At 45.0% G+C, this 117,968-nt stretch overlaps 2 protein-coding genes across 6 annotated transcripts; both read left to right on the top strand.

Annotated features, from left to right (window-relative positions):
• The first annotated feature begins 829 nt into the window (after positions 1-829).
• Positions 830-13,519, top strand: SLC23A3 (solute carrier family 23 member 3). 4 transcript variants are annotated; one of them, XM_033160791.1, is made up of 12 exons: positions 833-1,237; positions 1,731-1,894; positions 2,111-2,205; positions 3,055-3,128; positions 4,334-4,515; positions 5,681-5,804; positions 6,032-6,179; positions 6,268-6,521; positions 7,941-8,046; positions 9,337-9,510; positions 11,174-11,269; positions 13,061-13,519. In XM_033160791.1, the coding sequence occupies exons 1-12, from the start codon at positions 1,139-1,141 to the stop codon at positions 13,456-13,458; spliced, it is 1,914 nt and encodes a 637-aa protein (XP_033016682.1). In that variant the 5' UTR covers positions 833-1,138; the 3' UTR covers positions 13,459-13,519. The 4 variants fall into 4 exon arrangements, with proteins under 4 accessions (XP_033016691.1, XP_033016682.1, XP_033016707.1 ...); XM_033160800.1 differs by lacking the exon at positions 9,337-9,510 and having other exon boundaries at positions 830-1,237; XM_033160808.1 differs by lacking the exon at positions 1,731-1,894 and having other exon boundaries at positions 1,151-1,237.
• A 1,175-nt stretch (positions 13,520-14,694) lies between these two features.
• On the top strand, positions 14,695-117,449 carry NHEJ1 (non-homologous end joining factor 1). Of its 2 annotated transcripts, XM_033160774.1 has the most exons (9): positions 14,696-14,818; positions 17,152-17,244; positions 22,666-22,855; positions 24,265-24,474; positions 27,324-27,462; positions 30,204-30,262; positions 112,713-112,830; positions 114,879-115,003; positions 116,937-117,449. In XM_033160774.1, exons 3-9 carry the CDS (start codon positions 22,667-22,669, stop codon positions 117,015-117,017), a joined length of 921 nt encoding a protein of 306 aa, XP_033016665.1. In that variant the 5' UTR covers positions 14,696-14,818; positions 17,152-17,244; position 22,666; the 3' UTR covers positions 117,018-117,449. The 2 variants fall into 2 exon arrangements, with proteins under 2 accessions (XP_033016673.1, XP_033016665.1); XM_033160782.1 differs by lacking the exon at positions 17,152-17,244 and having other exon boundaries at positions 14,695-14,818.
• The last annotated feature ends 519 nt before the right edge of the window (positions 117,450-117,968 follow it).

Raw genomic sequence — 117,968 nt, 5'->3', positions numbered from 1 at the left:
TGCAAAAAAAGCCATACAATTCCCTTAAATTTATATTCTAACTTTCATCTGTTGAGAGCTGGACCATCAAGAAGGCTGATCGCCGAAGAATTGATGCTTTTGAATTATGGTGCTGGAGGAGACTCTTGAGAGTCCCATGGACTGCAAGAAGATCAAACCTATCCATTCTCAAGGAAATCGGCCCCGAGTGCTCACTAGAAGGACAGATCCTGAAGTTGAGGCTCCAGTACTTTGGCCACCTCATGAGAAGAGAAGACTCCCTGGAAAAGACCCTGATGTTGGGAAAGATGGAGGGCACAAGGAGAAGGGGACGACAAAGGATGAGATGGTTGGACAGTGTTCTCGAAGCTACTAACATGAGTTTGGCCAAACTGCGGGAGGCAGTGAAAGATAGGCATGCCTGGCGTGCTCTGGTCCATGGGGTCATGAAGAGTCAGACACGACTGAACAACTGAACAACAACAAGAACCCAATAGAGTGTACTTGCAGTTCCCAGACGGTCATTCATCCATACACTGACCAGACCTACTTGGTTTCAGAAAAGTAAACTCTTGTTTTTCTTTTATAATTTTATTAAGTAAATAAGTTCAAACGCTGACAAAACATACCTGCAAGGTGGGCATATTGTGTGCCTTCACATGATGCCCCAGGAACGTCCCCAGGCCAGCTTTAAACTGGCTAGTCTAAGCTCTTTCCCACCCAGATAGTTATTTCTCTTAATTGTTTTAAGTATGGACGCTGTGAGAAATAATAACATGTAATTGGTCTCTTTTATGCAAATAAGCAAGTGCCTAAGCATGTCCCATGCATATGCGCACTGCCCCTTGGTTACAGATGGCCAACCACAGCACTATCCCTTGCTGATACTGTCCAATAGGTCAGGCATGGTCCACCCAAAACCAGCTTGCTGTAGTTTAACACCTGCTCAGTCATGCCTTTTACCTCTCAGCACTAGTGGTGAGTTACTGGGCAAGCCAAGTTAATAGCTAACAGGCTGAGCAACTGTGGCCTGGAAGGGCCAAAGGTGGAAGTTCAGATGCATATGGCCAGTGAAGGGTGTAAATAAAGGAAGGGGAGGAACTGGAGAGATACTCAGTTGCTAGGTCACTTTCCAGCACAAAGGAAAAAGACAGACAGCATGAACAAAGTCAACAGGGCTTCTAAAAGCATCCTTCCCCATGCTCGTAAAGGGCCAAAATTTCCTCCCTGGCCCCTGATCTGCTTGTTGGCCTTGCAGGTGAGTTGGGTTGATTGGAGTGGGTGGGTGTAGCACAACACCCAAGAGGAAACATAATGTGCAAAAAGGGTGTCACAAGGCTCTGTGTTGTGTTTGCTGCAATGCAGACAAACATTGCAACTCTGGAGAATCGCAAATAGTGAGGAGCATCTTGTGAAAAAAAAGGAGCAGTGATGAACCAGTGGTTGTCTCTGATGCAAAATATGCATGAATGTGATTCCAGAGGTTGGCCTGTTTTTCATTAAATCCTGACCTGCAGATACTAGGTGAAGTTTGGAACTGTCAATGAGGCAGAAATTGGTGTTAGCGACTGTGCTTTGATGTGGGTCTCATTAAGAAAGTGGCAATGTATGGGTGGCAGCAAGGCCATCATCTGAAGCTCTGGGAGTGGCTGAGACACACTATTGGGCTTAAGTGTGTTGTGCCATCTTCTGGGTAAGGGTGAAGGTGCTCACAAGGCCATGGCTAAGACCAACTTCTTGTTCCTTCCTAGCACCTCCTGGTCCAGGTATCTTTTCTCTGCGTCTTTCACTTTTTCTTCATCGCCACCCTCCCCGGCAAGATGCTGAATGGTACTCCATGTTGGAATGAACTTCTAGCATGCAACCTTTTTGCCTGTGGCATAGCCACAGCCTTGCAATGTGGATTGGGAACCAGGTAAGCTGGCTCTAGGCAACTCTTGACCCATTGGAATCCCACAGCCTTGCTGCCTTCTTGGTTGGGGAGTTGGGTGTGGCCTTCTATTACTAGAAGTCTAAGCAGGGACTAGTATTCTGGAAAATGCCTAGTTCTACACAGCTTCTAGTTAGCAGCTCCTTCCATTAGGCTTTGTCCATTCCTTGTAGCAGGATCTCCCCTTTGTCTTCCATGCAGGTTGCCGCTGGTTCAGGCTCCATCTTTTGAGTTCCTTATCCCAGCCATGATACAGACCCAACATATGGCTCCCATTCTCCAGTCAAATGGAAATAGTGAGTTATAGGCAAAAGCACCCAGTCCTCTTCCAAATACTCAGCTACAAGCACAGGACACTGCAATCGCAGGGCAAGGATGGCAAGATTTCCAAATGCCATCTCTTTTGAGTTTTGGATCCAGCAAGAATGGTAACCAGCCATCAGTGGCTGCTGTTTTGTTGCACAGTGAATACTTGTGTCTCAGTGCTGAATCATATATTCCAAAAATAAGCACAACCATCTCTTGTTCGATTGGGCAGACTTAGGTGTGTAATTTGCCTTTCTGGATCAGAACAATTGCCGTCAAGTCCAACAGTAGTCAATCACATGCTTCTTGAAAAGCAGTCACAAGCTATCCTATGCTGCTTTTTTGCCACTAGCTTTTGACAATTAGAGGTGTACTGCCTCAGATCTTAGAGATTTAATTTCACTGTCATGGCTAGCGGTCCTTGACAAGTCCATGCTTCCACAGATTTAGAAGCCTCTCTCCATATCAGTGTGGCCACCACCACATCATTTAGCCATGAACCTCGTATTTTACATGAAGTACTTCCTTTTGTCTGTTAGTGACCAGTATTGCGTGCAAGAAATTTCTCTACACATCCTCTCCAGTTCTTTTACAATTCTTTGCCATGTTCTCCCTCAGTTGTCTGTCTTTCTAAATGGGTAAACGCCTTTCAGCCTCATCCCCTTGTATAGGTAGTCAAAGGGATGCAATTGTCAGTGTTTGACGCCTGCAGATCAGTTTTAAAACATCTGCAATCTGCTTAACACTAACTTGAATTCTGGGATCTTCCTCTTCTCCCCATTGTGCTCTTCATTTCACTGTATTCCCAACTCATTTATCTGTCCCTGCTTCCCTTTCAGGCACTGAGGCCCCCGACATATGTGCTGGGCCAGATTGTGAAAACTCAAGAAACTGGGATCAGTTACTCCATGAGGTTGGCAGCTTTGATTGGTTAAACCCAGTACAGAGAGGCTGTACTGTGTACAGTGGTGGTGGGGTTGGGGGTTGGGGTTAGACACCAGGAAGACAGGGTCTCTTGGGTCCCTTTGTAAATAAGATACAAGCTTGGTGGGTGTGCCAAAGTCATGGCAGCACATGGCAGGTTCTGTTGCCACCATGAAGTATGGAAAGTAATTCACCATCATGCTGCTGGACTCGAGAGCCAGTGTGGTGTAGTGGTTAAGAGCGGTAGACTCGTAATCTGGTGAACCAGGTTTGCGTCTCTGCTCCTCCACATGCAGCTGCTGGGTGACCTTGGGTTAGTCACACTTCTTTGAAGTCTCTCAGCCCCACTCACCTCACAGGGTGTTTGTTGTGGGGGAGGAAGGGAAAGGAGAATGTTAGCCGCTTTGAGACTCCTTTGGGTAGTGATAAAGCGGGATATCAAATCCAAACTCCCCCTCCTCCTCCTCTGCTCTGCTCTCAATTGCTTTGGAGTGTCTCCCAGTCCTACCATAGCTGTCCCACCAGCTCTGCCTGTGCGTTTCACACCATCTTGCCTGCATGAAAAAAACATTCCTGAGGAAGCATGTAATGAAGGCCTATAATAACAGGGCTGGGGGGACCTGTTTCAACCTGGGGGACATATGCCCTTATGGGTGAGGTAGTCACATGCTAGTGGTCAGTGAAGCCAGAGGCAAAAGTGGATAGAGGAACAAATGCAAATTTTACCTTTGCTAGGCAGCTTTGTTTCTACACATTCTCACACAACCCTCTCTTGTCCATCAAGGCAAGCAAGAGGCATTGTGATAATTTGTTTAAATTTACATTTAACAACTGCCCACCCACTTTCCTCCAAGGAACTTAAGGGAGTGTACAATTTTTTCCTCCCCCTTTTATCCCCTGTGAGGTAAGTTAGACTGTGACTGGCCCAAGGTCACCCAGTAAGCTTCATGGCTGAGTGGGAAATCAAACCCTGGCGCTGGGCCTAGTCTATCACTCTAACCACTTTTAAGCCCCACAAGAACACTCCAGGAAAGGGTGAAGCAGGGCCAATGAGGAGTGGGAGGGGGTGTGGCGTGGCAAGAGTCCCGAACATCAGATAGAGATGCTTGGAGGCCCACATCTGGCCCCCAGTCCTAAAATTCCACACCCCTGTTTTGTAACTTGACTGTGTTCTGCCTGTCTTTCACCTTCCAGGTTTCAGGTGCAGTGCTGATTTCCGCTCTGGTGCAGGTGGCATTGGGGATGTCAGGTGCCTGTGGGTGGATTACCCATCGCTGCGGACCCATGGTTCTGGCCCCAAGCCTTTCTGTCATTGGACTTTCAGCATACAGACCTGCTGCTCTTCTCTGCTCTGAAAACTGGGGAGTCGCCCTGCTGTAAGTTCAGACTGCTGACTGCTAGCTCTCTTCAAAAGACCAGCCAGCTCCAGTAACTGTGCTTCATGCCCTCTCAAAAGGAGGTTCTGAAGGGAATGAATGAGGCATATTGGGCTGGAATTGAAATTCAGACAGTCACCAGCTTTCTCACACTAAAATTGCCAGATTCAAATTCAAATCTAAGCCAAAAGTCTTAAATCCCACAAAACCTAAGGTTAGAACCAGAGACATGTCAGCTGAAGCGGGTGAGGAAAAGTTGGCATTCCTATCTTCTCCTTTCACTCCCCAGCCCATTCAGGAGCCATTCCCCAAGGATGAAAAAGTATAGTGTTTCAAAACTTGGGGTCCTCCTTATGGGATAGGGTCACATCCATTCCATAAAGCACCATACTATACCATACCATAAAGAATCCTGTGAAGTGCATTTTAGACTGCACAGATCTACTGCTCCCAACACCTTTAACAGACTACAGTTCCCAGGAGTCCTTGGGGGAAACAATGTGCTTTAAATGTCTGTTGCGGATGTGACTCGAGTTGTGCTGAGCGTTTGAGATTCTTGAGTAATTTGTTTAATATTTGTTTCACTCTAACATTAGTGCTGGGATGGGAATCCCAGAAAACATTGTTCATTCCCAGAGTTTTCCCAAAAATATTTATTTTATTTATTTATCACATTTATATACCACCTTTTCCTCCAAGCTACTCAAGGTGGTGTATTTTCTCCTCACAAAAACCCTGTGTGGTAGGTTAGGCTAAGAGATGGTGGCTGGTCCAAGGTCACCCAGTGAGCATCATGGCTGAGTAGGGACTCGAACCCAGGGCTCCCCAGTCATAGTCCAAAACCCTAAGCATTAGGGCAGGCATCCCCAAACTTGACCCTCCAGCTGTTTTGGGACTACAGTTTCCATCATCCCTGACCACTGGTCCTGTTAGCTAGGGATGATGGGAGTTGTAGCCCAAAACAGCTGGAGGGCCGAGTTTGGGGATGCCTGCATTAGGGAATGGAAAAAGAGCATTGGGTAGTATTGGGGAAAGGAGTAGCTACTCAGCTGAGTAACCTTTTGGAGCAGAGCTGTTCTCATGGCAGCTCTTGGGATTTAGGACCAAGCACCCTATATTCCTAGGGCAGTGCTTTGCTGAATATCACTCATTATCTCTTTTTTAGGCTTGTGTTGCTGTGCGTTTTGCTATCCCAACACCTGGCTTCCTGCCGACTGCCCATTTGCCAGTGGAGCCAAGCAAGAGGGCTCACTATAAAATCGGGCAGCCCAGCCCTGCACTTTTTCTCGGTATGAATTAATGAACTAACAGTAGGCTACAGCCAAACTCGGCTCCCTTCTCCACTTTCCTCTTCCCCTTCCCCTGTTATCTCCCACTCCCCAAATCTCCAATATTTCCAAAGCCCTGGGCTGAGAAATATGGCATAGCTTAATCCTGTGGCATTATGCAGATGGATCCAGGGACAGCCTGAGGGGCAGGTAGGCAAATTCTCATTTTCAGTCTTGCATTCCTATAGATTCTGCTGCCCTTCTCTGGGATCTGGCTTGTCTGTGGGATGCTGAGACCTGTTCCAACCCCTTGGGACGTGTTGCATCCTTCCACACGTCACTTAACCCTCACCAACAGCACCCTCCAGTCCCCATGGTTCAAGCTGCCTTACCCAGGTAATAAATGTCTTAACAATACTTTGCCCTTTCATTGGCTTAGTGGCTGGACTTCACTTCTTGTCTTTTCTACCTCTTTGTCCCGCAGGTGCACAGGGCTGGCCAGTACTTAGTACCCGTGCCATTGGCATTGGTGCTGCTATGGGTGTTACCGCAAGCATGAATTCTGTGGGCTGCTATCTGCTGTGCAGAAAGTCCCTATGGGATCCACCCCCACCACAGCATTTGTGCAACAGAGGGCTCTGTACTGAGGGCCTTGGCACGCTCCTGTCAGCTGTGCTGGGCAGCGTGTCTGGAACTGCATCCAGCATGCCCAATGCTTGTGCCGGCAGACTGACCCAGGTAAGAGCATGGGTGCGGATCATGGATTCCTTTATGCAGGTTCAGAGTAGGCACTGAGATGTCCCATGGATCACTCTCCTCCAACAATTGGTACATGAGCTCCCATTTCAGAGATTGTCTTAAGTCTTGCCTTCCCCCATTAACATCTGAAGCTGCCTGATGCTGAGTCAGAGGTGATTGGTCCTTCTACCCCAGTATTGCTTTCTCTGGCTGGTAGTGGCAGCAGCCCTTTTAAAGGTCTTGTTGTTAACATATAAAACCCTGAACAACGCTATACACGTGCAATATTAATTATCTTGAGAAATTCCACTTGTACCGCACCCTACAGCAGAGATTTCCAAACTGTGCCGCAACACATTAGTGTTGGCTGCTGTGTGTAGGTGTGTCGTGCGAATGCTCCCCGCACTCCTCCCGGGGCTGGAAAGGGAGTGGGCAGTCCTCTGGTTTCCTAGAAAAAGTGAATTACTGTGTCACAAAATGATGCATGTCTAAAAAGTGTGTCACCAACATGAAAAGTTTGGAAAGCTCTGCCCTACAGAATGTGCAGTGAAGTAAGGCAGGGAATTCTACATTAAGTGGAACCAGAACCAATGATGGGAAGTGACAACTACCTTATTTTTCCATGTATAAGACTATATTCCCCCCATTTTTTAAAGTTTAAAATTGGGGTTCGTCTTATACACAGAATGTTTAAAATATTTATTTCTTCATTTTGGGCTCAATAAATAGGGGCCGTCTTATACATGGGGGTGTCTTATAGACAGAAAATGTGGTAATTATTGTTTTGTCTCCATCTTGCTCCCTGATGAGTTCTACAAGAGGCACAGACTAGGGAGGAGGAGGGGGACAGATGGTGCCACCCCCTAGGCTGGTTGTAAGAAAGGGCAGATGGAGTTTGGTGGGGCAGTGCCCCAAGTGCCCTAATACAGTATTCCTCAACCTTGGGTCCCCAGATGTTTTTGGCCTACAACTCCCATCATCCATAGCTAGCAGGACCAGTGGTCATGGATGATGGGAGTTGTAGGCCAAAAACATCTGGGGACCCAAGGTTGAGGAACACTGCCCTAATGGACCACCCCCCACTGCACATACAGAAGCCAACTGGATGGACGGTTGACTCTTACTTCAACCCTGGTGATAGGATAGCATCTTAGAGGACCCAGGATAGGCTGTGAGACAATAGGAGGGGGAAATGTGACCATGTGAATATCTTCCCACAGAGACTGCAGTACTGTATGAAGAAAAGTCTTTTCTCATCTATAGGTTTTCCTCCTGTTTTCCTCCATTCACTACAGTCCCCCACCCTGCCCACTAGTCATCCTGTAGAATGCAGAATGCTCTGTGGGATACTATGCCTGGAGAGACCTGAGGTCATGGGTTTTAAAGGTTCCAGTCTCATGCCCTGTTTCCTATATTCAGGCTCCCTCATGTCGTGCAGTGTGGATCAGTGCGTTGGCATGTGTACTGTTGGGACTGTCTCCTCGGCTCATGGGAATTCTTACCACCATCCCTCTGGCAATTCATGGTAATAATCACTTCCTTTCCTTTCCTTATATCTCCGTGCCACCTAGCCAGCACACCCCCTCCCCGTTTGGGGCACCTCTTTCTGTTGCCTACTTTATAATGCATGTTGGAGAGATGGATCTATCCTATCTAGCCCTCCCGGAAACCCACCAACTGCTTGCTCCAAATGCTTAGCAACTATCTGCTGCTGCCCTGTAACCTACTCCCGCCACCCCAAAACCACACCACTGACTCAAAGGGTTCTTGGCCTTCAAGTCCTTGACTCCTCTGTGCAGATTCCTTCCCTAGTCCTTTCTGGGGCTTTCTCCTGATGAGAAGGATGCTTCTTCCCTGGATATTTTCTCTACCATCAAGGGAAGACTGGTTCAAGCTCCAGACCAGGATCCTCTGTGCCTATTTTAAAATCCCCAATACAGCAAAAGAAGTGGAGTGAAAGATCTGAGGCGGAGAACACATTCTCATGTTGGCTTTTCCAACCTACTTATTGGCTGTGTACATATTATTATACCTTCAGGGCACATTTTGGGGGGGGTGTTATTTCCTTCTGAGCACCAAGTTTGTTAAGGGTTGCTGGGAACTGTAACCCAGGATAAACTACAATATCCATAATTATTTGAGAGAATGAATGTACTTTGAATGTGCTTTAAAGGTATATTGTGTGCACAAACATTATCTTCCACTACTATGTAAGGCATTGGCTGCCCTATACATAAATGAGGGTCCTATGCTCTTTCCAAGGTGACTTAGTTTTAAAGGAGTTTAAGTTGTCAGTCAAGGTTATCCTTGTAAAATGATATTTTACAATCCTAAAGGGTGCTATTGCCAGCCAACAGATTCTATAACCTAGAGCCAGCCTAGTGTGAGTGCACTTCCTGGCTAGGTTACCAGTTATGCATTGCCAAAAAGGGCAGCAATTTTCATAAGATGTTGATGATGATGTGTGTGTACAAATTTAGAAATAATATGTATAATTTCAATTTTAAAAACCTGCATCTTACCAGAGTGGCGGAGACACCAGGGGATGCTGTTTATGGACAAACTCAAGGCTCCTGCTCTGTTCTTATGGTTACTCATATTTAAACTGGACGTGGACCAGACAGCCCTCAAACAGAGGACACCTTCAGATAGAGGACTGCCCTCTGTAAAGAAGGGCATATGACCGCCTTATACCTGGCTGATTTGATGGATAGCACGGGAAGGCTTTCCTTTCCCTCTCCATTCATTGACCTTTTCCATTTCCAAAGTCAGTTCAGCTTCTTTGTTATGCTTCTTTCTCCCTTGTTATCCTCAGGAGGAGTGCTATGTGTGACATACAGCATGGCTGTGGGCACCGGTGTCTCTTACTTCCAGTACACAAACATTGACTCAGGCAGGAACATCTTCATTGTGGGCTTCACTATGTTCATGGGTCTGCTGGTTCCGAAGTGGCTCTTCACGGCGCCAGGGTCCCTGGCCACAGCTACAGGTGCCAAGAGGGGGGCAGGGGCTGGCATGCTCAGAGCTGTGGTGCAAAGAAGAGCTTGAGACTGCCTTCTGCAGGAAATTCAGAACCATAATAGGGCCCTCAAGTTGTGTCCCTGTCTTGCAAAAAGCAGCTAGATCTGGGTGTGAGTAAAAATTGGGGGTGGGGCCATTTTTAAAGTTTTCACAAACTTTTAAATTTCCAAAGCTATCTGGACATTTTTGGACATTATATCTGGACATTATATCTGGACATTTTTGCACTTTGTGGAGTGTGCCCTTTTGGTTCTTTGCACCCCCTATTTATTGATTATCTAAAACTGAATAATGAAATGATAATAATAATAATAATCTTATTAGTTGTACGTCAATATTACACTGCACATTATTTCATGTTATTTAAAGCCAAATATTTTTATTTGCATGATATGTAGGAAGTACTTAGAATCATAAAGAGGAAGGAGTGTGTCAGACCCTCCAAGTGTCCCTATTTTCCAGAGACAGTCCCAGATTTATAGAAGCCATCCCAGTTTCTGATTTGATCCTGGAACGTCACACTTTTCCTTCAGGCGTCCCTATCAGAGAAATGTTGGAGGGTATGGAGTTAAGTGCCTATGTCCCTATTCCATACCTCTGAACTGAGCTTCATTGGGTTTTTTTTAAGGACACCACCATGGTATATAATATTAACTGTGTAAATATTTAAATCAATAACTAGATAAATTGTTCAGGAAGCACCTTCACCCATATGAAACTGCCCAATTGTTAAGATTAGCAAGTGAGGCTCTTCTACTACTTTAAGCAAGGTTAGATCTGTGAATGTCTAGAACAGAGTCTTCCTTCTTGTGCATAGTAGCTTTGGAACTCCCTCTCTAGGGCAATTGCCAGGTTAACAACAATCACTTTGGAGATGGTTGACAAAATACCTATTTATGCTTTTCCAGGCGTTTTCATATTCACTTGCAGCTTTCTGTTGGTTCAAGGAAATAATAGATATACTGTAGATATAAAGGAGAATTCCTGTATGGCAAGATCCAAGGTGGGACAAGTACTCTTTGGAGAGAGAACCCCAGCAGAGATTTAAAAACACAAAAATTTGCAGCAAAGTGAATACAGGCTGCTAGACCTTTAAAATATGCCCTTAACTCCCCTCTTCCCCTGGTACAGAAAAAGACAACATGCTTGGTTCGTGTGCTTTTGCACACAGCATTCAGAAAAAGTTGCACAGGCAGTAAAACCTGGCTTAGTTACAGTGGTGAGAGTTCTTAAATTATTGGTACAGGAACTCAAAAGTGGCTTGTAAGAATCATGTGGTCTGAGCTGCAGCAACCAGGTCAGGCCTCCTCACACGTTGAGCTTCTCTAGTAGACTGGGGGTGAACAATACTGTATGCTCGATTACTCATTTCCTCCCAAGGTGAGCTAAGCCTGGCAGGACATCTTACTCTATTGTTTTAATCTCTTCATGCATTAATTAGACTTAAGCATGTTGGTTATCCCACACTTTCAGCATTTGGGTGGAAGCTTTTTTGCCACAGAAAATTATTTCTGACCCATTCTAGTTACAATGAATAACTATCTGAGGTTCTGTTGAATCGACTTAGGGATGTTGAATGCAAGGTACCACATTATGGCATTTCTAAGATAACTATGATGTTCTCTCTGCAGGTTGTGTCCCTGTAGACCTCTTCCTCCTTTCTCTGTTGATGGTTCCTGCCTTTATAACTGGATTCCTATCCTTTTTCTTAGAGAACACAGTTTCCGGTAAGGAGGAAGTCACCAGTTACTTCATTTTGATAGTTTTACTGTTATCCCTCTCTCAGTGCTCAACTCCAGATGAGTGTCTGCAGTGGGTCTTTTAATTAGTTGTAATGGTATTTCATTATTATAGAATAATCACTGCAGATAAGAATTGGTAGTGTCCATGTTTGCTGACATGCTGACATAGATACCACTTAGACCTGGGAAACCTTAAGGGATAGCAGCTGTTATGATGGGAATTATTTAAACATGGCCTGATTTGTAGTAGCAGTTGTTACTACGGTGACTGTAAGCATTTTGGCACAGGAACATACCAATCTAAAACATTTCATTCTCAAAGTTGTTTTCTTACAACATCCTAGCGATATAGGGGGGCATTACACTGCTTCATTCCCTCACCAGATAAAGTATGCTTATCTAAAGTGGAGAAACAAAATTAAAATTAAAAAATTCCTTCCAGTAGCACCTTAGAGACCAACTAAGTTTGTTCTTGGTATGAGCTTTTGTGTGCATGCACACTTCTTCAGATACACTGAAACAGAAGTCACCAGACCCTTATATATAGTGAGAGGGTAGGGAAGGGTATTACTCAGAAGGGTGGTGGGAATGAGTGGTTGGTTGATAAGGTGTGGTAAACCTGTTGACGACTGTTAACAACTGCAATTTGGTCTTACAGGGAAAGGCAAGGGGTGAGATGGCTAAAGATAGCTTTGTCATGTATAATAAGATAAGAATCCAGTGTCTCTAGTCAGACCAGGTCTCTCCATGGTTTTAAGTTTGGTAATAAGTTGCAATTCAGCAACTTCTCTTTCCAGTCTATTTCTGAAATTCCTTTGTAATAAGACAGCTGCTTTGAGATCCTGTATAGAAGGAATTTTTTTACTGGAAAGAATTTTTTTCTTATTTTGTTTCGACTACAGCAGACCAACACGGCTACCTACCTATTACTAAAGTGGGGAATAAGGCCTTCTTGATTGTGATGCCCCCAACTATGAAACTCTCACCTAATAGAGTTTAGATTATTTATTTATTTTCTTTTATGTTTTTTATTCCTTTCATTTGCATTTGCATTAAATTTACAAATGGGAAAAAAATAAAAGCCATGAATAAGAATGGTTAGACTGGGAAATATGCCACATTTGACCTTTGATATTTTTAATTCCTTCCTGCTCATGTTTTGGTATTATTGCCTTGTTTTACTGCTGTCTGGTTTGAGAGTTTTAAACAATCTACTTCAAATAAATTACATAATTTTGTAGACTGTGTTGGGGAGGCCATTTTGTGGGCTGAGAGGTGGTATGTACATAATGAATAAAGAATTATGGTGGCTATACCAGTTGGATAGAGATACTAAATGGCTGCAATCCATATTCCACAGTACATAGTTCTTCTAAGTCAGGGGTCAGCAAATTTACCACGCCTCGGGCCGGTGTCCCCAGCGCCAATTGCGCGGCGGGCTGGAGGGCAGGGGAGCGCATGCCCATACGTATGCGCACATGCTATTTCCTGTGCACTTCCAGGATGGAGGAGCACCGGAAATAGCTTGTGCGCATGTGCATGGGCCTCCTCCGACCCAGATGTGCACTGGAAATAACGCATGCGCATAAGCTATTTCCGGTGCTCCTCCGACCCAGAAGTGGCCAGCCATGCAGCGCGCCAGTAAGAGCAGGTGGCGGCAGCAGGTGGCAGGGGACACCGTGGGCCAGATAAACAAGTCCCTCGGGCCTTATCTGGCCCGCGGACCTTACTTTGGGGGCCCCTGTTCTAAGTTGTCCTGTCATTTTTATTGTCAAGGCACCCTGCAAGAGCGTGGGCTGCTCAACTACCCATCAGCAAGCAAACCAGAGGCCAGAAAGAATTCCCTGCAGCAATGCAGAAATGGCTCCGCACAAAGAAATCAGGTACCTCTAGTCCTACAAAAGCATCCACTACCTTCATGGCGTAAGGGCTTTCCCTTCTGTTTCCTTTGTCCCTTGGGAGTCGACAAAGTGGAGATTGTGAACACTTACCCCCTGGAAGAATTGCGCTATTCAGAAGAGCAAACCACAGATCTGCTGCTGAAACCAGAAACAGTGGTGCTGGAGTCAGAACTGGAGCTGGAGACAGTACAAGAGCCTAACATTCCACAAAGGAATTTGGAGAATCATAAATATGGCAGACCAACAGCTAATGAGATGACCTCTCTACGCTGATCTCTAAATAGAAACTTTATTCAAAGACAGGTACTTGAAAAAATCTGGAAACAATAGGACTGAGTCAACACGTAAACTTTTTTGTTTTTTTCTTTTGTATTTTTTCCCACAATCAAGTGGTGTGTGTTTCTTACGAAATAAATAAATAAATAGACACAATTAAGTCAGAATAAATAGGTAGGCACTGTTAGGATCGCAAGGTCAGATTCTAAGCACCCTTACATGTATATTAGTTGCAAGAAAAACCCTTTCACTATCAGTAGAATTGTATTATAGGTTCTGAAGAAATAAATGCGACAAAGTGTATCCTTGAACCCCATTTTTAATTGAATGTATTCTTTTTGTACTCTTTTACCAGTAGCCTGTATTTTTATATGCCTGTAGAAAATAAGTATATTTTCAACAAAGAAATTTATAGGAACATATTTTACTGTTGGAAATTGCTTAGACCGCTCTAAATGATAATTACTATTCCCGTTCAAGGGTTGAACTGTCAAAATCTTCTGCTCCTGCAGTGCCATCTACTGGGCTTGCAAGTGGTGACATCAGAAATTATACAACAAACAATGTCTATAGGGAAAAACCATTTACAGTATTGGTAAGAGGTGGGACATATGTCAAATAAATCTCCAGCCGATTATAATCCGGGCTTTGATGTGCATAGAAATACTGGCTTCATCCTGTAGATTAAAGGAAGAACAGACTTAATTAATCAAGACTAGAAGTAAACAGAAATCCAAACAACACACATTGATCAACGTCAAGGCAAAAATGACACCCCTCCGCAACTTCCAAAGATACCACTTACCTCATCTCCTTTTGTCGTCTATGCCGCTTCGCGCCTTTTCCGTACTATTGACCTGTATGAAGAGAGAAAATGTATAAAAGTCACCGCATGTCATTTGTTCGGGGTTCTTCACTCCATCGGTGGTGAACCTCTGTTTCAACAGAATATTCTTTGGGAATAAACCGCCTTGCTTTGTTTTTTTGAAGCCCTTGGTCTGCTCTCTGTTTCTTTGTATGACGGTAAGAGCCTGAAACAACCGTGCGCTCTTTCCGGCGCACTCCGAACACCCTTATGAGGCGGAACCCTCCTTCCTCCTTAACGGTCTTTAGAAGACTAATTAATTAATTAATTCACTGCGATACTTCAGGAACGGGTGTCGCGCGCGCCCACACGAGGGAAACTCCCCCGCTTTCAACGGTCGCCGACGGATTTAACATACAGTACTGTAAATACAGTAGGTGGGAAACTGCTTCTGAGGAACAGCAGCCACAGGAGTTTCCGGCGCCGTCTGAATCTCCTCCCCCCTTCCTCGGCGCGGCCTCAATTTCCTTGTTGTGGGAGCCGGAGATCACGGTAAGGCGGGAACTAAATGGAGACAGAAAATACAATAAGGTTTTTCCCCAGCCTGTTTTCCTCCGCCGCCCCAGTTCCTTGAGGGATGAAAGACGGGAATACCCGCCATGGCCTAATAATTCCGGCCGGCGCCAGGCAGGCACCTCCATGACTACATCATCCTTTAGAGACGAGAATGGCACGCTGGGAATTGTAGTTTACATGTGCTGTACTGGTCTACGAGGCTATGTCGTGTTTATGTTTATAGCTATGGGACGAGGGTTGGGATTGGAAAGGAGCTTAGAATTTTGAAGCGCCAAAGGCGGCCCTTTCTCTCCCGGGCCGAGCAAAACTGGTTGTGGGAGTGGAGTCGGAGCAGCAGGGCTGTTGTTGCTAAATGGCTTTGGGTCCCGCCTTTTCATTGTATGACGGTCCTGCAAGTAGACTTCCCCCTGCTTCTCTCTCTCTCTCTCTCTCTCTCTCTCACACACACACACACACTCTTCCTCCCTCCGTTATCCATTTACGCGCCAGCTGCCCCTGCTATTTTTCTCGCCCCTGCTTTGCCTTTGCGGGAGAACCGACCCCAATTTTCAGTTCAGTGGGATGGGATTTAGTCAGGGTTGATTCCGAGGTGTAGCGGTGGGCTTTCCTCAGAACGTTTCTCACCTCCACAGCTTCCAGTCACAGTATATTAAGGTACTTCGTAGTCCGGATTCAGTTATTGCTCCCCTAATTCAGGTTGGAATCCTTACCCGCGGAAAATTCCGAGGGAGACCCCAGAATTTTGAGGCTCTGGAACGAGGATTCCAAATTGGACAATGCCTTCTCTTTTGGCATTCATAGGGTATTAAGCAACAAGCACATTAGTAAATCAACAATCACTCTCCTTTTTTTCCTTTTATGATTTAAAATGTTTAATAACGATGCTTGCACATTGAGCCTCTTCAGATTTATGCAGAAGTAAGAAAAAGGTTTTGAGCCACCCCTCTGCCCTCTCAAGACAAGTACAGTCATCATTGCTACTGCTACAGGCTTATACAATTATTTGGGGCTAGCTAATTCAGGGGTCAGCAAACTTTTTCAGCAGGGGGCCCGGTCCACTGTCCCTCAGACCTTGTGGGGGGCCGGACTATATTTTGAAAAAAAAAATTGAACAAATTCCTATGCCCCACAAATAACCCAGAGATGCATTTGAAATAAAAGGACACATTCTAGTCATGTAAAAACACGCTGATTCCTGGACTGTCTGCGGGCCGGATTTAGAAGGCAATTGGGCTGGATCTTGCCCCCGGTCCTTAGTTTGCCTAAAGGCAAAGGGACCCATGACCGTTAGGTCCAGTCATGGACGACTCTGGGGTTGCGGCACTCATCTCTTACTGGCCGAGGGAGCTTATAGTACAGCTTCTGGGTCTAATTGATGAGTCACTCCTGAAGAACCAGATGCAGGGAGAGGGGAACGAAAGGGCAGCAAAGCATTGACTTCACTCTCCCTCTCTTTTTTCCCATGTAAGAAAAGCCCTGCTAGCAAAAGAATATTGGTTTATAGTTTTTAAGGAAATAGAGGGAATAACAAGACAGACCATAGTTATCGCCCCACAGCTTGCCTTATTGAATATATATATTGGATGTAATATAGACCCAAAAAATCAAGAATTTAAAGGACATTTATTGATGGCAGCTTTTTTTAACAGTGGCCAGGTGTCGGTGAAGCCTGAAGGGGGCCATGGTGGACAATTGGGTTGGAAAAGTTTGGTAAATGGGACTTTGTCGAAAACCAGGCTTTCAAAATGAATAGATGTACACCAGTCTGGTATAATTCCATCACCTATGTGAACAAGAAAGAAGAACAGAAAGCCACTGAAACAGTATGGGAAGCCTGCAAACAGGACTTGTGATTCCCAGCAACCAGTATTCAGAGGCATACTGCCTGTGACTGGATGTAGTATATTGCCATAATGGTTGCTAGCAATGGATAGCCTTATCCTCTACAAATTTGTCTGATTCCCCTTTAAAATGGCTGGTGACTATCACTACATCTTGTAATTGCAAATTCTATAATTCATCTATGAACTGTGTGAAAAAGTACTTCCTTTTCCCTATCCTAAACCTTTCCAACACCATCCAGCAACACTTTAACCCACCTCATCTCATGAGAGTAATTGTAAGCAGAAAGCCTGCCACATTCTTCACCTAGTATCCCTCCTCACCTTGGGCAGTAGAGCACCCAGGCACATCACTGCCCTGCTTGCCTAAGTCAGTTAAAGAAAGTGTTGGTTCTTCTGTTCTCTTCTCTTGTTAATCTTTTGTGCAAAATGTCAACAACAGATAAAATGCCTTTTTTGCTTTCCCAGTGGCATTATAAGAAGGGAGAAGTAGCTTACAATCCACCTGAGAAGTAAGAGAGAGAGGAAAAGAAACTTCCACATTTGGCTGCTGTGGTGTAGGTGGGTACACACCTGGAATTCTTTTCACAGCAAATCACCCCTATTTCACATGCTCTTTTTCCAGCCATCCAGCACGTTTTCCTGCCAATGCTGCACTGTTGGAAGCAGTATGCCTCTGAATACTCGTATTTTGAAATCACAGGTTGGGAGAATGCTGTTGTGTTCAGGCTTTGCTTGGAAGTTTCCCATGGGCATCTGGTTAGGCACTATGAGGACAGGATGCTGGACTAGATGGCTTTGGCCTGATCTAGCAGTCTGTTATGATGGAGGTTCCTCTGCCAAACTAGGAATGTTACATATTGAAGTGTTTTTGATTGTTGGAAACACTTCAAACCAACCTTAGTACACCTTGGAGCCCGGCACGCTTCCTTCAGCGCACGTACCTCTCCTGTACGTTCTCCTTGCTGCCGTCTCCTGTGCTATTCAGCAGAGTTATCTTCTCTTATCTTCTCTCACGCAGCGGGGTTGTGTATGCCAGCATATTACAGACAACAGAGTCCGGCTTCTTTCTAATCTAGAAGCTTTATTTTACAAGGCATAAATCATTACATTCCGGGAGAGTCGCAAGCCATGTTGGTGGCTTCTCCCTTCTCTCCGTTCTCCGGACACAAGAAACAGAAAGTATCACATTACAAAGTACAACAGTACACAGAGCATCCGGTGACGCTCTTCCTCCTGTGGGTGGGACAACCGGTTGAGCTTGTTAACTCTAAAAGCTCCAAACCTCTACACCCCCTCTTGTCCCGCACACAGGGGCGTTGTAAGCTTGCAGCTTACCTCACACAAACCCTCACAGAACTCCCCATGACGTTGGAAGCTCAGGGGCTTCGTGAACCCAACTCTCTGGTTCACCTGACCAGAACAGTACTTCAGCTTCTCCAAGCCGGTCTGAACGCACACGTCTCGAAAGAGAACGTCTAGGTGTTTGGGTCTGGCCTTGACTTGTCCAGACTCTGCCACCAACAAACAGAGTTGGTTGTCCTCCCAAACCATCACGGGCAGGCAACTCTGAACGCAGATCTCTTGGACCAAACACCTATAGAACTCCAGTTCCCTGCAAAGCACTGACAACGCACTGTACCTGGCTTCTGCACGAGAACGAGCAATGAGGCTCTGGCACCGGGACTTCAGCCCGCCTAGAGCTCCTCCACACTGTACAACCATTTCAGACACAGATTTCCTGTCCTCGGAATTTGCCCAACCGCCGTCGCACCAGCGCGTGAGCTGGGGCTCACCGGTAGCTGACAACTCCGGGCAAAACTCCTTAGTCTCCTGCAAACTCTGGAGCACTCTCACCATGCCATTCCAGGCATGCATGCTGGGATTTGCAGCCACCTTGCTGAACAGATCCACAGCAACTGCTATGTCAGGTTTGCTCAACCATGGAGGAAACAACATCCTCCCAGGAGCTGACCTAAACACCTCGGGGCTCTCGAACTCAGAGCGTTCCCCGGTCTGACTGTCCTCACCTAGACACGTCTCCATGGGTGTTCTGACACTAGCACATTCAGACACTCTGCACTTCCTCAACAACTGCACTACCTTGCCAGTCTGATTGAGCAAGACACTACCGTCTTCAGCTCTGTCTACCTGCATACCTAGGTAAACACCAACAGGGCTTAGATTCCTGAGCTGGAAAGACTGACCAAGCTCCTCTGCGAACCGTTGCACCTGTCCCCTGGTCTCCACCAGGTAAAGCATGTCCGCACCGGACTGCAGAACTAGACCCTGTTCTGGGCTTACTCCTGCCAGAAACAGGCAGCTATCAGCACAACTCTGGCTGACACCTAGCTTTCTCAAAGCTTCTTGCACGCCTGAGGACCAATCTCTGGCTGACTCCTTCAAGCCAGTGATTGCCTCGTGCAAACTCCACACCTGATTTGGCCCGTTGTCCTCGAACCCTGGCGGAGGTACCTCGTACCTCTCCTCATCCAGGTCGGAATCCAAACAGGCATCCAAACCAAAGTGGCTTACCTCAAAGCTGCTTTGAGTCGCGACCGCTAACAGCATGCGCGTGGTTTCGCTTCTGAGAGAGGGCGCGTCCAGTACCTCGGAACAATGGACCCCCTCCTCCTGAGCGAAACCTCTGGCTACTGACCTAGCCTTGCACTGCAACTCGCCAGTTGCTGCCGTCTTGAGTCTGCACGCCCAACGACCTTCTGACAGCGTCGTGGTTGTGCACACACCCAAAGACCTCATTGAGCTTACCTGCTCTACCATGGCATCCTGCCATTTCTGGGCCTCACCTTGAGATACCCATTGAACCTTCACAAGGCTCTCCGGTTCACACTGAACCAAACAAGCACTCACGCTAGTGGCCGTGAACCTCTCGGGCAGAATCCCTTCAGTGGATCGTGTAGACTGCTGTGATACCACTTCAGATTCTCCCTCTGCTCCAGTTGCACTGGATTCCACCTGCACGTCCTTGACGTCAGGCATCTCACCTACAGACTTGCTGCGCCTGTGCATCCTAACTGAACCACCTAAGGATGACATTGGCGCACCTTTGGACTCCTGCTTCACTGCCAAAGAACCCTGCTCTTGCTCCGGGACGAGACCTGCGCCAGGCTCTCCTGGAGAAGAGTTGCCACACAAAGAGTCACCAAGCGTGGCCTGCCTCCTAGTCCTTGACATAGGAGATGCGGGTGCACTCCCAGGCTGCTGCCTTGGAGTCACCACTAGCTGCGCTGCACCCTGGTGATGACCGGGAACTCGGCCCGAGCCACCAGCAGGTGCTAAAGCCACAGCAATACCCCCTCTTGGGGCTGATCCACCTGGACCACTGCCACCAGCAGGTGGCGCATCCTGTCCAGCACTGACAGGACCATCCAGAACATCAGGGCTTCTAGGGATGTGTTCCAATCCATTCTGCTCACAAAATTCAGCACTCCTGCTGACTAGAACCTGGGTCTGGTCACTATCTGTGTTAACTAACCTCCAGCTATGCAAGCTGGGTTCGCACCCACAGAAAGACACTTTCAGAACCTTGGTACCACCCAGTTCCACCCGGAACCCTTGTGGAAGCTCTGCATCCAAGAGCATGTCTTCAGTGGCAGCATGCAGCATCCTTTGCTGCCTCTCTGCAAGACCACATACCTGTGAAGAAAGCAGGTTAGTCACACTGTGCTTACTCCCCCTCTCACTGAGGACCTGGGAACAGCCTACTCCAGTAGAAACCTGCTGTTCCACTGCAACCAGTGGTGCTGCCTCAGTTGCCTCCTTGAGCAACGCAGACCACATGTGGTGAGAGAAAGCATCAGCCAAACACTCAGAACAACATGCTTCCCCCAGGTTAGCTTCTGGCTTCCCTTCAGAAACAGCCACATGAACCAGGGAAAAGGGACGCGTGGTTTCCCTTTCAAACGCGGGGTAGCAGGATGTCGACTCCTCGACCTTGCAAACCCTGCAATCAAGAAAGCTGTTACATGCCCTTAACTTGCACCCTTCAGAGAACTCAGGCTGCTTCAGCACACTGTCCCAGTGGCGATTTGCCAGCCTTTGGTACCACTGACACAAACATAAGTGGTGCACGGGCACATTGGCGCATTGAGCAAACATTCCATCAGTGCCACCTCCCCCTGTTCTGGATTGAGACTTCTTAACAGCAAACAGCCCGTCCTGGCTGCCTTTCACGCGTAGAAGCATCTTCTGGCCCCTGCAATCAGAACAGGTGATAATCACAAAGCAAACAGCAAAAACATTGGACAGCAACCAAAGAAAAATGCCAGTTCTGTCCCTTGGATCTGTCCCTTGACTGTTAGCAAAAAGTCAAGCCTTTTCTTGCCTCCAACAGTCACAAACTGTCTCTCGACTGCAGCAGCCAGTACGTTGAACTGCTCTGTAGAAGGAGACTCGCAGTTCCTCACAAGTCCACCAGGAGGAACGATGACGATGCAAAGAGACGCTGCACAGGCACTCATCACTCGCAGCCCACCAGGGTTGGCCTTCGTTGCCACGGCAACTGCACGACAACAGTAGGCATCCTCTTCCGCCTGGGCTGTGGTAGAGCTGTTGCGATTCTCATGGCCAGTACCACACGTCATGTCCTTGGCCTTATCTTCAGCCATGCACGTCAACAAAAGACCAGGTGCAGGCTACGTGCCAAAATACAGCTCCACAGTCAATGCGTTTACGCTGGCTTCAGACTTGGAAACAGCCCCTCCCTTTCTGGGAGCAAAGCCCACGGCGATCTGGCCCCCCTCCTGCTTTCCATGGCACTGTTGCTTCTCAACAGCCATAAGCCGAGCTAGGGGCGAGCTTTCCAAAGCCACTGCAGCCAGTCCCTCAGCCCCATGAAACTGGGCTAGGGTCTTCTTCCAGGCTTCACAAGCACTGGCCAGACCTTCCTCCTCACAGGCGTTGGCCAAAACATCAACGCTCTCAGGGAACAGCCCTCTGCATTGAAGCTGTGAGGCTGGAGGTGCTTGCAAACAAAAGCTTCCCTCCTCCTTGCTGGGAATGCTATGGCTCCCTCCATCTTGCCCAGGGGTAGCGTACTCACGAATCTGTAGCTTCTCACCCGGCTCCACAGATGGGGGTTTCACCAGAGAGGTACAACTGCTTCTGCAGCCCTCGATCTGGGCCTCCCTGCTGCCTTCCAACCTCTGGCAGCAGGTTTTAGGCTCCTGAGCCATTCAGCAGACTGCTGAATGCTCCTGCTGGCAAAGCAAACTTCCCTGGATGCTCCATCACAGTCCAAACCAGGGAGGCACTTCTCAGCTTGGCACACACGTTCTGGATCCTTGGAACTGTCCCAGAATCAGCCCAGAATCGGGAAAAGCTTGGACCCATAACCTGAAGTGTTTTTGATTGTTGGAAACACTTCAAACCAACCTTAGTACACCTTGGAGCCCGGCACGCTTCCTTCAGCGCACGTACCTCTCCTGTACGTTCTCCTTGCTGCCGTCTCCTGTGCTATTCAGCAGAGTTATCTTCTCTTATCTTCTCTCACGCAGCGGGGTTGTGTATGCCAGCATATTACAGACAACAGAGTCCGGCTTCTTTCTAATCTAGAAGCTTTATTTTACAAGGCATAAATCATTACATTCCGGGAGAGTCGCAAGCCATGTTGGTGGCTTCTCCCTTCTCTCCGTTCTCCGGACACAAGAAACAGAAAGTATCACATTACAAAGTACAACAGTACACAGAGCATCCGGTGACGCTCTTCCTCCTGTGGGTGGGACAACCGGTTGAGCTTGTTAACTCTAAAAGCTCCAAACCTCTACACATATGCCAGCTGATGAAGGGCTAAACTTGATCTTATGTGGGAGTTCCATGACTCAGATGCCCCTCATTCTTTTCTTTCTTAAAAAAAAATGAGGATTAGGCATCACTGAAGGGCTTCCATTTGTTTACCATGTAGAAATAAGAAATAATGTGATTAAATTAAACATATAAAAGTGTATTTCATTATTGTTATAGGATGGAGAGCACTGAGGACCCAGAAAACAGACTCCTCCTGCAGCCCTGGACTTCAGTCTGCTTTGATGAGTCCACAAAACTGATGACTAAGGTTTGGTTTGGAGATGCTGGCTATGCCTTGCTCCTTTCTGACCTCAGCAGTATGTGGTACGAAAAGGTAGATACTGAGGTGATACAACAGAGATCAAAGGTAAGTAAAGAATTAGGGTTGTGAAATGTGCACATGGTGTATCCACCTCAGCAGCTATTCTATCAGCTCGGGCTTAAAAGAAACCCTAACAAGGCAATTCCGCACAGAGAATACATTCTTGTTTGTAACTAGCCCAGTTTTGTAAATGTTCTGCAGTCTTACACTGCAACTGCTATCCTATCAGTAGGCACAGCCTCCAAATCAGTAGAAGCCTCACCATCCTTCACTAAAACTAAAAAGAATCTCAAAGCGGCATAGAGGGCTCATCCACACTTCTGTTTGTCTCTGATTTCTAGTCGTGGGCCTGAGAGGTTTTTTTTTTTGTCCCACCACTTTCCATGGGAGAACCCGCTGTTTACTGCTGAATTGGAACAAACATCAATCGGATTTTATGCAAGTTCACTTTCATTCCTGGAGAAAGTGGCAAGACAAAAAAAGAACCTCTTGGACCCATGACTGGAAATCACAGGACAAATAGGTGAAATTTTATTTTTCATCTAACATTGCATTTATATTCCACCTCATCTCCAAGGAGCTCAAAGTGATGTTTATGGTTCTTCCTATTCCCATTTTATTTACAAAACAACCCTATGATGTAGGTTGGGCTGAAAGAGAGTGACTGGCCCAAGGCTATCCAATGAGCTTTATGACTGAGTGTGGATTTGAACCTTAATCTTCTGGATTCTAGTTCATTACTTTTAATGACTGCACCACACCCCATATCCAGTAGGTGTTTGTTAACATTCATACTTCCATATTCCAAGTTGCCAATGAGTAGAGTAGTGTTTTCTCAGGTACAGGTTATTGTACATTGAATGCTTGGAAGATGCAATATCCTTGCAACAAGGGAAAGTGCTGCAGCTCAGTGGCAAAACATCTGCTTTGCATGCAGAAGCTGCCAGGTTCAATCCCCAACAGCTCCCCGTAGAGTTGGGAATATTACCTGTCTGAAAACCTGGAGGGCTACTTCCAGTCAGTGTACACAATACTGAGTAGCTGGACCCAATGGTCTAACTCAATAGAAGGCAGCTTCCTAGGTTCCTGACAAAACTATTAGGAAAGATGTGTAGTCTGTACAAATGCAATTTTTGCAATATTAGGTCTTCCGTTTTTATTATGTATTTTTAAAAAATGTTCTTACCCATTCCATATCTCTAGAGATGGGGCACAATAGAAATAAACAGGAAACAAATAAGCCTCAGATGCACACATATTTTGCATAAATGCCTTTAGTGTGGTTTCTGGGATCTTCTGGACAGCAGGTGTGTGCACACACCTTTCAATGGTACCCACTGGCAGGGTGGGGGTAGGGAAGAGGGAGGAGATAGTGGAGAAACTCCTGCCCAGTCTTCTGTGGGCATAAGTAATTTTGCCCCCCATCTCATTGTAATTTTTGAAATCTCATCCAGGAGCTAAATAAGCGTTTGACAGCTCATGTATCCTCCTTCCTGAGTCGCCTGCGCAGTCTGATATGTCCCCTATTGGAAGGAAAAAAGAACAGTTCTACCATCTTCTCCTGCCAGCTCAGCTCCAGCACACTGACTCTTCATGTGAAGAGTGAGCTCTCAGGGCTACCATTCTACTGGGATTTCCGTTGTTCAGCAGCACCTGTTAAGATGGTGAGTTGGCTCTTGGATTGAGAAGGAAGGTCAATGCTTCAGTGGAGTACTTCTTGGTTTCTGGATCTTCCAGGGAAGAGATACAGATATTTGAGTGGCAGACGATAAGAAACTCAGAAAAGTCTGCCTAGAACTAAGAAGATTCTAGGCACAGACCAGCCAAACGGATTAATGGAATAATTCTTAGCTATTAGCTGAGATGTTCTGAGGGTATAGCTACCCCTTCATAGTCATGGTTTTGGTTTCAGCCCTGCTTATCAGTTAATTGGCAGATGCTCTGGATCTGCTTGTTATTATTGTGTAGGATTGTGTACTTGCATCAACCATCACCTGCCAAAAAGCAGATCCTCCTAGTAGAGTGTGAGACCTAATACAATGTGAGAATTGGAGCCAATTTCTTGAACACCTTAATGCAGGGTTAGCCAATGTGGTGCCCTCCAGATGTTGTTGGGCTCAACTCCCATCAGCCCAGGTCAGCATGACCAATGGCCAGAGATGATGGGAATTGTAGGCCAGTAAATATCTGGAGGACACCATGTTGGCTACTCATGCCTCACTTAAGGTGTTATGCTGGTGACACTACCTCCAAGCATTAAAATGGTAAAACATTAACAAATGAGTCCATAATGAATATTTGGCTGAAAGTGGGCCCCAGGTTTGAAAAGATTAGATTCCTGTTTTTTAGGCTGCCTGGAAACTAGAAAATTGCATTCTGGTTTTGTTTTTTTTAAATGTTTGCTTTAGTGTCTCTGGATGGTATCTCATCCTATGTCATCGTCTGCTCAGTTGCAGAGTGCTGCCCTCCTGCTCTGTGTCTACTTAGAATGTGGAAGCAGATGTCGTCTTAGGACCAGCTTTGCTCAGATAAATGCCTAAATGTACCTGTAGTTTTTAGCTGACTGGTTACAGTTTTGCCATGTGTGCACCAGGGGGCACTGCATACCCAGGTAACAGTCTTTTCTGACTGGCCTAGAGATACAGAATTTAGTTGTGTTATTTCACTTGAGATTTGTTATTACTTGCATCTCAGAGAGCATGAGAGACATACTTTTTTAAAAAGTAAAATAACAGGCAGCTGTATAGAACCTAAACACCTTTTTGAGATAATGTAGCTTTCTAAAGGTAAAGAGACAACCCTGACCGCTAGGTCCAGTCGCGGACAATTCTGGGGTTGCGGCGCTCATCTCACTTTACGGGCCAAGGGAGCCGGCATACACCTTCCTGGTCATGTGGCCAGCATGACTAAGCCACTTCTGGCGAACCAGAGCAGCACACGGAAACGCCGTTTACCTTCCCGCCGGAGCGGTACCTATTTATCTACTTGCACCTTGACGTGCTTTCAAACTGCTTGGTTGGCAGAAGCAGGGATCGAGCAACAGGAGCTCACCTCATCGCGGGGATTCAAACTGCCGACCTTCTGATCGGCAAGCTCTAGGCTCTGTGGTTTAGACCACAGTGCCACCCGCATCCCTAATGTAGCTTTCTAGGCTGCTGCTATTTCAGAAGAGCACTAGCACTTGGGAGTTAGTAGCTATTTCATCTATTGCTTATGCATCATTCTGCATCACCTGTCAGCTGTCAGGTGTTTGATGGAACTTGCACTTTTAGACATTCTACTGAGTTATGCTACTGGGTTACTAACTCAAGTGTTTGTAGCACTTTTATGCTGTGAAACATAACAGCTCTGCCTGGGGAAAGCTGCCTGGGCAGGTTGATTGAGTTCCCCTATGTGGCATATCTCTTCTTTCTTCCCTGTCTGGCAGGCATTGGTCCCTAAATGTTAGAATCAGCTGAGAACTGAGTGATCCATGGCTGCCCAGTTGTATGCCATAGCTCTTCCAAATCTAATTTTAGCATATTCACCACTTACTTTATGTCTCAGATGGTGTATGCAACCAATATTTTGGCTGATAGTTGAGGTTGTTCTTGTTTCCCAAGGTGGGTGGATTTTCTTTTATTCCGATTGAAACAGAGCTAACTAGGACTTTTTAGGGAGCAAGCATATTGTTCCAAAGCCCATATTCCATGATGGCAAGTGTCGCTGAGGAATCCATAGAGTATTTCAGACCTTGATGCCATAATGCTTTGAGGGTAAATATTTATTCTGCGTCTTGATTTTAACACCCTCTTTTTCCTTCAGCTACAGTGTGAAATATATGTTTCATGTGCCTTGCTTTTTCTCATGCAGCTTTCTGGGAGGTGCTGGAACAGCAGAGACTAGGGACTCATACAGACTTGTGCTTGTCCCATGCCTAGAAAGCATGGGTTTAGGTAGTTTTCTGCTTGTCCCAAGCTTTCTAGGCATGGGTCCAAACAGTTTTGCCCTTATCCTGCTACTTTCCTGCAGAAAACCCATTCTTTTGCAATAAATCAGAGAAAACTTGAAAGACGTTTGCTCTGATTCAGCAGTAAACAACAGATTCATTGTGGGGGGTGGGAGTGACAGGGCACAGGCAAGTCTAAATTGCACCTTTCTCACACAAAGTCTAGCATGAGCTTTTATATTTAAATGACCATGTTGAAAACCTTGTTGCAGAGCCCTCTGCTGGCAAACAACTAAAAAGGCAGAGAACTCTGCTACTGTAGTCTGAGGACCATTATTGATCATGGCAGTGTCCCAAATAGAGATTATGGCACAAGGCGGAGTTGTTCCTTCTCATTTGAAAATATACATTTGCTGGTTCTTATAGTGTCCCTCTCTGAAGGGGCTGGAGCGGAAGATAGTGTGTGGCTTCATGGGTACTTTTGTCGTCCCTGTGCTTGGTTTAAATGACCATGGCTGGCACCAGGCCCTTTACTCTCATTGCTGCTTGTTGACCCTTGCCCTTCTTTTTGGTGCCCTATGACAGATGTTCTGCCACCTTGTGCAGCCCCTGATGGCGATGAGCTTGGTGTTGCAGAGTCAAGTGCGGGAGCTGGCATCCTTGTTGCTCCGAAAGGATGCCGAGATCGAAGACTACCGGGAGAGTGGGGCTACTCTCAGTCGAGGTAAGGAGGGAGTGTGCTGCTTGCACTCTGCTCCACTTTGGGACACAAGCTTCCTTCCTTCCTTCCTTCCTCATGGCTGGCACCGAGCATGCAGTCTTTGGCCATTAGCCATTCTGACCTGGATTTCACATGCAGCTGCTCCAGACTATTAACCAGAAGCTTTGGGATCAGTGCCCTGAAGGTGGAAAGAGCTGGACACTGACCTGTAGCTGAAGTGCTTGGGGGCTAGCCAAAGGGCTCTTTCCTTTGAGCATCTGGCTGCAACCCAGGAGGCTGGGGCCAGTGCCAGCTTGTAAAGGAGCTTGAGTGGAGTCAGGCTGTTCTTTCTGCTGTGTAGAAGCTCTGCAAGCATTTGGAGCAAAAGGGGGTTCCCCTGCTCTTAGAATCATAGAATCAAAGATCGGATGAGACCACAAAGGGTCATCTAGTCCAACCCCCTATAATGCAGGAATCTCAACTAAAGCATCCATGACAGGTGGTCATCCAACCTTTGCTTAAAAAACCTCCAATGAAGGAGATACTACAACCTCCCAAGGGAGTCTGTTCCACTATCAAACAGCTCTTACCACCAGTTCTTCTTGATGTTTAGTTGGAATATCCTTTCTTGTAACTTAAAGCACTGGTTCATGTCCTACCCTCCAGTACAGGAGAAAAAAATCTTGCTCCATCTTCCATGTAGCAGCCCTTAAGATATTTGAAGAAGGCTATCATATCTCCTCTCAGTCTCTTCTTTTCCAAGCTAAACATAGGCAGCTCCTTCAACCATTCCTCATAAGGTTTGGTTATTCTTACCCCCTACAAAGTTGCAGATAAGCCTACAGGTGTTCTGTTTCAGATACTTTTTGGGGGTAGGGGGAATTCCATTGCTGGCTGTTAAACCCCAGAGAATGGAAAGATTCAGATTAGCCAGACAGGGATTGGGTTGTGCCAGTGATGTGTGTTCATGGTTTAGTATGTACTCTGGGACAGCAGAGGAGGCCTTGTGTTGCCCTGCTCTTCCTCTGTAGTGTGATTGATTGTCATATCATCCTAAGTGTCCCTTTCCTCCATCCCACTTGGTGATTGCTGGGGAAAGTGGATCGGAACTTCTAATTTGGTTTGGGTTGTTCTTTGTACAGTCTCTTTCAGCAGATACCAACCACTGTTCTCACTGATTGTTTATACAGCTTGCAGATATCTGGCACTTGTGAAATGGGCCTTCATGATTATTCTTATTCTTATTAATTGAACACATTACACAAAAAGGTATTCAAGTGATGTACAACATATATAAGAGCATGGGGTTTTATTCAACTGTGCTAAGAAGTAGTTCTGTCTGGGCAAGAATTTCTGCTTGCACAATAGAACTTCCCTTCCTTCCCCCTGAGTGCCTCAAAATCTGTTCTTGGGGTTCCCATCCCTCTGTAGCAGATCTGGGAAAACAGGAGGGGAAGGGGGAAGAGGGGAAGTCCCATTGCACTAGCGGTAATCCTTGCATTACGGACAAATGAGTAGAATACCAAGCATAGGTAAAAATACATTATAATAAAACACATTTACACAAAGCCACACACAAATCATAAAAAATATATACAAAACAGCCACCAGTAACAGCATCTGAAAGTTTTGGCAGTGCAGCTAACAGCAGACAACATTTTAGTCCATCAAAAACCACTGCTTCAATCTGAGACCATCCAATGCTATAAGGGAGAAGAAATGGCAAGTTACCTTGGAAACGTAGGGCAAGAATAAGGCTCTCTGCAGGTCATACATTACCAGGGTTACACATTCCTGGCCAAGTTGCCATCTCTGGGTATCTGCTTGAACCTCATTTTGGACAGGTAAAGTTGGTCTTGGATTCCAATTTCCTTTTTTAATTATCAGGTAGTGCAAGATCTTACATCATTGTCTGACATGGTTCCTACATATGTGCACACATGCACACAGCTGTGCTTTCTTGCATTTATTTAGCTAGAGGTGGTATTTTGCACAGTTGGATCTTTTACAAAGACTGAACTCCTATACATGTGACTTGTCATGCTCCACATCTATATTAGTCTAAAATGACAGGCTGAGTTGGGCCAGGGATTTCCTGAGGCACAGAGGACCGGAGATATGTTCTGTCCCCACAGGGGAGAGCTCTGTGTTCTCAGAGCTAGGAAATAGGATGTAACACAGTTGTGTTACATTTGTCCTCAGTTACCCTAGATAGACCACTGACCTCAGGCCCCTTCCTGGGAGTGAGGTGTAAAGTGCTCTCTTCTTGGAGGTTTACTAGTCATGACCTATGTAGCATGGTCCTCTTATTCACCCTTTTCATTTTTCTTCACACCAACCCTGTGAGGTAGGTTGTCCCTATTAGTAGAGGAGTGGGCTGAGAGAAAGTTTTCCAGACCCCCTCGTGGAGCCTTCGTTTGAACTGGGGTTTGAACTTCAGTCTCTTGGGTTTAACACTATGCATCAGGCCATACATATTACATCATGTTGACATACCGGTAGTTAGATGCAGTTGTACCAAGGTACTGTATATACCAGTTGAATCACTCAGTGCCTAGCTGTGGGCTTGACACAGGAAAAGGGTGTTGACTAATCTTTGTGTGTTCTCAGGTGGGAATGGGATAAGATTGCTTGAGTTATCTTTCCATAGGTGATATATATAGCTATTTCCAAGGTAATGTAGCATCTGAAGATTAAAGAGAGCTTGTATACCTGCCCAGATTGGAGCACCACTCACTCTTTTATTGTTGGTACTTCTCTTGCAGAACGTTTAAAGACAGAACCTTTCAATGAAGAATCTTTCCTACAGACATTTGAGACTAAGGTACAAGAATCTTAATGTTTTCATTAAGTATAGGAGAAATTGCTTCTCCTAATTAATTTGGTAAATGGTAGTATTGTGGGCAGTAGTGACGTGTGCTCAGAGCTTCTGGTTGTGGTGGTTTGCCAGTGGGATATCTTGATTCTCCAATTCTTCCTTCTCCCCTTGCCTCTGGTTGGTTCTTCTTCTCCCTGCAAAGTTATACCAATAAGCATCCTGAACTGCAGCTATATATGCATGAGCATGACTGTGCCATGTAGGTGTGCTTTGGTTTTGTTTAACTGTAGGCAGGTATGATTAGTTTAGCATAAGTTTGTGTAATGTTGTCATTCCAATCTGTTGTACAGTCATGTTGTGAAGTGCCAGAGTAAATGAGCCATTGTTGTGTTGTGCTAGGTTAAGCTTCAGTTAGCATAATGTGTGATTGTGTCACAGAGCTTGGATTAATATGGAATCTAAGTGAGAATTTATTTAGGGCATATCTCTCCTGCAAATGTAAAACTGATTCATTATACATACTGTGTCTCAGGGAATCCCAGGGACTGTAATTTTATGAGAGGAAGCTAGGGATCTCTATTGGAAATCCCTGTAACCTCACCAGATACCATTCCCAATAACTGTGGCACTTAGTTTGTACAATACATTTGGACAAAGTGATGGCACCTGTACATTTGCCAAGTAAATTTTTTTACACACTTCCCACCAGTGCTAGCACTGAAGCTTCCCATTTCCCCTATGCAAGCAAATCCCATTTACAGGTATCCTTATTGGCTTTTCTGCTGTTCTTGATAAAGCAGGTGTTAAGACTGTTTTCCAGCAGTCAGAGTTGAGAATCCTGAACATTCCTTGTTGCTTTTATGGGGTGTACCCTTTTCCAACCCCATTCTTCCCATTTTGCCATTTTTCTTTTGCGCAGTAACTCTACTTTCCTCCCTCTCGCCACCTTATCTCCATATTGGTTGGTTTTCTGCCTCTTCCATCTACTGGTTAAAATAAGCAGCAAATGAAGTCCTATGCTAATGCCAACATTTATAGAGTGCTATGTGCTGAATTCTGATTCAGCTCATTTTATTGGCTTATATAGGGCTTTTTACCAGTATCTGTAATATGTGTCTTTTTAATGCAATGGCCTGTAGGCTACACAAATAAAGTTTGTTGTTGTTGTTGTTGTTGTTGTTGTTGTTGTTGTATAGAGTACTATGCATTTAGTGGTGTCTGAAGTGGTTGGCTTTTGCTCTTAGGCCATCTTGGCCCATGTGGATTGTCTACATTTTGTGTGTATCATTATCTGCTGATACCCAACCACTAGGGTGCTGATGTTAATGTTTATGAGCTTGTTCTGTTTGGAACAGGTCCCTTAGCAGCCCTTTTTTTACTTATCTGCTCCAGAACACGGCTGCTGGTTTGAGCTCAAGGAGAGGTTACGCCTAAGCAATATGCACACCTGTCTGTCAGGGTTTCAGCATAGGAGCTTGCTGATTATGTATCAGAGCCCCCAGAGTTTCACCTCTCTTAACAATGTACAAGCTTGTAATTCATGTCATAGGAAGTGGCTTGTGGAATTTTCCCACGCTCCTTCTCTTACTGGCTGCAGTGATTTCATGCTCTCTTTCCAATGCCACGTGCTGTGACTGAAAGTTTCTTATTCCCTGCAGGCTGAGGAGTGGAGGGTTATAGAATGAGGTCTGTTAGCATGCACTTGAAAGAGATGGAAAGTTGGGGTTCTCTCTCTGTGTGTTGGTTATATTGGCACGTGCCAGGGCTCAAACTGCTGTGCTGTTCACACTGGTCAAGGATAATCTGCAAAGTGGCCTTGAGAAGGAGCCTGTATTGGAAGGACTGTTTTAAGGGTCATGATAAGCAATTGTGGGATCACAAAGACTAAAGTTGGGATTTGTTTACATGTTCAAGTGTGAATTGGAATTTAAGGCAAGCTTAAAGAGGGTCAGTTGCAAGACTATGTAATCAGTAGTAGGTCTCTTATGTGTAATTGGGTGGAGCTTCTAGGGGAGACGCAACAGCCCATGAGAGTTAGCTAGGGACTGAGACATCTTGATTTTAGAATGAATAAAGGAGTAATAAGGGCAAAAGTCAAATCTTACAGAAGACATATCAGCCAAACCATGATTTTCTGGCTTTCTGTGAAAGTTGCCAATTGGCCAGCTGTGGACAGTCCTTCCATTTTTTCCACACTGACTATCCAAGGTCGGTCAAATGGCTGGTGTGTATATGCTTCAGTAGTAATTGTTTTAAGATAATAGGGACAGGATTCCAGAGTGCAGTACTAGAACCAGTGTGTGGATATTGCAGGGAAGCAGATTTTGGCTAAATATTAGTCATCCACCAGACTAAAAGTAGGCCACCAGCCGTGTATGGCATCCCACCAGGACCTCTGTAGCTTCTGGTTTTCCTGTCTTCCTTCTGGACAGCATTTGGTTTGGTGGGTCATACATTGTGCCTTGGGTGTAGCTGACAGCTATACTTCTGTGAATGTATGATGCTAGTTAGTGAACATCAGGGTAACCTGAATATTTCAGTGGTAAAATGCATGCTTTCCATGCAAAAGGTCCCAGATTCCATCACTGGAATCTCCCAAGAAGGGCTGGGGGAGATCTCTCCCTGCCTGAGACTCTGGAGAGCCATTTCCAGTCAGTGTTGTAAACAATGCTGAGCTAAATGAACCAATGGCCTGCCTTTTTTATATATAAAGCAGTTTCCTCAAATTCAGAGGATAAAGTTGCAGACCTCTTTAAATTATCAACTTAGGTTTTTGACACAATTGTCTGGGACACTTCCAAAAGTGGGTTTCCAGCTAAATTTTCAGCTAAATTTTCCTTGGAGTAGACCCACTGAAATTAATGAATGTGAGTAAGTTAGGTCCATTAATTTCAATGTGTCTGCCCTGTATAAAACTTAGTAGCTTATAAAGGGCTAGTATACCAAGGGAGGAATTTAGTGTCACACTAAGGCTATCATTCCATCAGGGAAACATTTGGGCTTGCCAAAAAAGAACAATTTCCCCCTCTCCTCCCCCCACATGCTGTTGCAGGGGTCCTTCTGATCCCTCTGGGCCATTCCCCCCCTTTTTTGAGGAGGGGACTCAGTTGTAGAGAAGTGGAAACCTTATTGCACAATCACACCCATAGTGTATACAACTGAGTGGAAAGCTGAGCTGAGAAAACAAGGATTGGTGGTTCAGTGCCCAATTTGGTAGGTGAGACAAGCTGGTGAGGGCCTGGTGCTTTGAGAAATTGAAGACAAGTTGAAGAGGGTGCTGAGCATAGAATGAAAGATGTCAAGAGACTGGAAGGGCAGTTTCCCTTCAGAAGAGGGATGGATAAGAATGAATGTGTTTTCCTTTTTATGAAAGGTAATGAAAAAGAAAGAGGGAGCACCTGTTCTTTCCTGGCCCTAGTAAGATTCCAGAAATGTTAGGTGGCTTAATTTTTTTATTTTGACAGAGATTCTAATAATATGTCTTGAGGCTATTTGCAGACAGGGTTTTAGGAGTTCCTTTTGAGACTTAGATGAGTTATTGGGCTATTGAGAGCCAGTGTGGTGTAGTGGTTAAGAGCGGTAGACTCGTAATCTGGGGAACCGGGTTCGAGTCTCCATTCCTCCACATGCAGCTGCTGGGTGACCTTGGGCTAGTCACACTTCTTTGTAGTCTCTCAGCCCCACTCACCTCACAGAGGAAGGGAAAGGAGAATGGTAGCCACTTTGAGACTCCTTTGGGTAGTGATAAAGCGGGATATCAAATCCAAAATCTTCTTCTTCTGTTGGAGAATGTGTTGATGGAGGAAGGGTAGGCAATGCATGCTAATCTTTCTTCAGTGCATGAATGCTGTCTGAAGACCTCTACCTGTGTAACTTCTGTGCAGTCCTTAAGGGTTTTCATGCCAGGTAAGGACAGCTGCTGTTCCCTATTCTACTTTTCTTATGCTGCTCTGCAGGAGGCTTTTTTTCTGGGCATTTTGTGCTGCAGCCTGCTTATCAGTAGACACAATTCTGGACAGCAAAGAGCTATTCCTATAATTCCTCAAGCTGCACAGCAAGCCTGGACCTTGGTCCGGAACCACATTTGTCTTAGCTGCTCATTTGCAAGTAACTGTTGATTCAAATATAGCCTGTCCCCAATAATATTTCCCCAGAATATTTTTGTGTACCACGGTCCTGACTTTTGTGCTGCACCTTTGTCCGTCTCTGCGCAGTTAGCTCCAGCAAACAGGATGTGGAGGGCTCATGGGTCAACCTGGGCTGGACCAGAAGGATGTGCCATCAAAATAAGCAATGCTGAAGAGGAAGATAAACAAACAGGCGGCTCCCCAGTGTGTCCGTCACTGCCGTAGCTGGGCAGGCTAAGCAAGTGATAGAACAGGGAGTGTGGACATCTGCAGAAGAGCACCCTCCCACTGACGTCAGTAAGCACTGGGTCAAAGCTGCTGTTAGCACGATGGAGGGAGGAGGGGGTTCCCTCCCCTGGATTAGGGTTAAGAGGGCTAGACAAGGGGTGCACATCAGTGTCTTGAAAGTCTGCAGGGGATTGTGGGGGGAGGAATTGGGAGAACTGATCTGGGAAGTCACTTTGGCACTGCCATGCTTGTTGTAGGAGCTAGAAAGAGTGTGGAAGGAGTGTTAGTGGCATATACATATATATGTATATGTGACTTTAATTCTTAGACTTCAGCTGCAATCTTAACACCACTTGCTTGGGAATAAGCTCCACTGATTTCAATAGGACTTCCTTCTGAATACTCAGACTTACAATTGTGCTGTTAAAATGCTTGAATGGTCATTCCCAGAGGACTCTGTGAACTATAATTTTGTGAGAGATACTAAGGATTTCTAACATCCTCAACACCTTTGCAAATTACAGTTATTTGGGGAATCCATGACACTTATATGTTGGTTTTATACTATATAGTGGATATGTGATGGTGATGATGATGATGATGATGATGATGATTTATTACATTTGTATATCACGCTTCAGCTGAAGATCCCAGGGTGGTTCACAACAGAAAAATACAAAATGAGAATACAGAATACATAATAAAACAAAAACAAACTGATAACCCCCTCCCACAAACACATTTTAAAAGCCATAGAATGTTAATCAGCTGAATGCCTGGTTGAAGAGAAAAGTTTTTGCCTGGCAGCTAAAGATATGTAATGAAGGCATCAGGCGAGCCTCTATGGGGAGAGTTTTCCTCAAATGAGGAGCGACTGCAGAAAAGGCCCGTTCTCGTGTTGCCACCCTCCGGAACTCTCATGAAGGACCTCAGATGATGACCGCAGGGTCTGGTTTGGTTCATATTGGGAGAGGCAGTCCTTGAATTATTGCTGTCCTGCACCATTAAGGGCTATATAGATCAAAACCAGCACTTTGAATTGGGCCCAGAAACTAATTGGCAGCCAGTGTAGTCAAGCCAGGATTGGTGTAATATGCTCAAATGGTCTTGTCCAGGTGAGCAACCTGGCCACTGAATTCTGCACCAGCTGAAATTATAGAGGCAGCCCTACATATAACGTGTTGCAGTAATCTAACCTAGAAATGTTGGTGGTGATAATAATAAATAATATAGACCTGCATGTTTTGGATGCTGAAGGCCCCCGTTTCAATCCCTGGTATCTTCAGGTAGGGCTAGGAAAGGCTGTTGTCAGAAACCCTGGTAAGTTAGATAAGACTGAACTAGAAGGATCAATATGGGATTCCTCTGAGAGTGGCCTAAATTATTTTGTGCTGGGAAGTAGACTTGGGACAGCAGGGTGAGGGTTCTTCCTTTTTAATATGGGGCTGTCTCATACTGGCTTAGATAGCATAAGCAGAAAGCTCTGGGTAGGAGAGTTCTGGAAAAAGCCCTGCTTCCCTGGATTTCCCAGATCACTGAAATGCTCAACCTGGCCTCACCTAGCACCTGCCTGCTTGTTGCCCAGCTCACCACACTGTCATTTTTATTGGTGCTAAAAATATTCTCCTTGAGAGAAGCAGCTATTGTTTGGCAGGCAGCAGTGATCCTCTTGCATTACAGACGGCCGTGGCAGTGACCTTCACTCCGTTTGCCAGCTCCATTTGCAGAAGGAGGGAGAGGAAGCTACTGTTCCTGTCACCTCCTTCCTTCTGGGGAATGGTTTTCATTAGCAAAAGGTGGCTGTGGTTTGCAGCCTAGAGAAGCATGGGAGCTGGGTTTGCTGGGAAAACATGGCAATTTCCATGGCTGAGGGACACCACCTGCAACAGTTGGCAAGCAAATGTCTTGTAGAATTTCTCTTGGCCATCTCCTGTATCACTTGGCTGTGAGTTTGGGATAAAGGGGGGGAAGGGACTAGCTTTTTAAAATTATGATTCTACCTACCCCCGCCCCCCTTTTAAAGAGTTATTCACAACCTTTGCTAGGAAATTATCCACAAGCTGAGAACTCAATAAATATTTCGATGCATCCTCCTCTGTGCACTATTATTATTTATTGAACTTATTAGTTACTTTAAAAAAAACATAAGGCAACTCAAAGCAACTTTCAAAAATAGTGGTACTGTGGAGTGTTGGGCTTGAACCAAGGAGAGAGAGCTTCAAGTCCATGCTTAACTCTAAAGCTTCCTGAGTGACTTTGGGCCAAATTCTGTCTCTCAACCTACTAACCTTCCTCACAGAGACCTTGTGAGAATAAAAATGGAGAAAAACCCATGTATACTGCTTTGAACTCCTAACAGGAGGGAAAGATACAAATTATTCAGACCGTAGACTGTAGTTGTCTCTATACTAACAGAGTATGGGAAACAAGCAAGATACCAGTAAATATGAGCTCTCAGTACATGGTGGCAAACATGAGCTAATAGGCATTACTGAAACTTGGTAGGATGAGAATCATGACTGGAATGTAGAAATTGAGGTGAATGACCTATTCAAAAGGAATAGAGGAGACAGGAGGGGAGGAGTAGCAGCATTATATGTAAAGGATGTGTACACTTGTGAAGACATCCATTTGGAAAATAGAATACAGATTGAGAGTATATGTGAGGCACCTAAAGAAACCAGTGTGGCTGCATAAGGGGCTTGCAGATGAGCTGAGTTTTAATAAGAGCATATATAAGAAATTTAAGAAAGGGGAAACCTTGAAGGAAGAATATACATGAGTAGGCAACAGTTGGCAGGGATAAGGTCAAGTGGTCTAAAGCTCAGAATGAGCTCAGACTTGCAAGAGAGGTTAAAAATATTTTTTAAAAATTCATTGGCTATGTTCAAAACAAGAATAATAAGCAAATAGTTGGTTTTCTGTGTGGAGAAGATGGAAAAATTCTATTGGGTGACAGAGAGAAGGCGGAACTGCTCAACCCCTACTTTGCCTTTTGAGAAAAACATCAACACCAAAAGGAAAGCAATGCCCAATCTGGTGATAAAAGAATAAACAATGTAAGGAAGGCTCTGCAGCTCAATATAGGAAAAGAGGTGTTAAAGTAGTATAGTCTAAAATGCATAGTACCACATGCTACTTCTACACCTTTAAATTGGCTCTAATATTTAGGACTGAGTGTGTTCTGCAATCCCACACAAGTACAAAATCTTTGATACTAACCTGGTTTGTTGGTTTGTTTTTTGAAGTTTCTAGATCCTATGGCTGTGAAAACATGCAGACTTGGGAACACAGGAAGACCAGCCCATTTTGCATGCAACATTAAACTGTATGGTTTAATATGCAAGGGGGAGGAAACAAGTTGGAGTTGGGCAAAGAGCATCCACTTTGCAAGAAGAAGATCCCTGGTTCAACTCTCAGCATCTCCAGGTAAGGCTGAGAGGAACTCCCTGTCTGAAACCCTGGAGAGATGCTGCCTGTCTTTGTAGGCAATACTGAGCTAGATGGACCTAGTGCAAGGCAGCTTCCTATGTTCTATGAGTTTGGCTTGTCGTGATGTGTAAACCGTGAGCAGTAAGCCATTGAATACACATTGGCTTCTGCTCATGGCTTGTTTAAGGAGAAAGACACCACAAGCTTATGTTTGTACTTTATGAGAAGCCGGAATCTGCCTTGTTTCTCCCCTGCACAGCATAATCAGGCGCAAGGGAAGGAGCAAAATGCTTGTGTGTGCTAAATTGTAGTTAAACTGTTGCAAATCAGACCTTGGGAAGCTGCTTTGTACCAATTGGTCCATCTAGCTCAGTTTTGTCTACTGGGAATGACTTTCCGGGGATTCTGACAGGAATCATTCCCAGTCCTCCCTCGAGATATTAGGGATTGAAACGGACCTTCTGCATGCACAACAAGTGCTCTGGCACTGAACTTCAACCCAGCCTGGAAGTGTGTGGTCAACACTTGGTGAAATCTCAGAAGTGGAGCATTAAGCAATTAACGGTTTCCAGTGGCCAGGGAGTAGGATTTCAGTGTCTTGCCTATCTCATTGTCCCACACAGCTAGCATATTTTAATTTGCACTATTAGGCTGCAGAAGCCACCTTTTCTTTTTTCTTTTCTTTTCAAAAGCACAAAGCACACTTAGCTTACACTTTTCCCACAAATGAAAAGATCCTACAGCTGGTCCTATATATAGGGCAACTAGAAAAACAACCTTGGTGAAAGGTAGGCTGACATAGAAAGGTGCAGGTGAGCTCATGAAATGGAACAGAAAGGTTCTGTCAATGCACAATATTGTCAATATCGTGGAAGGGCAATTATTACTTGCATCAGTGGCTCAGTATAGAGTTGCTCAAGCTAGTTATGTAGGGGGTTGTGTATGTATTCATGCTCCCACTTGGCATGTTCTTATGGCTCTCCTACCCATTTGTTTGCCATCCAGGCGTCTTTCAGAGGGTGAGCCGCTGTATTTATTTATTGATTTAGGCATAATCAGGTGAGGAGGGAGTTGGCGTGGAGCAGGAACCACAGACCGTTTACCCTGGCTTGTGAGTCAGCTGGGCTGCATGCTGCTGAAACCAGACTGGGTACAGCAGCCCCTGAAATAGAGGCCAGACCACAAGCTTGAGAACAAACCCCAGTGGCAGGAGCAGCAGGGCCGCTGTTGGCTGCTGTCCTGGGGTGTACTTCTGCCAAACCTGGGTTCCTTTCTATGGGATCCATTCTTGAAATGTGGAGTGAATCACCATAGTGAGCATCTGAATGGGGTACTCTGCTTGTGTTCCTTGCAGGGTGGAGGATATGCGGGCTGGCCAATTCTGGAGCTGGGGCAGTGGCTATTCCCCATGTGTTCAGCACTTACGTCATTTAATATTTGAGGGCTTCTGGCCATGCCCCAGCTGCTAGTGCTGGCCAGGAAAGGCCTTGTTGCCTTTCTTTCCAAGGCATACCATGAATAGAATCCAGTCCTCCTACTCTTAAGGCACAAACATTCTCTCTGATGCAAGGACAGCTGATGAACTCTTAAATCTGCCTCCTTTCCTCTCAACACCAGAGCATGAAAGTGTGTTGACTTTCTTGTTGTTGTTAGATAAAGGAAAGGAACATAGTGGATTAGATCGCAGGCCTGTACATATTCCCCCACTCTAATAAGCAGTAGCTGGCCTTTCTGGGATAAGAATAAGTTGACAATCTTATTCCAGTGCAGAAAAAGAAACTGTAGGCAAGAGGAAAAAGAGGATCCTGATCTCTTGTGTGTAAGCATCCAGGGGCAGATCTTATTTGTGTTCTCTGCAGTGTGACATACGGGCTATGCTTCAGAGGGTAGTATGAAAATGAACAGTCAGTGTTTTCTGTAAGGCTCAGAAATCAAAGGGGTCCTTGCGTATGACTGCCAGCAGCTGTCAAGAGAGAGAGAGGGAGAGAGAGAGGTAGCGCACCCTTCTATTAGCTCTCTGCCTTTCCTTTCCTTGTCATTGATTATAACTTTCCTCACCTTTTTTGCAATCTTACCAAAATGTCTAGGTAAAAACCCAGACGTATAAATTATGTATAGAATTTGTATCTGGTGGGAGGGGCAGAATGTGCCAAGTTCTGCCTGGGGTGGATTAATTTGTAAAGAGGTCTCCATGGCATGTGACAAATCAGAGCCATACAACATTTAGTACCACTTTGTACTGATCTTTCTGCCAGTAATAGCTACTTGCTGCCATCTCCTCTGTGTTTGTAATGATGCTGCTTGTGTTCTTTATCTTAATGTAATGTATAGCTTTGGATTTCTGCAGCAGGAAAACCAGTGAGCACATTTTGAAGCAGAAGGTTGGTTGCAGGCTAGTGGGACTTTGCAGGGATGTGTGCTGGGTGAACTTGGCTGGAAAGGACCAAATTGCCTAAGTGTAAAGATCTAGCAAATGTGACTTCAATAATTTCAGGCTCATTGTCTATTGCCTGCCCTAGGGGGAAATGGATACAGGTCTTTAGAAACGGTTTTGCAGCAAAACAAATATAATACTGTATTGGTTTAATTTTATCAATTGGTGGCAGGCATACAGTATCTGTTGAAGATAATTGCACTGATTGGAAAGAGTTATTTGTCCACATTTGCTGTCGTAAGTGAGTTCTGTGCTCAAGTGTTTGATTTTCACAGCTCTTCCATGAAATAGGACAAGGTCTGAATCAAGGCATCACAAGAAACGGGACTTCTTGCTAGTGTCTGAAACAAGGACCCCCCCCCACAATGTTGTTCTGCCCTGCTTTTTGGTCATTCCATTTCCCCATCCGTGTTCATTTGTATCTACCTCCTGAGACTATATATGTACCTCTGTGGGTTGAAGGAAACACTGCAAAGAAGATGCTCTCCATATTAAAGAGGTCCTGTCAAGTTGTCAGTGGATTAGGCCTATCTGTAGTGTGCTGTCCTCAATAGATGTCCTCAATGGCAGGAGACTGGGCCATTTGGGGGTTCCTCTTATTTGTACCTCTACTTTTCCAAGTGCGTCTGAGCTGCTCCACTGATGGTCTTGCCTGTGCTGTTGTACGACTCCCCTGGAATATATATGTTGAAGCCACCCAGACAAGGAATATTAGTCTGGCAGTGTACACATGTGTACAATGCATTATTATTTTTACAGCTTGCCAATATTTATTTAGAGGGAGACAGACCTGCATGTATGTACCTCTGTAGTGTTTATATACTTTTACTGCTGTGATGTGTAGATGTAAATATGGTCAAGAGGTGGGTGCTGTAGTTAGCCTAACACCTCCATATCAAAGGGTGTTGTGGCTGACCAAGCTACCACTGGAGACAAATTGGCCTTCCACTCCCTTGGAACTCCTCTGGGGGATGAGAACATGTCTCCTTTCGTTGCTTGCCCAAGGATACTGACTCACCTGACTTTGCTTTTGGACAGGAAGGGTGTTGTAGAGCATTACTTGTACCCTTCAGACAAGCTGCCTGGTCTTAAGAGAATCAACAGAAGCCTCTTGTATGACTTGATAGCCCACAGTTTCTTATAGATTACTTAGTGACATATTAAGAACGTAAAAAGAGCCATACTGGATCAAACCAAAGAGCTATCTGGTCTAGCTCCGTGTTTCTCCTAGTGGCCAACCAGAGGCCTCTCAGAAGCCCACAAGCAGGACATGAGTGTAATGTTTCTTAACCAATGATATTCAGAGGCACACTGGTGCTGATATTTCGCCATCATAGCTAGTAGCTATTGATAACCTTGTCCTCTATGAATTTGCCCAATCCACCTTTAAAGCCATCTATGTTAGTGGCTATCACCACACCTTGCTTTACAAATATACCTTGTGTGAAGAAGTACTTCCTTTTGTTTGTCTTGAATCTCCTACTATTAGGCATCCTTGGATGATGCCCAAGTTCTAGCATTGTGAGAGAGGGAGAGAAAAATTTGGCCATTCCCAATTCTCCTGGCTTCACAGTAAGGTGACCAGCACATTTCTGAGGATCCGATCTGAGCATTTGACAAACCCCCACCCCTGTAATTTGAAAACAGTGAGGCAATACAAAGCCTTTTTTCATATATTTCATATTTGCAATTATGAATATTATTTGGCTGTTTAGGAGATGGGAGAAGAGAAAGTACAAGAGGGCATTTAAAGTTGGGAGAGGCTTCAAGCTAAAAGGTTTCTCTCTCCTGTATGGCAGAGGTGGCCAACTTTTTATTTTAGCCAGAGTGTCACACTTGCCCATGGCCAACTGGGTCACATGCCACTAGTGGGTGTGGCCATTCTGAACACATTCATGTACTAACGGGCAGCACACCCACCCACACCCTACCAGATCAACTGAGGAATGAAGTTGCTCATCAAATGGTTGATCAGGTAACTAGGGAGGGAGCAATTTGCATCCTCATCAGGGTGTTGGGATCTGCCTTCCCCAGCACTGTGTCTAAATTGGTTTCCTTTTTGCTACCACCTCTGCTAAAATCTGTGGGATCATGGAGGTCCAGATCAGGCCTCTGAACTGATTATTAGCTCTAGGACATGCCTGCACAGGAAGCTCCCCAGGCTTCCAGCTGATGCAGCTACACACAATGAGAAGTGTTAGAAGCAGCTCCACAGAAGCAGAGGTCTGAGGTGATATGAGATTCCTTGCACCAAAATCTTACTTCACTTATGTCCTGTTCACAACCTAGTATCTGACAATATGGACTGTGTGGACAGCCTGTAGATCAGGGCAGGCTGTATATGGGAGCTGTGCTGCTTTCCTGGCTCTTTGTTACGTTGCCCTAGGAGGACACAGGGAATGCTTAGCCAATTGCGTTGCAGAAGTATCTTTACAGTCATGAATTGTAAGTTTCCTCTTCCAGTGCTATACATAATCACACCTGCTGCCAGGATTGCGTGTTGAATGCTTACTTGTGGTAGTATCTCATCAGTGGTAACAAAGAGGCAGGTTGATGTCCATGTTAGAACTTGGCATTTCCAGGTAGCAGTAAGAGGTTACTGACCCAGACCCTGGGGAGACTTCTGAGGAACACTGGGGAGTACCCCAGAATAAATGAGGACCTAGAGGAAACTACAGTCATCTTAAGACAACCTGATATCCATCCTGGACCTCAAAAGCAAAGGTAGTAGTACACCTGATAGGAAACTCAGAACTGCTGGGTTTTATCAGGCAACTGTGATTTATTAGGGAGCTATAGCAGGTTAGTTAGTTCCACAAATGATCTATAGTCTAATTGTTCTGGTTTTTCAGCATTGTAACATTAAGGTCAGCATGTTGATGTTATAAATGCCAAGCCTCAGTCAATGTTCTTATCATAATTACTTTCTGATCTGAATTGATATTTTGATATCATTGTTAAATAGTTGCTATAAAATCAGGAAATCGGCTTGCCTTAAAAATAATTAGTGTGTCTATTTAAAAAACAAGTGTGGGCTTTATTTGTTTATTTTTCTTAATGTTTTCAAATCTATGTTTGCTATTGCAATGGCTAGACTTAAGGGATGACCAACTTGCTAGCTGCTCAGTGATACTTTGGGGACTTCAAGCCATCCAAGACCAGACCCACATGTTACACCCAACCCCACCTCTCAAGACTTAGTGACATATGTGAGCTCTCCATCTGATCTCCTATCTATGGCTTGTACTGTAATCCCTGACAGCTAGCCTCCATCACAGGACCATGATGTGGTATTTTGGGCTGCCCCTGGGATTAGGTGAGATGGGGGATGTGGAGATTCAGACCTGGCTAAGCCAGAATTTCTGAGGCTCCTCTGTGCTTTCTGGGACAAGGATGGGCTCACTGGGGAGTGAGCTCTTCCAAATCCCAATCCTAGACAGGAGGATATTGGAGAAGCACTAGCCACAGACCCCATCCCTCAGAGGCCCTCCCCTTAGCCCCTTTGGCCAGATGAAATGCCCATTATTCTGCCAGTGTGCATGTCCCATTCTGTGACTGTACAGCACACATGGCTAAATATATATCCACATGTGGAGAGTTCAGAGGGTCTATGAGATGCTCTGTCTCTATGGCCCCTTTTCATGGCTGGTGCTAATGAGATTCGCGTCTTTCCCAGGCTGATGTTTTGTGAGCCGAGGGGCCTTTTCAACTGGATGGGCTTTGGCATAGTCATGGCAAATATTTACCAAAAAAGGGACATACCATATAAATTTAGAGTCCTGAAAATAGAGATTGAGAGAGAAAGAGAGAGACCAAACCAGAAAATACAGCCTAGTCTGTTCAAGAGCAAAGGAGTAAAAATGGAGAGATAAAAAGAGCAAAACCTCGGCAGTAAAAACAGCATCTTGGTAAATAGACTATTAAAAACCCTGCTGACCTGCTTTATGGCTTTCTTGGCTGCCATTCAGCAGGCACCGGGGGAAGGTAGCAGGAGCCGGCGGGCGGGTGCTGCGCTCCCCCCTCCGAGTGGGGCGTTAAATTTAGCCACATAATGACGGCCCTGAGGAAGCAGCCTCTTGTCGGCCACGCAGTAATTACTGCTTCCCTTATACATTTTATTTTTCTTATTACGTTGCCTCCTCTCCCCAAATGGTGGAAGAATTGCCCAAGGGCAGTGATCTGCTGTGTGCCTCCACCAAGACTGCAGCTTTAGTGAAAGTTTGGGCAGAACCCAAGGGCAGTGCAGGGATCTCCCTGGGGCGGGGCGGGGGGAACATACATTTTGAGGCAGTGGGTTAGTGTTGTTGTTACTTTGAGGGATGGTGGGTCACACAGCACTGGATGAGAGTTCAAAGCACTCCTAGTCTACTTTGGCCTGCAAGCCCATATCCTTGTAACAAGGAATCTGGAATCCATAAGAACTGGCAGCAGCATGGATGAATTTAAATCACTACCCAAAAACCTGAGTTAAATCAGTTATTTAAATCATGTTTCTTCATTTTGTATTTCACGTGTTTCCTGAATAAATGAGCACACTCTTTGGTTGCTGCTATAATTAAAACACATTTGCTTGCATTAAATAGAGCCTTTATACTGTACTACTAGGGGCATATTTCAAAATCTTTGATCATGCAGCTGACACACCTTTTGTGCTACCCTCTGAGAGACAAGCAGCTAGTTGTGAACTTAATAGGTTTCTTAGTCCCATACACACATACCTGGGAGTAAGCCTCACTGAACATAGTAGAACTGACTCATGGATAAACACCTTTGGGGAGCAGGACATAAAGGCAGGATATAACTGTTTCAATAAATAAAATAAGCACACATAGGACTAGACTGAAAGGGGTGAATCCAAAGATGCATGCGGAAGGTGTCTTCCAATTAGCACAATTTCTCACTAGAGCACCATTAGTAGCCTTCCAGGTGTTGTTGAACTCCACCTGCAGCATGACCAATGGGTAGGGGTAATAGGAGTTGTAATCCAACAACATCTGGAAGGCCACTGTTTCCTTATCCCAGCACTAGAGCTGTGGCAGGATACAAGGGGAAGATTCTGATACGTTATTTCTATATGTGCAAACCATGAAAACTGCTATCAAATTTGCTGCAGCACTCTGTGAACACTTGTACACAATTTTTACAGCAGCATTTGCTGAGCAGTGTTTAATGGCTTAACCATACCTCCCTTTATCTCAGTTCCTTGTATCCAACACATCATGTCCAGAACTTCTGAAAAGTTAATGGCGCAGATCTGTGTTTCTCCATGCAAGTAAATATCTATCCCATTTGTTTTGATAGTTATAATCATTCATAATTTGAGAAGTGAACGCTCTGCAAAACTCAGAGAGCATAGAATAAAAGTAAAGAATCCTATAAATGGGTTTAGCAGATGATCCTGATGGGAATCCGAATTGTGTCTCCTGGATCTTGCCACCTGTGCTTACACGCTACTTCTTGGGCCCAGTATGAAGCTTGCAAAATGCATTCAATATTTTATCTATTCAAACATTACAATATTTTTGCCATTTATCTTGGTGTCTTCGAAAGAGGGGCATGGGTTCAGTTTAAGAGATTTGATGCATAGGGACAGATTCACTAATGGTTTCTGTTAGCAAAAGCCCATGCAAGGACTTTCACTAGTGCAATGTGGCTTTCCCTCCTCTCTTCCCTCTGTGCCCTGCTCAAAGTGGCTCTGGGGTGGTTGGAAGAACCCCAGAGCAGTGCACAGGTGGAGGAGAGGGGAGATCATTCCATCAGGCGAGTGGAAATGCTTGTGCTCACAGAGTAATCTCCTTAGCGTTACATTGAATTCTGCTCAGATACTTCAACATATTTTTAAAAATAGAACTTAGATTTAATTTTAAACCAGGTTATGCTTTCTCTCTTAAATAATATATAGTTGAAACATAAAAGTACTAGAAACCCTATCTTATTTTTTATCTATCTGAAATATATATATCATGACTTGTATCCAATTTTTGCTCTACTCAGAGCAGTTCCATTGCAATTAAATTAGTTCCATTAATTTCAGTTTGGTAGCTGGGAAATCAGCTGAAACTAAAGTTAGCACTTGGGGTGCTAGTCTGGAGCTAGCCTTGATGGCCAGGATTGAATTCTTTACTACACAACTTCCTTAATTTTGCAGGTTGGTCATACAGCTGTTCTGTGGCCACTGCTCCACCATGAATGCAAGCGAGCTTAAATGTATGGCTTTCAGGTGAAGACATGCTAAGAGAATGAGGCAAGTAATATATCAGCAGACACCTTTAGTTCTGTTTTTTTCTGCTGGTTGATAATCCACCTCTGAAAGCTGATTTCTGATTAATTCACTTGGAGAATAAACCCATGGTCCTACTAGCACTGGCACAAAATGGTCGAGAGCTAATGAATTTTCTGCAGGGGTGCTAGGAAAGCATTTCTGCTTTAATTTTAACCATGAGATAATTTGGTCAAATGCAACAGACCACAGCAGGGCAGCACCACTGCCACTCACCAGTGTTGTTCTAACAATGTTCCCATGTTTGTCTTGCATGATAGGAACTATTCGATGCATGCTGAAAGCCCTAGGTTTAATCCCTGACATCTCCATGTAGAGCAGGGGGGAAACTAAAACCTTGGACAGCTACTGCAAATCAGTGTATACAATAATGAGTTAAATAATGATAAGGGGCCTTCCAGGTGTCCTTTTAATTGTATGGTCATGTTTATTTGTGCTCATGATGGTATTGGGTTGATTATACATGATGCTGTTCTCAGTAGTAATGTTTGCACCTGCAATAGTTCTGGAGTGGACATACTGTCAGCCTGGAGAGACCCTAAGGCAGCTTCCTGAGTTCACAGAGACGAGACATCACAGTTCCCACTACAGTGCATCTGTGACCCAAGCTGGACATGGAAGCCATTTCTGAGTTAAGCAGAGCTGCCTTTGCATGCATGCATGCACGCACATACAGTAGAACCTCGTGTTACGTACCGTCCTCCTTGGTAACGCTGCGGGTTACGAGCTCCGCTAACCCAGAAGAAGATGCCCCTTGTTGCGAACTTTGCCCCGGGATGCGAGCGGAAGTCATGCGTCGGCAACGCAGCAGCAGCGGAAGGTGCCATTAGCAAAAGCGCGCCTCGTGTTATGAGCGGTTTCAGGTTACAAACGGACCTCCAGAACAGATTAAGTTTGTAACTGGAGGTACCACTGTATTCTGTTAATGCACCCTAAAAATGGCATTTACCTCTTTTTCTTCTTATCAACATCACACTACTTAAATGTTTCTTAAATATGTGCTGCTGATCCAGTGTGTTATCTTTGTTAAATGGTCTTTTACTCAGACCTATGTTTTGGACCCATGTTCTGATTTATCATGTCTCTGCGGAGCTTTTAATCTGGTCTTGTGTAGTATTTGCAAACCTTCAAAAGTGGGAACCCTTGCTAGACGTTAACTTGTTTCAGCAGCACTCTTTTGTGACTTCTGAATTCAGAAAGAAAAATAGCTTTTATGCTTTCCATCTTCCCCATGGCCAGTCTCTATGAGCCTTCTTGGAAAAAAAAGACAAGGAGGGGGGAAGGGGTTCAGAGGGGAATGACTTGTGCTTGCACTGGTGCAATTGGGGGACACTTTTAGGCTGGGCAACGACATTCCAGGAAAGGTCTCATTCTTGGGCTTGTTTTCCCAAAACAAAGGAAGCAGCCTTGCATTGCTGGAAGTCGCGTGCTTGGGTTGTGCTGCCTTGTTATCATCCGATAACCTGGCGACCCTGGCGCTGCCCTGCTCCTCACCCGGCAGCCTCGGGCTAGGGGATGTGAACAGCTTCCGCACACTTGCCCTTGTGCACAGATTCACCTTCCTTTCAGTGCATAGCATAGCATGGTGTGTGCGTTACGCATGCAGGGATAGCATTAAGGAGGGGTGTCCCTGAACCTTCTCTATCTTCGCTTTCCTCAGCCCTGTGGTGATGTAATTCTGTGGACAGGCTACCACGGAAGGGTAGATTTCCCATCATGCATCAAACATCATCAAATGGCTATTTTACCCTTGTAATCTCTGAAAGGATTTTATAAAATTGTGGGTGGCTATACTAAGAATGATGTTCCAATTTCACACTTGGAATGTCCCAAAGACGTCTGAAAGTCAGTCATAATGGCACAATTCATTTATTTATTAGAAATATTTTTATACCGCTTTTTATAAAATATCAAAGCAGTGTACAGAGTTAACATTCAAAACACAACAATAAAATCATATATACAAGGCAGTAAAATATTATGTCTCTTGCCCTGTTAAATCATCCATTGATAGGTTGCTAATGATGCAGTCTCCATTGACTGGAGAAAGCATATTTGGGCTGTGGGCTGTTGATCTGACTCAGCCACAGATCTTGCTGAATGAGGGATATGAGGAGGAGATTGTTTAGCTTTATAGCTCCAATGTAGTATGTGAAAGCTGTGTGTTATTTTTTTTTACATAAAAAGTACAAAGAAAAGCTGCATTATGCACCATGCATAAATTATGCAAATTCATAAAATGTACATATATTTATTATACATAATTTATTCTGCATCATCCTGTAGTTAGAACATTGAAGTTTCACCCCTGTTCAGCTTCCCACTTTTCAGCAGGGAATATCTAAAAATACAAGCTGTGGCTTGTGGACTTTAGAGCAGATATTGCTCACACTTTCAAGCCAATATTCATAAGCCTTGAGTTATGGGAACTTTGCCTTATTAAAGATAAAAACTGTGGTACTAAGGGCCCTTCTGGAGCACCTTCACAGATTTCACACAGTCCTGCCACCAGAAGGAATGTGTGCTTTTACATAGGCTATGAAAAAGAGAGAGAATACAGTGTGCAGTAAGTAAAAGAAATTAAAACAACAACAACTCAGTTCAAGATGGACAGGGCCCTTCAGGTTTGCTCTGCAAAGATTTTGATGAATTTCTATATTCAGAACTTGCTGAAACTTCCTGCTGGATTCTAGAACTTTTTGCCCTTTCTGGGCTCTACTGCCAACACTTGCTGCACATGATCAGAGGCTTCAACATTAAAATTCCAATGCTGGTTTGATGGAGGAAGTCCTGCCTGGGTGGATGCCCAAAAATAGCACTGTTTTCTCAGATAAGCTTAATTTTGGTGACATTATTAGTACCCCCTCTGAAAGAGGAGGGTCTTGTTGATGACCTGCCACCTGTTCCTTTTAACTGGGGATCAAGGCAAACAAGAGCCAGAGCATGTGTGTGCAACCCTGCCAGTCTAGTCTGTTGCTTTTTAGCTATAGTTGGACCAAGCTCACTCATGCCTTGTGCCTGCCACTAAGATTTCTGTGAGGAACTTGCCTATTTTGGGATCTCCTACAAATAGTTATTTACAACATAACGGCCTAGGGAATTTCATGCACACTCTGGATCCTTACCGTGGATTTTGGTGTTCTGATCAAATTATTGTTAAGACTCAAAAAAAAAAATCCTCCAAGAACTCAAGAACTGTCAGAAAAGAATAGCACAGAAAGGAGGATTACCCCAACCCTATGGCACGCCCAGGAAAAGGAAAAGACGGCCAGTATGTCCTCTTTACCACAATCTGCACGTGTGCCAGTGTAAAGGAAGCTTGCGTCTGTCTATTTATTTGCTCATCATCACTTCTTACTCATTGTGGGTGTTTTTCTTTCCCTTCTCTTGGGTCTCCCCTCCCCACCCCCACACTGCTCTAGATCTGTAATTTGTTTTATGACTTTCCCCTCCCCCTCAAAATCTCTAGTTTTAGGAACTGAAAACAAAAAGTATTTTTAGCTACTCCCTGTTGAAATATCATGCTTGGTGCGTTGTTGCTATTAGTTTAGGCCTCCGTCCCACACATGCACATAATGGGAGAGTGGGGATGCATGCTGGAGTGGTAAATGAGCACAAGGCATCTCCAATCTGGCCTTTATTGAGGTCTGGCCTGGTGTGGCACAAGAGGGATGTGCCCTGGAATGAGCCAGCCACCAGCGTGGGCCGTCCTTGTAATAAAGCAATTCTATATTTATTCCATCTGTTTATCCTTTGCCCTGTAATAGTGCAGGGAGCCTTTCAAACGGCCTTTCCCCATTTGGGGCTGGAGGGGGATTGGAAGGCAGCAAGGAATTTGTGGATATTCCAAGGACCATGTGTGCTTGCTCTCTTTTAAACATGTACAGCTGAGAGACAGATCCCATCTCTGAATTTGGAGGAAAAGAATGGGAGGTCCTTCTGCCTTAAACCTGCCTTTGGGAGGAATCCAGAGCAAAATGCCCAGTGCAAAACTTTTTGTTACTTTCTTGTACCCTACAACCCTATAAAGATTTTTGGTACTTATTTTTTTACCCTTCTATACAGGTTTTTCTCTAAAACCTTTTCCTTTCAGGGAATATTCTACGCTTCCATGAATCACAGATTTAAACAGGCATTTCAGTGTTTATCCTAATGTGAATTATGTGACTGGGAGATTCCAGCTAAGCCACCGGGATCTCTGTGGTATAGCGGTTAGAGTGTCAAACCAGGAATGGAGAGGCCTAGGTTCAAATCCTGACTCACTCATAAAATTTGCTGGGTGATCTTAGGCTAGTCACTATCTTTCAGCCTGAGCTATCTCACAGGGAGTTTGTGACGATAATGTGTCTGTGTGCGGGAAGAGGCAGTGTATGCTGCCCAGAGCTCCTTCTTCCGAGGGCTGGTTATAAAGGTAACAAAGAATAAATTTCACAGGTAGCATGACATCCATACAAAGCCTGCACATGGACTATATAGCCAGCTCATGTGTTAGACTGGGGAAATAGCAAGAGATAGCTAAGGGTATAGGGAATGGATGTAAACAAACCTGTGCATTATTGCATTTGCTGGTTTTGGAAGCTGCTTTCTATGCTTCTGACTGCATTAAAGTACCAAATGAAGGGACTAGGAGGCTTGTGTATGATCATGCCCTTGGAACCAATTTGAACTGCATATGCATAGCAGTGCCATAGTGTGAGAATGGAAGATGATCATCTCCAAACTTGCAGCACCTATGCGCTTGGAAGACACATCAGTCACAGATCTGCAATGCACATTCATGAGTGTTTTGTAATGCACACATTTTCTTCACACTGGGGCAAAACTTGCCTGCTATGTAAACCGTGACTGAGTTGTATAAAGTACAGTAGTTTTGTTCTAGCCCTAGAAGTCCTAGAATTTCCTACATTGATTGATATAAATGATGCCTTAAAATGGGATCTGAAACAATATTTGGTTTCTAGGATGGAAAATACTTAAGTTGGTTTTCGTTAGAGAATGAATAGAGCAAACAAGCAGGAAAGGAATAGCCTAAAGGCTGTTTTATCTGATTCCTTCTCTTTAATAGAAAGCATTTAAGAAATAACGTGCAACCTGCAAATAGATAACATCTTGTGATGTTTTCTATCCATGATGTACTGTGTATATGCTATAGCTTCCCAGTGAATGTACACCGCAGTCATCAAGACGTACTTGTGTGGCGAATTAGCACATCTGATTCTTGATTTCAGTTAGTGCATCTTGATTTCAGTAAAGCTTTTGACAAAGTTGCCTATGATATTCTTGTGAGGAAGAAGCTGATAAAATACAGGGTGGACAAGATCATTGTTAGGGGGATTTATAGCTGGTTGACTGATCAAACCCAGAGTTCTCACTAATAGTTCCTCGTGATACTGGAAAAAGTGACAAATGAGGTGCTACAGGGTTCTGTCCTGAGCCCGTTGTTGTTCAGCATCTTTTTAAATGGCTTGGATGAAGGAATTGAGGGGATGCTTATTAAATTTGCAGATGACACCAAACTGGAAGGGGATGCTAATGCTACAAAATACAGAATTGGGATTCAAGATTACCCTAACAGATTGGAGAACTGGGCTGAAACTAACAAAGTAAATTTCAGTAGGGACAAATGTCAGGTTCTACACTTAAGCAGATAGAACCAGCTGCACAAATGTAATATGGGGGACACCTGGCTTGCCAGTAGGATATGTGAAAAGGCTCTAGGGGTCTTAGTGGACCACAAGCTTAACATGAGTCAGCAGTCAGGTAGGTAGCCGTGTTGGTCTGACGCAGTTGAAATAAATAAAAAAGTCATTGAATGTCTAGTGGAAGGTGTCCAGGGTCTGCTGACCATGTGTCCAGATAATAAAAATATTGTCAGTGTACCGCAGGTACCAGAGAGGTTTGAGTGGGTAGGAGTTTAGTAAGTATTGTTCCAAATCTGCCATGAAGATGTTGGCATACTGTGGGGCCATGTGGGTGCCCATTGCTGTGCTGCTGATCTGGAGGAACAGGTCATCTCCAAATTTGAAGTGGTTGTGGGTGAGGACAAAATGGCAGAGTTTGGTAGCAAAGTCCACTGTGATTTTATCTGAAATGGTGTTCCTTATAGCTTGTATGGGATGTTGGGGTACAGGGATTCCACATCCAGAGTGGCTAGTATAGTATAGTATAGTATAGTATAGTTAGGTAGATTGTTCAAAGATTGTATTTTCCTCAGAAAGTCTGTGGTGTCACGTTCGCAGCTATGCACTGATGGCATATGGTTTCAGAACAGAGTCCATATATCCAGGAACACACACTGTGATAGTGCCGATACCTGAGATGATGGGGTGTCCTGGATTTCCTGGTTTGTGTATTTTGGGTAGAAGATAGAAGGTTCCTGATCGAGGTTCTGCTGGTGTGTTTGAGAGGATCTGTTCTTGGATGTGTGGGGGTAGCTCCTTAACAATCTTGTTCAAGTTTGTTCTTGGTATGAGCTTTCGTGTGCATGCACACTTCTTCAGATACACTGAAATGGAAGTCACCAGACCCTTAAATATAGTGAGGGAGTGGGGAGGGGCATTACTCAGAAGGGTGGTGGGAATGGGTGATAGGTGTGGAAAACCTGTTGACGACTGTTAACGACTGCAATTTTTACAGGGTCTTACAGGGAAAGGCAAGGGGTGAGATGGCTAAAATAGCTTTGTCATGTATAATGAGATCAGCATGGTTTAGATTTTGTTGTAAGAGATGGTGTTTTCTGGTCACATAAGTTTGGATTCTGTGGCGGAAGCAACAGTGTGATACAGCAGCAAAAAAAGCTAATGCTGTTCTAGGCTGCATCAAGAGAAGTAATACTCCCACTCTATTCTGCCTTGGTCAGACCCCTCTTGGAGTACAGTCGTACCTCGTGTTGCGAACGCTGTGTGTTGCGTTTGCCACGGGATATGAACGTGCCGAACCCGGAAGTACCAGAACGGGTTAATTCCGGGTTTGGCGGTTCGCACATGCACAGACGCATAAAATGATGTCACGCACATGCGCAGAAGTGCCAAATCGCGTCGTGCACATGTGCAGACACGGCAATTCAAGTTGCGGACTGCTCATGATGCGAATGGGGCTCCAGAACGGATCCCGTTCGCATCCAGAGGTACCACTGTACTATGCTCATTTCTGGGCACCATGATATGAGAAGGATATTGACAAGCTGGAACGTGTGTAGTGGAGGGCGATCAAGGGTCTGGAAACCAAGCTTAATGGGGAACAGTTGGGGAATAAGAGGAGACTGAGAGGAGATAAGACAGCCATCTTCAGATATCTAAAGGGCTGTCATATGGAAGATGGAGCAAGCTTGTTTTCTCCTGCTCTGGAGGGTAGGACCTGAACCAGTGGCTTTAAGTTACAAGAAAGGAAATTCCAACTAAACATCAGGAATAACTTTCTGCCAGGAAAGCTGTTTAACAGTAGAATGGCCTCACTCAGATGGTAGTGGACTCTCCTTCATTGGAGGTTTTTAAGCAGAGGTTAGATGGCCACCTATCATGGATGCTTTAGTTGAGATTCCAGCATTGCTTGGGGTTGGACTAGATCACCCTCAGAGGTACCTTCCAGCTCTACATTTCTATTACAGTGATACCTTGGGTTACATACACTTCAGGTTACGTATGCTTCAGGTTACAAACTCCGCTAACCCAGAAATAACGTTTCAGGATAAGAACTTCGCTTCAGGATAAGAACAGAAATTGTGCTCTGGCGGCGCAGCAGCAGTGGGAGGTCCGATTAGCTAAAGTGGTGCTTCAGGTTAAGAACATTTTCAGGTTAAGAACGGACGTCCGGAACGAATTAAGTACTTAACCAGAGGTACCACTGTATTCTATGTGGTGATTTGCAAGCCATGAGGCAGCAGTTACTGTATTTTGCAAGCCATGAGGGCTCCAATGTATTTTGAAGGGTGATCATCTGTGTTTGGATCACAAATATGTTCTAATGCTGACCTGCAGGTACCTTGTAGTTTCCAGCCGAATTGTTGACATCAGTGTAACTAATAGATCTATCACTATTGCTCCAAGTTCTATTGCCCACAATATCCTTATTGTATGAAGCAGCCCCCCCTTTCTTACTATTTCTCACATTTCCTTATTTTTTTGTCTCCCGCCCCCATTTCCACTATCTTTAAATCCTGACTCTCTTGATTATGCTTCGTTCCTGACTTGCAGCTCCAGATACCCTATTATTCCTTCTAAAAACACTGAACATTAACTAGCTTCATTAACCTGTGCTGGGCTACCCTTCCCCCTGTAAGTGTCTGAAGGCTGGAACACTGCTGGCCTGTTTGCCCGGGTGCCTGTAGGTCGAGTGCAATCTCTCAGTGAAAGCAACAATGTGAAAAGGCCAAATAATTCCTGGAGATACTGACGCCGAGGAGGAGTGCGACTCTGAGCAGCCCATTCACGCCTGGAATTCTATAAATACTTTTACTGTGTGGCACTAGGAAAACTTCAAGCCTTTTTATTAGTGCTGCATATAGTGTAGTAATTGTGTGTGGCTTAAGTGTGATTCCTGAGCCTTGTCTGGGGTTCATGTTCCTGGGTGTGACCCTGTGCCCTGATGATTGACAGAGGAAATCTACAGGGGGAAGGCGATAGTAGAGTGTTGGAAATGGGAGCTTCAGGGCATTTGGGGAAAGTACGATCAAGTGTTGCGGGGTCGGGGGGGGGGTGTCTCTGTAAAATCCCAAGCCAACTACACTGTTCTCCTCATTTAGTTTGTCTTAAATATTCCATTTGCATTCTCTCCTTGCTATGTTCTTTCACATGGAGCCCGATTATCATTTCACACACACACACAATTTCTCCAGATATCCTGTATATCCTTGCATTTGTCCCGCACTGTTCTTTTTTTCTGCATCAGCATCTGGTTGACTGTGGGACTACCCTGATATCATGCTTTTATATGCAAAGAACAAAAAGTTAACCACCAGGCTGATAATGACTCAGATTCTGCTGGTTCTGGTCCTGTAGCAGAAATTAGGATGATTTAGGCCTTGACTGCAAAATAAATGTACATGTGCAAGAGGTTCCTTCAACATTTCAAATGCTTTAAATCTTAGAATTGTAGAGTTGGAAGGGATACTGAGGGCCATCTAGTCCAACCCCCAGCAATTCAGGCATCTTAACACACAATCCTCCATCCAATTTGAAACCGTACTGGACTCTGCTTAGCTTTGCAAATATGCTAGCAGTTTTATGTTGTTTGGCTTGAAGACTATGTTGCTGAATATGAGATTTAGAGTAAAAAAACATTCTTGGATACTTTTTAGGCATTCTTGGTTTAATGCAAGGGTGGGGAACCTGTGGCCCTCCAGATGTTGTTTGTCTCTTATCAGCTTCAGCCAGTATGGCCAATAGTCATTGTGGGGGTTGTAGTCCAGCAACATTAGGAGGGCATTCCTCATCCTTGGTCCAGCGAATTAACTCCCAAGTCCTCTTCAGCAGATGTAGCTGATGAGCTGTGTTTTCTGCCCCCCAAGTAAGCTACACTATTGCTCCCACCATTGAGTATGAGCGATACTGTTTGCTCTATCCCTTATCGGTCCCACTGGGGCTGTTCTCACCTGCAAGACAGCTGTGCAGCTGGCATAGTCTGGCATGACTTCCAGACACATCTTTAGGTCTGATGCAAATAATTCCATCTGTGCAATAGACGCTGATCATTTTGGTGCCACCTCATGGAGAGGTAATCAGTGTAGTTGCCTTGTTCAGGCTTTGCTTAGTTCTTTATGGTGCTGTGGGGGGGGGGGGGTAGGAAGGGAAAGTGGGGAGGAGGGGTTGTTGGGACTTCCCTGTTAACCCTGGCCGTGTTATGGAGCTTTCTCAGTTTCCCTGGAGTGGATATTGATATGCTCCCTCGCCAAGAGTAATATTAGGACTTCTTACTAGTCTTGTTGATGTTTCTGCTGCCTACAGCATCTCATCCATATTCATGAGCCCACAGAGTCTCATCCATATTCATAAGCCTTCATATATCTATGAGCGCGTACACAAGTGTGTGGGGGTGTGTGCGCTCACCCCTCTCACCTGTGAGGCACATACCAGCCCACAAAGTGACTCTGTCAAAGTGGGACCAAGGCAGGAGGAAGAATTGTTACACAGGAGCAAGTGGAAAATGCAGATCCCTTCCATACTTGCTCTGCTGCCCTGTGAGAGTAGATTTTGTGACAAGCTTTTTCCCTTAGTAGCAATCTCAGCTCTTACTTCAAGGGTAAGCCTTGAAGATGAATGGGATAGAAAGTCTGCATTCTGTCTCTTAACTCCCTCTTCTTCTCACCTTTCATTCACAGCCCTAAATACACTGTAGTTTCCCCTGCAGCTTTCCTAGAAATCTCCACCACCCCTCGCCAGTATGCAGAAGTCTCTGGGTATTAGCAAGTATGCAGAAGTCTCTGGGTATCTTGGCTTCCCTGTAATAAGAGAGACAAGGATCCAGCTAGATTTGATCAGGGGCGCTGATTTCTCAATACCAATATGAACTGTTAGTTTTGTCCAAGAAGTAGGCTGATACTGTCATTTCCTCTGGAGCCATGAGAGAAACTAAAGCTGGGCAATAATGCTGCTCTGTCCATTAGCTCTAAGTAGATGAGAGTGAGTGCACAGAGTACTGTATGTTCTTGCCTTGTGCTTAAATTGTGTTGTGGAATTGTGTTCTGCAAACAAAAAGCCCATGGCAGATAGGTGGCTGTCCCACTGACTCCAAGAACTGCCAATCAATATGAGTGGAGTTCGTACAGTCACTCACGTCACACTGATTGCAAATGTTTAGGCTTGCAGCGTTTCCTGGATAATACACAAACACACCTGGCTTCACCATAGTTAGGGAAGAGTTAATCTTTTTGTTAAATCAGCTACCCAAATTTCCTTTGGTTCACCCCAAACTTCATAACTGCCATAGTGATTAACCACAACCACCTCTGTCCCTCACTCCTTTGCTGTCCTACTGGGAGAGATTTGCAGTCCATCTAGCCCAGACCCCAAGTCCCTTGTAAACATCTCTGGTATCTGCTATTGTAAAGAGAGTTAAGTTGGCTTGCTCCTATTTTACAGCTACCTACTACTCCCATCCTTACACTTTGATATTTTGTTTTGTCCCTGGGGCTATAGGCTTTGTCTTTTTCTCCTTACAGCTGGGCAACTTTTAACAACAATGCAGCTTTATATTCTCCTTGGACAAGTGGCACCATATTGCATCTGTGGGTTTTCCCTGATAACCATGCTCCTCAGAACTTTTATAGCAGGAATGGGGAACCTCAGTCTTCTTTATCTGGTTCTTGAGACTCCTCAGGCCACACACCCTCCAAAGCACCACCCCTAACCAGCCCTGCTTTGTTATCTCCCTTATTATTTTTTTTGCCTGGCTGGAACGTGTCCTTGAACTCTGATCATGCTCCTTGCTTGCCTGGGTAGAGGATAGAGAGAGTCTCGTGTGTGTGTGTGTGTGTGTGTGTGCGTGTGTGTGTGTGTGTGTGTAAATCAGCTATGCAAAGTTAAAATTAATATTTAATACTCTGCCCACTTTTGTCTGTGGCTCTGCCCACCACTGGCATATGGCCCCTAGGAGGGAATGTGGCCCCTGGGCTGAAAAATGTTCCCCACCTCTGTTTTATTGTTTGCCTTAGTAATGCTGGGGCAAGAGGTGAGTGCAAAATGCTTATAGAAATCCTCTTGGAGCAAAGTGGTGACATGGTAGGTGAGAGGATATCACCTTCAATTCCTCTTTGCCTGTCTGCTTCTATACTTCAGCCATATCCAACCCACAGACTTCTCCCATCAACCTACTGAATATATGCCTCCTGCCCCCTCCCACCTCCTCCCAATCCCTGGGAGCGCCTGGCTGTCTGAGCTGCTCCTTTTAGCTACTGGACGCAGTGACTTTGCTTGGCCTCTTGTTTGGGGTGTTTACGGCTCCGAGGGAAGCAGCCCTGCTGAATTCCCTGTGTACTCTTAATTATATATATATATATATATATATATATATATATATATATATATCCATATCCATATAGTTTTTGATACAGGTTTTATTGGCATTTCCATACATTTTACAGACACAGCTGTTACAGAGACACGTTTCTCCCAAGAAAGCCCGGGGGAGATGGTGCCTGAATCGGCTCAGTCTTGGCCCAAGAACAAGGCTCTCTTCTCTCTCCCTCTCTATCAGTGTCAGAACGCGCTTGGGGACGACACACTGGCTGGCTAGGCCAGGCCTCAGGGGAGCTGTCTTGCTGCCACGTGGCCCATATGAGCTAGGATCTAGGGCCTTGCAGTCGTGAGATGCTTTTGTTTTCCTCTGTCCTGATGGAATATTTGCCACTTGTATGCCAATGCCTAGAGGTTTCTGCTGGACCACCTCTAGTGCAGGCACCCACATACCGGTATATTGTCTCTTGCCTGTCTGATGCAGGTCAAAAACAGATGGGAGTGTGACAGGTTTCAAACTTCTTGGTGATTTTGTTTGTTTTAAAACCCCCAGCTTTATCTGCATTGGTTACCAGTTTGTTTCCGGGCCCAGTTGAAGATGCTCTTGTTAGTGTTTAAAGCCTTAGATGACTTAGACCCCCAATTTCTGAGATACCATCTCCTTGTTTGCAGACTCTCTTGGGTGTTATTGTCAACAACGGGGGCCCTTTTGGTCGTTCCATTGCCCTCTGAAGCTTGGGTTGTGGTGGCCTGGGAGGGCATTTTTTGTAGCATTTGCTAGGTTATGAAATTTCCTCCCCACAGAGGTGCATCTGGCACTTCATCATATCCTGAAGACGTACCTATTTGCCCTGGCTTTTAACAACTGAGATATGTGTTTTGAAACCCACCCTATTCCTGTGATTGTGATTCGTTTTACCTGTTTTTAATGTTGAATTTGAGATTGTAGTAACCCATCGTGGGATCTGCTAGTGAAGGACAGGTAATAAATTTAACATGACAATATCAATACAATTTTGGGGTAATGCCTTATGAACATAGGCAGTTACCTTATACTAAGTTAAACTATTTACCCATCTAGCCCAGTACTGGTGATACTTTGCCAGGATCTCAGGCAGGGATCATTCCCATCATCTGCTCTTAGCCTCATACTGTAATGCAATGGAATGAAACTGGGATGTTCTGTGTGCAAAGCTATGGTTCCTCCACTGTCTCTTTTTTCCTCCAGGGTCTTGGCTCCAACCTATTGTTAGTTTATTTCAAGATTTCTTGCAGCTCTTTATTTTGTCCATATAATGGTTTACAGTTGATCACCCATGTCACTGTGTAAAGCAGGGGTGGCCAACTCCCAAGAGACTGTGATCTACTCACAGAGTTAAAAACAGGCAGTGATCTACCCCATTTTGGGGGGTTCAGGTTGTAGAGCTTTTTTTAGGGAGGAAAGCCCATTTTTAGGGGTTCAGGTCAAAGTTGTTAAGCTTTTTTAGGGGAGTCAAAGTTGTTGAGCTTCTTTGAGGGGAGCCAGTGATCTACCGGTAGATCACAATCTACCTGTTGGACATGCCTGATGTAAAGAATACAAAAGAATGGCCTCTTTATAGGTTTCCCTCCAAGGATTTTCCTTGGTGTGGAATTTGACTTCTTACGTGATCTTTAAGGTGCTTTCTTCTGTCATGCCCTCCTCCCTCTAGCTTATTATAAACAGGCCAGGTGTATATTGATAGTGTGAGCAAGGGATGTCTAGGGAATGTGGATGGTAGAGGAGATGGTCTTTGATCCGCTAAAGAAATTCTGCAACCTGTGAGGAGCAGCCAGCAGGAAGCTGCACTGACACATACTTTGCTTAGTGTAGAAAAAACTAGCCATTTCTGAATGCAATGTGTTTGGGGAGGGAAACACAGGGGCCCCGAACAAAGAACTGAGAAAGTGAGGGAGCCTTTCTTTCTTGGCTGGAGGAATGTCAGGATGGGAGGTGAGGCCTTAGGTATCTTGCCTTGCCATCTTCAATTCACAGTGCAGACCAGGCACAGCATTGTCTCTTGCAGGATCCCAAACTCTGCTTTGTTGTGAGGAAAGATAGGAGTCAGTGAACCTTATCTGACTATGGCTCCCTCTCCAATTTTCAGTCTCACCACCACCTCAGCTTCCTCTTCTTACCAGGTTTGGTTGCTTGCTCAGGAATTACCACCCATTTCTTCTATGACTACCCACCCTCCATCCAAGCTATTGGCCTGGGTCAGGCCCCCAATGCCTGGATTTGCCTGCAGCTCTCAAGGTGAGCATGCCTCGGCCTGTCATGTCCCACCACGTGCTGTTCCCTGCGCTGTTTACTGTTCTTTTGTGGGCTAAGGGGTTTCCATTATAGCGTAGGGTGCTGTGAGAAAAGAGGGGGAGGTGCATGGCCACATGGGGGCCAGGAGACCAAGCAACACAAGCCTGTCCTTTATAGAGCTGCATGGCTGCACAGCTCATAAAGCAGCCCCTGGACAGAGAGGGGGATAAATCATTTGGGTGCTGGCATTGGTGGTTACCCACGGTGAGATGCTGGCTTTGCATTGGACGGGCCCCAGACCATGAGCTGCGAGAGAGCGGAAAGACTGTGCAACCTCAGACAGCCTTTTCTCCCTACTTTCCGTTCTCCCTGCCTTGTTGGTTGTCTCTCTTCCAAATCTGATCTTGCCCCTCAAGGCTGTGCCCCATGATTCTAAGGCTTTGGGCTGGCCCCTTGATGCAGAGAGAGCAAACCAAGAGCAGCAAAACGGTTGCTTTCAGGTTTAACCTCAACTCCCATTTACTGTGCCTGGGAGGTGAAGCCCCCTGCTGGTGATAGGAAGCATTTACAGATTGAATTGTTCCAGTTAAAGGTAGGTAGCCGTGTTGGTCTGCCATAGTCAAAACAAAATAAAAAAGTAGCACCTTAGAGACCAACTAAGTTTGTTCTTGGTATCTGAAGAAGTGTGCATGCACACAAAAGCTCATACCAAGATTGAATTGCTTTGTGTGTGTGACAGTTGAGCTCATTGAAATGGCAAGTAGACTTGGAGGCACGTCCTTGAAAGACAAGACTTCAAAAAAGGGACTGTGACATGCATTTGAGCATGGATGAGGTACCATAAAACTTCCATGATATTTTGCTGACAGGGCAGCCACACACAAAAAAACATGCACAAATTGTTAGAAGGAGCATAGGGTTTGTGCAGTAGAAAGGGTAACTCCCCTCTGACTCTAACCCTGTCTTCTCCTTTACTGCTCTGGCTGTGTTTTCCTGTTTGATAGTAGAACACATCTCCGCACAGAGAGGAGTGACTAAAAGGTGTGGTGACTTGATCATTTGTGGTTGGGCCTGTCACACTAAAGCCGGAACTCCTGAGCCAGAAGGATGATTAGCCTGGGGACTTTTCTCCTCATAAAACCTAGTTTCACAGCTGTAGTTGTATTGTGTCAGCTTAGGAACTCCTTTGGTCACTTTGGAGAGGTAGATTCCTTCCCACTTCACAACATGCTCCTCTGTTCAGATGTCTTCAACATGCCTTTTGTTGTCTTATTGTTACATTTTTATCCTGCCCATTCTCCTAGAAGTTCAGGGTGATGTACGTACTGTACATGGTTACCTCCAATTTTCACAACAAACTTGTGAAGTCGGTTATAATGGAGCCAAGAATATTAAGTGAGGTTCATGGGTGACAGGGATCTGAACATGCTCTCCCTCTTCTATCTGCTACAACAGAAGAGCTGTCACCTTTCTGCCCTTTAAACCTAACATCAGGCTGGTAATTTCTTCAGGCTTGGTGTGTTACTGTGGAAGGAAGTTGCTCTATTTTCTGGTTTTCACACAGAGAGGGTGTGTGTGGGGGGGGAGCTTCTCCTTTATTGATTTGTTGAACTATTTTCTAGTTGCCCCACTGGATTCTTCAGTTGCCAAAAGCGACAAGGAATCTTAAGCTGCTATAATTACCTCGTTGCAGGCTTCTCTCCAACGTCCAAAGTTAACATTGTCTGCTCGGTGCATGCTCACACAAAGTGGTTTGGGGCTCATTCTTGCACCCTCCAGTCATGAGTCTCCCATGCTGCTATTCTGAACCCACAGCAATACACAAAACAGATTCTGAACCCACAGCAGTCCACAAAACAGATTTTGAGGACTGCAGAGGTTGTGCTTATAATTGTACTACTTTTGTAAAGCTTTTGCTCACTTCCAGTCTTGATTTGAGATCCCTGGAAGTTTCTCCACTGAGTTAGGCTGGGGTGTCTGATGCAGTCTGGACCTGCTGGCTCCCTTGACTATAAACAGCTATTTGGTACCAGGTCCAGTTTGGGGGGGGGGACGACAGAGGCGCAGGGAGCTGGAGTAGGCCCTGTTCTCAACCCCCATGAGCAGAATGGCTAAGGCTATGCCTAATGCAAATAGACCTGACTCTTTTCCTTTCTCCCTGCCTGCGCTGCTTGTATGCCTGCCTTTTGGCTCTGTAATAGCTCCCGGGCTTTACTTTGGGATTAGTCTCTAATTGGAAGCCGATTTTGTTTCCCTTCTCCCCTTCACAAGGCTCACCAGTCCCAGCGGGACAAAGCGATTAAGTTGAGGTTTTGGAGGTTTTTTTTTTTTTTAATATGGCAGAATTATTTTGGAACTGCTGGGATCCTTACATGATGGACTCCTTAAAAAAAAAAATCCCCAGGCTTTGCCTTTCCTACGAGGCCCCTTTTCAAGTGGTTTTGCACAGTACATGTCTCTGGGCAGCATGCGTCTCAAACAGTTGCTGGTAATTATAGAAGCCTCTTTCCCGCACGCCCATTACTCAAAGGATTCTTGTGTGTTTCACAGAGTTTTGCTTCAGCCTGAATAAGACTCTATTCAGGATTTCCGAGGCCTGGGATAGCAAAGCATCTCCTCGCTCCATGCAGGCTGTATCTTCCTGCACTGCCACCCCCACTGGCTCTTGAATGGCACAAGGCTTGGGACATGCTTAATGGGAGGAACTCTTCCTGGTTACACATACATGCACATGGCTTTTGTGCAAACTTTTGTGCATATGTTACATATGCACACATACATGTACACACTTTTTTAAAATCTTTGCAACATGCAGTTGGATCTACTGTTCCACATTGCAAGAATCCAACAAGCAACCAGTACCATCCACATAGAATGATAAAAGTTAGAAGGGCCTTGAAGGTCATCTAGTGCACTCCCCATGCCATACAATCCCCTCTTTTGATTTCTATGTTGTATGTTTGCTAAATGTGCAGGAGCATGCCTAGCTGGAGGTTTTCAGATCTCTGGCAAGCCTAAAGGTTGCGATGGGGAAAAACCCAGGAAATCCAGCAGGTAAAGCACACACAATCACTTATTTCCCTCCTAAATCTCCCTCCTTATTCCTGCAGACTTTCTTGTGCCTTCAGAAGTTGCCCATTAGAAATCAGCTATGGTGCACCTCAGATATATTGCCATTTCTCCGATTATTTTTACTTATCTCCTTTGATTTCTTCTCCCCTTCTGCTTTCTCTTCTAACTTCTAACCTCTTGGCTCACCTGAATTGTAAATTCTTCAGGGCTGAGGACACTATAGACTGTCAAGAAAAAAGAGCTGGCAAATCCCTTATCCGCCAGTGCTATAGTTTATTGGCTATAGCTAATAAGATTGATTAGCATATGGACTAGTGACTTTACCACTGGCATTGCTAGGGGTGGGACTGAATATTTTCTTTAGTGCCTGGGTATTTCTGACTGGGTAATGAATTTTGGGAAATAAATGAATTTGAGATTATTTAATCTAGAGATGCTATGGAGAATAGTGAACAGAGGGAACTGAATTGATTTGGCGTCAGATCTGTTGGGAAACTGGGGAAGAAGAACTGATTTGGGATGATATGTGGTGGGGTGCAAATTAGTAGAATAACTTATATGGGGTGATTTGGATGGGGAAATTAGTTAGCATGCCTTCTGTGACATTTAAAGTCTAGATTTTCATCTGTACTGTACATGGAAACTGACATACACAAAATTGTGCTTATGTGCTCTTGCCCCAAATCTTTTAAGTACCAAGCAGTGCTCCTTGGTCTCACATTGACAACAATCTGCCTTTGTCAGGCCCCAATGACCTTTCAGTTTACCTAGCCCATGGTAGGCAAATCGCCTTCTAAATCCAGCTCACAGACGGTCCGGGAATCAGCGTGTTTTTACATGAGTAGAATGTGTCCCTTGTTTAAAATGCATCTCTGGGTTATTTGTGAGGCATAGGAATTTGTTCATCCCCCTCCCCCCCAAAAAATATAGTTCGGCCCCCCCACAAGGTCTGTGGGACAGTGGAGCGGCCTCCTGCTGAAAAAGTTTGCTGACCCCTGACCTAGCCCTCTCCAGGTTCTCCTTCCCCTGGTTAATGTTTTGTCTGCAGGTATTTTCATAACTGACTTGGGTAAAGTTGCTATATGGTTCACACCTTCCACTTTCGTGAAGCACTTCACCTCTGTGAAGCACTATGCTCATGAAGTATGTACATGCCAGAGCAGATGTAACATTTGGTAGAGATGCTTTTCATAAACTACTTTCCTGAGTTTCCCCACACCCTCCACTGGGTATATAGCTGCAAGGCCAGCCCACCCATGAGGCAAGATTAAGCGTCTGCCTCAGGCAGCAGGATCCACAGGGACAGCAGATCCTGATGTAGATCTTTATTCCTTCCTTGTTCCTGTTGTAGATCACTCACCCCTTCTTCCCTAGTGAAGAGTAGAGCGGCATTTTGTGGTTCACCTTGGGTGCCAAAATGTCTTGAGCTGGCCCTGCATAGCTGAAAAGTCAGCCTTATGTGGAACTACGTAGAGACCATAAATATGTTTTGCTTTATGATCTTTGTAGCATTATGATCCCTTCTATCTTTCTCCTTTGCAGGTGTGCTTCTGTTTAGGTTAATCTTTTTCATGGCTGTTGTTGAAAAACTGAGGAGGCACTTAATCTTGCACCTCAAGGCATATGCAGTTAGGCAAAAATCTCCTCACAAGCCTAGGGCGTGAGACCACTTACTCCCTTCTAGGAGATCTAGAATGTTCCTAGGGTGAGCTCTCTGCAGGTGCAGAATACACATGTGACACTGCAGAGATGACCACTAAAAGAATTCTGTACCAGTTTCAGGTAAGCCACCTGTGTCCCTTTGCTTTCTTGTGTAGGGGTGCCCAGTAGAGTTGTGGTTCTTGGTATGTTTATGTCATGAGTAGGCAGAATATATCTGTGAAGAATCTGATAAACTATATACTCTGGGTGCTGCACCATGATTGGCTACTGAGTTAGTTGAATCCTGTTTTCCAGTGTGGCTAGGGTGGAAATGGAGCTGGGGAGGGTAGTATCCGGAGCTTTCCATGATCTCCAATAGAATTGTTTATGCTTGTAATAGACATTTTGTTGGTTTAACTTTGTGCTGATGAGAGAAACACAATCAGCCTGTTGTAACATGGCGTTAGTGATTTCAGTAAGTGATTTCAGCTTTCTGACATAGCAGGCAGGAGACAGCTTCTTCATGTAACACTCTTTATTCAGGCAAACAAGACTGGAGACTGAGGAGAGGGACGCTACATTTATAAGGACAGAAGACTGGCTAGAAAGGATACATTTTGCAGGGAACAATCTCAAGCAATCACAAAGCTGCCTTTTGGTGGGAACCAATAAGACTGAGGATCCAAAAACAGCAGCTTAAATGAACCAATAGTAGCTGTTCCTTCTGGAACAGAGAGGCAGTTGCTTTACCCTAATGCAAATACAGACAATAGTAATACAGATATAGAAACCAAATCAATACACAACACAGCCTGTAAGAGAACCTAGAAACTGGATTAATCTCAGTATCTTTCTTTCTAGACTACCTAAACTGTCCATTATCAATGGACCTTTGTTGTGACAAATGTTAACTGGATTGGGGACTTTCATTAGCACATACACCATTTAAAAATTTCTGTAACTTCACTAGCAAAACTTAGGGATATGAGTTGAATTGAGCTTCAGTGAAATTTCACTGAAACCAATGGAACAAGTTGTGACTCATTTTATGTTGCTCTTTTATCACATTTTTTATTTCTCTCTTCCTCCAAGGATCTTAGATTGTTTGCAGGGTTCTTTCCTCTGATCCCTTCAGTCCCTAGAACAACCTTGTGAGGCAGGTCATAGATGAGAATATATGACTAGCCCTAAGTTACCCAGTGTGTTTCATGGCCAAGTGGGGATATAAACCTAGATCTCTACACTCCTAGTCCAATACTGTGTCTGTTACCATATCGAGTTTCTCCCAGTTGAGTTGCATTGCTTTCACTGGGCCTTAATCATGACTAGTGCTAGTTGGATTGGAGCCTTCCATTTTACTTCTTAGGTCTTTCTCCATAAGTTTTACATCGGCCAAAATATATTGTATGCCTATTTATTGTATTTTATGGAATCAGGAACTGAGGTTTTGGGGTTTGCTTTTTTACGAGTTGGGAGAGCACATGGAGAAACCCAAGGAAACACTGGAAAAAGATTAAGTCTCTCCAAATTGCCCCATCTTAAAAATCCAAAACAGAGTTAAATGTTTTGAAAGAGTAAAGAACAGATTGCTACCTACTCACATTTCAGGTCTCTGCTTCTTGGAGGCAGCAATTTAATTGAGATGTTCTGTAGACCAGTTCTAACTGGTCTAATCTATGGAATTCTTCACATTTCTTTTTCAAGAAATATCCTTGCCAAGTCCTATCCATTTTATGTTTTCATGGGGATCAACATATAGGTGGTGCAAAGCATCCTCTGATACATGGATAACAGCAAGCTGTACATATGAAGGCTGACAACCCATTTATGTTAGCTCCATTTCTGGCCTTGTCCTAGCAAGTAACAGTGACTTGGTTGTAGCATGTAGCTTCCAGTCATTACCTGATGCTGGTTTCAAGCCAGCTAGCAACTATTTGGGGCTTTGAAAGGGCAGATTTCCTGGAGATGGGTTTGGAAACATCACCAGCCAAATGCGCTGGAAAGGCAGATTTTCACTAGGGAAATGTGAACAATAATTGGGAGGGTTTACTAGACAACCAGAAAGCCACAATTGCAAAAGATGGTTGCTTTGGTCAAAATCCCATCCTGGTTCAGAGGGGAAGTGGGTAGCTACAATTAGAAATAAAATAGCCAGGCATAAAGCAAATACCTAAAGAAGAAAGCTGTCAGTTAGGGAGTTAAGTAGAACTAGAGATCTGTAGTCCCACATTTTGGCTGGGTCTTTTGAATCAATATGTGAAATTCAGCCTCTTCTCCAATCTCATCCGGAAAATAGCATACAACTCCCTCCTGCCCCAAAGCTATGTGGGCTTTTTATCCTCACTCTTCCTGGCTGTGCAGCCCCCTGAAGTACACAGTCCCGCTTGTCCTTTGTGAGTCTTTCACCCCCAGCATCCTCCTCCTGCTTCCATAGCCCCCCCCAATACCACTCTGAGATGTGCATTTTCTATCAGAACTCAGTCTTGTTGTCTGCCAAGAAAGATGAAATTTTGACAGATCCGGAAGCTGAGGCTCCAGTACTTTGGCCACCTCATGAGAAGAGAAGACTCTCTGAAAAAGACCCTGATGTTGGGAAAGATTGAGGGCACAAGGAGAAGGGGACGAGGTGGTTGGACAGTGTTCTTGAAGCTACCAACATGAGTTTGACCAAACTGCGGGAGGCAGTGGAAGACAGGAGTGCCTGGTGTGCTCTGGTCCATGGGCCTGACTCTGCAAGGCGCAGGGTGCAATTCACCCCAGCGACTAGTGGATCAGGGCCTTCAGATGTTGCCAAGGGGCATAGGGCCTGTCGGCAGTGTCAGCCTGGCTCTGCAAGATATGGGGTGAAATCCACCCTAGCACCTAGCTGAGTGGGGTTGTCTGGTGCTGCTGACTTGTATCTAGTAAATAACTAAGTGTGTACTCAGAAGAAAGCTGCACTGAGTTCAGTGGGTCTTTCTCCCACAACTAAATGACTAAACAACAACAACAACAACAACAACAACATGCAACATAGTGGTCAGAGTGTCTGACTAAGATTGGGAAGTTTCATGTTTAAAACCCCACTCAGCCATGAAGCTTACTGGGTGACCTTGGGTCAGTCATATCCTCTCTCTTTCTCAGGCTAACCTACCTTACAGAGTCTTAATGAAAATAAAATGTATGTGTCTTGGTGAAGAACTGTGTACATCTCTGTGGGTTCCTTGGGAAAAAGCAGGATTATTGATTGACTGATAGTCTGAATTTATGTCTTGCCTTACCTCTAAGCAGCGTACGGCAACAAATGTAGTTATTTTCCCCTCCTCCCCTTTATCCATGCAACAAACTTGTGAGGTGTATCAAACTGAGATAGAAATTTGCCCAAGGTCACCTCATGAACTTCATGGAATGGGTGGGGTGACACCTGGCTTGAGAGCAGTACATGTGAAAAGGATCTAGGAGTCTTGGTAGACCATAAACTTGACATGAGTCAGCAGTGTGATGCAGCAGCTAAAAAAGCCAATGCAATTCTGGGCTGCATCAATAGGAGTATAGCATCTAGATCAAGGGAAGTAATAGTACCACTATATTCTGCTCTGGTCAGACCTCACCTGGAATACTGTGTCCAGTTCTGGGCACCACAGTTCAAGAAGGATACTGACAAGCTGGAACGTGTCCAGAGGAGGGCAACCAAAATGGTCAAAGGCCTGGAAACGATGCCTTATGAGGAACGGCTTAGGGAGCTGGGTATGTTTAGCCTGGAGAAGAGAAGGTTAAGGGGTGATCTGATAGCCATGTTCAAATATATAAAAGGATGTCATATAGAGGAGGGTGAAAGGTTGTTTTCTGCTGCTCCAGAGAAGCGGACACGGGGCAATGGATTCAAACTACAAGAAAGAAGATTCCACCTAAACATTAGGAAGAACTTCCTGACAGTAAGAGCTGTTCGACAGTGGAATTTGCTGCCAAGGAGTGTGGTGGAGTCTCTTTCTTTGGAGGTCTTTAAGCAGAGGCTTGACAGCCATCTGTCAGGAATGCTTTGATGGTGTTTCCTGCTTGGCAGGGGGTTGGACTGGATGGCCCTTGTGGTCTCTTCCAACTCGATGATTCTATGTAGGAAATTGAACCCAGGTCTCCCCAGTCCAAATCTGAGGCTCTAGCCCAGGGGTCAGCAAACTTTTTCAGCAGGGGGCAGGTCCACTGTCCCTCAGACCTTATGGGGGGCCAGACTATATTTTGGGGGGGATGAACGAATTCCTATGCCCCACAAATAACCCAGAGATGCATTTTAAATAAAAGCACACATTCTACTCATTTAAAAACACCAGGCAGGCCCCACAAATAACCCAGAGATACATTTTAAATAAAAGGACACATTCTACTCATGTAAAAACACGCTGATTCCCGGACTGTCCGCCGGCCAGATTTAGAAGGCGATTGGGCCGCATCCGGCCCCCGGGCCTTAGTTTGGGGACCCCTGCTCTAGCCACAACACCACCACTACACCTATAAATGTAATAAATACCCCTCCCTCCCTCAAGAGAATTGGCACAAAATAAAAATAAGTGTCCAAAGTGATTGTGTGAATCAAACCTCAGACCCCAGATGCTTTGGGGAGGTTGGATCCAGCTTATTCTGATGCCCATGAGATACCTCTGCATTAGGGGGCAGGAATCAGAAGACGAAACTGTGAAAGCCTCACTTTCTTCAGTCAGGGGGGCGGTAACCCTAGAACTGTCTCTCTCTGTCAGTGTCTAAAGTTCAAATTAGAGCTAGAGGGATGCAATATAAAAACGGGTGGTAGTAATTTTCGTACATGTTCAATGTTATTCAAAAGCTGAGCGTGGTTTGCTTATTAAACTTTATTCAACCCAGAGCGTCCTTTGTTTCTGAAGTTCTGCTGTGACTGGGCAGATATGCGGAAGGCAATTTACATTTTTTTTAAATGCATTTTATATATCCTGTCATACTTAGCTCAAAAGCTTTTTTCAAGAGCAACTTACAAAACAAGGCTCATTTGTTTAGTATGCAGTTATGATATATTGATAAACTACGTTAGAGCTCTGTGATCAGGCTAGAACCACTCTTGGGGCAAAATGGTACATTTACAGAGAGCCACTCATAAGGTGTTGAGATAATCTTGTCATCTATAGCAGTGGTTCCCAGTTAGGACCCTCTATTTTTCAAAATCCAAACCATGGACCCCCTGCTTCTGAAAATTTTGATAACTCTATGGTGATTACCTCTGCAAAGCATTTTTATGAACAAAATGTGGGGTAGCCCCTAAAAAGCAAAGGATTTTACGTATACTAAAAAACAGATGAGGGCTGAACGATCTCTGGTTTTCAACATCATGATATATCAGCAGCTAAACATGGTGATATTCAGATATATCATGATGTCTGAAATTGAAGATCAGGCATTGGGATGAGTGAAGGAGCAGCCACAGAGATTGGATGGCTGGGGGGAGGAGAGGAAGCGGAGTAATCTCCTCCGCATGGTTTGAGTGGATGGGGATGGGGATGGGGGTGCATCAAGCCACCATCAGTGGGGCAGCCTGCAGTGGCACACCTGCAAAGATGCACATCCACTGTGGTGGCGGCTGCTTTCCTGCTACCTAAGAAAAGGTTGTCTGCCTCAGTGCTAGGGGAAGGTAGTGCCACGGTACCTTGAAGTGAGGGCAGTCAGCTGCCCTGTTCTCTGTTAGCGGGAGGGAAGGGCAGCATCTCGCAATTGGCTGCCCTGTTTTCCCTCAGCCTGAAGGGAGGCTGCAGCATTATCGGCTGCCCTGGTCTCCCTCAGCGTAAGGGTAGGCAGCTCAGATCAGCAGCATTATCGGCTGAGATCATCATGTGATATTGGTGGTGCCTTGGAAACAGCTGCCCTGTTTCCCTTGCGTGAGGAGCAATATAGTGTTGTGTATTGCTGGGTCAAAATTGTTATCACGGTGTGAATGAGAACGGAAATTGTGTGCTGGCGGCGTGGCGGCAGCAAGAGGTCCCATTAGCGAAAGCACGCCTCTAGTTAAGAACAGTTTCAGGTTAAGAACCGACCTCTGGAACGAATTAAGTTCGTAACTAGAGGTACCACTGTAATCCATTCTGGAAGCCCATTCGGCTTCCAAAATGTTTGACAACCAAGGCGCGACTTCTGATTGGTTGGAGGGAGGAAAGAAATGGGGTCATAGACCCCTTGGGTGCATTCTGGGGACCCCCAGGGGTTCCTGGACCCCTAATTGGGAATCTGTAGGAAAATCTTTTCCTGATCTGCTTCAGGTATGACAGGGATAGGGAACCTTCTGCCCAGGAGCCAAATGTACCCCCTACTTGGCCTCTCTGTCCACACCTATGCGCTCCTCTTGCCTGCATGGAGGATGAAGAGTGGTGTGTGTGGCCACACCCACTTTTGCCACTCCCACTTCTGGTATGCAGTCCCCATGTGGCCCTTGAGTTTAAAAAAGGTTCCCCACATCTAACATGTGGGGTGAGGAATATGATGAAACAGCTCTAGGGCTGTGATGTCACTGAGCCTTCCACAGAACACAGAGTAATTTTTCTTGCTGGCTCAGCCCTTCTGCAACTTGTAACAAAAGTTGGAGGTTCTGCTTCATGTTTATCCAAAGTGTTGCACCTTCTCATTGCCCAAAGGAAGGATACACTGACCTGCAACTGAGTAGGCTGCTGCTGTCCTCCTGCACCTCACAGTCCCTCGCACTCTCACCATATGCTGGTGGCACTTCAGCTTTTGCCCAACCAACTGACCAGGCACATAAGGCAGATATGGTCATCCCCATTTATAAAGCTAGTAAATATATTGCAACCAGTTAGTTTCCCCTCCAAAGGTCAATATTTGTGCAGAGTTTAATTTTAACTTAACAAGCAGCTGTTTGCTGAGCTGCTTTCTCGTTTTAGTTTCTTATGCACTCTAGCGTGTGCCCAAACATTTTGATGCAGACTCTTAATGCTGTGAGCATAGGTGTACCATGGGGTCAAGTGTGATGCATTTTGTTTTAATGTTATACTATTAATTCAATAAAGTACTTTAAAAAGTGAACATTTGCAGGCATGTGTTTTACTTGTCCATTGCTAATTAACAATTATCGTAAACCCTGGAAGTATTCATAATGAAAAGTGGCATAGAAAGTAATAAAGTGAAAATCAATAAAATGCATCTTCCCCATTTGCACAGAGACCACTTACTATTCATTGACACAGTTAGCTTAACAGTTGATCACTACTGAGAAAGTGCTGCTCCCTTGCTTTCTTCACCTCTTCCCACCAACACACAACTACTTTTGTTCTCTAACCCTTTGTGCTGATAGGTTTACCCCTTAGCATAGAGCTTTCCAGACTGTGTTGTGACACACCTGCAGTGTGTAGGTGTGTCGCGCAAACACTCACTCCACTCCTTCCTGGACTGGAAAGCGGTTGGTTTAATCTCTGGTTTGCTAGTAAAACTGAATTACTGTGTCGCCAAAAGATGTAAAACTGAATTACTGTGTCATGAAATGATGCATGTCTAAAAAGTGTGTCACCAACATGAAAAGTTTGGAAAGCTCTGCCTTAGCACTTGGAATGTTACTGAATATTCTGTAATACCACAGGAGCTCAACCAATGGCTAGGAAGGTGCATGGGCATCCAAACACCCCCCTCCCACAAGTACATTTACTATGCTTGCATTGCAGTGACATTCTATCAAATAGTTTCTTAGGGAAACTGTCTAGTCTGCCTTAGTCACCAATTTGGGATGCTTGCTTATAAGTAAATGCACTTTTGGGGAAAGTTTGCAGAAACTGAGGAAAGCCCCTTTTTCTCATGAAGATCGCCTTATGTAGTGGTCTCCCTTTTTTGGCAGTCTCTGGTGTAATGCTTACTCCCTGGTGTTAAAATCTTGTTATAGATCTGTGGGTGCTAAATGCTTGGGTTTAATAAATGTTGGAATTTAACTAGAACTGGCATGTTAGAACCAAGAAATAGCTGAGCTGGGATGTGCCCTGCAGGTAGAGGATGCTGGTGCTGCTACTATGGAATAAGCTGGCAGGTTTTGGGGTGCTGCTGCTGTGAGCTCCTTCATTGAAAGCTTCAGGTTGTGTTGTTGTTCAGTCATTCAGTCGTGTCCGACTCTTCGTGACCCCATGGACCAGAGCACGCCAGGTTGTATATATGTATAAATAAACCATATATCATAAAGACACTGTAGCCTCCGTTGTGCCTAATTTTCTGAAAGAAAGACAAACTCTTGTTAAGTGCCAAGAACCCTGGAATCTCGCACACTGCTCAGCAGAAATTGGGGTGGCCCGTAACAATATTTTGCTTGCAACAAAGCTGAGCATGTTAATTTTGGTGTAGAAGCTAGATGTGACGTAGAAATACTAGTAAGTTGTAGGATGGGGTTGTTTTCATTTGATTGTTTTTGTTAGGAGGTTAGTGGTGTTTGTTAACACAGGCTCAGCATTACCGTATTTTTCACTCCATAAGACGCACTTTCCCTCCTAAATAGTAAGGGAAAATGTCTGTGTGTCTTATGGAGTGAAGGCACTGGACGGCAGCGGGATCCCTCGGCTGCCGCTGCAGTCGCAAGCAGAGGGATGCCTCTGTTGCCGGAGCTGGTGTCTCTCCCGGGCGCAGGCTCCTGTCCCTGCTGTTGCGAGCGCCGAAGGGGGGTGGGGGTGGATGGACAAGCGGCCGAAAGCCCTTTTGGCTGCTCGCCCATCCACTCCCGCCCCCCTCTGGCGCTCGCAAGAGCAGTGGCAGCTGGGGGATCCCGTAGGCTCCGATCTCTTGCGGGCAGGGGCGGGGGTGGGCGGGTAGACCTCAGCCTGCTGGCCTGCCTGCCTGCCTCAATCGCTTGGAAGGCAGGCAGGGAAGCAAGGAAGCAAGGCAGGCGCGCAAGCCTGGCTCAGCCCTGGAGAGGAGCCGCCTCCTCCTCCTCCCGCCCACTGCTTGCTCTTCCTGGGGCGGAGATAGGGGAGGTGGCAGAGATCAAAGAGGCTGCCGCTTTTCTTGCTATACAGCAGGGAGAAGGGGCAGACGGGGCTGCCGTGCGTCCCTTCTCCCTGCACAACATTTGATTCAGAATATTTTTTTTCTTGTTTTCCTCCTGTAAAAACTAATTGCGTCTTATGGTCCAGTGCGTCTTACGGAGCGAAAAATATGGCTCTTGTCTTGTGCAGCAGGGAGCAAATTCACTGAAAGTATGTACAGTATAGTAGTGAAATTTTGCAGGTAGTATTTATTGCCTGATGCCATGCTGCACACACCATATGGAGCAAACCCTTCCCACTTCAGTCTCCATATCCATACAAGACTCGGCACCATGCACCAGTGAAATACACTGGGAGATCCATTTGGGGTAGTACTTAGTACTGATTGCTGTTGGTTGCTTGGCTTTCTTGCTAGCAGATGAACAATAAGCTCTAATGCAGGGGTCAGCAACCTTTTTCAGCCGTGGGCTGGTCCACTGCCCCTCAGACCATGTGGTGGGCCGGACAATATTTTTTTTGGGGGGGAGGGGGGAAATGACCGAATTCCTATGCCCCACAAATAACCCAGAGATGCATTTTAATGCAGGGGTCAGCAATCCTGTATATAATCTCATATACGGCAGGGGGAAACCACCTCTCTCTTTCACATCTATCAATATTTTATATTTTATTCTCAGTTTTTTCCATTGCCAGATATATTTAGAAATATATTTTTGCCATTTATTTAAACAATTTGTTTTGCTGATCACTGCTATTGTTTGAAACAAAAATACCATCCTTGGTAATACATTCATTTTTATGGTCAACAAAGTTACATTTTATTATTTGTGCCAAAATTTCTAAAACTAATATAAACAATAAAGGTGACAGCGGGCAGCCTTGTCTAGTTCCTTTGGTTATTTTGCAGTTCTCCGTTAACACCTGCCTGCTGCTGTTAACTGGCTGGAAGCTTCCCATTGCTGAGAATCAACTTTGCATCTACAGACTAGTTTTGTAACAGTGAATGGGTGCTGTCAGGTGCCAATCACAATTATATTATTAGGTAAGCTTGGCAGTTTCAAAGTGTTTAGCTTAGTTTACTAAATACAAAAGGTAAAATAGGTAAAATGGACACGGGTGGTGCTGTGATCTAAACCACTAAGCCTCTTGGGTTTGCCAATCAGAAGGTCGGCAGTTCGAATCCTCCCAACGGGGTGAGCAGCTCCCATTGCTCTGTCCCAGCTTCTGTCAACCTAGCAGTTTGAAAACCTACCAGTGCAAGTAAATAAATAGGTACTGCTGCAGCGGAAAGGTAAATGGCGTTTCTGTGCACTCTGGCACTCGTCACAGTACTCCATGCACCAGTAGCGGTTTATTCATGCCAGCCACAGGACCCAGCTCCCTCAGCCTGAAGCAAGATGAGCACTGCACCCCATAGTCACCTTTGACTGGACTTAACCATCCAGGAGTCCTTTGCCGTTGCCTGACTAAATACAAGTACCGGTAAAACTGGGGAACCTATGGTCCTCTGACTGTTGTTGGACTCCAGCTCCCATCAACTCCAGCCAGCATGGGTAATTGTCAGGAACTATGGGAGTTGTAGTCCAGCAACATCTGGTTGCTCATTTTTGTTCTAGGGCATGAGAAAATTTCCTGATTTAAATTCCCTTACTTGAATTTGCCTAATTTGCAAATAAGCAAATTCAGAATTTCCCAAAAACCGACATCACTTTCTCTCCTCCTCCCCCCAAATAAACTGAGTTCTTATTTCTCATTTATCCTGTCCTTCATGAGCTCTGCTGCCCTTGTCTGCTTTGCCTGAAGGTCACTCACTTTGTGTGTGTGTTTCTCTAGCATATATTGTGTGGGAATGCAGGCTTAATCTTGACACCTCCCAGTAACCTATGATATCTTTGTGTTGCTTCATTCATTTTTCATGGAAAGATAAGGCGAGAGAGAGAATGAGGCAGGTAGAAAGACAGAATATAAGAAATGCAAGTGTGGGGGAGGCTGTGTCCTCCGCTTGAGGCTACTTGTTGCATTTCTCCCCCTCCTCCAGTGCTCTGAGGTTGACCTGTGGGTGCTGTGGTTTGTGGGTTTGTGTTCAACTCTAGTATTCTTTGTTGCTTGTTTTTCTCTCCGTGCCAAGTGCTAGGCTGCCAGCCCCAGTGAAGCTGCTCCGGTCAATGACAGCATGCAGGGGGTGGGCAGCTTGGGTGAGTAAACAGAGGCTTCTTGATGGCCAGTGAACTCATCTCATGACAGCCGGCCTGTGGCTGCTCCAGGGTAAAGCAGTGGTTAGCCATTCCCAGAGGAGCGGCTCTGTTTTCCTGCTGTTGATGGTTTGCTTTCGGTGCCCGTCTAACGTATAAACTTTAATGGCCAGTTTAAATGGTTCCTGCCATGGGCACTTTGGTGCCAGATTTAGTGTTTTAATTTGGAAACTTTCTCCCTTTGTGGTCATGAGGAGGAAAAGGTCTTAGGCCGCTTGGGGCCAGTCATGAGGATTTGTGGGTGCTGAGGAGACAGCACCTCCGGCTGCTGATGACGTTGGATGGGGTGGCTGGGTTGGAGCAAGAGTCAGGTCAGGAAATTCTTGATCATTGTCATCCCCCACCCCCACCCTCCACTCCTGTACATGTTGAGGGTGTCCACCTCCCACTGCATCATTTGGGTGGAGAGCATAGCAGGGGAGCCCTGCATTGTCACACATGAATCATCTGGGCTATTTTGTCTCAGCTATAACTTTCAGTGTATGTATATATGCGTATGTGGACACATACATCTTAAACCATTATTGTCCGTTGATGGACCACATTTTCTTACAGCTAAGAGGGTACTGGACATCCTCATCCCTATTTTGGATACCTGAGATTATAGAACTGTAGAAATGGTAAGGAGCTGAGTCCAAACCCCTTGCATAGAAGCTGGATGTTCCATAAGCAAAAATATGCCCATACCCCTATTACATTTGGCTAAGATCATTCATATTTAATGGTAGTTCAGGAAGATGGTATGAGTGAACAAGGTATGCCATGCCAAAAGCTTTTACATGGCAAGAAATAACTTCAGTAAAACAGACCCAGATGTCTTCAGCAGCTTTCAGTCTCCACTTGAGGCAAAGAAACAAATTACTCCTTTCAAGACTAGAGGACAGTAACCTTTTCGATCAAAAATCTACAGTGGCAACCAGTAATAACCCAATTCCACAATTAATTTTCATATTCACATGCAGTTAACTTAATTTGGACATCACAAGCTGTGGCTTGTGCATACTGTTCTCATTCGATCCTCTAGTCTCTTTAAGGAAGGCTCCCCTCTGGGAATCTGCAGAATGTGGGGACTAACCTCTTATTTCTGTCATGTCTCTGTTTTGCTCACATCAGTGATGTAGTGGTACATTCATAAATGTAGGAACTCATCAGTCTCCATAGTATGTTCCAAGTAGAGTGTATAGACACCCCCACCCCTAGGGGAGTCCTAAAACACAGGCAGCTGTGTTGTTCCAGAGAGAGAGAGAGAGAGAGAGAGAGAGAGAGAGAGAGAGAGAGAGAAGCAGTACATAACATAATACTCATTTTATTAGGATCAGGATACCAGCAATCCTATGCATCCTGGGAGTAAGCTTCATGGAACTAATTGGTGCTTATTTGTGACGGCATAGTTCAACTTATTTTTTAAAAAATGAGCTTTAATACAACAGATCTTCAGCTAACAGAAATGCAACCTTTAGCTTTTAATTATAAATGTGACCAGTCTTGCAAAGAGGTGTTGCCACTTCAACTGCTGACATAAAGTAGGAACTCCATCAAGGGAAAGGAAAGAAGTACCTAGCCTCTGCTTTGTTATTTTCCTTATTCTCTTACTTCCTCCATGCTAATCTGTCACAAGCAGACTTGAAAGTCTTATTATTAGTACATTCCCTTGCCAGATCAAGGAAGGTTTGCCAATTACCATAGTGCTCTAGGAGATGATGTCATTATTCCTGCTCTGACAAAAAGTCATAGTTGCATTTCCCTTCCATTTCCCCTCATCTACAAAGTGAAAATTTGCTAGTTCTGGTCTGGTTCTGTTAAAACCTTCACTCAAGGCTGAGCTGCTCCACCACAAAAAGGATACCCCAAATATGTTGGTTTATATTTGCTAGTTTGTTTTGTTCACTTCTGCATGTTTCAGGAGCTTCTCACCCCTATTCCCATGAGCCTGAGTTTGCTACTTATGTGGTGGAAGTTTGTTTCGCCCTGAGCCATATATCACTCCTTTCCAGATTGGCTCAAGGCTATACTCACTGTGCACATATTAGTTGAGTTCTCACCTTATAGCCACACAATGAAGTTGTGGGCAGGGCCATCAAGCATAATCCACCCCATGTGTTCATTTAATGTGTGAGTGCGAAAGGAGGAACAGGGTTATGATGTGTTGGTGTCTGATGCATTTGTGATAGTGCTAGTGCTAGGGTGTAGGTAGTTGGGCATGGAAAGAGAAGGAGTTGTGACTTCTACCAGGGTTGGGTTGGGGAAATGTCCCAGAGGTTTGAAGCAGAGCCTTGGAAAAAGTTCCATATCAAGACAGCCCAAGAGGTCATTGTAGAGGCAAAAATCTAAATTGAGGAGTGTGGTTGAAGGGGGCTAGACGCTAGAACAATGGGAGAAGGAAGCAGCAAACAGGAGAGCTGGTGGCCAGATATAGGAAACCAGCAGACTGAAATAGCAGCATGCACAGATACCTAACTAGTGCCCAAGGAATCAGACAGAGAAGACCAGAGTCTGGATGTTCCCAAGGCAAAGACCCAGATCTGACCCAAAAGCATTTTATAGTTGAACTGAGTCAGGAGGAACCCGTGAGCTGCATGGGGGTAGATGGATATGGATCCATGTTGGGTGGGACACAGGAAAGCAATACTTCCCTGCCTTCCTCAATTACACTTCTGCACAAATCAGTTTGATGGATTATGAGAACACTTTGGATGAAATATCAGGTGTGCATACAGGTAGGCATTTAACCTCTTTAGATTCTCCCTAAAAATCCCAGAGCTGTTCTGAACCAGCTGTGGGTTCATGTCACTCCCTTTCAGTACCCTAGGCTTGTCCAACAGCAGCTGTCTATGGTGGGATAAACTGCCAAGGGGTGGGGGAGATTATTTGGCAGAAGGCTGTGCCACAATGGTTGAAGGAAAACCCAGGGTGGGCACCAGGATCTCTATTTATAGAGCTCCCATCTTGAGAGGCAGAGGAGTGGCCATGCCTTCATACCATGCTCCTTTCAAGTGGTTGGCATGTTCCTTCCACATCAACCATTTGTACAGCTGTTTCCCTTGGGGGAAGGGGGGATGGAGTGGGGTGTGGCTGGAAGGGAAAATGGTTCTGTTCTTAGCCATTCTTGGGGATGGAGAGAATTGGATGCTTTCTCTGAGCTGTCGGCATTTCAGTGGCACACACTAGCATGAGGCTGTATCCTCCTGTGGCACACACACACACACACACACACAGAGAGAGAGAGAGAGAGAGAGAGAGAGAGAGAGAGAGAGAGAGAGCATGAATTTTGCTAAAGCTGCTAGAAAAACTGAGAAAGCTTCACTTAATTTGAGACCACAAATAAACTGTCATTGTGTAATGTTCTGCCATGCTCTTGATGGGAATGAAGTATTCTTAGATGCAATGAGGTGTACGGGTGAAATGCTTACTATAATAGCTACAAGTTCAACTGGTGTGAACCTTTTGGAACCCGAGGTCCTGCTTGGCCCCACTGCTCCCACACGCAACTGTAAACCAGCTCTCAGACCCTAACTGCACCAAGCTGAAAGCTAGTTCCTCTGGACAGTTAACAACCTTGCACCTGTTCTCTAGGGGATTACAGAAGTGTTTGTCCCAAAACCAAAACCTTTTAAGGTGCATCAGGCTTGGGATAATTGCTCCCTCTGTTGAGCAGCTTGTCCACTTGTCTACTTGTACACTACTAGTAAGGTGCTTGAGAGATCAATCCCAAAAAATACAGACACTTTTACAAGCCAGAGTCCAAATATGTTTGTGCAGATAATAATAACTGCTACGTGTCTTGCTGTGGAGTTAAGATTAAGAAAGTGGATTTGCAACACAATTTTGTATAGTCTGCCTATGGACATCAATATGTGAATATTGTTGTGAATTATGTTGTGAAGCGCCCTGAGATCTACAGATGACGGGCAGTATGCAAATTTAATAGATAAAATAATAATAAGACTTCCTATAGTTCTCTTTCAAAGTCCTCAGCACAAGCAGAGGAGTCAAGTGTTGCTGTGCCTTGTGGGAAGTTGTGGGGAGGGGTGTGGATTGGGGGAATGGCAGTGGTAAATAAGTGTTGCATTCACAGCTGATTGGTGATTCAGCAGTGAGGCAATGTGGCTAAGTGACTAAGAGCTTGTCCGCATTTCTAAAGGTTGCGAGGTTGAACCCTATTTAGTCAGGATTCGTGTTATAACAAGCTTTGGCTAATTCATCTCTGTAAGACTGACAATCTTCATATATTCCAGCTATTAGGAATATTTAACACTTAAGATGCACATAAGTTTTTATTTATCAAATTTCAATCCCACATCTTCACCTAAGTAATAAAAATCACAGTCAGCCACTAAAACCGTAATCAATAAAGCAATAAACAGCAAATGCAGATAAAATAAACAGCAACTCATATTAAAAGAAGCAGAAATCCGCCAATATGTTTTAATCTCTTCCTAAAAAACAAACAAGGGACGCCGGTGGTGCTGTGGTCTAAATCACAGAGCCTAGGGCTTGCCAATCAGAAGGTCGGCAGTTCAAATCCCCACAATGGGGTGAGCTTGTTTGGTCCCTGCTCCTGCCCACCTAGCAGTTCAAAAGCACGTCAAGTGCAAGTAGACAAATAGGTACTGCTCCGGTGGGAAGGTAAACGGCGTTTCCATGTGCTGCTCTGGTTCTCCAGAAGCAGCTTAATCATGCTGGCCACATGACCTGGAAGCTGTCTGCGGACAAATGCTGGCTCCCTCGGCCTATAGAGCGAGATGAGCGCGCAACCCCAGAGTTGTCCGTGACTGGACCTAACTGTCAGGTGTACCTTTACCTTTAAAAAACAAACATCAAAGGCTCTGTTTTTCATTAACACTCACCCTACTTCAGAAGGTGGGTATAATCTGGGCATGTCCTCTGAAGATGATTTTAAAGGCTGGGCAGGCTTGTGTGGGAGCAGGTGTGGGTCTTTCAACTACCGGTATCCAAGTCCTCTTATTTGTGGGATGGTGTAAGGAAAGAGGCTTTCTGGGAGTTAGCAAATTTCTTCCAAGTAGCAGTGTCTGTTGCAACACTTTTGAGTTGCTGATACTCAAGCTTTGGCAAAAGGGAGCACAAGTGAGAAGAGTGCTGTTGTCACGTCCTGCTTGCAGGCTGCCCATAGGCATCAAGTTGACCACTATGCAGATAGGATACTGAACTAGATGGGGCTTTGGTGTGATCCAGCAGGGTTGTTCTTATGTTTTAAGGCTCTGTGACCTGCCACATCTGTGCTTTGCAGGCTTGAAGCTTAGAGTTTTGTTAGAATTGCAGTATCTAGAAAAAACCAGGTGCTTCTTTGTCTGCTGTACTGACTACTTTCCCCCCATCTTGGGTTGGCTGACATTGTATTCTGCTCCTGAACCCTGGGTTTGGGCCCTGTCTTGTCTGTTCTTGCATCTGGTCCTAAGATCCAAGTTTGGTCTCCTTGCCAATCTTGGACTCCTTTCTGTTGGCCTACCTCCGCATCCTGATCTTGTCAGATGCCAGTAGCTTAGTTTGCACATAATACTAAACCATGTTTAATGTTAATTTTAATCACCGTTAGTAAACCAAAGTTACATCTAAGGCATCTGGCACACATCCCTTAAGCCTTGGTTTATTGAGCTCTCCCTCTTTTCTCATTTAAAGGAGATACAAGCTAGGAAGATGCTCTTTACTCATAACTAGGTAGCTTTGCAGCAGTCTGGGTTCTTACATAACACTAAGCAATTGTTAACAATAAGATTTGTAAAGCAGCTACAGACCATGCCTGATGAATGACATGTAGTTAATAAACATAATTAGGCTGCTGGTTTGGGTTCACACAAAACACTAAGCTATGGTTTTATAAAAACATGGTTTAATAAGCAATGGTTTACATTATGTGTGAACCTGGCCAATTCCATAATCTGATGTACTTGATCCTGAGTTCCCAATCCTGTCAGCCTTCTCCTAGCTCAAGTCATAATTGCTAGCCTGTTGTGTGTCAGCTGCAGTGAATCTTCTGAAAGGACGTTTGCCAGGATATGTTATATAAACACATCTTGTCCATATATTTACATTTCGCTTGAAGTCAACCTCTAGGTGTGGACTCTGCCAGCAATCCCTTGTTGGGCCTTGCCTTGGATGACTGCCTCCAGCGCTTCTGGCAATAAATGACAGTCAAATCTATTGGGCTGAGCAAACCAAAGGTGTCTGCACCTAACCCTTTCCATGAAGTGGAATGGAAACTTTTTTTCTGGGTTTGGCTTTTGAAGGCAGATGTGGTTGTTTTCACCATTTGTCCTTTAGGTAGTGATGAATCTTCATAGAATTAGAGGATCTGAAGGCATCTCATGGACCATATAAGCCAATGTTCATTCCTGAGGGAGTGGGATACTATAATAAGTAAACTACACTTTGTATGGCAGAGGCTGCAAACTTGGTACTTGTGGGAGCTGTGTTGCCTGTGAAGGCCTTTATTAGCACCCCCTGGTAGGCGGCTCAGGATCTGAACTTTCTTTAAAACAACAACAACAACAACAACAACAACAACAACAACAACAACATCAAGTCTCTAACCTTCCTTTAAAAAAAATGATGTAAGCTGTACATGTAACCTTCTAAGCAATTTCTGTGAAATGAACCAACCTGGCTGCTCCTCCCTGCCAGTGTTTTTAGCCAATGAGTAAAGTCAGAGCTTTGAGTGATAACTGAGTTGTTTGGACAACAGGCAGTACAAATCCCTGGTGTCCTAAAGAGCTGCTGTTCCCACCTTCCTGTGCAATTTTCCTGCTTCTGTCTTATTTTCTAGTTATTGGATTCATTTGTTTGTTACCCTGTTCTGTTTTCTTACTGCCAGCCACATAAAGCAGGCAGCAGGCAACTACTAGAGAGACCTTTAAAAACATGTTTGTAGAGGTTTGAAGAAGTGTGAGCATTGCCTGTCACTCATTTTGTTGCCTGCCAGTGATGTGGAACAGTCAGCAGATAGCTGCTTGGGAAACTTTTTTTAAATGTGCAAGAAGAAACACTGGAATCCTCCTGTCACTACAGTACTGTGTTTGCCACCTGCTGGCAGGTACTGTAGAGCAGGCAGCTACTTTTGTTGGTAAATGGGAAACTTTGTTCCAAAGTTGTATTATTTGGGGAGGGGCAATAAGACATATCATTATTACCATTACCTTTTCCTTCTCCCTGGCCCACATCAGGGATTGCTCCCAAGTAGTTTGTGGAGGGGAGAGATCAATGCAAAAGCAGAACATTATTATTTTATTTTCCTACTTCTTTTCTTTTTCTGCAGCAACCGTTTTGTGATAGGACACACCCCTGGCAGCAGCTGTTTTCTAACTGGTACCCTTGGCACCTTCCCAAAATCAGTTCATCACTTTCATCAATGCAAACATTTCTTCTGCTTGCCAGGCAGAATGAGCCCCATCTGCCAACCAACCAGTGATGTTCTGAGGAGTCTCTTGATCAACCAGAGTAGATTGGGGGGAGGCATGGGAGCATCGGGGAGGGGATGAGAGGAAGAAGCCCTTACACTGACTTCCACTAGAACACTGGGTTAGTTGAATCTGGGCCCACATGCTCCCCAGGACCCAAAAAGTTTGGCAGCCACTGTCAAAAGGCATAGGCCTGTCCAGGACTTTTTTTGGGGGGGAACTTAGGAAGAGAATTCCACAGCTTCTCTACGTAATCTGCTTCACTGCTGATATGCTGTTATGGTTGGATTTTGTCCACCCTTTATGATTATTGTAAAGTCCATGGGATGGTTGCTCACGAGTAACCAGGCAAGACTCCAAACCGTCTTTTAACAGGTTTATTGTGCATGCTATTTACAGTGCAGAGCTACAAGTTCATGTCTGTATCAGTCACTCGCAGAATCCAGGAGTGGCCCCTTCCGGTTGTGACCCCAACATAAGAGTTTCGGTATACCAAATCTCTGCCTCCCCCTCCTTGTGTTTCACCCCTTTGCGCACTTGGGGCGCCGGAAATGGCGTGTCTCCCTCCTCGCCCACTGAGCGAGGGGAGTGCAGAGCCTCTGCTCTCAAGGTCCGGAGCTGCTTGCCTCTCCCCACTGGAGACCTTGCTGATTCCTCCGCTGGAAAAGGAGGTGCTGCTGGTCAGGTAGGGGCGGGGCTCTCTGTAACATTCCGAGAGCCCTTCCACCACCCTGCACTGAGCCGGGGACAGTTCCCTGACAATTATATAGATTGTACCTCTCTGAAAATGTACCCATGGGCATGGCTGGGCATTAGGAGTTCTCTTTATTTTCAAAGTCATTTAAAATATTTGAAAAACTGTCAATGTGTTCTCTGTTCTCTATCCCTTCAACATATTTTTTTCTTTTTCATATGCTCGATGTATCTAATTTATTCACTGCTTGCTCATATGACTCCTCCTTTTGCACTGCAAATCCCTTTTAGTTTGTCAACATCCTTCTTGAATTCTGGTTCCCAGAACTGAATGCAGTGCTTGCAGTTCCTGTGATTAGAAAAGTGATACTATTGCTCTTGAAGTCTTGGATGCAGTATTGCTTTTGGAACCACTGCATTTCATTGTTGACTCATGTCTAGTTGATAATCCACCATAACCCCTAAATCCTTACTGGCAATGCTACTTACTGCTAGTCACTTATTCACCTAGCTTAAATATCTGCATTTGATGCTGTAAGTCAGGATTGAGTATATTTTTCCTCTCAAGGGTCAAACTCCCTTGACAAAACATGGCTGGAGGAGGAGGTATGTGCCCAAAGTGGCCGTGGCTAGCACACGTACACACCATTTACATACACACATAAGTGAAAGGATTGCAATGCACAGGGTGGTTGTTGCCTTCTGTGGGTAAAAAGTAAGTAAGTAAGGCATGGTGTCCTTTCCATCTTCAAACATGGAGGATCATGGGCATGGGGGAGATTTTCATAGGCTGCTTGCTGTAAGTGAGTACTCCACTGGCTATGGATTCACCTGTTTGGGCCCACCCATGTCATTGAAGCACCCAACAAGGAGAGGATTTACTAATGAAAGAGGATGGGAAGCTGTCAGAATGAAAAGGAAGAACAGTTTCAATGTCCAAGGGTGTGATCACAGCCATGTGGATTTCAAAAATCTGTGTTGTAGTAATGTGTGCTTTGTTAATCTTTCAAAGCACGGTTACTCTGGAAGAGATTTCTTTCATTCCTCCCTACTTAGGTATGTATTCATGTAGGGGTTTGAAGGCAATATATGAATTGGCTGCGTATGCACATATTTCAGTACCCTTTCTTCATGTTGAGTCACACAGGTAATGTTTCAGTTGTGCTATATTTTCTCTCTCCCGCCCCCATCTAGTCCTTAGTTCAATAAAGTCTGCATGTCACACCTTTTGGTGCTCCATTCATCAATTAGATTCCCTGGAGATCAGCTCTGTGAATGACTCAGTGGCCCAACCTAGCTGTGGCAAGTGCTGTTGTCTTGCTTACCATTCCCTCAACACCCCTTTGTCCCTAGATTGATAGGTGAGGAGGGACCCTTATTCAGTGGTAGAGCAAATGCTTTGCATAGAAAAAGGTCCCAAGTTCAATCCCTGATACTTCCAGTTAATATGGAGTAGGTGATAGGAAAGGCCTATGCCTAGTACCCTGGATAGCTTCTTTCCAGTCAAAGAACAGTAAGAACATGAGAAGAGCCTGCTGAATCAGGCCAATGGCCCATTTAATCCAGCATGTTCTTACAGTGGCCAAGCAGATAAAGCCTTTGGTGAGACTGAGTGCAACAGCATTCCCACCCACTTGTGACTCCCAGCAACTGCATTCAGAGGTACACCGCCTCTGACAGTGAAGGTAGAACATAGCCATTGTGGCTAGTCACCATTGATAGCCTTGTGTTCCATGAATGCAGAGAATACTAGAATATTAGGCTAGATAGTCAACTGACATGGCGTAAAGTAGCCACAGAAGAAGTAGTTACGGGAACCATATTCTCTTACATAGAACTAACCTTTTCTGTTTGTTGTACTGAATGGAGACAAATAAGAAATAAAGGAGAATGGATTGAGCTCCAAGAGCAGCTCTTTTATCCTCTTGGTACTTCAGTAGAGCTGATTGCATGCAATGGAAACATTATTCAGACATTACTTAGCTTTTTAAAGTATGATATAAGTTAAGCCACTGGTGGTTGTCCTATGTTCAGTACTGGAGGTGTGGTCATTGTTCCATCTCCCTTTGATGTTAGAAGCAGCAGGAGGATTGTTGGTAGTACAAACAGGCTATAGCTACACACAAGTGCATCTTTATGTCTCTTGTTCTTTTGGAGTACAAATCCTTGACCTTTGCTGTGTTGGCATTATGCCTACCAATAAACAGTAATAAATAATAAAAGAATTAATCGTGCTAATGGAGTGGCAAAGCTGGGTTTTAGGGGTGCTAATGCAGTGTTGTTGGATTTAGGGGTGCTAATGCAGTGTTGTTGGATTTATTCTGGGGGGGGGGGTTCCCTTGAAGGACTAGCTGGCGGGTTTTGCATTAGCTGCAGGGATGGGTTATAAGCAAGGTGTTCAGTGTTCTTCTGCCACCTTGATTACTAAGCAAACTCCACTGAGCCTGAGAATGGAATGCAGAGAGAAATACCCAACAGTTTTCCATAGTGTCTAGTTGGAGCCAGTATGGGTCCAGGAGTCACCTTCTACTGATGAAGCTGAGCTAAGCTAAGGGATGAAGAGGTTCCCACAGCCACTTGTGGCTTTCTCACAGACATGTATTACTGTGAAATGAATACATGCATTAAGGTAGTTCTTTGTAGGAAATAGCTCCTTTTACACCATGGTCCCTCTGTGTGTACCTGAAGGCATCCAGATGAGGACAATATTTCCTGCCTCTCATGAAGTAGCCTCTAGTCCATGTTCACCTTTAAGGTGCTTTAGGACTCTTTTTATTGTTTTTGCTACAACAGACTACCCCCTGGAGTGTTACATGTGAAGGTAGCCCTGATGATGATAGGATCTGGCTTCACGCTCATTCAGGGGGTATTATGTGAACCCCATAGCAAACCTTTATATGGGTCACTTCTGGATTTGACCCTGGGGGACTTGAGTTCAAGTGCCAGCTCTGTTGCAGGCCATGGGTTAATTACCACCTTTTATAAATTAAACATGATAATGACTTGTCTCAACAGGTTTGATGTTGATGTGAATGACATAAAGTTTGTGAAACACATAATTCTTCACAAGTCCTACAGAAATGACGACCCCTTTAAGGAATGCTACTTATGTGGCTGCTACTGCACAGCTTTGCTCAGTGCTATGGTTATTTCTATCTCTCTAGAGGTTGGAACCAAAGTGATGGTGGTGGTGCCATGCTGTTTCTGTCAGGAAACTGTGCCATATATATAAAACCCAGGGATCATCTGAAAGCTCTTTAAAATCACCAACATATTCCTTTTGCCCCTCTGTGCCCTGTGGAAGGTTCCTTTGCCTAGAGCCTGTAAGGGTGATCCCATGACAGTGAATGTTTTATTAGTAGCAGGTGTCTGAGTATCCCTTGAAACCTGAGCGCTCTCTGTCCCCTCACCTGACAATGAACCCAGGACCAGGGCATCCCTGCCCGGTGCCAGAGATTATTACTGCCCATAACCTGACAGCATCATCCTATTGGTAGGGACAGGCGTGTAATGTGCAATTTCGCAGTGGCATGGCGTTCTGTTTGTTTGGTGCACTGATCTGTCATGGCCCTCCCCATCCTGTAGCCCTGGGTGCTGTCATCTTGGGATTAGGACCACGATTTAGTGGCTGCCACTAATACCTCTTCAGGGACTGGATCACTGTCTGGCAGGAAACGAAAGGGAAAACCACCCTTGGAATTCAAGTGAAATTGCTACTGCAGACAGAGAGGCCTACCCAGTGTGAGAGGTGGGGATAATCCTCCTAAGAGCAGGAGTAAATCTGCAGAAAACAGACCCTACCTAGTGACATTAATTCTCTAGCACTTAAGGTTAATTCAGCAGTCCTATGAGAAGTAACTGGACTTGGGCATTAGCCATTGGAGGCTCCACCCATAATAAATGTGGTGAAAAGCACTCTTACCAGTACACGGTGTAATAGAGAGATGGGTTATTGACATTGTCTGAGAATCTAGGCAAAGGCTCATGTCTCTTGCTAGAATGGAGAGCCAGTGTTCTCCACATTTCTCCCAATCTCCTGGAAATGTTCCTAGTCTGTTTAGGATAGTGAGATAATAGGCAGAATGGGAACAGGACCAGAAGGAATTCCTTGGGGATTCTCAGTTGCTTTGACTTTGCAGACAAGAGGATTGTTTTGGAGACAAATGAGAGAAGGATTGAAAAGAACTATTGATATTGTTGAGACTACATGAGATGCAAATTATGGTGTCCTCTGAATTACTGAGCTGTTTGCCATGTGCTGCGCTGTCATTGGGAAGTCCTGCACCACCAAGTATATTTAGGGAAGCAACATCTCAATGAAGCATATTTGCTGAATAATGTGTGTAGTGTGCTATATCAGCTGTGTGTCTTTTAATTTCATAACTGCCCCCATACAGGCCTGATCTGCAGGCTGTCCTGTGCCGTGATAGTGCATTCTGTGGCCACTGTAAAACAGTGCCATTGTTGTTCTCTCCACCATGTCAAGCCTGCCATTATGTGCTCTGAGGCATTGTGTGTGACAGTGTAACAGTACTTACTCTTCCAAGTCCAACTCAGCCTTAGAGCTTGCCCTCCCTCTTCCGCTGCCAGGCTTTTCCTAAAGTGTCACTTCCTCGCTGTTTCTCTAGACCCAGCACTGCTGGCTTTGTTGGCTGAGACATTTAGCCTTGACTGGAATGCAGGGCCATGTTGGCCCCCTGCCAGCCCAAACATCCCCACCCTAGTGCACGACACAAGGTGATAAGAATGAGCGCTCTGAGTGGGCTGGGATCCCTCATGGAGGGGCAAGTATCCTATGCCCAGCCCATAACCTTCCCACCACATGACCTTAGAGGCCATCGTTAATCATGTGTTTGTGTGTGTGTGTGTGTGTGTGCTTCTTTTCCTTTAGCATCCCTATGAAATGTTCTCAGCGTCTCTGTGGGCCAAACCCACAGTGCCTGCTGCCCGAGACCGACTACGAGCAGACTGCTTTGATGGGTAGGGGCTTGACTATATATTTGGCATTCCAGCTGCAGCACGCAGAGGGTGTGAAAGCCTTTGCTTGACAAACTCAGAGTGCTGTCGCCTCCCTGCCTGCCAGCCAGCCAGGCCACGGATATTTTTAGGCTCCAAATGTCAAGGAATTTTTCACCTTCTGTTTTTTGTTTTTGTGTTTTCAGTTTGTTTTGTTTCTTTTCCTTTTTAAAAAGGAATTTTTAGCTCAGGCGGTGAAAGGTGCCCCTGACTGACAAGCTCAGAGACTGAATCCTCTATTTATCGCCAGGCAGGTAACGGTTTCCACATGCCACCCACCCTGTCTCCATGGCCCATTCAGTCATTTTGGTAGCTACAATAACCCTTTGCTTGCCTGCTGTACCCACATCCTTCCATGGGATGTCTGTATCAAAGCTGGCAGAGGCAGTGAGGTATGCAAGCAATTGCATCTCTACCGTGATTACTCTCATTTTTTAATTCACTCCAGAATCCTGGGGTTCAGATAGTTGCTCCCATCTCAGAAGCACCACCTCATAAGAGCACATATAGACATCCTTTCCAAGTCTGATATCACTCCCCTACTCTCACATCTGAGCCCCTTTCGAAGTTCCCAGCGGGGTGATTTTTGACACTGTCTTAGCTTCTGTGCTGAGTGTGACTGGAGGAAACTACCCATGGAAGCTGGATGGAGGTATCTTGACCAGGGTGACTCCTTCACAGTGTGGTGGCTCCCACCAGGGGGAGCCAACAGCCTTTTCTTTGGCCTCAAGTTTCTGGTATTTGATGGAGACCAGGCTAGTCAGGCCCTTCTTGGCTGCTCAGGAAGTTGTATGAAGTTTGAAGCATGCCTCTGTCAAGGCTACACCAATTACAGTTTTTAGCTTCACATAGCTATCTATCTTATTCTGGGGCAGGAAACAGGGTCTTGGGAGTGAAGTAATCTTGAACCCATCATACCACCATCTTTGGGGTTGGGCATCTGAATCAGTCACAACTTGCGAAGCCAAGATTCTGAGGACACTACGGGCTGGTGGAACTAAAATGAGTAGGCCCCATTCTTCCATCTTAGGCCTACCCAGAACATAATGGTGCCTGAATCACACTTCAGAAACTTACCTGACACTGCCTGTCCACCAATGGACTCTTCACCATTACTCCCTATGGTGTAGCCTGAACTTTGCTAGGAGATCCCTCCCTCTGCAAGTGCTGACTTAGCACTGCCTAGTATCATATGCCATCTTTGTTGATGGGAGGTTCCTATTCATTTGGGAGCAAATTGTTTTCAAAGTTCAAGGGGCTATTCCCTGGAATAGAATGCTTCCTGGAAGAATACTTCACTGTGTAGAGATTGCAGTTTAACCAGTTTACACCTGCCCTTTTCCATTACATCTGTAGATTCTGTACTTGGATAGTACTGTCAGCATCCAAAGTGCATTCTGTGGAAATTCCGCATTTGCACTTTCCCAGTGGTATATTTGTAAGTTCGCTTTGCCATGATTGCAAGGGTTGGCTTGTTGGGGTAGTGGTGTCTGCAGAAATGTATTTTAACAAGGGTAGACAACCTGGTGCCCTCCAGATGTTCTACTGCAGCTCCCATCATCACTGATCATGCTGGCTGGACCTGAGAGGAGATAGGAGTCTAACATCATTTGACGGTACCACCTTGGCTACTCCTGCTTTATAACAGTCCTTTCTGATTCTGGGCAGTGCCTCTAGGCATTAGTTTCAGAGCAATATCCTATCTTCTAGCAATATAATCCTGAATTATGTGTAGAGGGGAGAGCTGTGCATGGGAAACAGGAGAAACCTTTGTTAGGATGCAGGGTAAGGAGTGTTCCTTTAGGGTGGAGCCCTTGTTGGGGAGATCCCCGTAGGAAACAATCTAAGGTATTTGCACTTGTGCCAAATGTTTGGCCGGGTCTTGAGCAGGGAGAGCAGCCTCCTTTTTCATGTGGCTGCTTGCAAGCTTTTGTTGGCATCCCCAGGACCTGCCCAACTCACGGGCCATTCAGAATTTTTACATCACCTTTCTCGTCCTGTGTTATGTGTGTTTTGGCCAGAGGAGAATCCCACTGCAACCTATGCAACAGAAAGGGCCATTCTGCCTGAGAGAATCCAGGCTAGAGGAGATGTGGGGGCAGGTGTCCCAGAGCCTGAATAAATGGGGAGAGGGAGGGAGCTGGGCCAAAGACCATTGGCTCTGTGGGCTATGAATGAAGACAGCTGTGCACTCCTAGGCCTACCTTCCTCCTCTGTACCAAAAACACTGAACTAACATTCAGTGCAAGGGACCAGGCAGATGGCCAAGTACTGCCTGAATGAGGTCCCCTCTCCAGCATCTAGGAGCCAAATGTCTGTGCAGATTCCATTCCATTCCATTCCATTCTCAATGCAGGCATCCAGGTAACTGGAAAGCAACCCTCTCCCAAACGTTAGCTGCAAGGTGCTTTGGGTAGTGCTCCTTTTCTGAAGATTGGAAGCCAGTTGGTCAGGTTGTACTGTCTTCTCACATTTTGATAGCTGAGAGCAGAGGGCACTCCCAAGGGCAGCCAATCCTGCACTGGCTGGATATGTGTCTCTTTGGAGAAATGTTTAGGCTGTGCCTTTCTTCCAGATGCTAGGACAGGTATTCACTTAGAAACTCCAATGTAGACTAATGTCTGGTGTGCCAGAGTCCTGGGTGTTCATGTTCTTGGATAAGGGAAGGTGCCTTGGAAGATGTATATGGGAACAAGGAAGTTGCAGGCATATATATGTTTCTATGGTTAATCCCTGCTTTCCCTCCTGTTTTTGTTGTGGCTGAGACACTTGACTCAGTGGTAGACTTATCGGTGTATCCACTACTCCCTGCTGAAGTTTTAGGTCAGGATGGGACAGTGTTCCCGCATGCTTTCTACTTCCTGTGATGTTTCGAGGCATGTCACCGATAAAGGGGAAATGGGTGCTCTGAGTTTACCCCAAAACCACAAATCCTTCAAACCGGCCTACATGGTTGGTAATCAGCTGTGCCCACTTCATTCTCAAACGCACCCAAATTCCCTCCCTAAACCCATAATCTGGGTTGATTCCATTGGAACCGTCTGCATTCTCCATCTGTGTTGTCTTGCCTAATCCTGATAGGAGGTGTACTGGCTGTTGCTTGGCCCATCCCCATGTCCTTTGATTGCTCTCTGCCTCTTAGGCTCCTGTCTCGCCAATCCAGTCTCTTGCCAGTATTTCACATCTTCAAGAAGTTGCAAGATGATGCAATGCTACTATTATGCTCCTTGTTTACAGAAGGGGTTGATGCCATGCTGTGGTCTTCAGCCCATCTTTGCTTAAAGCAGTGAACAAAAGTAATGGGTTGTGCCTTACCAGCCTTTATATGGCAGGGAATATGAAAGGTACCTGGACTTGAGAGGAATGGAAAATTGTAGCACTATATAGAAACATTGGTGGTCAGTGTGGTAGACTGCTACAACTCTCCCTCCGCAGTTGAACATTGGTCTTCAGTTGAAAGGGCTCAGTTCACAACTGGGTTGGTTTTTGTCCTAAGGCACAACAGCAGTACTATGGCCACTTTCTTTACTTAAAATAAATAAATATATGGGTGGGATTCAAGGTGATTGCTTCAGCAGTGCAAGCATTTCTGCTTGCCAGACAGAAGGATCTCCTCTCTCTTCCTCCCATGTGTTGTTCCAGGGATTCTTCTGACACTTCTTTTTTATTATTATTAAAGATTTTCTTGATTTACAAAAGTGTGCAATGTCTCTCTCGGTTTTTTCCCCATGCAACATTTTTACAAATCAGTTTTGGTTGTTGAGACATTAGGAAGAAAAGGGGGAAAGAGGTGGGTGGGATGGGGTGACGGGTGGGGTGGGGTGACGATGTTTCTGTTTTCCTTAATATATGTAGGGTTTGGTGTCAGTGTTGTTTGTGTAGGTTCTCTGTTGTTCACGTGTGCTTCTTTGGCGGTGAGAGAGGTCGGGATTGGCGTAGGGTGTGATTGTTCATTTGTGGTTGGCTGTGGTGATCTTTGGTTTCCTGTGTGAGTGGGGTGGGTGGGTGTTTTTGATCAGATTAGCCATATTGATTTGTATGCTGTCGGTAGATTTTTGTCATTGTCTTGTTGGGCTGTGTGTGTGATGAAGGGGAACCAGGTGTCTTCTTCTGTTTGTCCCCCTGTCAGTTTCAGGTTACTGGTTAGTTTTTCTAGTATGGCTGTTGTTTCCCATACTACTTGGTACCATTGGTCCATGTTTACTCCTGACAGGTCTTTCCAGTGTCTGGTTATGATGTTTCTGGCTGCTGAGAGTAGATGGGTTATGAGTTCTTTGTGTTGTAAGTAAGACCAGTTCTGGGGTGGCTTCTAGCACTTGCTTGGTTGTTTTACATATTTCTCGTATGGTTGTTGTCCAGAATGGTTGGATTTTGGGGCACTCCCACCATATGTGAAAGTATGTGCCTGTGGAGGTGCACCCTCTCTAGCATTTTGGTGAGGTTCCTGGGCATATTAGTGCTAATTTTCTTGGTGTTAGATACCACCTGTAGGTTAGTTTTAGGGTGTTCTTCTGACATTTCTGAGAAAATTTGGGGAGGGTGCAGGAATGAAGAGGAGGCAAATAGTCCCATTGTGCTAGCACAACTCTTTGCACTGGCATAACAACTTAGTTGAATCTGGCCCTTTATTTTTAAAGTGAAGCCTCAGCTTCCTTTCTGATGCAGTCTAGCTGATGCCTTGGTTTACATTTCTGCTGTTGTAGTTTCTTCTCCTCAGCCTGCCTCCCTCTGCCTCCTGTTGTTGGTGAGGAATAGGGGAAGAGGAAGGAGCAGGGAGGTTGTCTCTGTTGCTGCTTTGATCCTGGAAGGAAGACGCAAGCACTAGGATGGGTCTTCTGTTGTCACTGCAAATTCTCCTCCTTACTGTGTCTAAATTTGCCTCCTGGCTTGCCCAGAAGAAGAAAAACAATGGCTGAATGAAAAGCTGCTTCAGGAGCAGCATCTGAGGTGTGGTGTGCCTGCATACAACTGGCCACACAGGCAGCATTAGCAATGTTGGAAGCCATGCATCAGCCCAGGCCTCCGTGTTAAGTTTCTGTGCTGTTTCAGACATTGCCTATTGAAAATTACACTCCAATTTTTTTTTCCCAAGTAAGTTTAACTTTTTATTTTTAAACATAGGGATGGGATTCACCTAACCCAGTGTAGGGACTTCCACTTGTGGAACAGGTCTTCTCTCTCCCCCTCCCCCCATTCTCCTCCCCAAAATTGGCTTGGGGCAGTCAGGAGAACCCCCAGGACAGCGCACAGGGGGAGAAGAAGAGGAATTGTCCCAGCTGGCAAGCTGCAATGCTTGTGCAGGCAGAACGATTGGAAGAGCAAGACATTGAATTCCACCCATAGTTCTCCATTGAATATTAGGGTTTATGGTCACTTCTGGGTCTGGGAAATTCAAGGAGAACTTCTGTAGAACACCCTTCTCCTCAATCAGATGTATAAAAGACAGTCACCAAATATAGCCTATGACTACAAATGAGAGCTGCAATCTGGGAAGCATAAGGTTGATTTGAATGCAGAAAAAGAGTGACCACAATGCCTCAAGGACTGACATGAAAATTAAGTCAAAGAAATATGGGTGTATTTTGGTGCTTTGAAAGGAAAGCTGCATCCTCCTTATTGAACATTTATAAGACAAAATGACATCTAAAAGAAAGATGTCATTAGCTTTGTGTGACATTTCAACCTGTGTGTGGATCCACAACTGAAATGGACAGAGAATGTCCCTTCTAGGATCTTCCCTCTTTATGTATAGGTTCTTCCTGTCTTGCAGATTCCACAGTAATCATTTGAACTCTTATGTTTTGGCAACCCTTGGATCATTTATAAAGAGTCTAAAGTGTCTTGAATAATATACTTGGGTCACACAACTACCAGAGAAAGAGCAAGAAAACCCAAGTGAGACTGAAGCTTTGTCCAGTGAAGGTTGGTACAGCGTGGCACTGTAGCTGATATCAGAATTTGGGCATTGCCTACTGCAAACAGAATGTGGAGCAGTGATCAATATAAATCCATACAGTCTCTGGCAAACATCAATGTGTTTCATGAGAACTCGCTATGCTTAGAGATGCTGGTACCCTCTTTCCTGTGCTGTCCCTGGTGATAAAGAGTAATGCTACAGTTTTCACCTCTCACTGCTTGCTGGGAGCTGCCTTTGGATGCTATTGATGCTATGTGGTTTACAGAGTGACTCAGGGTGGGCAGCAGGATCAAAGGTTTCTCTCCTGGCTCGGGTGGGACGGATTCCACCGGCTGCTCTGCAATGTGTTTTCTTTCCACTGCCCCCTCGCCAGCCACTTATTTACCTTTTGCTTTCTCTCCTTGTGCAGCATAGAATAACCCACTCTCTGTCCTCCCTACTGTGCATGTGCAATCTTCTCCATTGCTAGTGGCTTTTCACAGGGACTGTATGGCATAGCACTGTGCATGAATGGCTCTTTCTTTACAAGGCTTCTTCTGGATTAGGGGTGAAGAGCAAAACAACACCCTTCCTCTCTGCTGTCAATTCATCACTAGATGTGTTTTGTGCCTCTCCTGTGCTTAAGGATCTGGCCAGCCCCACTAGGAGCCAACTGGCACAAGTGAGTTTCCATTTGAACATATGATGCTGCCTTATAGTCAGTCAGACCATTGGCTCATATGGTTCATACTGTTGCTAGTGGTAGCTTTCCAATGAGATCTTGTTAGCTTGAAATGCCAGGAATGGAACCTGGGACCTTCTGCATGCAAAGTGCACACTTTGCTAATGATCTGTGACTCCACTTGCTCTCTCATGGGTAGAATTGCTCTGAAATACTACAGTGTTCTTCTTGGGCAGGAGAAGGGGGCTCTGGTAGTGTTTTCCCTAAACCAAGAGCCCTTAAGAGTGTAAAAGAAGAATGTAAAAGAAGAATCAGAAGGATTGTTAGCTCTGAAGAGTTAGAACCCCAACAAGTTTACTAGTTCACTTCAGCATTTTACTCTGATGTCATAGTACTTTGATTTACTCTTTAGGAACAAGAGCCAGCTGAAGATGAAACTTAAGAAGCTGCCTTATAGCAAATCAGGTCAGTTATTTATCTTCCTCAGTATTATCTTCACTGTCTGACAGCAGCTCTTCAGAGTTTCAGGCAGAAGTCTCTCTTAAGTCCTACCTGTAAATGCAAGAGATTGAACCAGGGACCTTCTGTATGCAAATCAGATGCTCTACCACTCACCTATCCTCCTGTATAGGGAGGATAGGGAAGGCAGTTGTGTGGGATAAATAGGATATGCAACGTTACAAAACAAAATGAATATAAACGCAAACCTCTAGCCTACTTCCTAGGGTAAAAGCATAAAGGTTACCCAGTATGCCAACTTGAGATGGGTTGTGGTCTTCCTGTCATGGTGAAAACTCCCCCTGAAGTTTCCATCCTAGATATGTGAATAGCTAGTCCAAAATCTTCATACTTTTATGCCCAAATTTCCAGACTTTGCTAATGAGTGTTGCTTTTTCTTTTCTTGGAAAACTGTACCATCCATCTTCCCCCAAACCCATTCCAAGGGTAGGCTGATTTTTTTTTTTAATGTCAGATCAGAGAGGGCCAGTTTTGAATAACCACCACTTAGCTGAGCTGGATTCCTGAGGAGTTATTAATGTTTGAGGATGATAGGGATGCACATAGAGAATCCAGAAAGTGTTGCATGGCATATCATATCGCATAGCAAAAATCCTACACTGAGTTACCTGAAAGTAAGCTATACATATGTTTTCAGAATATGGAGCAGATCTTGCAGTGACAAAATGGAACATGTTGAGTTGTGCAGATTTAACTGGCCCTGGGCAGTCACTTTGGTCACAGCACTTCCTGCAAAGCTGCTTGGATCTTTAATTGTGTGAAGGCTTGGAATCTTCTCCTATGCCCTAACTGACGCAACCCTAGCCTCCCATAGGCCATTGACTGGTACATACTGGCCCAGAAAGCTGTAAGTAAAAAGTTCTGCAGCTTCCTACAGTTATGGACCTCAGGTGTTTGTTTGTTTGTTTGTGGCATGCTTATGATGCAATTCTGCCTTTTTCCTCCCTTGTTGTAAAAGGAAACCCAAACTCCCCTGTTTAGCTTGTAATGAAAACTCTACTTTCTTTATGAGATAACCAGAACAAGGTTTGTGCTGTGCACTTTTATCCAATACTCTCTTAAGCCTCCACTCACTCTTCTCCATCACACTTTTAACTGGAGGTCACCAGAACAGGGTCTTTTAAGCAGTGGCACCTACCTTATATAACTCTTCGTACAGGAAATAGAGTTGGTCCCTTCAGGTATGGTGGTGATGTTAGTATAACTAATTATTATTTAGTAGCAGTAACAGTAGTATTTTGATTTCTTACCCACCCTTCACCATAAGGTCCTAGGACAGGTTATAGTAGGTTAAAAATCTAATATTTAAACACTTAAAAACAAATTACAGCCATGAGAATAGCGTGAATCCTAACAATCTATATCTTGGGTGTCAAAGCCCACATTTAAAAAAAGTGTGTCCAGCATATGATGGAAGTTGTATAATTAAGATGCCATACCTCTATGGGAAGGGAATTTCATAACTTTAGGGCTGACACAGAGATTGCCCTCTGATGGGCCACCCCCGAAAAAAAACTTCTGAGGGCAGCGGAACTACCAAGAGGGCCTCCTTCGCTGATAAAACATCTGAGAGGTTCTATAGGGCAGAATATGGTTTTTCATATATATGAGGCAGCATTTGGCTACCACATCCTGTCAGTGCTAGGATTTCTGTTCACACAATGGGACTTTCCCCTTCCCTTCCACCTACACCTTCCCCAAATCTGCTTCAGAGGATTTGGGGGACCCCTAGGACGCGGGTGGCACTGTGGTCTAAACCACAGAGCCTAGGGCTTGCCAATCAGAAGGTTGGCGGTTTGAATCCCCGCGACGGGGTGAGCTCCCGTTGCTCGGTCCCTGCTCCTGCCAACCTAGCAGTTCGAAAGCACGTCAAAGTGCAAGTAGACATATAGGTACCCGCTCCGGCGGAAAGGTAAATGTTGTTTCCGTGTGCTGCTCTGGTTCGCCAGAAGCAGCTTAGTCATGCTGGCCACATGACCCAGAAGCTGTACACCGGCTTCCTCAGCCAATAAAGCGCGATGAGCGCCGCAACCCCAGAGTCATCCATGACTGGACCTAATGGTCAGGGGTCCCTTTACCCTTTACCTTTAGGACAGATTTAGAGGGTGCACGGGAGAAGGTAAGGGGGATAACACTCCATTGAGCAAGCAGAAATCCTTGTGGTGAATGTCTACATTGGATTCTACCATTGGGGCCTAAGTCATTTAGGTCTTTAAACACTAATGTGAGCACCTTGAATTGGGCCTGGAAACAAATTGGCAGTCACTACAGCTGATTTAAAACAGGATTTATATTTTTAAAAGACTTTTAAAGGTCTTCCATTTAAAAGGTTCTTAAATTTTGTTGCTTTTCTTTTTTTTTGACATTTTTTAAAAACTGCTGTGCCTTTGGAATGGTTTTATACTGGCATGTTTTATGCATTTTGATGAGTTTATCTTTTTTTAATTTTGAAAATTTTGTTAATGCTGTTTTGTTTTATTGAGTTTCATGATTCTGTTGCTGCTCGCCACCTGGGGTGCATATGGTCCAGAAATACAGCTTTGAAATATCTAAAATCAATAAACCAGCTAAAACTATGCAAATTGACATAGTTTTATTCTGATTTTGGTGTTCTGAACTTCAGCCAATAGGGGGTTGCTGTGGGCACCAGGGCACAGTGGGCACATGTGCACCCATTAGCAACTCCTGGCCTCCAACTCAAGGATGGAATGCACACTAATGGCATTCCCACACTCCACATAGCATACCTGACCCCAGAAGTGCTTCTGACCTGACGTGCAAATAGCAACAGAACAATTGCTCAGATGACCATGTCAGTCTGCTCTGCCAATTTGCACAACTTTCAGAACCAAATAACTATTAAAACTATGCATCTTTATGGATGTCAGACCCCTGGCATCTTTCATAGTCTTATAAGGCAACAAGGAAGTATTGTCCAAAGCTAGTATTGCATTGCGCAGGAAAGAGTTAAGATGAATGTGAGGCATTTCAGCTCAAGGGTGAAAGGGGCACTAATGACAATCTCTCTCTCACACACACCAAGTCAGTTTATTTATATACTACATTTTCCACAAAAACATTGTGCTCATAGTGGTTTTTAAGTACAAAGCACAAAAGATGAATTCCATGTTAGGGATCGTTAGGAAAGCAGTTGAAAATAAAACTGCCAGTATCATAATGTTGTTATACAAATCTGGTGAGACCACATTTGAAATATTGTGTTCAGTTCTGGTTGCCTCACCTCAAAAAGGATATTGTAGAGCTAGAAAGGATTCAGAAAGGGGCACTTAAAATGAACAAGGGGCTGAAGCAACTTTGCTATGAGGAAAGGTTACAACATTTGGGGCTTTTGAGTGTAGAAATGAGACGAGGGGGTAGGGATGTGGAGGTGTATAAGATAATGCATTATGTGGAGAAATGAATAGAGAAGGGTTTTTTCTGCCTTGCTCCTCATACTAAAACTCAAGACCATCCAACAAAGCTGAATGTTGAAAAAATCAGAACAGATCAAAGGAGACACTCATCCACACAACACATAGTTATAATGTGGAATTAGCTCCCATAGTGATGGCCACCAACCATTAGACAAATACATGGAAGATAAGGCTATCAGTGGCTACTAACTACAATGACTATGATCTGTCTCCACGGTTGGAGGCAGTATGCCTCTGAATACCACTTGCTAAGAAGAGAGGGGAGAGTGTTATTGTGTTCAGGTCCTGCTTTTATAGTTGTTGTGCAGCAGCATCTGGAGGTTCCCCACTCCTGCTTTACGGTAATACAGTACTTGCCATTCTTTATTGAAGAGCTTTGGTATGATTATTATGCTCTTCTTGGCACTGTTTAGTCAAAACTGGAGTATTTCCCCCCCCCCAAAAGCCTTGCTGTTAAGTGCCACATCTAAGGTGACACAGGTTCTCTGTGGCAGAGCAGCAAACTTAACTCATTTCCTCTAACCTCTGGGCCAGTGTCTGACCTAGAGGCCCATCCCCTTCCCCTTGATACATTTTCTCCCAAGTTCCTGCAACTGTCCCATTTCCTTTGGCCTTATTCCTAGGGCAGAAATATTTCCACCTCTCGTAGACAGTCCAAAATTGCACAAAGGGGAGGGGAGGGGTCTGTGGATGGGGATGATTCCACATAGGGCTTTCACAATGTCCCCCCCCCACACACACACACATGCACACCTCAAAATAGAGAGCTGTGAGAAAAGGCCTGTAACCCAAGCCAGGAAAACAGCAGCAAACGGGGAAAGAAAAGGTTATTGAGCAGCAGGCCGGGCTGCTGTGGTCTCAGAGTGAGCATAGACTGTCAGTTGTTAGGTGGGTGCCTCAGCGGGGAAAGACTGCCTTGATTATGTGTTATGCGGCAGTTACACAGGGACAGCGGCCCTGCATTCCCCGTTCCACAGTGCCGGCCTTTATGTGCCTGACATTTACTCTCTAAGCGTCGGGGCTACAGGGGGAAAGGAAAACATTGTGTGCAGCGCTCGGCCACGTTGGCCTGTCACGCTCCCCACTTCCGCCCTGCTGGCTTCTTCCTGTTTGCCCCACTGGCCGCCCTGCCTACGACCCCTCAGTCCCCCTCAGCCATTGCTTGACCCTCCTAGAGCTTTCCTGCCTGGAGGGGTCCCTGGGATGACCTGGAAGCTGAGAGTTGCCTGTACATTGGCCTTCTGAGCAAATCAGTCCTTAGCTCTCACAGACACGTTTAGATGCCTAGCAGCTCAGCCAACACTTCCACCACCCCTCGTTTGCTTTTGCTGCCCCCTTCTGACCCATATGCATATGGGGCACTGGGCCAGGATGAAATCAGAGCTTCTTTCCTATTCCTGTTCTTTACCTCAAGCCTGGATCACTTCTAGCTCTTTCAACCCTGCTTCTCAAAGTTTTACTTACCAGTAATCTCTCTCTCTTTAGAAACTTCCATTTCCTTCCTTTATGGAGGCCAGACCTGTAAGGCAGTGTTTTTCAACCACTGTTCCGCGGCACACTAGTGTGCCGTGAGATGTTGCCTGGTGTGCCGTGGGAAAAATTGAAAAATTCAAGAGAATTACTTTATATATAGTCAATATAGGCACAGAGTTAATTTTTTTAACATTTTCTAATGGTGGTGTGCCTCGTGATTTTTTTCATGAAACAAGTGTGCCTTTGCCCAAAAAAGGTTGAAAAACACTGCTGTAAGGCCTTTTGACTCTAGCTGTGCATGTAGGCCTCTCCTGAGTGTGTCAGTTAGCTTATGTTTATCCTCTGCACCAAAGGCAGAGGGAAATCTAGAGTTGGGGCTCTGTGCTGATTTGTTAACTGAAAGTCCTGCAGTCAGCAGCTTTTCCCAAACACTGTCAGCTCTCGATGAGTTGTCTCACAGCGGTGTCTGAAGAAGTGTGCATGCACACGAAAGCTCATACCAGGAACAAACTCAGTTGGTCTCTAAGGTGCTACTAGAAAGAATTTTCGATTTTGTTTTGACTATGGCAGACCAACACGGCTACCCACCTGTCACAGCGGTGTGTGCAACATGTAGTCTGATAGCTGCATGCAGAGAGCAGGAGCCCAGTTCTTTGCCTTCTTAGGATACATAGACTCAAGTTCAGCTGTGCCAGTGTGCCATCCCCTTCTAGCACGGCTGACAAATTCATGCCCAATCTTCCTTACAGTACAGTGGCTTAAGTGGCAAAAACTGAATAAATCTGTGTTTCAGTAGGATTAAGTTAGCACTCCAGGGAGCAATAGCCCTCTTCAGTGGTCCCAGAGTGCCTTATTGTCACATAGTGGTTGAGAAGAAGCTTTATATTGAGTCTCTTCTGTCATGCCAAAGTTGAGGATACCTCCAGTTCACTCCCTATGGTTTGTCATGGGTGACACCAGTCTTGGGTCCTGGGTTCCACCCTGCTCTGCCACGAACCAGTGCTCAATGTCTTATGCCTTGTTTCCCTTCCTTCCTTCCTCCCCCCCTCCCCCCTCTCAGCCCAAACCCCTATGCTCCCCTGGCCACAGGGTGATTTATTAAGCATGCCCTCCCTCGATGGAACATGTGCTGAGGTTGCCCACGGGAATGTGGGCAGATCTGACAGTCGCACCGCCACAGCCCAGGCTATAATTTCAAAGCCAGCCCCAATCAGTTAAAAATATATTAAAAAATTGGAATATGGGCTTTGCCAGGGAAAATGTTTGTAACCACTTGGCAAGCTCTGGTGTGATAATGAAAGGGTCCAGACTGCTCCTGGGGAATGACCGTTTTAGAGACTGCACTCACATAGGGACTTGGTCATTGGGCACTGCAACCTTAGCCAATATACTCCCCCTTCCCACCCCCAAACACATACACAGCACTCTGAAACCACTGCACAGTGCTACTAGCAGCTTGTTTCCTATTTGAACATATAGAGGAGGGGAGAATGAGAACACAAAGCATGGAGGGGAAAGGGTGGGGATGGGCTTTTGCCTTAGAACTTACCAGGCAGCGGTCATCTTAGCCTAGTCACCTTCTGGTGCTGCAGGCTGTGTGAAGTATCAGTGCCTGTTGTGTTCAAGGGAGTCAGAAAACAGCTATATAGGCACAATAAAAAGCTCCATCCATAAGTATTGCAAGGAGGTTAGATATGAGAGTTTCTGTTATCTATCTGAGGTAAGCAAGCGGTCATCTGTTTGCCAAACTCAGGCTACCAATATCTCCTGCCTGTTCCTCTGACATGTCCGTGCTGGTATACCATGCTAGTATACCATGTTGCTCAGAATCCTAGTCTCCCTGCACATCTAAATCCTTTCTCTTTAGGTGTGCTTGGTTAATTTCCCCAAGTCAACCAAAACACTTTTTGAGGCCAAGCTTTAGTATGATATGCAGCACAATCCTATGCATACTTACTTGGAAGTAAGTCCTGTTAAATTATATCCAGGCAGATGCAGCTTAAGACAAGCCTAAATTAACAGTTATGGTGTGAATTTATTAGAGATAAGGTTGCTGTGCATTTTCTCTCATATTTCTCTAATCCAGTTTACTATCTGTTGAGGGGATTTCTTCCACTCCAACTTGCCTTCCAATGAACCCCTGGATGCTGGGGGCAGGTTCAAGGCTGTACATTCACTTCCTATGGGACGCAGGCCAACTCTAATCACCTTTGCAATTCCCCTGGACAAATTTAGCTTGGGTCAGAACAGGCCCTTATCTCCGCTCACTCCTGTACATTGGATGGAGAGTATTGCTAATGGTGGTGAAGCTTTCTTTCATTGCTGGTTTTCTCATTGAATAATCTCTATAGAACCCAAGGCTTTCTGAAACGCAGTTGGAAAAGCATTGTTCTAATCCAAGAGTACCCAGTGCAGTGCCCTCTAGGTGATGTTGGTCTCCTATCAGTCCCAGGCAGCATGTTCAATGGTCGGTGCTGATGGAAATTGCAGTCCAACATTATTTGGAGGGCAGTATGTTGCTCCCCTGAATCCAAAAAGACATCCATATTTGCTGTCTCCAAAAAGCATTTCTTCTTCTTCTGACTTATCTGCCCCTAACAGGGCAACACTGTGTCAGCTAAGATGCAAATGTAGATATGATACCTTTCTTTGATCATAGCTTCTGTTCAAAACATTAATGTCTTTGCTGTACCTCTAAATATTCCTTCCTGGCCAGATAAATGGCTTTAATTCACCATCATAAATAATCCCTGCAAGGTAGGATGTGGTCCCTCCTAGATCATTTCCTGCAGAGCAAATGTACGGTATATTGTCTGGTGGCCTTTGCTACCCTATCTGCATGCATTAATTAAGTTGCTGGCTTCAGAAGGAAATGGAAGTTTGCTGCACATATGGCCCATAGGTAATGTGTTCTCTGATCATCCACAGGCCCTTGATTTTGTGGTGCTGGAGACCAAGACTACTATGCTGTTTTTGCTCTCATTGCTGTTTGGTCCCAACCTTGTTTTGTTATTTGCTTGACAATCAATTGTCTCAAGTCTTTGAAACTCATGCTATACCTGGAATAAAGTATGGAAACATTTGCCTGACCCCAGGCTTAGATAGAAGCTGTCTGCACTTACAGACTTTAAAAGTAACCAAGCCTGAGTGCCTGCCTTCCAAATTTGTACCATTAAAAAAAAAGTGGGGATGCTTCCTAGCTAAGATAATTCTACTACTCCTTCGTTGGCTCCCTAAAGCTCCTTCTATCTGCCACACCATGTCTTGCCCATAGAAGCCTCTTATTAAATGATGCCTTGGAAAACCAGATGCTAGGGACAAATAATAGAGGAGGCGCCTTCAAGATATTTTGGCCTATGGTACCCATCAGCTCAGCCTGCGTGGACACTAGTAACGGACAATGGGAGGTATAGTCCCTAACATCTGGAGGGCACCAGGTTGAGGAATGTTGCTACAGACCAGCCTTCCACCCGACCCCTCATGAGATCTAACATCAGCCTGTCCGTCCTCCAAGGTGGGGGTCTTATGACTATTCTACACCTTTGTCCCACAGAAAGCAATTCTGACATGTCCTTCATAAAGTGTTGCCTATCTCACAGCTGCAGAATAGATTGTGCTGTGGCTCCTCTGTTCCCTGGCAAACCTTAGGCAAACCTCTTGGCCTAGGAGCTGAAGGCTCAGAATCTCTGCCCCAGTGCCCTGCAGATCACTGAGCTCCTGGATGGCCTACTGTGTAAATCCTCTAGTCCTCCCAACCTTAGCCTTGAGCTGCTGGCATCTGATACATATTTGGCCTTGTCAGGTAGTCATAACACAGGCAGCAGCATACCCCTATTTAACTCATGCTGGCGAGCACTCTGCATCCGTCATGCTCGGTTGAGACGCAACTTTTTTTGCTGATTTTGTACAGGGACAATCCATATCACCCGCCCACCTCAGCAACAGCTCCCGGGCAAGGGAATGGCATGTGCTCTTATTTGGCACCTTTCCCAGTGACTCCCTTTTGAACATTGCTTGGTAGCGATTTTGCTATCTTTGGGACATTTTTACTTACGTGTCCTAGAAAGCTTTGGTTATCTTGTGAAGGAGCTGGTGCATTGGATTCAGGCAGAGACTGCACATTGAGTCCATAATAAATCATCTGTTGGGGGGGGAGGGGGGAGAATGAGCAGAATACTGGGGAGACAGTTTAGGCTGCTTGGGGCAGTTTCTGGTGACTGTTTACTAACCTATTAGTAATGAACTAGGTGACATTTGTAAGTGGCCTAAGGTTTCATAAATCATGGCATGGGAGAGTAGTTATAACCTCTCTTTTATACAATGATTGCTGTGGAAATCCTGAGTTGAATGGGGCTTTGGACCTATGTTGTTCATTTGTAAACAATGCAGATTTCTGAAAATCTGAGCAACACATTCAGTTTTGAATTCTGACAGCCTTGAAAAATGTCTCCTTGTTTTGTTTTGCCTTGAGGAGGAAGACATGATGACATCATGTGAGGAAGTATAATGTGCCTTGTTAGCCAATTAGTATTTGTGTCTTGGAATGGTTCTGTTTGTTGAAAGTTTGCTTGTTTGATTACTCGCTTGACTATTTTATATAATAACTTCACTCCAAAAGTTTTGCTTAGGAATTTGTGACATTTGAATATGCTGTACTTGACACATTTTAACCTGGTTTTACATATTTGGTCCATTGCAATGAGAATCCAACTTGCTTTAAGGACTGAGGCTGCATTCCCATTCCCACTTACCTGGGAGTAAGTCCCACTGAATTCAAAAATACTGGTCTTCTGGGTAGATACAGTTATGATTGCAGCAAAAATTACTTTTGAGATGTCTTACAGTTAACCAGCTGCCACCAACAGTCTGCTGCTATCCTGGGCTATTGTAGGAATTAAACTACAGTAAATGCAAGATTAGAATGATGTGGGATGATCAACACATCTAGCAAGTTGATGTAACCCCACTAGGGTGATTACCCAAACTGTGTAGATGCCACTTGGGTGCAAAGAGTGGCTAGCCATCTGAACAGGGCTCAGATACTGGACAGCAGAAGCAGATGTTACAAAGAGGGAAGAAGGTATTTTGTGCTCTCCTGCTCTCCCTTTCCCTCCAAATGGGTTAAAATGCACTATAAGGATGGGCTTCCTATGGAAATAGTGAGTGCATAGGTGCTCTGAATCCACTGGATGGGCAGTTTTAACAGAGGGAACACCAGTTTCCCAGATTTTGGTGTGTTGTTCAGGTCTCTGCCATGCTTGGTTCATAGTGATCTGTTACCTAATGAGGATTGAGCCTTGATACACTTATTTTAAAAAACAAACTTGGAGCATTGTCAACACCAGATGACACCAGAGCTTCCTTAGGCAAGATGACCTTATTTTGTGTTACTTAGGCAAGTCTCTGCTCTACAGAGACATGGTAATAACCCCAACTCATCTTTGCTGCCTTAATAGCCCCAAGGGGATCACAGTGGAATATATACTTTCTGAGCTCATGGGCAGGGCTATAGCTCAATGGTAGAACACACGCTTTGCATACAGAAGGTTCCAGGTTCTGTCCCCAGCATCTCCACATAGCTCCAGGAAAGACCCCTGTCTGAACCTCTGAAGACCCACTGCCACTCAGTGTAGACAATACAGTGGTACCCCGGGTTGTGTATGTAATTGGTTCCAGGTTACTATTCGTAACCCGAAAAGTACGCAACCCGAACAAGTGTGCGAAAAACCCGGAAGTAGTGGTTTGCACATACGCGAACTGCACATAATGCTTCTGCGCATCCACGCGCTGCACGCGCTCCGGGTTGCGCTTCCGGGTTACCGGAGTTCGTAACCCGAAAAGTACGTAACCCGAGGTACGACTGTACTGAACTAAATGGGATAATTATTTATTTACCGGTATATGCCACTTACATGCCAAAATAGGTCTAATGGCTCTCCTATGAATATGTGGAGAATCCCTTTCTAGAATGACAAGTGCAGAGATTTTGCCCATCCTCTGCAGTCATTGCTATAATGTCCTCTGCCATCATGCAGTGACGGAGCTTCATGCTCTGGCACTGGGGGGCGGGCGGAGAGCAGGCGGGGGCGGGGCTAGCACGCATCCCGGGGGGTGCGCTGCCCACAGGGGCATGGCACATGTCCTGTGGGTGGGGTACGTGTCCTGGGGTGGGGCACGCCGCCCACAGGGGGGGCGTGTCCTGGGGCAAGGTGCTCAGCGCGGGGGGGCAGCTGCGATGTCACCCCACCAGGATCGCGCTGCTGGGGGCGGGGCACTCCCCCCGTATTACTCTTCCTGTGCCAGTGCCATCATGGGGCTTACAGTCCAGAGTAACATGGGGCAATTGATCCTCAACTTTGGGCAAAGAATCTGTGCTTGTCTTAGTGAGAGACCATAGGCTTTGAGAGCACAATTTCTGGCAGTGGCTTAGAGAAAGCAGTGGGGGTCACCATGCCCTGGGATTTGCTACCACCTTGTTTTCTGCCAGTATTACCAGTGTAGGGGGGAGTGAATGGATGGGGAAAGCAAGGAAGGGAGGCAATGACCCGCCACGGTGCCTGCCCTGGGTACACTGTTTTTGTTCTGTGCCGGTCCCCTGCTGTTTACTTTTCCTTGAGTTATGACTATGTCTTTGCCTTTGATCTGGCACCTCCAACTGCCTATTGGCTGTTCTTGCCCTACCTTTGGGGTTCATTCACCTGCCAGTTTTACAACTCACCACAGGCTGGACTTGATGAAAATGCTGATCTCAATGGTTATAAGCAAAACCTTTTGTTTGCGGTCCCTCTTGTGAGGTATGAAGGGGACAAAGGGTTATCTAAACCTAGGGTCCTCTCAAAAGCAATTCCACCCACTACTCCCTCCCTGCAAACAAGTCCACTTTCCTCAAGAAAAGAGCAGGGGTACTGCAGGAAAAAGCATTACTGTACAGAGGAACAGATTGAACAAGATGGCTCAGGCAAGTAAGCCAAACCATGTTCTATAGGGAAAAGCACAGTTTGTAGATGCAATGACCATTAACAATTGCTCAAGTCCCTGGCAAGCCCTTCCTTTCATTTTCCTTAGTGGTATACCTCTGGCCAATGTGTTTGCCTTCTCCTTTTAGAGACACGTAGGAAAACACACAGTAGTTCTGTTCTGTTTCTGTTTTGAATATTGTATTCTGGACCATATTGTATCAGTGAACAGGGTGAATACTCCCTAAAATTGCTGAGGTACTGAATTATACTGGGTGGATATAATCACACTGTCACTATGAATAGGTCATCTAATTCCTCATAACACTAGGTTTCATTTGAAAAAGCACCTCCTTCTAGCCTTCATGGCTGTAAAAGGTGGATGTAGCAGTTTCCAAAGACTCTGTGGGCCTTTCCAGTGGTTGCACTTATTATTCTGGATGTTTGTCAACTCAGTGCCATAATGTCCAACATAATGTGTGTGGGGTGGGGCAGCTTTATTTCAAAGGAGCAACTTTTCATTATGTTTGTATTGGTAAAATGAGATATTTGTGTCCTCCTTTGCATAGCCTCCAAAGAAAAGAGAAACAAAATCATAAAGTGTAATAAAATGGTGAGAGGCTGTACTGCAGGCACAGTTGTTAAAGGGCTTCATGGAACAGCAAATGAGTACTCAAAACTTCCAAGTGGTAAGGAGAAACAAAAAATATGATAACATCGGCATGGCAAAGGGTTGTCACTCATCTCCATTCATGTTATGGGTCATAGTCAGTAGGTGCCCACAATCCTGCAGCATTTGCAATCCAAATGTGTGTGTGATTAGGGGAGACGAGTGGTTGCATTTGCTGTGTGGCATAATATTATCCTTTCAGTATTGGGAATATGTGATTTTCCTGCAGCAGAAGCACTTTGAAGGAAAGTGTCTGGATTCCTCAGAGGAACCAAGTAACATAAGCACATACAAATAAAAGCATTTTCTGTGAAGGCTTTGGTTACGCTGGAAGGGCCTTTCATTAGTTATCGCAAGAATAAGTCTTTTCATCCTGTTATTCCCTGTCATAGCCTATAGGTTCATTCCCAATACTCCTTAACTACCTACCCTTGGTGATGATATCCTCTGCATCCCAACCTCCTTGCCTTCTTTAATAGTACTTTTGCCATCAGGACAGCTTAATTTGGTGTGTGTGGTCCTCTCCCAACTGTGTAGTTGCCTCTTCTGTTGATGTGGAACCATTTACTTCTATTGAACCCAAAGTGATAGATCAAAGAGCAGTTGCATTATTTATGTCATTTGCAGAATGTGCTCTAGTCCCAATGCAGTGGAAGAGCCTTTCGTCTGAACTTGTAGCAGGCAAATGTCTGCTTGTACTTCCTCATTTTGGTGAAGGGGAAACACATGCTTGCATTGCAGTGAGGGTGATTCATATGGACCCAGCTTCATGTCACAAACCTCATGTTGTAGGGAAGGGAGTTGATAGGCAGAGTCCCACTGCTCTGCATCATAAAGCTGAGGCTTCCATTCAGACTTCTGTACACAACAGAAATTGATGAGGTCAGATTATCCCCATATTATTTTACATGACTTCTGCCACTCAGCAGGACATCTCCCAAATTAGTGCTCCCAGCCTCCCTTACTCCCTCACATTAATATTTTCTAGGATGTTGGCATTTGGATAGAATAGGAAGATCTTCACATCTGAAGAATAAGCTCCCCTCACCCCACCACATGTAGCGGAATATCTCTGTAGCTCAGTGACAGATCACCTGCTTTGCAGGAAGGTTCTGGGTTCAGTTCTTAATATCTCATCTTGCAGAGGTGGGGAAGACCACTGCATGAAGCCTTGAAGAGTGGTTGCCAGTCAGAGCAGACAACACTAGGCTATACTGAAGCAATGGTGCAACTCAGTATAAGGCAGTTTAGCATGTTTAATCTAATATATGCAAATGACCAGTAGCCATAGAGAAGCTAGACCCCTACTTGATGCTCAAATCGTCCTGAAAGAGTTTAGGGTGGTTTGGGAGTTATATCAAGACCTATGTGACATTCCTCTCTCACTCCCCACCCCTTTCTGTCAGCCTGATGTCCCCTCTCCTATTAGCTGGGGGCCTTGTGCCACTCCTATGGCCTGGAGTGGGAGGAGTGGGTGACAGGCACTGCCTTTGGACTCTGGCCTTGAGCAGCTCAGTGGGTGAGTGCCTGGAGAGGAACTGCCCTGTTATCTGTTACACTTTGTTCTCCCGACTGTTTGGGTGTGGAGCAGGCACAGTGCACAGAGAAGTTATCTCTGGAAGCTTTTGAAATGCAGGCAGCAGGCTGGGCTCACTGTGTTCAGGGGTGGGTGTAGGCCTTGTGCCCCTCACCCTGTGGTGATAGCTATCCTCACCATTTTGTCATGAAAGGGGGGGGGGACTGTTTCACAGCTCTTCCTCATCGGTGTGCGTATCAGAGGTGCCCGAACTTTTTTCAATGTGAATATACGTGAGGGCTGGCCAAAGTTGTTGAGCTTTTTACAATTTCCCCCCAAAGTTGTTGAACTTCTTTTTTTTTTAGCATTGACGTTTACCCCAAAGTTGCTGAGCTTTTTTGGGATTGAAGTTGCTGGGCTGGGCTTTTTTTAGGATTTTAACCCCGGACATATACTCCCACGGGGGCCAGATTAAATTGATCAGTGGGCTGGATTAGGCCCCCAAAATTGACTTTGCACATGCCTGGTGTAGGTAGTAGCAGCAGCAACTGGGATCTCCTCCTCCAAACACTGTAGCTACCCCCTTTTGGATCTGGTGAAACTGGGCATCTTTCCCATTTCATTCTAGCTTCCATATTGAGAATTGGAAATCCTTTAATGTATAGTGAGAATTTCCCCAGGAAGTTGATACTCCAAGCACTGATTGTTTTTCAGTGAGAGCCATTGCAAGAATTAATCTATGAGGCTCCTTATATCAGGTCAGTGTTTTTGTCCATCTAGACGAGTATTGCCTGCTCTCCTGAATATCAGGCAGAGATCCCACCCCTCACCTGCTACATCACCCATTTAACTGGAGGTACCGGGGATTGAACCTGCACCATCTAGCAAAGCATGTGCTCTACCACTAAAATATTATCTCTCCCCAATTACAGCTGTTTAGTATGCAGTACAACTGCTGAGATGCCTTTCCTATCACAAGCATTATTGGTAACACTGCAGTACAGAATCAGCATCCTTCTAAGTGCCTATCTGGTGAGCTGTACAGTGGTACCTTGGTTCTCAAACTTAATCCGTTTCGGGAGCCCGTTCAGCTCCTGAAACCAGTGCTTTTTTCTGGGGGGATGCAGGGGTATGCATACCCCTAAACATTTTGTGAATCTACGTTTGGCCTCATTGAGGGGCTGTATTTCAATATCAGTAGGAAAATGAGATTACCCCTAAACATTTTTTTAGAAAAAAAACACTGCCTGAAAACATTCAAAAACCAAGGCGCGGCTTCTGATTGGCTGAAGGAGCTTCCTGCACTCAAGTGGAAGCCATGTCGGATGTTTAGTTTCCAAAAAACATTCGCAAACCGGAACATTTACTTCTGGGTTTGTGGCGTTCGGGAGCCAATTTGTTCGGAAGCCAAGCCATTTGAGTACCAAGGTACCACTGTAGTTGAAATGAGGCTCTCTTGTGTTGTGCAGTCTAGTTTCTTGTATTCCTGCCTCTGACATGCTTCATAGCCAGCTTGACATGCTCCCCTTTTGCTTCACAGATTTTGCCCCAAGCTTGCTGCCTGGGAGATGGGCACCAATTCACTTCTAACCTGAAAGAGCTCTATGTGTCAGTGTCCCAAAAGCAGGCTAAGGCAGCTTGCAAACGGCACTGGGAAGGTGAGTAAATGAATCATGCAATGGGAAGGATGTGTCTACTGCGACACTACTCATGTGAAGATAGGAATACATCTGGCAAATAGCCATAAACAGGAATAATCTTAACTTTGATGTTTTTAAACTGCCACAAAATAGCCATGCAATTTTCCTGATGCATCTCCAGATGGGCTGCTCCTAGCTCAAAAAAAAGAAAGCAAGCTAGTCTACCCACAAGAGAGTGAAACAACCTCTTGATGTGCCATTTTTATGTGTATTATGTGTATTATTCTCTTGTACCCCCTGCTCATCTTATCGTTCATGCTTTTAGTACAGGGATGAGGAACCTTTTTCAGCCCCAAAATTACATTCCTTTTTGGGTAGTCTTTCAAGGGCCACGTACCCGTGGTGGGCAGAGGCCAAAGGCAAAAGTGAACAAACCAACATTTACATGTATTGCTCTGTTCACTTTTGCTTTTGGCTCCTGCCCACCACTGGCACGTATATTTGTACAATGGGTTAGAATCTATACCAGGGGCTGCCAACGTTTTTGAACTTGTGAGCACATTTTGAATTTTGAAGAAATACTGGGAGAGCCAGTCACAAAATAACTGCTATGGGAGGACATGATATAACACAAAATGACTGCCTGGGGAGCATGGCATAACACAAAATTAGAGAGCCAACCACCCCCCAACAACCTTATGCTTACACAATATCGTAACTAGACACTGGAAGAACCTGTTGGGAGTGAACATAGACCATGGGTACTGAAATGTGTGGGAAACCACCCTACTAGAGAAGTTAACCAACAAACTCAAACTAACACAGAGACAAGCAAAGGAGAATACCTTCACCCCAATGTGGTTCCCCTTTATCACAAACGCAGCACAACGGGACAATGACCTATCCCCCCCCCCAAACAGCATACAAATCAATATGGCTTGCCTGACCCAACAACCTAGCCCTCCCCCCAAAAAACAAGCCACACTGCAATCAACTGAATGAAATCAACCAAGCTTGGGAATCCCTAACCCAGGCTTCCTCAATTTCGGCCCTCCAGATGTTTTGAGACTACATTTCCCATCATCCCTGACCACTGGTCCTGCCAGCTAGGGATCATGGGAGTTGTAGGCCAAAAACATCTGGAGGGCCGAGTTTGAGGAAGCCTGCCCTAACCTCTCGCATTATCAATAAAAATAAATAAATACATAAACAAAGGACCTACCCATGTGATGCTGACACAACCCACTTAAACTAATGCAGTAATAGGCAATAGAATGAAGAACAATACCCCCATCTCTCTCTCCCCAACTTTCCCCCAACTGCAATATGTCTATGACAAAAGGGTCTCTCACCAAACATAAATGAACTGTGAAAAAGACTGAATCGAACGTGGAGACAATAGATGTACCTTTCCCTGTTTATCTGTTTGCTTTCTAAAACAAAAAATCCTTAATAAAAACTTTTTTAAAAAAAGGTACTTGCACATTTTGCCCCATAACCTCCTTTCTAGAAGAGCTAGGGACTTACTTAAAAAAAAGAAAAAGTGAAAGCTCAGAGTGTTGCACCTGCCCAGGCACACCACTGGAAACTTTCACAGACACCATGGTAAAGATCCCTAATTTATACACAATTGCACACCCTTCTCTATACTCCAGGTAGGCAAGGAAGAGTCAATCGGTGTACAAGGAGACATTAAAGCCAGGCAAAAAGACTTGAGGATCTGAAGGAAGGCCAGCAAGGGTTATAGCCTGGGGAGGGAGTGTGGTCTGGAGAGAAGCCTGGAGAGCTGCATTTGGCCTTAGACATGGGGTTCCCCATCCCTGCTTTAGTTATTCCAAGGTTGGATTGCCATAATGCACTATGATGCTACCTTCGAAGCCTGTTCAGAAGCTTCAGCTAGTACATAATTCAGCTACTTGCCTGTTGATTGGACTTCCGGTTGGGCGCCATAGCGATCAGTCGGGGGAATTTCGCTCCAAGATTCCCTTGCCCCTGCTCTTTCCTATACACATTGGCCTACTGAATTCCCCGCTCCCATGTATGTTGTTTTTATTTGACGCCATCAGGAGACTGTGAGAATCCTGAACATGCCAGCTTCCAGGACCTTGCCCAGGGGGCTGCAGATTTGCCAACTGAGGAAGAGAAGACTGAATCGCAGTCAGCAGCTGCCCAGTGTACACAAGAAACAGTGGTGAGAAGAGCCCCTCAGCGTACATGTGGGAATGGGCCATGGAAGGGATAGATGTATGAGGATATGATTGGGGGTAACCATGCTGTGAATGTGGATGGAGGGACACGGGAACTTTCCCAGAGATCCTGATGCATCTACTAGCTTTTGCAGCCCTCTATATTATATAGTGGTCTGCCAGCTCCACAGAGGTGTGGTGGAGTAAGCAAACCATAGGTTGCCAGTCCATGTATGTCCTGCAATCTTGGAATAGAAAGGGGCAGGCGAATGTCTACAGTTTGGCAACAAACACAAGAGAGTGTGAGGTGCTGTTGCTCACTGCTTACTGAATACCAGCTGTGGGTTGCGGTGCATGGCAAAAGGCTTGTCAAGGTGTATTTGTAATGTAAATAGGAGAAGAGGAGAGCTCCCTAGCAGCAGAAGGCATGGGAAAAGTGGTGCCTTTTTCTGACTCAGCCCAATGGTCCACCAAGCCCAGTGCTCTCTACTCTGACTGGCAATGATTCTCCAGGGCCCTTGGCCAAAGGTTTTTCCCATTACTGCTTCCTGATGCCAGGGTTTAAATCTGGGGATCATTTGCATGAAGAGCATGTGCTCTACCACTGAGCTATGGTCCCTTCACTTAGACATTTTAAAATGTACATCTGCCTTCATCCTTCTGGCAGCAGTTTCATAGGGATTCATACTGGGAGCCACAGGAGCTGTGCAGTCACCCAACAAGGATGTGACCAAAATGGCAGTGGAAACATCTTATGCTGGGGGTGGTGGTGGTGGAATGAAATAGGAAAAGTGTTGGGAGGTAGCTTAATAGATTAGAAGGAGGAGGCTCTTCCAGGCAAGTGGAGTAACATGCTATTGGTAGAAGAAAGACTTAAAAGGGCAGATGGTTTTTACAGAATGAGAAACTAATGAGAAGGGGAGAAAACAGGAATTGAACGCAGACCTAGGCCTAGTTTGCTGAAACAGTATGGTTGCCATTTTTGTATTATTCTATCCTGCAGTGTCCCAGTGATATGTGAAGTAGCAAAGTCACATGGGAACAGAAGATCATGTACTGACCCTGCCAGCGCATACAAATTTTTGAAAGCTCATAAAATGATGATGGCATTTGTGTGTGCGAGGAGTTAAGTCATTTGCCAGTAGTGTTGTTATAGGCACTAGGCAATAAGTATATGTGACATTCATGCAACTGCATTCCAGACAGCATTCCAGATTGCAGTGGCTGGGAGAGAGAATTACATTTTCCCAGTGATTATATATTGCATTTTGAGTGCTAGAAAAAAATGATGTCCCCTCACAGTGGAGCTTCCTTGAGGAAAGGTGTCTATCCCTGTTACAAATGAGTAAAAATTGCACGTGTTGTATAAATAAATAAATGTATGTTTGGCCATGTGGAAAAACAATAGTACTAAAATGTCAGTGCAAAGCAAATTCAAGATTTGATTTACTGCATGAAAAAGAGTAACTAGAAAGTCCTTAGGAATGTAGTTTTCATATAAACAAAGGGGAAATTGCATAGGCAAGGGGGTCTTGGTGAATCCAAACCATGCTTTACCATCCCCTTTACTGAGTGCCCTGCATCAAGAGGACTAGCTGGTGTCTGGAGTAGGAACTTGCCTTGTTCACTGTGAGACTGATTAACTCATGGATGTCCTGTGGACTCCTCCAGGTTCTTTTTGCCCCACAGATGTAACCTTCATAAGTTAGATATACAAAAGACACATTTATCCCATGACCAACATTACCAAGTGCTACTGCCAGCTACTTGCTACTTTTCACAACCCATGCAACAGCTGTAAGCTCTGTGTTTGGATAGCCAAATGCTTGAAGTGAATATACCAGAGAGATCCTGTGTGGCTGTAATTGTTTTTGTTTGTTCCTACTGATTAATCAATTTGTTAACTGATTGGTTCTAATGATTGCCTCTTCTTTCCAGGTACCTTCCTCCCAGACCCAGAAGGTTCATTTGCCCATTGCCAAGAGCAAAAGGAAGAAGGCAAAAGGTCTATTTGGCTGATGCAAATGACTCTTGCACAAAGACAGAACTGCTGTTGTTGTATTGAACCTCTCCCTCTTCCTGGAACAACTGGAAGAGAGATGGACTTTTCTCCTCCAGAGTACAGCTATGCCACTCTGTTCCTTCCCTCCCCCCTCTTTCTTACCATGTTTAAACATAATAGTTGGGCAGTATCCCCTTCCACACTACAGCTGTGTATTGCCCTACCTCTGCTTATGTTTTTTCCTCTTTTCTGTAGCACAGATACTAGCCTTGATACTTGGAGATGATGCATTCAAAGTAAAAAGCAGGGAAAAGAAAGCGGGCAGAGCATGAACAGTGATAGGAATCCAAGACTGATAGTTATCTGGACTCCTACTACACCTATTCTGTCCATAAAATCTATACCCCACTTTGTTAATGTGTGTGTAATGAAGACCTTGGCTAAAAGAGTTGGGCTTTCTGATGCAGTATCTTTTACATATGCACTATAAAATGCAGCATTTCAAGCATCAATCAACCACAGCTTCTTTTTTCTACAAACTTACAGCCTTCTTGGTGGTAGATAAATGTTTAAGAAGGGTGTGGACATCGTCTAACAAAGGTGAAAAACCCAAAGCAGGGCATGGGTTGGGGTTGTGTTGGTCTGTGTGATTTGCATGGTCTTCTGTCTCTGAACAGAATCTATGTCTCTTAATCTGTGTTTCCCTTCTCTTCCACTCAGCAGTTGCTTCCTCTCATCCTTTGTTTAGTTCTACTCTATTTTTCACAAAATATACTGCAGAGGATTAAATTTTGATGAAATGAAGGTACATTGTACTGATTCAAGCAAACTCACACAAACATAATTTTAGCCTGGGCTCCACTTTCCTTGATGCAAACACTTGCTTTTTAAGGCACAGAATATACTCTTCCCTAAATATCTAATGTTCGGTCTGTGAAAACTTAGTCTTTTGAGTGATCAAACTTTTC

This window comes from Lacerta agilis, chromosome 1, assembly GCF_009819535.1.
Source record: "Lacerta agilis isolate rLacAgi1 chromosome 1, rLacAgi1.pri, whole genome shotgun sequence".
Lineage (NCBI taxonomy): Eukaryota > Metazoa > Chordata > Lepidosauria > Squamata > Lacertidae > Lacerta > Lacerta agilis.
This window is presented reverse-complemented; position numbering and strand designations above follow the sequence as displayed.

What these genes read in the sequence shown, in the direction of transcription:
- SLC23A3 (XM_033160791.1), top strand. Translation starts at nt 1,139, where the DNA reads ATGAACAAAGTCAACAGGGCTTCTAAAAGCATCCTTCCCCATGCTCGT. An exon ending in AACTGGGGAGTCGCCCTGCT is followed by an intron (nt 4,516 to 5,680) that starts GTAAGTTCAGAC and finishes TCTCTTTTTTAG; the next exon opens with GCTTGTGTTGCTGTGCGTTT. An exon ending in GTTCAAGCTGCCTTACCCAG is followed by an intron (nt 6,180 to 6,267) that starts GTAATAAATGTC and finishes TTTGTCCCGCAG; the next exon opens with GTGCACAGGGCTGGCCAGTA.
- NHEJ1 (XM_033160782.1), top strand. Translation starts at nt 22,667, where the DNA reads ATGGAGAGCACTGAGGACCCAGAAAACAGACTCCTCCTGCAGCCCTGG. An exon ending in TTGCAAACGGCACTGGGAAG is followed by an intron (nt 112,831 to 114,878) that starts GTGAGTAAATGA and finishes TGACGCCATCAG; the next exon opens with GAGACTGTGAGAATCCTGAA. An exon ending in AGTGTACACAAGAAACAGTG is followed by an intron (nt 115,004 to 116,936) that starts GTGAGAAGAGCC and finishes TCTTCTTTCCAG; the next exon opens with GTACCTTCCTCCCAGACCCA.